Source organism: Dendrobates tinctorius, unplaced genomic scaffold (assembly GCF_039654945.1).
Source record: "Dendrobates tinctorius isolate UK_male_01 unplaced genomic scaffold, ASM3965494v1 ptg000350l, whole genome shotgun sequence".
In the NCBI taxonomy this organism is placed as follows: domain Eukaryota; kingdom Metazoa; phylum Chordata; class Amphibia; order Anura; family Dendrobatidae; genus Dendrobates; species Dendrobates tinctorius.
Window position 1 is genome coordinate 3498343 of NW_027362016.1, and position 118449 is coordinate 3616791.

The 118449-nt window shown below is 35.8% G+C and overlaps 22 non-coding genes across 22 annotated transcripts; all 22 read left to right on the top strand.

The window, feature by feature from the left end:
- Positions 1-5235: 5235 nt before the first annotated feature.
- TRNAF-GAA (transfer RNA phenylalanine (anticodon GAA)) lies at positions 5236-5308 on the top strand. Its single transcript has one exon. It is a non-coding gene; the product is annotated as a tRNA-Phe (tRNA).
- Positions 5309-8223: 2915 nt separating this feature from the next.
- On the top strand, positions 8224-8296 carry TRNAF-GAA (transfer RNA phenylalanine (anticodon GAA)). Its single transcript has one exon. It is a non-coding gene; the product is annotated as a tRNA-Phe (tRNA).
- Positions 8297-14137: 5841 nt separating this feature from the next.
- TRNAF-GAA (transfer RNA phenylalanine (anticodon GAA)) lies at positions 14138-14210 on the top strand. The gene has a single exon. It is a non-coding gene; the product is annotated as a tRNA-Phe (tRNA).
- A 2915-nt stretch (positions 14211-17125) lies between these two features.
- TRNAF-GAA (transfer RNA phenylalanine (anticodon GAA)) lies at positions 17126-17198 on the top strand. Its single transcript has one exon. It is a non-coding gene; the product is annotated as a tRNA-Phe (tRNA).
- Positions 17199-39230: 22032 nt separating this feature from the next.
- TRNAF-GAA (transfer RNA phenylalanine (anticodon GAA)) lies at positions 39231-39303 on the top strand. The gene has a single exon. It is a non-coding gene; the product is annotated as a tRNA-Phe (tRNA).
- Positions 39304-40298: 995 nt separating this feature from the next.
- TRNAL-UAG (transfer RNA leucine (anticodon UAG)) lies at positions 40299-40381 on the top strand. The gene has a single exon. It is a non-coding gene; the product is annotated as a tRNA-Leu (tRNA).
- A 1903-nt stretch (positions 40382-42284) lies between these two features.
- Positions 42285-42367, top strand: TRNAL-UAG (transfer RNA leucine (anticodon UAG)). The gene has a single exon. It is a non-coding gene; the product is annotated as a tRNA-Leu (tRNA).
- Positions 42368-44270: 1903 nt separating this feature from the next.
- On the top strand, positions 44271-44353 carry TRNAL-UAG (transfer RNA leucine (anticodon UAG)). Its single transcript has one exon. It is a non-coding gene; the product is annotated as a tRNA-Leu (tRNA).
- An 835-nt stretch (positions 44354-45188) lies between these two features.
- TRNAF-GAA (transfer RNA phenylalanine (anticodon GAA)) lies at positions 45189-45261 on the top strand. Its single transcript has one exon. It is a non-coding gene; the product is annotated as a tRNA-Phe (tRNA).
- A 993-nt stretch (positions 45262-46254) lies between these two features.
- TRNAL-UAG (transfer RNA leucine (anticodon UAG)) lies at positions 46255-46337 on the top strand. Its single transcript has one exon. It is a non-coding gene; the product is annotated as a tRNA-Leu (tRNA).
- A 1902-nt stretch (positions 46338-48239) lies between these two features.
- On the top strand, positions 48240-48322 carry TRNAL-UAG (transfer RNA leucine (anticodon UAG)). Its single transcript has one exon. It is a non-coding gene; the product is annotated as a tRNA-Leu (tRNA).
- Positions 48323-51195: 2873 nt separating this feature from the next.
- TRNAF-GAA (transfer RNA phenylalanine (anticodon GAA)) lies at positions 51196-51268 on the top strand. Its single transcript has one exon. It is a non-coding gene; the product is annotated as a tRNA-Phe (tRNA).
- A 27386-nt stretch (positions 51269-78654) lies between these two features.
- Positions 78655-78737, top strand: TRNAL-UAG (transfer RNA leucine (anticodon UAG)). Its single transcript has one exon. It is a non-coding gene; the product is annotated as a tRNA-Leu (tRNA).
- A 1922-nt stretch (positions 78738-80659) lies between these two features.
- Positions 80660-80742, top strand: TRNAL-UAG (transfer RNA leucine (anticodon UAG)). Its single transcript has one exon. It is a non-coding gene; the product is annotated as a tRNA-Leu (tRNA).
- A 1903-nt stretch (positions 80743-82645) lies between these two features.
- On the top strand, positions 82646-82728 carry TRNAL-UAG (transfer RNA leucine (anticodon UAG)). The gene has a single exon. It is a non-coding gene; the product is annotated as a tRNA-Leu (tRNA).
- A 1901-nt stretch (positions 82729-84629) lies between these two features.
- TRNAL-UAG (transfer RNA leucine (anticodon UAG)) lies at positions 84630-84712 on the top strand. The gene has a single exon. It is a non-coding gene; the product is annotated as a tRNA-Leu (tRNA).
- Positions 84713-85547: 835 nt separating this feature from the next.
- TRNAF-GAA (transfer RNA phenylalanine (anticodon GAA)) lies at positions 85548-85620 on the top strand. Its single transcript has one exon. It is a non-coding gene; the product is annotated as a tRNA-Phe (tRNA).
- A 993-nt stretch (positions 85621-86613) lies between these two features.
- Positions 86614-86696, top strand: TRNAL-UAG (transfer RNA leucine (anticodon UAG)). The gene has a single exon. It is a non-coding gene; the product is annotated as a tRNA-Leu (tRNA).
- Positions 86697-88598: 1902 nt separating this feature from the next.
- TRNAL-UAG (transfer RNA leucine (anticodon UAG)) lies at positions 88599-88681 on the top strand. The gene has a single exon. It is a non-coding gene; the product is annotated as a tRNA-Leu (tRNA).
- Positions 88682-97638: 8957 nt separating this feature from the next.
- TRNAF-GAA (transfer RNA phenylalanine (anticodon GAA)) lies at positions 97639-97711 on the top strand. The gene has a single exon. It is a non-coding gene; the product is annotated as a tRNA-Phe (tRNA).
- Positions 97712-105647: 7936 nt separating this feature from the next.
- On the top strand, positions 105648-105720 carry TRNAF-GAA (transfer RNA phenylalanine (anticodon GAA)). Its single transcript has one exon. It is a non-coding gene; the product is annotated as a tRNA-Phe (tRNA).
- A 3907-nt stretch (positions 105721-109627) lies between these two features.
- TRNAF-GAA (transfer RNA phenylalanine (anticodon GAA)) lies at positions 109628-109700 on the top strand. The gene has a single exon. It is a non-coding gene; the product is annotated as a tRNA-Phe (tRNA).
- The last annotated feature ends 8749 nt before the right edge of the window (positions 109701-118449 follow it).

A 118449-nucleotide genomic window follows, 5' to 3' on the forward strand; every position in this document is an offset into this window, starting at 1 on the left:
TGCATGCAAATTGTGTTTTATGTGCGACCATGACCTATTCTAGAAGCACAGGGTCAGAATTATACTGGTGCATGGAGACAAACTGAAAATGTAAAACTTCAATGGCAAAATTGCTGTCTTTTTCTACTCATTCACAAATAGTTAATGAATGTTATTAAATATGTACAGCAAAATGGAAGGCGTTTCAAATAGAAATCATGCTTCAAAAAACAGTCAAATGAAAAATTATAATATATCCCTCCAGGTGTCACACTTGACATTTGCAGAGTGTCAAACCCCCCAGAAATTGTATAGATATGGCCGAAATAGCTCAGTTGGGAGAGCGTTAGACTGAAGATCTAAAGGTCCCGGGTTTCGGCAAAATGCTTTTTCTTCACCGTTTACAAGTGGTTCAAATCCCACCTCTGACATCAACTTTTAATTTCAAGAAACTTTTTTCTTCATTTATTGATTAGATGAGGTCAAACAAAACTTAGTAATGTGGTTTTGAAAAATTTCCTGAGAGTCTTTGGAGTGAATCTGAATTTGTCCTCTCAAAAAAGAACTGTAGGAACATCAAACAGATTTTTTGTGCATATGTCTGTTGTTCTTTTGGCACTAGAAAAATCCTTTGGACAGTCAATGAGGAGGGACTATTTCACCTCTTTGTGTTCTCTGTCCCTATTAGGGTAGGGAATCAACCTTCTACAGTGCTGTCATGAAATATATCTAGAAACGGATTTGCTGGTAAGTCTACTTTCATAGTTTTCACCTCATACATCAATAGACCATAACGATACTTAATAAACAAAAACGTAACAAGTAGGTAATCATAGTTTAAAAAATGTGAAATGCCCATGTCATTCTGACATGTTTCAGCACATTTTGGGACAAATGGTCTCACTTTTAACATTAAAAATCAATAAAATATTTTCTCTAAATTTTTGTCTCTTTTTTGCTCCAATTGTTTGCATCTCATAAAAAATAAAACTTGATGTAACATTATGCATGCAAATTGTGTTTTATGTGCGACCATGACCTATTCTAGAAGCACAGGGTCAGAATTATACTGGTGCATGGAGACAAACTGAAAATGTAAAAATTCAATGGCAAAATTGCTGTCTTTTTCTACTCATTCACAAATAGTTAATGAATGTTATTAAATATGTACAGCAAAATGGAAGGTGTTTCAAATAGAAATCATGCTTCAAAAAACAGTCAAATGAAAAATTATAATATATCCCTCCAGGTGTGACACTTGACATTTGCAGAGTGTCAAACCCCCCAGAAAATGTATAGATATGGCTGAAATAGCTCAGTTGGGAGAGCGTTAGACTGAAGATCTAAAGGTCCTTGGTCCAATCCCGGGTTTCGGCAAAATGCTTTTTCTTCACCGTTTACAAGTGGTTCAAATCCCACCTCTGACATCAACTTTTAATTTCAAGAAACTTTTTTCTTCATTTATTGATTAGATGAGGTCAAACAAAACTTAGTAATGTGGTTTTGAAAAATTTCCTGAGAGTCTTTGGAGTGAATCTGAATTTGTCCTCTCAAAAAAGAACTGTAGGAACATCAAACAGATTTTTTGTGCATATGTCTGTTGTTCTTTTGGCACTAGAAAAATCCTTTGGACAGTCAATGAGGAGGGACTATTTCACCTCTTTGTGTTCTCTGTCCCTATTAGGGTAGGGAATCAACCTTCTACAGTGCTGTCATGAAATATATCTAGAAACGGATTTGCTGGTAAGTCTACTTTCATAGTTTTCACCTCATACATCAATAGACCATAACGATACTTAATAAACAAAAACGTAACAAGTAGGTAATCATAGTTTAAAAAATGTGAAATGCCCATGTCATTCTGACATGTTTCAGCACATTTTGGGACAAATGGTCTCACTTTTAACATTAAAAATCAATAAAATATTTTCTCTAAATTTTTGTCTCTTTTTTGCTCCAATTGTTTGCATCTCATAAAAAATAAAACTTGATGTAACATTATGCATGCAAATTGTGTTTTATGTGCGACCATGACCTATTCTAGAAGCACAGGGTCAGAATTATACTGGTGCATGGAGACAAACTGAAAATGTAAAAATTCAATGGCAAAATTGCTGTCTTTTTCTACTCATTCACAAATAGTTAATGAATGTTATTAAATATGTACAGCAAAATGGAAGGTGTTTCAAATAGAAATCATGCTTCAAAACACAGTCAAATGAAAAATTATAATATATCCCTCCAGGTGTGACACTTGACATTTGCAGTGTCAAACCCCCCAGAAAATGTATAGATATGGCTGAAATAGCTCAGTTGGGAGAGCGTTAGACTGAAGATCTAAAGGTCCTTGGTCCAATCCCGGGTTTCGGCAAAATGCTTTTTCTTCACCGTTTACAAGTGGTTCAAATCCCACCTCTGACATCAACTTTTAATTTCAAGAAACTTTTTTCTTCATTTATTGATTAGATGAGGTCAAACAAAACTTAGTAATGTGGTTTTGAAAAATTTCCTGAGAGTCTTTGGAGTGAATCTGAATTTGTCCTCTCAAAAAAGAACTCTAGGAACATCAAACAGATTTTTTGTGCATATGTCTGTTGTTCTTTTGGCACTAGAAAAATCCTTTGGACAGTCAATGAGGAGGGACTATTTCACCTCTTTGTGTTCTCTGTCCCTATTAGGGTAGGGAATCAACCTTCTACAGTGCTGTCATGAAATATATCTAGAAACGGATTTGCTGGTAAGTCTACTTTCATAGTTTTCACCTCATACATCAATAGACCATAACGATACTTAATAAACAAAAACGTAACAAGGAGCTAATCATATTTTAAAAAATGTGAAATGCCCATGTCATTCTGACATGTTTCAGCACATTTTGGGACAAATGGTCTCACTTTTAACATTAACAATCAATAAAATATTTTCTCTAAATTTTTGTTTCTTTTTTGCTCCAATTGTTTGCATCTCATAAAAAATAAAACTTGATGTAACATTATGCATGCAAATTGTGTTTTATGTGCGACCATGACCTATTCTAGAAGCACGGGGTCAGAATTATACTGGTGCATGGAGACAAACTGAAAATGTAAAAATTCAATGGCAAAATTGCTGTCTTTTTCTACTCATTCACAAATAGTTAATGAATGTTATTAAATATGTGCAGCAAAATGGAAGGCGTTTCAAATAGAAATCATGCTTCAAAAAACAGTCAAATGAAAAATTATAATATATCCCTCCAGGTGTGACACTTGACATTTGCAGAGTGTCAAACCCCCCAGAAAATGTATACAAATGGCCGAAATAGCTCAGTTGGGAGAGCGTTAGACTGAACATCTAAAGGTCCCGGGTTTCGGCAAAATGCTTTTACTTCACCGTTTACATTTTAAGGAGATATTAAACAAAGCACATGGACTGATCATGATCAAAAGGCCTAAAAATCTTAACTATCTACAGAAAACAAAATGTTAAAAATTTGAGAAACGGTAACTTTTTCCTTTTGAACACATGAATGTTTTTTAGTAATTTTTCCTCTATTTTGTTTTATTTCAGATTGACTTAGCTGTAAGAGGATTAAAAGGTAACCTGATAGCTGAAACAGACAGCACTTATCAGACACTAGCTGAATGATTATAGTCAGCTTGTTTGACTTTGAAACACTGAGGCATTACTGAGACAAATGTCCTTAAAAAATATGCTGTGGACAAAGTCAAAAAGGCAAAAAACACAAGCTCCACACAGGTCCGTCATCTTTAATTTGAAATATAGGAGGTTTCTACTTTAATGGTGAGACAAAGCATCTACATATTTGACATTGCTCCAGTGAGTAGAGCCCACTTAAAACTGTATGGGTTGCTTGTCTCTGCAAGCAAAAGCTGGGCACTAAACTGGCATACTTGCAATGCTGGATGGTTCAGAGTGAAAACACCTATAGGCTGACAATAGTAATTGCAGGTGTTGATTAACACATTGTGCAAAATAATTTCTAAAATGTGGCCACTTTGGGAGATTTTCCGCTGTTTTGGTACTCTGCAAATTTCATCTGCAAGGTATTCCTGCAAAATCTGCATTGCAAAACCCAAATAGGGCTCTTCCTTTCAAAGCCCTGCTGTGTGGCCAAACAGTAGTTTCTGAAGAAATGTGGTGCATCACCGCATTTGTGAGAAATCTAACATTTCTAATATCCAAACAAAATAAATGGAGGTTTAAAAATTAATGCAGACGAAAAGTACGCATATAAAAAATGTTATTTATTGACTTTTTTGGGGTGGTGTGACAAGTTAAGTTCCAGTTGCATATCGAAGTCAGGACGGCCGAGAGGTCTAAGGCGCTGCGTTCAGGTCGCAGTCTCCCCTGGAGGCGTGGGTTCAAATCCCACTTCTGACATCAACATTTAATTTCAAGAAACTTTTTTCTTCATTTATTGATTAGATGAGGTCAAACAAAACTTAGTAATGTGGTTTTGAAAAATTTCCTGAGAGTCTTTGGAGTGAATCTGAATTTGTCCTCTCAAAAAAGAACTCTAGGAACATCAAACAGATTTTTTGTGCATATGTCTGTTGTTCTTTTGGCACTAGAAAAATCCTTTGGACAGTCAATGAGGAGGGACTATTTCACCTCTTTGTGTTCTCTGTCCCTATTAGGGTAGGGAATCAACCTTCTACAGTGCTGTCATGAAATATATCTAGAAACGGATTTGCTGGTAAGTCTACTTTCATAGTTTTCACCTCATACATCAATAGACCATAACGATACTTAATAAACAAAAACGTAACAAGTAGGTAATCATAGTTTAAAAAATGTGAAATGCCCATGTCATTCTGACATGTTTCAGCACATTTTGGGACAAATGGTCTCACTTTTAACATTAAAAATCAATAAAATATTTTCTCTAAATTTTTGTCTCTTTTTTGCTCCAATTGTTTGCATCTCATAAAAAATAAAACTTGATGTAACATTATGCATGTAAATTGTGTTTTATGTGCGACCATGACCTATTCTAGAAGCACAGGGTCAGAATTATACTGGTGCATGGAGACAAACTGAAAATGTAAAACTTCAATGGCAAAATTGCTGTCTTTTTCTACTCATTCACAAATAGTTAATGAATGTTATTAAATATGTACAGCAAAATGGAAGGCGTTTCAAATAGAAATCATGCTTCAAAAAACAGTCAAATGAAAAATTATAATATATCCCTCCAGGTGTCACACTTGACATTTGCAGAGTGTCAAACCCCCCAGAAATTGTATAGATATGGCCGAAATAGCTCAGTTGGGAGAGCGTTAGACTGAAGATCTAAAGGTCCCTGGTCCAATCCCGGGTTTCGGCAAAATGCTTTTTCTTCACCGTTTACAAGTGGTTCAAATCCCACCTCTGACATCAACTTTTAATTTCAAGAAACTTTTTTCTTCATTTATTGATTAGATGAGGTCAAACAAAACTTAGTAATGTGGTTTTGAAAAATTTCCTGAGAGTCTTTGGAGTGAATCTGAATTTGTCCTCTCAAAAAAGAACTGTAGGAACATCAAACAGATTTTTTGTGCATATGTCTGTTGTTCTTTTGGCACTAGAAAAATCCTTTGGACAGTCAATGAGGAGGGACTATTTCACCTCTTTGTGTTCTCTGTCCCTATTAGGGTAGGGAATCAACCTTCTACAGTGCTGTCATGAAATATATCTAGAAACGGATTTGCTGGTAAGTCTACTTTCATAGTTTTCACCTCATACATCAATAGACCATAACGATACTTAATAAACAAAAACGTAACAAGTAGGTAATCATAGTTTAAAAAATGTGAAATGCCCATGTCATTCTGACATGTTTCAGCACATTTTGGGACAAATGGTCTCACTTTTAACATTAAAAATCAATAAAATATTTTCTCTAAATTTTTGTCTCTTTTTTGCTCCAATTGTTTGCATCTCATAAAAAATAAAACTTGATGTAACATTATGCATGCAAATTGTGTTTTATGTGCGACCATGACCTATTCTAGAAGCACAGGGTCAGAATTATACTGGTGCATGGAGACAAACTGAAAATGTAAAAATTCAATGGCAAAATTGCTGTCTTTTTCTACTCATTCACAAATAGTTAATGAATGTTATTAAATATGTACAGCAAAATGGAAGGTGTTTCAAATAGAAATCATGCTTCAAAAAACAGTCAAATGAAAAATTATAATATATCCCTCCAGGTGTGACACTTGACATTTGCAGAGTGTCAAACCCCCCAGAAAATGTATAGATATGGCTGAAATAGCTCAGTTGGGAGAGCGTTAGACTGAAGATCTAAAGGTCCTTGGTCCAATCCCGGGTTTCGGCAAAATGCTTTTTCTTCACCGTTTACAAGTGGTTCAAATCCCACCTCTGACATCAACTTTTAATTTCAAGAAACTTTTTTCTTCATTTATTGATTAGATGAGGTCAAACAAAACTTAGTAATGTGGTTTTGAAAAATTTCCTGAGAGTCTTTGGAGTGAATCTGAATTTGTCCTCTCAAAAAAGAACTGTAGGAACATCAAACAGATTTTTTGTGCATATGTCTGTTGTTCTTTTGGCACTAGAAAAATCCTTTGGACAGTCAATGAGGAGGGACTATTTCACCTCTTTGTGTTCTCTGTCCCTATTAGGGTAGGGAATCAACCTTCTACAGTGCTGTCATGAAATATATCTAGAAACGGATTTGCTGGTAAGTCTACTTTCATAGTTTTCACCTCATACATCAATAGACCATAACGATACTTAATAAACAAAAACGTAACAAGTAGGTAATCATAGTTTAAAAAATGTGAAATGCCCATGTCATTCTGACATGTTTCAGCACATTTTGGGACAAATGGTCTCACTTTTAACATTAAAAATCAATAAAATATTTTCTCTAAATTTTTGTCTCTTTTTTGCTCCAATTGTTTGCATCTCATAAAAAATAAAACTTGATGTAACATTATGCATGCAAATTGTGTTTTATGTGCGACCATGACCTATTCTAGAAGCACAGGGTCAGAATTATACTGGTGCATGGAGACAAACTGAAAATGTAAAAATTCAATGGCAAAATTGCTGTCTTTTTCTACTCATTCACAAATAGTTAATGAATGTTATTAAATATGTACAGCAAAATGGAAGGTGTTTCAAATAGAAATCATGCTTCAAAAAACAGTCAAATGAAAAATTATAATATATCCCTCCAGGTGTGACACTTGACATTTGCAGAGTGTCAAACCCCCCAGAAAATGTATAGATATGGCTGAAATAGCTCAGTTGGGAGAGCGTTAGACTGAAGATCTAAAGGTCCTTGGTCCAATCCCGGGTTTCGGCAAAATGCTTTTTCTTCACCGTTTACAAGTGGTTCAAATCCCACCTCTGACATCAACTTTTAATTTCAAGAAACTTTTTTCTTCATTTATTGATTAGATGAGGTCAAACAAAACTTAGTAATGTGGTTTTGAAAAATTTCCTGAGAGTCTTTGGAGTGAATCTGAATTTGTCCTCTCAAAAAAGAACTCTAGGAACATCAAACAGATTTTTTGTGCATATGTCTGTTGTTCTTTTGGCACTAGAAAAATCCTTTGGACAGTCAATGAGGAGGGACTATTTCACCTCTTTGTGTTCTCTGTCCATATTAGGGTAGGGAATCAACCTTCTACAGTGCTGTCATGAAATATATCTAGAAACGGATTTGCTGGTAAGTCTACTTTCATAGTTTTCACCTCATACATCAATAGACCATAACGATACTTAATAAACAAAAACGTAACAAGTAGGTAATCATAGTTTAAAAAATGTGAAATGCCCATGTCATTCTGACATGTTTCAGCACATTTTGGGACAAATGGTCTCACTTTTAACATTAAAAATCAATAAAATATTTTCTCTAAATTTTTGTCTCTTTTTTGCTCCAATTGTTTGCATCTCATAAAAAATAAAACTTGATGTAACATTATGCATGCAAATTGTGTTTTATGTGCGACCATGACCTATTCTAGAAGCACAGGGTCAGAATTATACTGGTGCATGGAGACAAACTGAAAATGTAAAACTTCAATGGCAAAATTGCTGTCTTTTTCTACTCATTCACAAATAGTTAATGAATGTTATTAAATATGTACAGCAAAATGGAAGGCGTTTCAAATAGAAATCATGCTTCAAAAAACAGTCAAATGAAAAATTATAATATATCCCTCCAGGTGTCACACTTGACATTTGCAGAGTGTCAAACCCCCCAGAAATTGTATAGATATGGCCGAAATAGCTCAGTTGGGAGAGCGTTAGACTGAAGATCTAAAGGTCCCTGGTCCAATCCCGGGTTTCGGCAAAATGCTTTTTCTTCACCGTTTACAAGTGGTTCAAATCCCACCTCTGACATCAACTTTTAATTTCAAGAAACTTTTTTCTTCATTTATTGATTAGATGAGGTCAAACAAAACTTAGTAATGTGGTTTTGAAAAATTTCCTGAGAGTCTTTGGAGTGAATCTGAATTTGTCCTCTCAAAAAAGAACTGTAGGAACATCAAACAGATTTTTTGTGCATATGTCTGTTGTTCTTTTGGCACTAGAAAAATCCTTTGGACAGTCAATGAGGAGGGACTATTTCACCTCTTTGTGTTCTCTGTCCCTATTAGGGTAGGGAATCAACCTTCTACAGTGCTGTCATGAAATATATCTAGAAACGGATTTGCTGGTAAGTCTACTTTCATAGTTTTCACCTCATACATCAATAGACCATAACGATACTTAATAAACAAAAACGTAACAAGTAGGTAATCATAGTTTAAAAAATGTGAAATGCCCATGTCATTCTGACATGTTTCAGCACATTTTGGGACAAATGGTCTCACTTTTAACATTAAAAATCAATAAAATATTTTCTCTAAATTTTTGTCTCTTTTTTGCTCCAATTGTTTGCATCTCATAAAAAATAAAACTTGATGTAACATTATGCATGCAAATTGTGTTTTATGTGCGACCATGACCTATTCTAGAAGCACAGGGTCAGAATTATACTGGTGCATGGAGACAAACTGAAAATGTAAAAATTCAATGGCAAAATTGCTGTCTTTTTCTACTCATTCACAAATAGTTAATGAATGTTATTAAATATGTACAGCAAAATGGAAGGTGTTTCAAATAGAAATCATGCTTCAAAACACAGTCAAATGAAAAATTATAATATATCCCTCCAGGTGTGACACTTGACATTTGCAGAGTGTCAAACCCCCCAGAAAATGTATAGATATGGCTGAAATAGCTCAGTTGGGAGAGCGTTAGACTGAAGATCTAAAGGTCCTTGGTCCAATCCCGGGTTTCGGCAAAATGCTTTTTCTTCACCGTTTACAAGTGGTTCAAATCCCACCTCTGACATGAACTTTTAATTTCAAGAAACTTTTTTCTTCATTTATTGATTAGATGAGGTCAAACAAAACTTAGTAATGTGGTTTTGAAAAATTTCCTGAGAGTCTTTGGAGTGAATCTGAATTTGTCCTCTCAAAAAAGAACTCTAGGAACATCAAACAGATTTTTTGTGCATATGTCTGTTGTTCTTTTGGCACTAGAAAAATCCTTTGGACAGTCAATGAGGAGGGACTATTTCACCTCTTTGTGTTCTCTGTCCCTATTAGGGTAGGGAATCAACCTTCTACAGTGCTGTCATGAAATATATCTAGAAACGGATTTGCTGGTAAGTCTACTTTCATAGTTTTCACCTCATACATCAATAGACCATAACGATACTTAATAAACAAAAACGTAACAAGTAGCTAATCATATTTTAAAAAATGTGAAATGCCCATGTCATTCTGACATGTTTCAGCACATTTTGGGACAAATGGTCTCACTTTTAACATTAACAATCAATAAAATATTTTCTCTAAATTTTTGTCTCTTTTTTGCTCCAATTGTTTGCATCTCATAAAAAATAAAACTTGATGTAACATTATGCATGCAAATTGTGTTTTATGTGCGACCATGACCTATTCTAGAAGCACGGGGTCAGAATTATACTGGTGCATGGAGACAAACTGAAAATGTAAAAATTCAATGGCAAAATTGCTGTCTTTTTCTACTCATTCACAAATAGTTAATGAATGTTATTAAATATGTGCAGCAAAATGGAAGGCGTTTCAAATAGAAATCATGCTTCAAAAAACAGTCAAATGAAAAATTATAATATATCCCTCCAGGTGTGACACTTGACATTTGCAGAGTGTCAAACCCCCCAGAAAATGTATACAAATGGCCGAAATAGCTCAGTTGGGAGAGCGTTAGACTGAATATCTAAAGGTCCCGGGTTTCGGCAAAATGCTTTTACTTCACCGTTTACATTTTAAGGAGATATTAAACAAAGCACATGGACTGATCATGATCAAAAGGCCTAAAAATCTTAACTATCTACAGAAAACAAAATGTTAAAAATTTGAGAAACGGTAACTTTTTCCTTTTGAACACATGAATGTTTTTTAGTAATTTTTCCTCTATTTTGTTTTATTTCAGATTGACTTAGCTGTAAGAGGATTAAAAGGTAACCTGATAGCTGAAACAGACAGCACTTATCAGACACTAGCTGAATGATTATAGTCAGCTTGTTTGACTTTGAAACACTGAGGCATTACTGAGACAAATGTCCTTAAAAAATATGCTGTGGACAAAGTCAAAAAGGCAAAAAACACAAGCTCCACACAGGTCCGTCATCTTTAATTTGAAATATAGGAGGTTTCTACTTTAATGGTGAGACAAAGCATCTACATATTTGACATTGCTCCAGTGAGTAGAGCCCACTTAAAACTGTATGGGTTGCTTGTCTCTGCAAGCAAAAGCTGGGCACTAAACTGGCATACTTGCAATGCTGGATGGTTCAGAGTGAAAACACCTATAGGCTGACAATAGTAATTGCAGGTGTTGATTAACTCATTGTGCAAAATAATTTCTAAAATGTGGTCACTTTGGGAGATTTTCCGCTGTTTTGGTACTCTGCAAATTTCATCTGCAAGGTATTCCTGCAAAATCTGCATTGCAAAACCCAAATAGGGCTCTTCCTTTCAAAGCCCTGCTGTGTGGCCAAACAGTAGTTTCTGAAGAAATGTGGTGCATCACCGCATTTGTGAGAAATCTAACATTTCTAATATCCAAACAAAATAAATGGAGGTTTAAAAATTAATGCAGACGAAAAGTACGCATATAAAAAATGTTATTTATTGACTTTTTTGGGGTGGTGTGACAAGTTAAGTTCCAGTTGCATATCGAAGTCAGGACGGCCGAGAGGTCTAAGGCGCTGCGTTCAGGTCGCAGTCTCCCCTGGAGGCGTGGGTTCAAATCCCACTTCTGACATGAACATTTAATTTCAAGAAACTTTATCTTCATGTAATGTTGTTTTGAAAAATTTCCTGAGAGTCTTTGGAGTGAATCTGAATTTGTCCTCTCAAAAAAGAACTCTAGGAACATCAAACAGATTTTTTGTGCATATGTCTGTTGTTCTTTTGGCACTAGAAAAATCCTTTGGACAGTCAATGAGGAGGGACTATTTCACCTCTTTGTGTTCTCTGTCCCTATTAGGGTAGGGAATCAACCTTCTACAGTGCTGTCATGAAATATATCTAGAAACGGATTTGCTGGTAAGTCTACTTTCATAGTTTTCACCTCATACATCAATAGACCATAACGATACTTAATAAACAAAAACGTAACAAGTAGGTAATCATAGTTTAAAAAATGTGAAATGCCCATGTCATTCTGACATGTTTCAGCACATTTTGGGACAAATGGTCTCACTTTTAACATTAAAAATCAATAAAATATTTTCTCTAAATTTTTGTCTCTTTTTTGCTCCAATTGTTTGCATCTCATAAAAAATAAAACTTGATGTAACATTATGCATGCAAATTGTGTTTTATGTGCGACCATGACCTATTCTAGAAGCACAGGGTCAGAATTATACTGGTGCATGGAGACAAACTGAAAATGTAAAACTTCAATGGCAAAATTGCTGTCTTTTTCTACTCATTCACAAATAGTTAATGAATGTTATTAAATATGTACAGCAAAATGGAAGGCGTTTCAAATAGAAATCATGCTTCAAAAAACAGTCAAATGAAAAATTATAATATATCCCTCCAGGTGTCACACTTGACATTTGCAGAGTGTCAAACCCCCCAGAAAATGTATAGATATGGCTGAAATAGCTCAGTTGGGAGAGCGTTAGACTGAAGATCTAAAGGTCCTTGGTCCAATCCCGGGTTTCGGCAAAATGCTTTTTCTTCACCGTTTACAAGTGGTTCAAATCCCACCTCTGACATCAACTTTTAATTTCAAGAAACTTTTTTCTTCATTTATTGATTAGATGAGGTCAAACAAAACTAAGTAATGTGGTTTTGAAAAATTTCCTGAGAGTCTTTGGAGTGAATCTGAATTTGTCCTCTCAAAAAAGAACTGTAGGAACATCAAACAGATTTTTTGTGCATATGTCTGTTGTTCTTTTGGCACTAGAAAAATCCTTTGGACAGTCAATGAGGAAGGACTATTTCACCTCTTTGTGTTCTCTGTCCCTATTAGGGTAGGGAATCAACCTTCTACAGTGCTGTCATGAAATATATCTAGAAACGGATTTGCTGGTAAGTCTACTTTCATAGTTTTCACCTCATACATCAATAGACCATAACGATACTTAATAAACAAAAACGTAACAAGTAGGTAATCATAGTTTAAAAAATGTGAAATGCCCATGTCATTCTGACATGTTTCAGCACATTTTGGGACAAATGGTCTCACTTTTAACATTAAAAATCAATAAAATATTTTCTCTAAATTTTTGTCTCTTTTTTGCTCCAATTGTTTGCATCTCATAAAAAATAAAACTTGATGTAACATTATGCATGCAAATTGTGTTTTATGTGCGACCATGACCTATTCTAGAAGCACAGGGTCAGAATTATACTGGTGCATGGAGACAAACTGAAAATGTAAAAATTCAATGGCAAAATTGCTGTCTTTTTCTACTCATTCACAAATAGTTAATGAATGTTATTAAATATGTACAGCAAAATGGAAGGTGTTTCAAATAGAAATCATGCTTCAAAAAACAGTCAAATGAAAAATTATAATATATCCCTCCAGGTGTGACACTTGACATTTGCAGAGTGTCAAACCCCCCAGAAAATGTATAGATATGGCTGAAATAGCTCAGTTGGGAGAGCGTTAGACTGAAGATCTAAAGGTCCTTGGTCCAATCCCGGGTTTCGGCAAAATGCTTTTTCTTCACCGTTTACAAGTGGTTCAAATCCCACCTCTGACATCAACTTTTAATTTCAAGAAACTTTTTTCTTCATTTATTGATTAGATGAGGTCAAACAAAACTTAGTAATGTGGTTTTGAAAAATTTCCTGAGAGTCTTTGGAGTGAATCTGAATTTGTCCTCTCAAAAAAGAACTCTAGGAACATCAAACAGATTTTTTGTGCATATGTCTGTTGTTCTTTTGGCACTAGAAAAATCCTTTGGACAGTCAATGAGGAGGGACTATTTCACCTCTTTGTGTTCTCTGTCCATATTAGGGTAGGGAATCAACCTTCTACAGTGCTGTCATGAAATATATCTAGAAACGGATTTGCTGGTAAGTCTACTTTCATAGTTTTCACCTCATACATCAATAGACCATAACGATACTTAATAAACAAAAATGTAACAAGTAGGTAATCATAGTTTAAAAAATGTGAAATGCCCATGTCATTCTGACATGTTTCAGCACATTTTGGGACAAATGGTCTCACTTTTAACATTAAAAATCAATAAAATATTTTCTCTAAATTTTTGTCTCTTTTTTGCTCCAATTGTTTGCATCTCATAAAAAATAAAACTTGATGTAACATTATGCATGCAAATTGTGTTTTATGTGCGACCATGACCTATTCTAGAAGCACAGGGTCAGAATTATACTGGTGCATGGAGACAAACTGAAAATGTAAAACTTCAATGGCAAAATTGCTGTCTTTTTCTACTCATTCACAAATAGTTAATGAATGTTATTAAATATGTACAGCAAAATGGAAGGCGTTTCAAATAGAAATCATGCTTCAAAAAACAGTCAAATGAAAAATTATAATATATCCCTCCAGGTGTCACACTTGACATTTGCAGAGTGTCAAACCCCCCAGAAATTGTATAGATATGGCCGAAATAGCTCAGTTGGGAGAGCGTTAGACTGAAGATCTAAAGGTCCCTGGTCCAATCCCGGGTTTCGGCAAAATGCTTTTTCTTCACCGTTTACAAGTGGTTCAAATCCCACCTCTGACATCAACTTTTAATTGCAAGAAACTTTTTTCTTCATTTATTGATTAGATGAGGTCAAACAAAACTTAGTAATGTGGTTTTGAAAAATTTCCTGAGAGTCTTTGGAGTGAATCTGAATTTGTCCTCTCAAAAAAGAACTGTAGGAACATCAAACAGATTTTTTGTGCATATGTCTGTTGTTCTTTTGGCACTAGAAAAATCCTTTGGACAGTCAATGAGGAGGGACTATTTCACCTCTTTGTGTTCTCTGTCCCTATTAGGGTAGGGAATCAACCTTCTACAGTGCTGTCATGAAATATATCTAGAAACGGATTTGCTGGTAAGTCTACTTTCATAGTTTTCACCTCATACATCAATAGACCATAACGATACTTAATAAACAAAAACGTAACAAGTAGGTAATCATAGTTTAAAAAATGTGAAATGCCCATGTCATTCTGACATGTTTCAGCACATTTTGGGACAAATGGTCTCACTTTTAACATTAAAAATCAATAAAATATTTTCTCTAAATTTTTGTCTCTTTTTTGCTCCAATTGTTTGCATCTCATAAAAAATAAAACTTGATGTAACATTATGCATGCAAATTGTGTTTTATGTGCGACCATGACCTATTCTAGAAGCACAGGGTCAGAATTATACTGGTGCATGGAGACAAACTGAAAATGTAAAAATTCAATGGCAAAATTGCTGTCTTTTTCTACTCATTCACAAATAGTTAATGAATGTTATTAAATATGTACAGCAAAATGGAAGGTGTTTCAAATAGAAATCATGCTTCAAAAAACAGTCAAATGAAAAATTATAATATATCCCTCCAGGTGTGACACTTGACATTTGCAGAGTGTCAAACCCCCCAGAAAATGTATAGATATGGCTGAAATAGCTCAGTTGGGAGAGCGTTAGACTGAAGATCTAAAGGTTCTTGGTCCAATCCCGGGTTTCGGCAAAATGCTTTTTCTTCACCGTTTACAAGTGGTTCAAATCCCACCTCTGACATCAACTTTTAATTGCAAGAAACTTTTTTCTTCATTTATTGATTAGATGAGGTCAAACAAAACTTAGTAATGTGGTTTTGAAAAATTTCCTGAGAGTCTTTGGAGTGAATCTGAATTTGTCCTCTCAAAAAAGAACTGTAGGAACATCAAACAGATTTTTTGTGCATATGTCTGTTGTTCTTTTGGCACTAGAAAAATCCTTTGGACAGTCAATGAGGAGGGACTATTTCACCTCTTTGTGTTCTCTGTCCCTATTAGGGTAGGGAATCAACCTTCTACAGTGCTGTCATGAAATATATCTAGAAACGGATTTGCTGGTAAGTCTACTTTCATAGTTTTCACCTCATACATCAATAGACCATAACGATACTTAATAAACAAAAACGTAACAAGTAGGTAATCATAGTTTAAAAAATGTGAAATGCCCATGTCATTCTGACATGTTTCAGCACATTTTGGGACAAATGGTCTCACTTTTAACATTAAAAATCAATAAAATATTTTCTCTAAATTTTTGTCTCTTTTTTGCTCCAATTGTTTGCATCTCATAAAAAATAAAACTTGATGTAACATTATGCATGCAAATTGTGTTTTATGTGCAACCATGACCTATTCTAGAAGCACAGGGTCAGAATTATACTGGTGCATGGAGACAAACTGAAAATGTAAAAATTCAATGGCAAAATTGCTGTCTTTTTCTACTCATTCACAAATAGTTAATGAATGTTATTAAATATGTACAGCAAAATGGAAGGCGTTTCAAATAGAAATCATGCTTCAAAAAACAGTCAAATGAAAAATTATAATATATCCCTCCAGGTGTGACACTTGACATTTGCAGAGTGTCAAACCCCCCAGAAAATGTATAGATATGGCTGAAATATCTCAGTTGGGAGAGCGTTAGACTGAAGATCTAAAGGTCCTTGGTCCAATCCCGGGTTTCGGCAAAATGCTTTTTCTTCACCGTTTACAAGTGGTTCAAATCCCACCTCTGACATCAACTTTTAATTTCAAGAAACTTTTTTCTTCATTTATTGATTAGATGAGGTCAAACAAAACTTAGTAATGTGGTTTTGAAAAATTTCCTGAGAGTCTTTGGAGTGAATCTGAATTTGTCCTCTCAAAAAAGAACTCTAGGAACATCAAACAGATTTTTTGTGCATATGTCTGTTGTTCTTTTGGCACTAGAAAAATCCTTTGGACAGTCAATGAGGAGGGACTATTTCACCTCTTTGTGTTCTCTGTCCCTATTAGGGTAGGGAATCAACCTTCTACAGTGCTGTCATGAAATATATCTAGAAACGGATTTGCTGGTAAGTCTACTTTCATAGTTTTCACCTCATACATCAATAGACCATAACGATACTTAATAAACAAAAACGTAACAAGTAGCTAATCATATTTTAAAAAATGTGAAATGCCCATGTCATTCTGACATGTTTCAGCACATTTTGGGACAAATGGTCTCACTTTTAACATTAACAATCAATAAAATATTTTCTCTAAATTTTTGTCTCTTTTTTGCTCCAATTGTTTGCATCTCATAAAAAATAAAACTTGATGTAACATTATGCATGCAAATTGTGTTTTATGTGCGACCATGACCTATTCTAGAAGCACGGGGTCAGAATTATACTGGTGCATGGAGACAAACTGAAAATGTAAAAATTCAATGGCAAAATTGCTGTCTTTTTCTACTCATTCACAAATAGTTAATGAATGTTATTAAATATGTGCAGCAAAATGGAAGGCGTTTCAAATAGAAATCATGCTTCAAAAAACAGTCAAATGAAAAATTATAATATATCCCTCCAGATGTGACACTTGACATTTGCAGAGTGTCAAACCCACCAGAAAATGTATAGATATGGCCGAAATAGCTCAGTTGGGAGAGCGTTAGACTGAAGATCTAAAGGTCCCTGGTCCAATCCCGGGTTTCGGCAAAATGCTTTTTCTTCACCGTTTACATTTTAAAGAGATATTAAACAAAGCACATGGACTGATCATGATCAAAAGGCCTAAAAATCTTAACTATCTACAGAAAACAAAATGTTAAAAATTTGAGAAACGGTAACTTTTTCCTTTTGAACACATGAATGTTTTTTAGTAATTTTTCCTCTATTTTGTTTTATTTCAGATTGACTTAGCTGTAAGAGGATTAAAAGGTAACATGATAGCTGAAACAGTCAGCACTTATCAGACACTAGCTGAATGATTATAGTCAGCTTGTTTGACTTTGAAACACTGAGGCATTACTGAGACAAATGTCCTTAAAAAATATGCTGTGGACAAAGTCAAAAAGGCAAAAAACACAAGCTCCACAAAGGTCCGTCATCTTTAATTTGAAATATAGGAGGTTTGTACTTTAATGGTGAGACAAAGCATCTACATATTTGACATTGCTCCAGTGAGTAGAGCCCACTTAAAAATGTATGGGTTGCTTGTCTCTGCAAGCAAAAGCTGGGCACTAAACTGGCATACTTGCAATGCTGGATGGTTCAGAGTGAAAACACCTATAGGCTGACAATAGTAATTGCAGGTGTTGATTAACTCATTGTGCAAAATAATTTCTAAAATGTGGTCACTTTGGGAGGTTTTCTGCTGTTTTGGTACTCTGCAAATTTCATCTGCAAGGTATTCCTGCAAAATCTGCATTGCAAAACCCAAATAGGGCTCTTCCTTTCAAAGCCCTGCTGTGTGGCCAAACAGTAGTTTCTGAAGAAATGTGGCGCATCACCGCATTTGTGAGAAATCTAACATTTCTAATATCCAAACAAAATAAATGGAGATTTAAAAATTAATGCAGACGAAAAGTACGCATATAAAAAATGTTATTTATTGACTTTTTTGGGGTGGTGTGACAAGTTTTTAATCACAAGAAATGGTAACATTTCTGCTGACTAGCATGGAAGGAGTTAAGTTCCAATTGCATATCGAAGTCAGGATGGCCGAGCGGTCTAAGGCGCTGCGTTCAGGTCGCAGACTCCCACTTCTCCCACTTCTGACATCAACATTTAATTTCAAGAAACTTTATCTTCATTTATTGATTAGATGAGTCAAACAAAACTTAGTAATGTGGTTTTGAAAAATTTCCTGAGTCTTTGGAGTGAATCTGAATTTGTCCTCTCAAAAAAGAACTCTAGGAACATCAAACAGATTTTTTGTGCATATGTCTGTTGTTCTTTTGGCACTAGAAAAATCCTTTGGACAGTCAATGAGGAGGGACTATTTCACCTCTTTGTGTTCTCTGTCCCTATTAGGGTAGGGAATCAACCTTCTACAGTGCTGTCATGAAATATATCTAGAAACGGATTTGCTGGTAAGTCTACTTTCATAGTTTTCACCTCATACATCAATAGACCATAACGATACTTAATAAACAAAAACTTAACAAGTAGGTAATCATAGTTTAAAAAATGTGAAATGCCCATGTCATTCTGACATGTTTCAGCACATTTTGGGACAAATGGTCTCACTTTTAACATTAACAATCAATAAAATATTTTCTCTAAAATTTTGTCTCTTTTTTGCTCCAATTGTTTGCATCTCATAAAAAATAAAATTTGATGTAACATTATGCATGCAAATTGTGTTTTATGTGCGACCATGACCTATTCTAGAAGCACAGGGTCAGAATTATACTGGTGCATGGAGACAAACTGAAAATGTAAAAATTCAATGGCAAAATTGCTGTCTTTTTCTACTCATTCACAAATAGTTAATGAATGTTATTAAATATGTACAGCAAAATGGAAGGCGTTTCAAATAGAAATCATGCTTCAAAAAACAGTCAAATGAAAAATTATAATATATCCCTCCAGGTGTGACACTTGACATTTGCAGAGTGTCAAACCCCCCAGAAAATGTATAGATATGGCTGAAATAGCTCAGTTGGGAGAGCGTTAGACTGAAGATCTAAAGGTCCCGGGTTTCGGCAAAATGCTTTTTCTTCACCGTTTACATTTTAAGGAGATATTAAACAAAGCACATGGACTGATCTTGATCAAAAGGCCTAAAAATCTTAACTATCTACAGAAAACAAAATGTTAAAAATTTGAGAAACGGTAACTTTCCTTTTGAACACATGAATGTTTTTTAGTAATTTTTCCTCTATTTTGTTTTATTTCAGATTGACTTAGCTGTAAGAGGATTAAAAGGTAACCTGATAGCTGAAACAGACAGCACTTATCAGACACTAGCTGAATGATTATAGTCAGCTTGTTTGACTTTGAAACACTGAGGCATTACTGAGACAAATGTCCTTAAAAAATATGCTGTGGACAAAGTCAAAAAGGCAAAAAACACAAGCTCCACACAGGTCCGTCATCTTAAATTTGAAATATAGGAGGTTTCTACTTTAATGGTGAGACAAAGCATCTACATATTTGACATTGCTCTAGTGAGTAGAGCCCACTTAAAAATGTATGGGTTGCTTGTCTCTGCAAGCAAAAGCTGGGCACTAAACTGGCATACTTGCAATGCTGGATGGTTCAGAGTGAAAACACCTATAGGCTGACAATAGTAATTGCAGGTGTTGATTAACTCATTGTGCAAAATAATTTCTAAAATGTGGTCACTTTGGGAGGTTTTCTGCTGTTTTTGTACTCTGCAAATTTCATCTGCAAGGTATTCCTGCAAAATCTGCATTGCAAAACCCAAATAGGGCTCTTCCTTTCAAAGCCCTGCTGTGTGGCCAAACAGTAGTTTCTGAAGAAATGTGGTGCATCACCGCATTTGTGAGAAATCTAACATTTCTAATATCCAAACAAAATAAATGGAGGTTTAAAAATTAATACAGACGAAAAGTACGCATATAAAAAATGTTATTTATTGACTTTTTTGGGGTGGTGTGACAAGTTTTTAATCACAAGGAATGGTAACATTTCTGCTGACTAGCATGGAAGGAGTTAAGTTCCAATTGCATATCGAAGTCAGGATGGCAGAGCGGTCTAAGGCGCTGCGTTCAGGTAGCAGTCTCCCCTGGAGGCGTGGGTTCAAATCCCACTTCTGACATCAACATTTAATTTCAAGAAACTTTATCTTCATTTATTGATTAGATGAGGTCAAACAAAACTTAGTAATGTGGTTTTGAAAAATTTCCTGAGAGTCTTTGGAGTGAATCTGAATTTGTCCTCTCAAAAAAGAACTCTAGGAACATCAAACAGATTTTTTGTGCATATGTCTGTTGTTCTTTTGGCACTAGAAAAATCCTTTGGACAGTCAATGAGGAGGGACTATTTCACCTCTTTGTGTTCTCTGTCCCTATTAGGGTAGGGAATCAACCTTCTACAGTGCTGTCATGAAATATATCTAGAAACGGATTTGCTGGTAAGTCTACTTTCATAGTTTTCACCTCATACATCAATAGACCATAACGATACTTAATAAACAAAAACTTAACAAGTAGGTAATCATAGTTTAAAAAATGTGAAATGCCCATGTCATTCTGACATGTTTCAGCACATTTTGGGACAAATGGTCTCACTTTTAACAATCAATAAAATATTTTCTCTAAATTTTTGTCTCTTTTTTGCTCCAATTGTTTGCATCTCATAAAAAATAAAACTTGATGTAACATTATGCATGCAAATTGTGTTTTATGTGCGACCATGACCTATTCTAGAAGCACAGGGTCAGAATTATACTGGTGCATGGAGACAAACTGAAAATGTAAAAATTCAATGGCAAAATTGCTGTCTTTTTCTACTCATTCACAAATAGTTAATGAATGTTATTAAATATGTACAGCAAAATGGAAGGCGTTTCAAATAGAAATCATGCTTCAAAAAACAGTCAAATGAAAAATTATAATATATCCCTCCAGGTGTGACACTTGACATTTGCAGAGTGTCAAACCCCCCAGAAAATGTATAGATATGGCCGAAATAGCTCAGTTGGGAGAGCGTTAGACTGAAGATCTAAAGGTCCCGGGTTTCGGCAAAATGCTTTTTCTTCACCATTTACATTTTAAGGAGATATTAAACAAAGCACATGGACTGATCATGATCAAAAGGCCTAAAAATCTTAACTATCTACAGAAAACAAAATGTTAAAAATTTGAGAAACGGTAACTTTTTCCTTTTGAACACATGAATGTTTTTTAGTAATTTTTCCTCTATTTTGTTTTATTTCAGATTGACTTAGCTGTAAGAGGATTAAAAGGTAACCTGATAGCTGAAACAGACAGCACTTATCAGACACTAGCTGAATGATTATAGTCAGCTTGTTTGACTTTGAAACACTGAGGCATTACTGAGACAAATGTCCTTAAAAAATATGCTGTGGACAAAGTCAAAAAGGCAAAAAACACAAGCTCCACACAGGTCCGTCATCTTTAATTTGAAATATAGGAGGTTTCTACTTTAATGGTGAGACAAAGCATCTACATATTTGACATTGCTCCAGTGAGTAGAGCCCACTTAAAAATGTATGGGTTGCTTGCCTCTGCAAGCAAAAGCTGGGCACTAAACTGGCATACTTGCAATGCTGGATGGTTCAGAGTGAAAACACCTATAGGCTGACAATAGTAATTGCAGGTGTTGATTAACTCATTGTGCAAAATAATTTCTAAAATGTGGTCACTTTGGGAGGTTTTCTGCTGTTTTTGTACTCTGCAAATTTCATCTGCAAGGTATTCCTGCAAAATCTGCATTGCAAAACCCAAATAGGGCTCTTCCTTTCAAAGCCCTGCTGTGTGGCCAAACAGTAGTTTCTGAAGAAATGTGGTGCATCACCGCATTTGTGAGAAATCAAACATTTCTAATATCCAAACAAAATAAATGGAGGTTTAAAAATTAATACAGACGAAAAGTACGCATATAAAAAATGTTATTTATTGACTTTTTTGGGGTGGTGTGACAAGTTTTTAATCACAAGGAATGGTAACATTTCTGCTGACTAGCATGGAAGGAGTTAAGTTCCAATTGCATATCGAAGTCAGGATGGCAGAGCGGTCTAAGGCGCTGCGTTCAGGTAGCAGTCTCCCCTGGAGGCGTGGGTTCAAATCCCACTTCTGACATCAACATTTTATTTCAAGAAACTTTATCTTCATTTATTGATTAGATGAGGTCAAACAAAACTTAGTAATGTGGTTTTGAAAAATTTCCTGAGAGTCTTTGGAGTGAATCTGAATTTGTCCTCTCAAAAAAGAACTCTAGGAACATCAAACAGATTTTTTGTGCATATGTCTGTTGTTCTTTTGGCACTAGAAAAATCCTTTGGACAGTCAATGAGGAGGGACTATTTCACCTCTTTGTGTTCTCTGTCCCTATTAGGGTAGGGAATCAACCTTCTACAGTGCTGTCATGAAATATATCTAGAAACGGATTTGCTGGTAAGTCTACTTTCATAGTTATCACCTCATACATCAATAGACCATAACAATACTTAATAAACAAAAACGTAACAAGTAGGTAATCATAGTTTAAAAAATGTGAAATGCCCATGTCATTCTGACATGTTTCAGCACATTTTGGGACAAATGGTCTCACTTTTAACATTAAAAATCAATAAAATATTTTCTCTAAATTTTTGTCTCTTTTTTGCTCCAATTGTTTGCATCTCATAAAAAATAAAACTTGATGTAACATTATGCATGCAAATTGTGTTTTATGTGCGACCATGACCTATTCTAGAAGCACAGGGTCAGAATTATACTGGTGCATGGAGACAAACTGAAAATGTAAAACTTCAATGGCAAAATTGCTGTCTTTTTCTACTCATTCACAAATAGTTAATGAATGTTATTAAATATGTACAGCAAAATGGAAGGCGTTTCAAATAGAAATCATGCTTCAAAAAACAGTCAAATGAAAAATTATAATATATCCCTCCAGGTGTCACACTTGACATTTGCAGAGTGTCAAAACCCCCAGAAATTGTATAGATATGGCCGAAATAGCTCAGTTGGGAGAGCGTTAGACTGAACATCTAAAGGTCCCTGGTCCAATCCCGGGTTTCGGCAAAATGCTTTTTCTTCACCGTTTACAAGTGGTTCAAATCCCACCTCTGACATCAACTTTTAATTTCAAGAAACTTTTTTCTTCATTTATTGATTAGATGAGGTCAAACAAAACTTAGTAATGTGGTTTTGAAAAATTTCCTGAGAGTCTTTGGAGTGAATCTGAATTTGTCCTCTCAAAAAAGAACTGTAGGAACATCAAACAGATTTTTTGTGCATATGTCTGTTGTTCTTTTGGCACTAGAAAAATCCTTTGGACAGTCAATGAGGAGGGACTATTTCACCTCTTTGTGTTCTCTGTCCCTATTAGGGTAGGGAATCAACCTTCTACAGTGCTGTCATGAAATATATCTAGAAACGGATTTGCTGGTAAGTCTACTTTCATAGTTTTCACCTCATACATCAATAGACCATAACGATACTTAATAAACAAAAACGTAACAAGTAGGTAATCATAGTTTAAAAAATGTGAAATGCCCATGTCATTCTGACATGTTTCAGCACATTTTGGGACAAATGGTCTCACTTTTAACATTAAAAATCAATAAAATATTTTCTCTAAATTTTTGTCTCTTTTTTGCTCCAATTGTTTGCATCTCATAAAAAATAAAACTTGATGTAACATTATGCATGCAAATTGTGTTTTATGTGCGACCATGACCTATTCTAGAAGCACAGGGTCAGAATTATACTGGTGCATGGAGACAAACTGAAAATGTAAAAATTCAATGGCAAAATTGCTGTCTTTTTCTACTCATTCACAAATAGTTAATGAATGTTATTAAATATGTACAGCAAAATGGAAGGTGTTTCAAATAGAAATCATGCTTCAAAAAACAGTCAAATGAAAAATTATAATATATCCCTCCAGGTGTGACACTTGACATTTGCAGAGTGTCAAACCCCCCAGAAAATGTATAGATATGGCTGAAATAGCTCAGTTGGGAGAGCGTTAGACTGAAGATCTAAAGGTCCTTGGTCCAATCCCGGGTTTCGGCAAAATGCTTTTTCTTCACCGTTTACAAGTGGTTCAAATCCCACCTCTGACATCAACTTTTAATTTCAAGAAACTTTTTTCTTCATTTATTGATTAGATGAGGTCAAACAAAACTTAGTAATGTGGTTTTGAAAAATTTCCTGAGAGTCTTTGGAGTGAATCTGAATTTGTCCTCTCAAAAAAGAACTGTAGGAACATCAAACAGATTTTTTGTGCATATGTCTGTTGTTCTTTTGGCACTAGAAAAATCCTTTGGACAGTCAATGAGGAGGGACTATTTCACCTCTTTGTGTTCTCTGTCCCTATTAGGGTAGGGAATCAACCTTCTACAGTGCTGTCATGAAATATATCTAGAAACGGATTTGCTGGTAAGTCTACTTTCATAGTTTTCACCTCATACATCAATAGACCATAACGATACTTAATAAACAAAAATTTAACAAGTAGGTAATCATAGTTTAAAAAATGTGAAATGCCCATGTCCTTCTGACATGTTTCAGCACATTTTGGGACAAATGGTCTCACTTTTAACATTAACAATCAATAAAATATTTTCTCTAAATTTTTGTCTCTTTTTTGCTCCAATTGTTTGCATCTCATAAAAAATAAAACTTGATGTAACATTATGCATGCAAATTGTGTTTTATGTGCGACCATGACCTATTCTAGAAGCACAGGGTCAGAATTATACTGGTGCATGGAGACAAACTGAAAATGTAAAAATTCAATGGCAAAATTGCTGTCTTTTTCTACTCATTCACAAATAGTTAATGAATGTTATTAAATATGTACAACAAAATGGAAGGCGTTTCAAATAGAAATCATGCTTCAAAAAACAGTCAAATGAAAAATTATAATATATCCCTCCAGGTGTGACACTTGACATTTGCAGAGTGTCAAACCCCCCAGAAAATGTATAGATATGGCCGAAATAGCTCAGTTGGGAGAGTGTTAGACTGAAGATCTAAAGGTCCCTGGTCCAATCCCGGGTTTTGGCAAAATGCTTTTTCTTCACCGTTTACATTTTAAGGAGATATTAAACAAAGCACATGGACTGATCATGATCAAAAGGCCTAAAAATCTTAACTATCTACAGAAAACAAAATGTTAAAAATTTGAGAAACGGTAACTTTTTCCTTTTGAACACATGAATGTTTTTTAGTAATTTTTCCTCTATTTTGTTTTATTTCAGATTGACTTAGCTGTAAAAGGATTAAAAGGTAACCTGATAGCTGAAACAGACAGCACTTATCAGACACTAGCTGAATGATTATAGTCAGCTTGTTTGACTTTGAAACACTGAGGCATTACTGAGACAAATGTCCTTAAAAAATATGCTGTGGACAAAGTCAAAAAGGCAAAAAACACAAGCTCCACACAGGTCCGTCATCTTCAATTTGAAATATAGGAGGTTTCTACTTTAATGGTGAGACAAAGCATCTACATATTTGACATTGCTCCAGTGAGTAGAGCCCACTTAAAAATGTATGGGTTGCTTGTCTCTGCAAGCAAAAGCTGGGCACTAAACTGGCATACTTGCAATGCTGGATGGTTCAGAGTGAAAACACCTATAGGCTGACAATAGTAATTGCAGGTGTTGATTAACTCATTGTGCAAAATAATTTCTAAAATGTGGTCACTTTGGGAGGTTTTCCGCTGTTTTGGTACTCTGCAAATTTCATCTGCAAGGTATTCCTGCAAAATCTGCATTGCAAAACCCAAATAGGGCTCTTCCTTTCAAATCCCTGCTGTGTGGCCAAACAGTAGTTTCTGAAGAAATGTGGTGCATCACCGCATTTGTGAGAAATCTAACATTTCTAATATCCAAACAAAATAAATGGAGGTTTAAAAATTAATGCAGACGAAAAGTACGCATATAAAAAATGTTATTTATTGACTTTTTGGGGTGGTGTGACAAGTTTTTAATCACAAGGAATGGTAACATTTCTGCTGACTAGCATGGAAGGAGTTAAGTTCCAATTGCATATCAAAGTCAGGATGGCCGAGCGGTCTAAGGCGCTGCATTCAGGTGGAGTTGTGTGTTCAAATCCCACTTTTGACATCAACATTTAATTTCAAGAAACTTTATCTTCATTTATTGATTAGATGAGGTCAAACAAAACTTAGTAATGTGGTTTTGAAAAATTTCCTGAGAGTCTTTGGAGTGAATCTGAATTTGTCCTCTCAAAAAAGTACTCTAGGAACATCAAACAGATTTTTTGTGCATATGTCTGTTGTTCTTTTGGCACTAGAAAAATCCTTTGGACAGTCAATGAGGAGGGACTATTTCACCTCTTTGTGTTCTCTGTCCCTATTAGGGTAGGGAATCAACCTTCTACAGTACTGTCATGAAATATATCTAGAAACGGATTTGCTGGTAAGTCTACTTTCATAGTTTTCACCTCATACATCAATAGACCATAACGATACTTAATAAACAAAAACTTAACAAGTAGGTAATCATAGTTTAAAAAATGTGAAATGCCCATGTCATTCTGACATGTTTCAGCACATTTTGGGACAAATGGTCTCACTTTTAACATTAACAATCAATAAAATATTTTCTCTAAATTTTTGTCTCTATTTTGCTCCAATTGTTTGCATCTCATAAAAAATAAATCTTGATGTAACATTATGCATGCAAATTGTGTTTTATGTGCGACCATGACCTATTCTAGAAGCACAGGGTTAGAATTATACTGGTGCATGGAGACAAACTGAAAATGTAAAACTTCAATGGCAAAATTGCTGTCTTTTTCTACTCATTCACAAATAGTTAATGAATGTTATTAAATATGTACAGCAAAATGGAAGGCGTTTCAAATAGAAATCATGCTTCAAAAAACAGTCAAATGAAAAATTATAATATATCCCTCCAGGTGTGACACTTGACATTTGCAGAGTGTCAAACCCCCCAGAAAAGGTATAGATATGGCCGAAATAGCTCAGTTGGGAGAGCGTTAGACTGAAGATCCAAAGGTCCCTGTTCCAATCCCGGGTTTCGGCAAAATGCTTTTTCTTCACCGTTTACAAGTGGTTCAAATCCCACCTCTGACATCAACTTTTAATTTCAAGAAACTTTTTTCTTCATTTATTGATTAGATGAGGTCAAACAAAACTTAGTAATGTGGTTTTGAAAAATTTCCTGAGAGTCTTTGGAGTGAATCTGAATTTGTCCTCACAAAAAAGAACTCTAGGAACATCAAACAGATTTTTTGTGCATATGTCTGTTGTTCTTTTGGCACTAGAAAAATCCTTTGGACAGTCAATGAGGAGGGACTATTTCACCTCTTTGTGTTCTCTGTCCCTATTAGGGTAGGGAATCAACCTTCTACAGTGCTGTCATGAAATATATCTAGAAACGGATTTGCTGGTAAGTCTACTTTCATAGTTTTCACCTCATACATCAATAGGCCATAACGATACTTAATAAACAAAAACTTAACAAGTAGGTAATCATAGTTTAAAAAATGTGAAATGCCCATGTCATTCTGACATGTTTCAGCACATTTTGGGACAAATGGTCTCACTTTTAACAATCAATAAAATATTTTCTCTAAATTTTTGTCTCTTTTTTGCTCCAATTGTTTGCATCTCATAAAAAATAAAACTTGATGTAACATTATGCATGCAAATTGTGTTTTATGTGCGACCATGACCTATTCTAGAAGCACAGGGTCAGAATTATACTGGTGCATGGAGACAAACTGAAAATGTAAAAATTCAATGGCAAAATTGCTGTCTTTTTCTACTCATTCACAAATAGTTAATGAATGTTATTAAATATGTACAGCAAAATGGAAGGCGTTTCAAATAGAAATCATGCTTCAAAAAACAGTCAAATGAAAAATTATAATATATCCCTCCAGGTGTGACACTTGACATTTGCAGAGTGTCAAACCCCCCAGAAAATGTATAGATATGGCCGAAATTGCTCAGTTGGGAGAGCGTTAGACTGAAGATCTCAAGGTCGCTGGTCCAATCCCGGGTTTCGGCAAAATGCTTTTTCTTCACCGTTTACATTTTAAGGAGATATTAAACAAAGCACATGGACTGATCATGATCAAAAGGCCTAAAAATCTTAACTGTCTACAGAAAACAAAATGTTAAAAATTTGAGAAATGGTAACTTTTTCCTTTTGAACACATGAATGTTTTTTAGTAATTTTTCCTCTATTTTGTTTTATTTCAGATTGACTTAGCTGTAAGAGGATTAAAAGGTAACCTGATAGCTGAAACAGACAGCACTTATCAGACACTAGCTGAATGATTATAGTCAGCTTGTTTGACTTTAAAACACTGAGGCATTACTGAGACAAATGTCCTTAAAAAATATGCTGTGGACAAAGTCAAAAAGGCAAAAAACACAAGCTCCACACAGGTCCGTCATCTTTAATTTGAAATATAGGAGGTTTCTACTTTAATGGTGAGACAAAGCATCTACATATTTGACATTGCTCCAGTGAGTAGAGTCCACTTAAAAATGTATGGGTTGCTTGCCTCTGCAAGCAAAAGCTGGGCACTAAACTGGCATACTTGCAATGCTGGATGGTTCAGAGTGAAAACACCTATAGGCTGACAATAGTAATTGCAGGTGTTGATTAACTCATTGTGCAAAATAATTTCTAAAATGTGGTCACTTTGGGAGGTTTTCTGCTGTTTTGGTACTCTGCAAATTTCATCTGCAAGGTATTCCTGCAAAATCTGCATTGCAAAACCCAAATAGGGCTCTTCCTTTCAAAGCCCTGCTGTGTGGCCAAACAGTAGTTTCTGAAGAAATGTGGTGCATCACCGTATTTGTGAGAAATCTAACATTTCTAATATCCAAACAAAATAAATGGAGGTTTAAAAATTAATGCAGACGAAAAGTACGCATATAAAAAATGTTATTTATTGACTTTTTTGGGGTGGTGTGACAAGTTTGTAATCACAAGGAATGGTAACATTTCTGCTGACTAGCATGGAAGGAGTTAAGTTCCAATTGCATATCGAAGTCAGGATGGCCGAGCGGTCAAAGGCGCAGCGTTCAGGTCGAATTCTCCCCTGGAGGCGTGGGTTCAAATCCCACTTTTGACATCAACATTTAATTTCAAGAAACTTTATCTTCATTTATTGATTAGATGAGGTCAAACAAAACTTAGTAATGTGGTTTTGAAAAATTTCCTGAGAGTCTTTGGAGTGAATCTGAATTTGTCCTCTCAAAAAAGAACTCTAGGAACATCAAACAGATTTTTTGTGCATATGTCTGTTGTTCTTTTGGCACTAGAAAAATCCTTTGGACAGTCAATGAGGAGGGACTATTTCACCTCTTTGTGTTCTCTGTCCCTATTAGGGTAGGGAATCAACCTTCTACAGTGCTGTCATGAAATATATCTAGAAACGGATTTGCTGGTAAGTCTACTTTCATAGTTTTCACCTCATACATCAATAGACCATAACGATACTTAATAAACAAAAACTTAACAAGTAGGTAATCATAGTTTAAAAAATGTGAAATGCCCATGTCATTCTGACATGTTTCAGCACATTTTGGGACAAATGGTCTCACTTTTAACAATCAATAAAATATTTTCTCTAAATTTTTGTCTCTTTTTTGCTCCAATTGTTTGCATCTCATAAAAAATAAAACTTGATGTAACATTATGCATGCAAATTGTGTTTTATGTGCGACCATGACCTATTCTAGAAGCACAGGGTCAGAATTATACTGGTGCATGGAGACAAACTGAAAATGTAAAAATTCAATGGCAAAATTGCTGTCTTTTTCTACTCATTCACAAATAGTTAATGAATGTTATTAAATATGTACAGCAAAATGGAAGGCGTTTCAAATAGAAATCATGCTTCAAAAAACAGTCAAATGAAAAATTATAATATATCCCTCCAGGTGTGACACTTGACATTTGCAGAGTGTCAAACCCCCCAGAAAATGTATAGATATGGCCGAAATAGCTCAGTTGGGAGAGCGTTAGACTGAATATCTAAAGGTCCCGGGTTTCGGCAAAATGCTTTTTCTTCACCATTTACATTTTAAGGAGATATTAAACAAAGCACATGGACTGATCATGATCAAAAGGCCTAAAAATCTTAACTATCTACAGAAAACAAAATGTTAAAAATTTGAGAAACGGTAACTTTTTCCTTTTGAACACATGAATGTTTTTTAGTAATTTTTCCTCTATTTTGTTTTATTTCAGATTGACTTAGCTGTAAGAGGATTAAAAGGTAACCTGATAGCTGAAACAGACAGCACTTATCAGACACTAGCTGAATGATTATAGTCAGCTTGTTTGACTTTGAAACACTGAGGCATTACTGAGACAAATGTCCTTAAAAAATATGCTGTGGACAAAGTCAAAAAGGCAAAAAACACAAGCTCCACACAGGTCCGTCATCTTTAATTTGAAATATAGGAGGTTTCTACTTTAATGGTGAGACAAAGCATCTACATATTTGACATTGCTCCAGTGAGTAGAGCCCACTTAAAAATGTATGGGTTGCTTGCCTCTGCAAGCAAAAGCTGGGCACTAAACTGGCATACTTGCAATGCTGGATGGTTCAGAGTGAAAACACCTATAGGCTGACAATAGTAATTGCAGGTGTTGATTAACTCATTGTGCAAAATAATTTCTAAAATGTGGTCACTTTGGGAGGTTTTCTGCTATTTTGGTACTCTGCAAATTTCATCTGCAAGGTATTCCTGCAAAATCTGCATTGCAAAACCCAAATAGGGCTCTTCCTTTCAAAGCCCTGCTGTGTGGCCAAACAGTAGTTTCTGAAGAAATGTGGTGCATCACCGTATTTGTGAGAAATCTAACATTTCTAATATCCAAACAAAATAAATGGAGGTTTAAAAATTAATGCAGACGAAAAGTACGCATATAAAAAATGTTATTTATTGACTTTTTTGGGGTGGTGTGACAAGTTTGTAATCACAAGGAATGGTAACATTTCTGCTGACTAGCATGGAAGGAGTTAAGTTCCAATTGCATATCAAAGTCAGGATGGCCGAGCGGTCTAAGGCGCAACGTTCAGGTCGCAGTCTCCCCTGGAGGAGTGGGTTCAAATCCCACTTCTGACATCAACATTTAATTTCAAGAAACTTTATCTTCATTTATTGATTAGATGAGGTCAAACAAAACTTAGTAATGTGGTTTTGAAAAATTTCCTGAGAGTCTTTGGAGTGAATCTGAATTTGTCCTCTCAAAAAAGAACTCTAGGAACATCAAACACATTTTTTGTGCATATGTCTGTTGTTCTTTTGGCACTAGAAAAATCCTTTGGACAGTCAATGAGGAGGGACTATTTCACCTCTTTGTGTTCTCTGTCCCTATTAGGGTAGGGAATCAACCTTCTACAGTGCTGTCATGAAATATATCTAGAAACGGATTTGCTGGTAAGTCTACTTTCATAGTTTTCACCTCATACATCAATAGACCATAACGATACTTAATAAACAAAAACTTAACAAGTAGGTAATCATAGTTTAAAAAATGTGAAATGCCCATATCATTCTGACATGTTTCAGCACATTTTGGGACAAATGGTCTCACTTTTAACAATCAATAAAATATTTTCTCTAAATTTTTGTCTCTTTTTTGCTCCAATTGTTTGCATCTCATAAAAAATAAAACTTGATGTAACATTATGCATGCAAATTGTGTTTTATGTGCGACCATGACCTATTCTAGAAGCACAGGGTCAGAATTATACTGGTGCATGGAGACAAACTGAAAATGTAAAAATTCAATGGCAAAATTGCTGTCTTTTTCTACTCATTCACAAATAGTTAATGAATGTTATTAAATATGTACAGCAAAATGGAAGGCGTTTCAAATAGAAATCATGCTTCAAAAAACACTCAAATGAAAAATTATAATATATCCCTCCAGGTGTGACACTTGACATTTGCAGAGTGTCATACCCCCCAGAAAATGTATAGATATGGCCGAAATAGCTCAGTTGGGAGAGCATTAGACTGAAGATCTAAAGGTCCCGGGTTTTGGCAAAATGCTTTTTCTTCACCATTTACATTTTAAGGAGATGTGCATCACCGCATTTGTGAGAAATCTAACATTTCTAATATCCAAACAAAATAAATGGAGGTTTAAAAATTAATGCAGACGAAAAGTACGCATATAAAAAATGTTATTTATTGACTTTTTTGGGGTGGTGTGACAAGTTTTTAATCACAAGGAATGGTAACATTTCTGCTGACTAGCATGGAAGGAGTTAAGTTCCAATTGCATATCGAAGTCAGGATGGCCGAGCGGTCTAAGGCGCTGCGTTCAGGTCGCAGTCTCCCCTGGAGGCATGTAATGTGGTTTTGAAAAATTTCCTGAGAGTCTTTGGAGTGAATCTGAATTTGTCCTCTCAAAAAAGAACTCTAGGAACATCAAACAGATTTTTTGTGCATATGTCTGTTGTTCTTTTGGCACTAGAAAAATCCTTTGGACAGTCAATGAGGAGGGACTATTTCACCTCTTTGTGTTCTCTGTCCCTATTAGGGTAGGGAATCAACCTTCTACAGTGCTGTCATGAAATATATCTAGAAACGGATTTGCTGGTAAGTCTACTTTCATAGTTTTCACCTCATACATCAATAGACCATAACGATACTTAATTAACAAAAACTTAACAAGTAGGTAACCATAGTTTAAAAAATGTGAAATGCCCATGTCATTCTGACATGTTTCAGCACATTTTGGGACAAATGGTCTCACTTTTAACAATCAATAAAATATTTTCTCTAAATTTTTGTCTCTTTTTTGCTCCAATTGTTTGCATCTCATAAAAAATAAAACTTGATGTAACATTATGCATGCAAATTGTGTTTTATGTGCGACCATGACCTATTCTAGAAGCACAGGGTCAGAATTATACTGGTGCATGGAGACAAACTGAAAATGTAAAAATTCAATGGCAAAATTGCTGTCTTTTTCTACTCATTCACAAATAGTCAATGAATGTTATTAAATATGTACAGCAAAATGGAAGGCGTTTCAAATAGAAATCATGCTTCAAAAAACAGTCAAATGAAAAATTATAATATATCCCTCCAGGTGTGACACTTGACATTTGCAGAGTGTCAAACCCCCCAGAAAATGTATAGATATGGCCGAAATAGCTCAGTTGGGAGAGCGTTAGACTGAACATCTAAAGGTCCCTAGTCCAATCCCGGGTTTCGGCAAAATGCTTTTTCTTCACCGTTTACATTTTAAGGAGATATTAAACAAAGCACATGGACTGATCATGATCAAAAGGCCTAAAAATCTTAACTATCTACAGAAAACAAAATGTTAAAAATTTGAGAAACGGTAACTTTTTCCTTTTGAACACATGAATGTTTTTTAGTAATTTTTCCTCTATTTTGTTTTATTTCAGATTGACTTAGCTGTAAGAGGATTAAAAGGTAACCTGATAGCTGAAACAGACAGCACTTATCAGACACTAGCTGAATGATTATAGTCAGCTTGTTTGACTTTGAAACACTGAGGCATTACTGAGACAAATGTCCTTAAAAAATATGCTGTGGACAAAGTCAAAAAGGCAAAAAACACAAGCTCCACACAGGTCCGTCATCTTTAATTTGAAATATAGGAGGTTTCTACTTTAATGGTGAGACAAAGCATCTACATATTTGACATTGCTCCAGTGAGTAGAGCCCACTTAAAAATGTATGGGTTGCTTGTCTCTGCAAGCAAAAGCTGGGCACTAAACTGGCATACTTGCAATGCTGGATGGTTCAGAGTGAAATCACCTATAGGCTGACAATAGTAATTGCAGGTGTTGATTAACTCATTGTGCAAAATAATTTCTAAAATGTGGTCACTTTGGGAGGTTTTCTGCTGTTTTGGTACTCTGCAAATTTCATCTGCAAGGTATTCCTGCAAAATCTGCATTGCAAAACCCAAATAGGGCTCTTCCTTTCAAAGCCCTGCTGTGTGGCCAAACAGTAGTTTCTGAAGAAATGTGGTGCATCACCGCATTTGTGAGAAATCTAACATTTCTAATATCCAAACAAAATAAATGGAGGTTTAAAAATTAATGCAGACGAAAAGTACGCATATAAAAAATGTTATTTATTGACTTTTTTGGGGTGGTGTGACAAGTTTTTAATCACAAGGAATGGTAACATTTCTGCTGACTAGCATGGAAGGAGTTAAGTTCCAATTTCATATCGAAGTCAGGATGGCCGAGCGGTCTAAGGCGCTGCGTTCAGGTCGCAGTCTCTCCTGGAGGCGTGTGTTCAAATCCCACTTCTGACATCAACATTTAATTTCAAGAAACTTTATCTTCATGTAATGTGGTTTTGAAAAATTTCCCGAGAGTCTTTGGAGTGAATCTGAATTTGTCCTCTCAAAAAAGAACTCTAGGAACATCAAACAGATTTTTTGTGCATATGTCTGTTGTTCTTTTGGCACTAGAAAAATCCTTTGGACAGTCAATGAGGAGGGACTATTTCACCTCTTTGTGTTCTCTGTCCCTATTAGGGTAGGGAATCAACCTTCTACAGTGCTGTCATGAAATATATCTAGAAACAGATTTTCTGGTAAGTCTACTTTCATAGTTTTCACCTCACACATCAATAGACCATAACGATATTTAATAAACAAAAACTTAACAAGTAGGTAATCATAGTTTAAAAAATGTGAAATGCCCATGTCATTCTGACATGTTTCAGCACATTTTGGGACAAATGGTCTCACTTTTAACAATCAATAAAATATTTTCTCTAAATTTTTGTCTCTTTTTTGCTCCAATTGTTTGCATCTCATAAAAAATAAAACTTGATGTAACATTATGCATGCAAATTGTGTTTTATGTGCGACCATGACCTATTCTAGAAGCACAGGGTCAGAATTATACTGGTGCATGGAGACAAACTGAAAATGTAAAAATTCAATGGCAAAATTGCTGTCTTTTTCTACTCATTCACAAATAGTTAATGAATGTTATTAAATATGTACAGCAAAATGGAAGGCGTTTCAAATAGAAATCATGCTTCAAAAAACAGTCAAATGAAAAATTATAATATATCCCTCCAGGTGTGACACTTGACATTTGCAGAGTGTCAAACCCCCCAGAAAATGTATAGATATGGCCGAAATAGCTCAGTTGGGAGAGCGTTAGACTGAACATCTAAAGGTCCCTGGTCCAATCCTGGGTTTTGGCAAAATGCTTTTTCTTCACCGTTTACATTTTAAGGAGATATTAAACAAAGCACATGGACTGATCATGATCAAAAGGCCTAAAAATCTTAACTATCTACAGAAAACAAAATGTTAAAAATTTGAGAAACGGTAACTTTTTCCTTTTGAACACATGAATGTTTTTTAGTAATTTTTCCTCTATTTTGTTTTATTTCAGATTGACTTAGCTGTAAGAGGATTAAAAGGTAACCTGATAGCTGAAACAGACAGCACTTATCAGACACTAGCTGAATGATTATAGTCAGCTTGTTTGACTTTGAAACACTGAGGCATTACTGAGACAAATGTCCTTAAAAAATATGCTGTGGACAAAGTCAAAAAGGCAAAAAACACAAGCTCCACACAGGTCCGTCATCTTTAATTTGAAATATAGGAGGTTTCTACTTTAATGGTGAGACAAAGCATCTACATATTTGACATTGCTCCAGTGAGTAGAGCCCACTTAAAAATGTATGGGTTGCTTGTCTCTGCAAGCAAAAGCTGGGCACTAAACTGGCATACTTGCAATGCTGGATGGTTCAGAGTGAAAACACCTATAGGCTGACAATAGTAATTGCAGGTGTTGATTAACTCATTGTGCAAAATAATTTCTAAAATGTGGTCACTTTGGGAGGTTTTCTGCTGTTTTGGTACTCTGCAAATTTCATCTGCAAGGTATTCCTGCAAAATCTGCATTGCAAAACCCAAATAGGGCTCTTCCTTTCAAAGCCCTGCTGTGTGGCCAAACAGTAGTTTCTGAAGAAATGTGGTGCATCACCGCATTTGTGAGAAATCTAACATTTCTAATATCCAAACAAAATAAATGGAGGTTTAAAAATTAATGCAGACGAAAAGTACGCATATAAAAAATGTTATTTATTGACTTTTTTGGGGTGGTGTGACAAGTTTTTAATCACAAGGAATGGTAACATTTCTGCTGACTAGCATGGAAGGAGTTAAGTTCCAATTGCATATCGAAGTCAGGATGGCCAAGTGGTCTAAGGCGCTGCGTTTAGGTCGCAGTCTCCCCTGGAGGCATGTAATGTGGTTTTGAAAAATTTCCTGAGAGTCTTTGGAGTGAATCTGAATTTGTCCTCTCAAAAAAGAACTCTAGGAACATCAAACAGATTTTTTGTGCATATGTCTGTTGTTCTTTTGGCACTAGAAAAATCCTTTGGACAGTCAATGAGGAGGGACTATTTCACCTCTTTGTGTTCTCTGTCCCTATTAGGGTAGGGAATCAACCTTCTACATTGCTGTCATGAAATATATCTAGAAACGGATTTGCTGGTAAGTCTACTTTCATAGTTTTCACCTCACACATCAATAGACCATAACGATATTTAATAAACAAAAACTTAACAAGTAGGTAATCATAGTTTAAAAAATGTGAAATGCCCATGTCATTCTGACATGTTTCAGCACATTTTGGGACAAATGGTCTCACTTTTAACAATCAATAAAATATTTTCTCTAAATTTTTGTCTCTTTTTTGCTCCAATTGTTTGCATCTCATAAAAAATAAAACTTGATGTAACATTATGCATGCAAATTGTGTTTTATGTGCGACCATGACCTATTCTAGAAGCACAGGGTCAGAATTATACTGGTGCATGGAGACAAACTGAAAATGTAAAAATTCAATGGCAAAATTGCTGTCTTTTTCTACTCATTCACAAATAGTTAATGAATGTTATTAAATATGTACAGCAAAATGGAAGGCGTTTCAAATAGAAATCATGCTTCAAAAAACAGTCAAATGAAAAATTATAATATATCCCTCCAGGTGTGACACTTGACATTTGCAGAGTGTCAAACCCCCCAGAAAATGTATAGATATGGCCGAAATAGCTCAGTTGGGAGAGCGTTAGACTGAACATCTAAAGGTCCCTAGTCCAATCCCGGGTTTCGGCAAAATGCTTTTTCTTCACCGTTTACATTTTAAGGAGATATTAAACAAAGCACATGGACTGATCATGATCAAAAGGCCTAAAAATCTTAACTATCTACAGAAAACAAAATGTTAAAAATTTGAGAAACGGTAACTTTTTCCTTTTGAACACATGAATGTTTTTTAGTAATTTTTCCTCTATTTTGTTTTATTTCAGATTGACTTAGCTGTAAGAGGATTAAAAGGTAACCTGATAGCTGAAACAGACAGCACTTATCAGACACTAGCTGAATGATTATAGTCAGCTTGTTTGACTTTGAAACACTGAGGCATTACTGAGACAAATGTCCTTAAAAAATATGCTGTGGACAAAGTCAAAAAGGCAAAAAACTCAAGCTCCACACAGGTCCGTCATCTTTAATTTGAAATATAGGAGGTTTCTACTTTAATGGTGAGACAAAGCATCTACATATTTGACATTGCTCCAGTGAGTAGAGCCCACTTAAAAATGTATGGGTTGCTTGTCTCTGCAAGCAAAAGCTGGGCACTAAACTGGCATACTTGCAATGCTGGATGGTTCAGAGTGAAAACACCTATAGGCTGACAATAGTAATTGCAGGTGTTGATTAACTCATTGTGCAAAATAATTTCTAAAATGTGGTCACTTTGGGAGGTTTTCTGCTGTTTTGGTACTCTGCAAATTTCATCTGCAAGGTATTCCTGCAAAATCTGCATTGCAAAACCCAAATAGGGCTCTTCCTTTCAAAGCCCTGCTGTGTGGCCAAACAGTAGTTTCTGAAGAAATGTGGTGCATCACCGCATTTGTGAGAAATCTAACATTTCTAATATCCAAACAAAATAAATGGAGGTTTAAAAATTAATGCAGACGAAAAGTACGCATATAAAAAATGTTATTTATTGACTTTTTTGGGGTGGTGTGACAAGTTTTTAATCACAAGGAATGGTAACATTTCTGCTGACTAGCATGGAAGGAGTTAAGTTCCAATTGCATATCGAAGTCAAGATGGCTGAGTGGTCTAATGCGCTGCGTTTAGGTTGCAGTTTCCCCTGGAGGCGTGGGTTCAAATCCCACTTCTGACATCAACATTTAATTTCAAGAAACTTTATCTTCATGTAATGTGGTTTTGAAAAATTTCCTGAGAGTCTTTGGAGTGAATCTGAATTTGTCCTCTCAAAAAAGAACTCTAGGAACATCAAACAGATTTTTTGTGCATATGTCTGTTGTTCTTTTGGCACTAGAAAAATCCTTTGGACAGTCAATGAGGAGGGACTATTTCACCTCTTTGTGTTCTCTGTCCCTATTAGGGTAGGGAATCAACCTTCTACAGTGCTGTCATGAAATATATCTAGAAACGGATTTGCTGGTAAGTCTACTTTCATAGTTTTCACCTCATACATCAATAGACCATAACGATATTTAATAAACAAAAACTTAACAAGTAGGTAATCATAGTTTAAAAAATGTGAAATGCCCATGTCATTCTGACATGTTTCAGCACATTTTGGGACAAATGGTCTCACTTTTAACAATCAATAAAATATTTTCTCTAAAATTTTGTCTCTTTTTTGCTCCAATTGTTTGCATCTCATAAAAAATAAAACTTGATGTAACATTATGCATGCAAATTGTGTTTTATGTGCGACCATGACCTATTCTAGAAGCACAGGGTCAGAATTATACTGGTGCATGGAGACAAACTGAAAATGTAAAAATTCAATGGCAAAATTGCTGTCTTTTTCTACTCATTCACAAATAGTTAATGAATGTTATTAAATATGTACAGCAAAATGGAAGGCGTTTCAAATAGAAATCATGCTTCAAAAAACAGTCAAATGAAAAATTATAATATATCCCTCCAGGTGTGACACTTGACATTTGCAGAGTGTCAAACCCCCCAGAAAATGTATAGATATGGCCGAAATAGCTCAGTTGGGAGAGCGTTAGACTGAAGATCTAAAGGTCCCTGGTCCAATCCCGGGTTTCGGCAAAATGCTTTTTCTTCACCGTTTACATTTTAAGGAGATATTAAACAAAGCACATGGACTGATCATGATCAAAAGGCCTAAAAATCTTAACTATCTACAGAAAACAAAATGTTAAAAATTTGAGAAACGGTAACTTTTTCCTTTTGAACACATGAATGTTTTTTAGTAATTTTTCCTCTATTTTGTTTTATTTCAGATTGACTTAGCTGTAAGAGGATTAAAAGGTAACCTGATAGCTGAAACAGACAGCACTTATCAGACACTAGCTGAATGATTATAGTCAGCTTGTTTGACTTTGAAACACTGAGGCATTACTGAGACAAATGTCCTTAAAAAATATGCTGTGGACAAAGTCAAAAAGGCAAAAAACACAAGCTCCACACAGGTCCGTCATCTTTAATTTGAAATATAGGAGGTTTCTACTTTAATGGTGAGACAAAGCATCTACATATTTGACATTGCTCCAGTGAGTAGAGCCCACTTAAAAATGTATGGGTTGCTTGTCTCTGCAAGCAAAAGCTGGGCACTAAACTGGCATACTTGCAATGCTGGATGGTTCAGAGTGAAAACACCTATAGGCTGACAATAGTAATTGCAGGTGTTGATTAACTCATTGTGCAAAATAATTTCTAAAATGTGGTCACTTTGGGAGGTTTTCTGCTGTTTTGGTACTCTGCAAATTTCATCTGCAAGGTATTCCTGCAAAATCTGCATTGCAAAACCCAAATAGGGCTCTTCCTTTCAAAGCCCTGCTGTGTGGCCAAACAGTAGTTTCTGAAGAAATGTGGTGCATCACCGCTTTTGTGAGAAATCTAACATTTCTAATATCCAAACAAAATAAATGGAGGTTTAAAAATTAATGCAGACGAAAAGTACGCATATAAAAAATGTTATTTATTGACTTTTTTGGGGTGGTGTGACAAGTTTTTAATCACAAGGAATGGTAACATTTCTGCTGACTAGCATGGAAGGAGTTAAGTTCCAATTGCATATCGAAGTCAAGATGGCAGAGTGGTCTAAGGCGCTGCGTTTAGGTTGCAGTTTCCCCTGGAGGCGTGGGTTCAAATCCCACTTCTGACATCAACATTTAATTTCAAGAAACTTTATCTTCATGTAATGTGGTTTTGAAAAATTTCCTGAGAGTCTTTGGAGTGAATCTGAATTTGTCCTCTCAAAAAAGAACTCTAGGAACATCAAACAGATTTTTTGTGCATATGTCTGTTGTTCTTTTGGCACTAGAAAAATCCTTTGGACAGTCAATGAGGAGGGACTATTTCACCTCTTTGTGTTCTCTGTCCCTATTAGGGTAGGGAATCAACCTTCTACAGTGCTGTCATGAAATATATCTAGAAACGGATTTGCTGGTAAGTCTACTTTCATAGTTTTCACCTCACACATCAATAGACCATAACGATATTTAATAAACAAAAACTTAACAAGTAGGTAATCATAGTTTAAAAAATGTGAAATGCCCATGTCATTCTGACATGTTTCAGCACATTTTGGGACAAATGGTCTCACTTTTAACAATCAATAAAATATTTTCTCTAAATTTTTGTCTCTTTTTTGCTCCAATTGTTTGCATCTCATAAAAAATAAAACTTGATGTAACATTATGCATGCAAATTGTGTTTTATGTGCGACCATGACCTATTCTAGAAGCACAGGGTCAGAATTATACTGGTGCATGGAGACAAACTGAAAATGTAAAAATTCAATGGCAAAATTGCTGTCTTTTTCTACTCATTCACAAATAGTTAATGAATGTTATTAAATATGTACAGCAAAATGGAAGGCGTTTCAAATAGAAATCATGCTTCAAAAAACAGTCAAATGAAAAATTATAATATATCCCTCCAGGTGTGACACTTGACATTTGCAGAGTGTCAAACCCCCCAGAAAATGTATAGATATGGCCGAAATAGCTCAGTTGGGAGAGCGTTAGACTGAAGATCTAAAGGTCCCTAGTCCAATCCCGGGTTTCGGCAAAATGCTTTTTCTTCACCGCTTACATTTTAAGGAGATATTAAACAAAGCACATGGACTGATCATGATCAAAAGGCCTAAAAATCTTAACTATCTACAGAAAACAAAATGTTAAAAATTTGAGAAACGGTAACTTTTTCCTTTTGAACACATGAATGTTTTTTAGTAATTTTTCCTCTATTTTGTTTTATTTCAGATTGACTTAGCTGTAAGAGGATTAAAAGGTAACCTGATAGCTGAAACAGACAGCACTTATCAGACACTAGCTGAATGATTATAGTCAGCTTGTTTGACTTTGAAACACTGAGGCATTACTGAGACAAATGTCCTTAAAAAATATGCTGTGGACAAAGTCAAAAAGGCAAAAAACACAAGCTCCACACAGGTCCGTCATCTTTAATTTGAAATATAGGAGGTTTCTACTTTAATGGTGAGACAAAGCATCTACATATTTGACATTGCTCCAGTGAGTAGAGCCCACTTAAAAATGTATGGGTTGCTTGTCTCTGCAAGCAAAAGCTGGGCACTAAACTGGCATACTTGCAATGCTGGATGGTTCAGAGTGAAAACACCTATAGGCTGACAATAGTAATTGCAGGTGTTGATTAACTCATTGTGCAAAATAATTTCTAAAATGTGGTCACTTTGGGAGGTTTTCTGCTGTTTTGGTACTCTGCAAATTTCATCTGCAAGGTATTCCTGCAAAATCTGCATTGCAAAACCCAAATAGGGCTCTTCCTTTCAAAGCCCTGCTGTGTGGCCAAACAGTAGTTTCTGAAGAAATGTGGTGCATCACCGCATTTGTGAGAAATCTAACATTTCTAATATCCAAACAAAATAAATGGAGGTTTAAAAATTAATGCAGACGAAAAGTACGCATATAAAAAATGTTATTTATTGACTTTTTTGGGGTGGTGTGACAAGTTTTTAATCACAAGGAATGGTAACATTTCTGCTGACTAGCATGGAAGGAGTTAAGTTCCAATTGCATATCGAAGTCAAGATGGCCGAGTGGTCTAAGGCGCTGCGTTTAGGTTGCAGTTTCCCCTGGAGGCGTGGGTTCAAATCCCACTTCTGACATCAACATTTAATTTCAAGAAACTTTATCTTCATGTAATGTGGTTTTGAAAAGTTTCCTGAGAGTCTTTGGAGTGAATCTGAATTTGTCCTCTCAAAAAAGAACTCTAGGAACATCAAACAGATTTTTTGTGCATATGTCTGTTGTTCTTTTGGCACTAGAAAAATCCTTTGGACAGTCAATGAGGAGGGACTATTTCACCTCTTTGTGTTCTCTGTCCCTATTAGGGTAGGGAATCAACCTTCTACAGTGCTGTCATGAAATATATCTAGAAACGGATTTGCTGGTAAGTCTACTTTCATAGTTTTCACCTCACACATCAATAGACCATAACGATATTTAATAAACAAAAACTTAACAAGTAGGTAATCATAGTTTAAAAAATGTGAAATGCCCATGTCATTCTGACATGTTTCAGCACATTTTGGGACAAATGGTCTCACTTTTAACAATCAATAAAATATTTTCTCTAAATTTTTGTCTCTTTTTTGCTCCAATTGTTTGCATCTCATAAAAAATAAAACTTGATGTAACATTATGCATGCAAATTGTGTTTTATGTGCGACCATGACCTATTCTAGAAGCACAGGGTCAGAATTATACTGGTGCATGGAGACAAACTGAAAATGTAAAAATTCAATGGCAAAATTGCTGTCTTTTTCTACTCATTCACAAATAGTTAATGAATGTTATTAAATATGTACAGCAAAATGGAAGGCGTTTCAAATAGAAATCATGCTTCAAAAAACAGTCAAATGAAAAATTATAATATATCCCTCCAGGTGTGACACTTGACATTTGCAGAGTGTCAAACCCCCCAGAAAATGTATAGATATGGCCGAAATAGCTCAGTTGGGAGAGCGTTAGACTGAAGATCTAAAGGTCCCTAGTCCAATCCCGGGTTTCGGCAAAATGCTTTTTCTTCACCGTTTACATTTTAAGGAGATATTAAACAAAGCACATGGACTGATCATGATCAAAAGGCCTAAAAATCTTAACTATCTACAGAAAACAAAATGTTAAAAATTTGAGAAACGGTAACTTTTTCCTTTTGAACACATGAATGTTTTTTAGTAATTTTTCCTCTATTTTGTTTTATTTCAGATTGACTTAGCTGTAAGAGGATTAAAAGGTAACCTGATAGCTGAAACAGACAGCACTTATCAGACACTAGCTGAATGATTATAGTCAGCTTGTTTGACTTTGAAACACTGAGGCATTACTGAGACAAATGTCCTTAAAAAATATGCTGTGGACAAAGTCAAAAAGGCAAAAAACACAAGCTCCACACAGGTCCGTCATCTTTAATTTGAAATATAGGAGGTTTCTACTTTAATGGTGAGACAAAGCATCTACATATTTGACATTGCTCCAGTGAGTAGAGCCCACTTAAAAATGTATGGGTTGCTTGTCTCTGCAAGCAAAAGCTGGGCACTAAACTGGCATACTTGCAATGCTGGATGGTTCAGAGTGAAAACACCTATAGGCTGACAATAGTAATTGCAGGTGTTGATTAACTCATTGTGCAAAATAATTTCTAAAATGTGGTCACTTTGGGAGGTTTTCTGCTGTTTTGGTACTCTGCAAATTTCATCTGCAAGGTATTCCTGCAAAATCTGCATTGCAAAACCCAAATAGGGCTCTTCCTTTCAAAGCCCTGCTGTGTGGCCAAACAGTAGTTTCTGAAGAAATGTGGTGCATCACCGCATTTGTGAGAAATCTAACATTTCTAATATCCAAACAAAATAAATGGAGGTTTAAAAATTAATGCAGACGAAAAGTACGCATATAAAAAATGTTATTTATTGACTTTTTTGGGGTGGTGTGACAAGTTTTTAATCACAAGGAATGGTAACATTTCTGCTGACTAGCATGGAAGGAGTTAAGTTCCAATTGCATATCGAAGTCAAGATGGCCGAGTGGTCTAAGGCGCTGCGTTTAGGTTGCAGTTTCCCCTGGAGGCGTGGGTTCAAATCCCACTTCTGACATCAACATTTAATTTCAAGAAACTTTATCATCATGTAATGTGGTTTTGAAAAATTTCCTGAGAGTCTTTGGAGTGAATCTGAATTTGTCCTCTCAAAAAAGAACTCTAGGAACATCAAACAGATTTTTTGTGCATATGTCTGTTGTTCTTTTGGCACTAGAAAAATCCTTTGGACAGTCAATGAGGAGGGACTATTTCACCTCTTTGTGTTCTCTGTCCCTATTAGGGTAGGGAATCAACCTTCTACAGTGCTGTCATGAAATATATCTAGAAACGGATTTGCTGGTAAGTCTACTTTCATAGTTTTCACCTCATACATCAATAGACCATAACGATATTTAATAAACAAAAACTTAACAAGTAGGTAATCATAGTTTAAAAAATGTGAAATGCCCATGTCATTCTGACATGTTTCAGCACATTTTGGGACAAATGGTCTCACTTTTAACAATCAATAAAATATTTTCTCTAAATTTTTGTCTCTTTTTTGCTCCAATTGTTTGCATCTCATAAAAAATAAAACTTGATGTAACATTATGCATGCAAATTGTGTTTTATGTGCGACCATGACCTATTCTAGAAGCACAGGGTCAGAATTATACTGGTGCATGGAGACAAACTGAAAATGTAAAAATTCAATGGCAAAATTGCTGTCTTTTTCTACTCATTCACAAATAGTTAATGAATGTTATTAAATATGTACAGCAAAATGGAAGGCGTTTCAAATAGAAATCATGCTTCAAAAAACAGTCAAATGAAAAATTATAATATATCCCTCCAGGTGTGACACTTGACATTTGCAGAGTGTCAAACCCCCCAGAAAATGTATAGATATGGCCGAAATAGCTCAGTTGGGAGAGCGTTAGACTGAAGATCTAAAGGTCCCTGGTCCAATCCCGGGTTTCGGCAAAATGCTTTTTCTTCACCGTTTACATTTTAAGGAGATATTAAACAAAGCACATGGACTGATCATGATCAAAAGGCCTAAAAATCTTAACTATCTACAGAAAACAAAATGTTAAAAATTTGAGAAACGGTAACTTTTTCCTTTTGAACACATGAATGTTTTTTAGTAATTTTTCCTCTATTTTGTTTTATTTCAGATTGACTTAGCTGTAAGAGGATTAAAAGGTAACCTGATAGCTGAAACAGACAGCACTTATCAGACACTAGCTGAATGATTAGTCAGCTTGTTTGACTTTGAAACACTGAGGCATTACTGAGACAAATGTCCTTAAAAAATATACTGTGGACAAAGTCAAAAAGGCAAAAAACACAAGCTGAACACAGGTCCGTCATCTTTAATTTGAAATATAGGAGGTTTCTACTTTAATGGTGAGACAAAGCATCTACATATTTGACATTGCTCCAGTGAGTAGAGCCCACTTAAAAATGTATGGGTTGCTTGTCTCTGCAAGCAAAAGCTGGGCACTAAACTGGCATACTTGCAATGCTGGATGGTTCAGAGTGAAAACACCTATAGGCTGACAATAGTAATTGCAGGTGTTGATTAACTCATTGTGCAAAATAATTTCTAAAATGTGGTCACTTTGGGAGGTTTTCTGCTGTTTTGGTACTCTGCAAATTTCATCTGCAAGGTATTCCTGCAAAATCTGCATTGCAAAACCCAAATAGGGCTCTTCCTTTCAAAGCCCTGCTGTGTGGCCAAACAGTAGTTTCTGAAGAAATGTGGTGCATCACCGCATTTGTGAGAAATCTAACATTTCTAATATCCAAACAAAATAAATGGAGGTTTAAAAATTAATGCAGACGAAAAGTACGCATATAAAAAATGTTATTTATTGACTTTTTTGGGGTGGTGTGACAAGTTTTTAATCACAAGGAATGGTAACATTTCTGCTGACTAGCATGGAAGGAGTTAAGTTCCAATTGCATATCGAAGTCAAGATGGCAGAGTGGTCTAAGGCGCTGCGTTTAGGTTGCAGTTTCCCCTGGAGGCGTGGGTTCAAATCCCACTTCTGACATCAACATTTAATTTCAAGAAATTTTATCTTCATGTAATGTGGTTTTGAAAAATTTCCTGAGAGTCTTTGGAGTGAATCTGAATTTGTCCTCTCAAAAAAGAACTCTAGGAACATCAAACAGATTTTTGTCCATATGTCTGTTGTTCTTTTGGCACTAGAAAAATCCTTTGGACAGTCAATGAGGAGGGACTATTTCACCTCTTTGTGTTCTCTGTCCCTATTAGGGTAGGGAATCAACCTTCTACAGTGCTGTCATGAAATATATCTAGAAACGGATTTGCTGGTAAGTCTACTTTCATAGTTTTCACCTCATACATCAATAGACCATAACGATATTTAATAAACAAAAACTTAACAAGTAGGTAATCATAGTTTAAAAAATGTGAAATGCCCATGTCATTCTGACATGTTTCAGCACATTTTGGGACAAATGGTCTCACTTTTAACAATCAATAAAATATTTTCTCTAAATTTTTGTCTCTTTTTTGCTCCAATTGTTTGCATCTCATAAAAAATAAAACTTGATGTAACATTATGCATGCAAATTGTGTTTTATGTGCGACCATGACCTATTCTAGAAGCACAGGGTCAGAATTATACTGGTGCATGGAGACAAACTGAAAATGTAAAAATTCAATGGCAAAATTGCTGTCTTTTTCTACTCATTCACAAATAGTTAATGAATGTTATTAAATATGTACAGCAAAATGGAAGGCGTTTCAAATAGAAATCATGCTTCAAAAAACAGTCAAATGAAAAATTATAATATATCCCTCCAGGTGTGACACTTGACATTTGCAGAGTGTCAAACCCCCCAGAAAATGTATAGATATGGCCGAAATAGCAAAGTTGGGAGAGCGTTAGACTGAAGATCTAAAGGTCCCTGGTCTAATCCCGGGTTTCGGCAAAATGCTTTTTCTTCACCGTTTACATTTTAAGGAGATATTAAACAAAGCACATGGACTGATCATGATCAAAAGGCCTAAAAATCTTAACTATCTACAGAAAACAAAATGTTAAAAATTTGAGAAACGGTAACTTTTTCCTTTTGAACACATGAATGTTTTTTAGTAATTTTTCCTCTATTTTGTTTTATTTCAGATTGACTTAGCTGTAAGAGGATTAAAAGGTAACCTGATAGCTGAAACAGACAGCACTTATCAGACACTAGCTGAATGATTATAGTCAGCTTGTTTGACTTTGAAACACTGAGGCATTACTGAGACAAATGTCCTTAAAAAATATGCTGTGGACAAAGTCAAAAAGGCAAAAAACACAAGCTCCACACAGGTCCGTCATCTTTAATTTGAAATATAGGAGGTTTCTACTTTAATGGTGAGACAAAGCATCTACATATTTGACATTGCTCCAGTGAGTAGAGCCCACTTAAAAATGTATGGGTTGCTTGTCTCTGCAAGCAAAAGCTGGGCACTAAACTGGCATACTTGCAATGCTGGATGGTTCAGAGTGAAAACACCTATAGGCTGACAATAGTAATTGCAGGTGTTGATTAACTCATTGTGCAAAATAATTTCTAAAATGTGGTCACTTTGGGAGGTTTTCTGCTGTTTTGGTACTCTGCAAATTTCATCTGCAAGGTATTCCTGCAAAATCTGCATTGCAAAACCCAAATAGGGCTCTTCCTTTCAAAGCCCTGCTGTGTGGCCAAACAGTAGTTTCTGAAGAAATGTGGTGCATCACCGCATTTGTGAGAAATCTAACATTTCTAATATCCAAACAAAATAAATGGAGGTTTAAAAATTAATGCAGACGAAAAGTACGCATATAAAAAATGTTATTTATTGACTTTTTTGGGGTGGTGTGACAAGTTTTTAATCACAAGGAATGGTAACATTTCTGCTGACTAGCATGGAAGGAGTTAAGTTCCAATTGCATTTCGAAGTCAGGATGGCCGAGTGGTCTAAGGCGCTGCGTTTAGGTTGCAGTTTCCCCTGGAGGCGTGGGTTCAAATCCCACTTCTGAAATCAACATTTAATTTCAAGAAACTTTATCTTCATGTAATGTGGTTTTGAAAAATTTCCTGAGAGTCTTTGTAGTGAATCTGAATTTGTCCTCTCAAAAAAGAACTCTAGGAACATCAAACAGATTTTTTGTGCATATGTCTGTTGTTCTTTTGGCACTAGAAAAATCCTTTGGACAGTCAATGAGGAGGGACTATTTCACCTCTTTGTGTTCTCTGTCCCTATTAGGGTAGGGAATCAACCTTCTACAGTGCTGTCATGAAATATATCTAGAAACGGATTTGCTGGTAAGTCTACTTTCATAGTTTTCACCTCATACATCAATAGACCATAATGATACTTAATTAACAAAAACTTAACAAGTAGGTAATCATAGTTTAAAAAATGTGAAATGCCCATGTCCTTCTGACATGTTTCAGCACATTTTGGGACAAATGGTCTCACTTTTAACAATCAATAAAATATTTTCTCTAAATTTTTGTCTCTTTTTTGCTCCAATTGTTTGCATCTCATAAAAAATAAAACTTGATGTAACATTATGCATGCAAATTGTGTTTTATGTGCGACCATGACCTATTCTAGAAGCACAGGGTCAGAATTATACTGGTGCATGGAGACAAACTGAAAATGTAAAAATTCAATGGCAAAATTGCTGTCTTTTTCTACTCATTCACAAATAGTTAATGAATGTTATTAAATATGTACAGCAAAATGGAAGGCGTTTCAAATAGAAATCATGCTTCAAAAAACAGTCAAATGAAAAATTATAATATATCCCTCCAGGTATGACACTTGACATTTGCAGAGTGTCAAACCCCCGAGAAAATGTATAGATATGGCAGAAATATCTCAGTTGGGAGAGCGTTAGACTGAAGATCTAAAGGTCCCTGGTCCAATCCCGGGTTTCGGCAAAATGCTTTTTCTTCACCGTTTACATTTTAAGGAGATATTAAACAAAGTACATGGACTGATCATGATCAAAAGGCCTAAAAATCTTAACTATCTACAGAAAACAAAATGTTAAAAATTTGAGAAACGGTAACTTTTTCCTTTTGAACACATGAATGTTTTTTAGTAATTTTTCCTCTATTTTGTTTTATTTCAGATTGACTTAGCTGTAAGAGGATTAAAAGGTAACCTGATAGCTGAAACAGACAGCACTTATCAGACACTAGCTGAATGATTATAGTCAGCTTGTTTGACTTTGAAACACTGAGGCATTACTGAGACAAATGTCCTTAAAAAATATGCTGTGGACAAAGTCAAAAAGGCAAAAAACACAAGTTGAACACAGGTCCGTCATCTTTAATTTGAAATATAGGAGGTTTCTACTTTAATGGTGAGACAAAGTATCTACATATTTGACATTGCTCCAGTGAGTAGAGCCCACTTAAAAATGTATGGGTTGCTTGTCTCTGCAAGCAAAAGCTGGGCACTAAACTGGCATACTTGCAATGCTGGATGGTTCAGAGTGAAAACACCTATAGGCTGACAATAGTAATTGCAGGTGTTGATTAACTCATTGTGCAAAATAATTTCTAAAATGTGGTCACTTTGGGAGGTTTTCTGCTGTTTTGGTACTCTGCAAATTTCATCTGCAAGGTATTCCTGCAAAATCTGCATTGCAAAACCCAAATAGGGCTCTTCCTTTCAAAGCCCTGCTGTGTGGCCAAACAGTAGTTTCTGAAGAAATGTGGTGCATCACCGCATTTGTGAGAAATCTAACATTTTTAATATCCAAACAAAATAAATGGAGGTTTAAAAATTAATGCAGACGAAAAGTACGCATATAAAAAATGTTATTTATTGACTTTTTTGGGGTGGTGTGACAAGTTTTTAATCACAAGGAATGGTAACATTTCTGCTGACTAGCATGGAAGGAGTTAAGTTCCAATTGCATATCGAAGCTGTCTAAGGCGAGCGGTCTAATACCGAGCGTTCTAAGGCGCTGCGTTCAGGTCGTAGTCTCCCCTGGAGGCGTGGGTTCAAATCCCACTTCTGACATCAATATTTAATTTCAAGAAACTTTATCTTCATTTATTGATTAGATGAGGTCAAACAAAACTTAGTAATGTGGTTTTGAAAAATTTCCTGAGAGTCTTTGGAGTGAATCTGAATTTGTCCTCTCAAAAAAGAACTCTAGGAACATCAAACAGATTTTTTGTGCATATGTCTGTTGTTCTTTTGGCACTAGAAAAATCCTTTGGACAGTCAATGAGGAGGGACTATTTCACCTCTTTGTGTTCTCTGTCCCTATTAGGGTAGGGAATCAACCTTCTACAGCGCTGTCATGAAATATATCTAGAAACGGATTTGCTGGTAAGTCTACTTTCATAGTTTTCACCTCATACATCAATAGACCATAACGATACTTAATAAACAAAAACTTAACAAGTAGGTAATCATAGTTTAAAAAATGTGAAATGCCCATGTCATTCTGACATGTTTCAGCACATTTTGGGACAAATGGTCTCACTTTTAACATTAACAATCAATAAAATATTTTCTCTAAATTTTTGTCTCTTTTTTGCTCCAATTGTTTGCATCTCATAAAAAATAAAACTTGATGTAACATTATGCATGCAAATTGTGTTTTATGTGCGACCATGACCTATTCTAGAAGCACAGGGTCAGAATTATACTGGTGCATGGAGACAAACTGAAAATGTAAAAATTCAATGGCAAAATTGCTGTCTTTTTCTACTCATTCACAAATAGTTAATGAATGTTATTAAATATGTACAGCAAAATGGAAGGCGTTTCAAATAGAAATCATGCTTCAAAAAACAGTCAAATGAAAAATTATAATATATCCCTCCAGGTGTGACACTTGACATTTGCAGAGTGTCAAACCCCCCAGAAAATGTATAGATAATGCCGAAATAGCTCAGTTGGGAGAGCGTTAGACTGAAGATCTAAAGGTCCCTGGTCCAATCCCGGGTTTCGGCAAAATGCTTTTTCTTCACCGTTTACATTTTAAGGAGATATTAACCAAAGCACATGGACTGATCATGATCAAAAGGCCTAAAAATCTTAACTATCTACAGAAAACAAAATGTTAAAAATTTGAGAAACGGTAACTTTTTCCTTTTGAACACATGAATGTTTTTTAGTAATTTTTCCTCTATTTTGTTTTATTTCAGATTGACTTAGCTGTAAGAGGATTAAAAGGTAACCTGATAGCTGAAACAGACAGCACTTATCAGACACTAGCTGAATGATTATAGTGAGCTTGTTTGACTTTGAAACACTGAGGCATTACTGAGACAAATGTCCTTAAAAAATATGCTGTGGACAAAGTCAAAAAGGCAAAAAACACAAGCTCCACACAGGTCCGTCATCTTTAATTTGAAATATAGGAGGTTTCTACTTTAATGGTGAGACAAAGCATCTACATATTTGACATTGCTCCAGTGAGTAGAGCCCACTTAAAAATGTATGGGTTGCTTGTCTCTGCAAGCAAAAGCTGGGCACTAAACTGGCATACTTGCAATGCTGGATGGTTCAGAGTGAAAACACCTATAGGCTGACAATAGTAATTGCAGGTGTTGATTAACTCATTGTGCAAAATAATTTCTAAAATGTGGTCACTTTGGGAGGTTTTCTGCTGTTTTGGTACTCTGCAAATTTCATCTGCAAGGTATTCCTGCAAAATCTGCATTGCAAAACCCAAATAGGGCTCTTCCTTTCAAAGCCCAGCTGAGTGGCCAAACAGTAGTTTCTGAAGAAATGTGGTGCATCACCGCATTTGTGAGAAATCTAACATTTCTAATATCCAAACAAAATAAATGGAGGTTTAAAAATTAATGCAGACGAAAAGTACGCATATAAAAAATGTTATTTATTGACTTTTTTTTGGTGGTGTGACAAGTTTTTAATCACAAGGAATGGTAACATTTCTGCTGTCTAGCATGGAAGGAGTTAAGTTCCAATTGCATATCGAAGCGGTCTAAGGCGAGCGGTCTAATACCGAGCGGTCTAAGGTGCTGCGTTCAGGTCGCAGTCTCCCCTCGAGGCGTGGGTTCAAATCCCACTTCTGACATTTAATTTCAAGAAACTTTATCTTCATTTATTGATTAGATGAGGTCAAACAAAACTTAGTAATGTGGTTTTGAAAAATTTCCTGAGAGTCTTTGGAGTGAATCTGAATTTGTCCTCTCAAAAAAGAACTCTAGGAACATCAAACAGATTTTTTGTGCATATGTCTGTTGTTCTTTTGGCACTAGAAAAATCCTTTGGACAGTCAATGAGGAGGGACTATTTCACCTCTTTGTGTTCTCTGTCCCTATTAGGGTAGGGAATCAACCTTCTACAGTGCTGTCATGAAATATATCTAGAAACGGATTTGCTGGTAAGTCTACTTTCATAGTTTTCACCTCATACATCAATAGACCATAACGATACTTAATAAACAAAAACTTAACAAGTAGGTAATCATAGTTTAAAAAATGTGAAATGCCCATGTCATTCTGACATGTTTCAGCACATTTTGGGACAAATGGTCTCACTTTTAACAATCAATAAAATATTTTCTCTAAATTTTTGTCTCTTTTTTGCTCCAATTGTTTGCATCTCATAAAAAATAAAACTTGATGTAACATTATGCATGCAAATTGTGTTTTATGTGCGACCATGACCTATTCTAGAAGCACAGGGTCAGAATTATACTGGTGCATGGAGACAAACTGAAAATGTAAAAATTCAATGGCAAAATTGCTGTCTTTTTCTACTCATTCACAAATAGTTAATGAATGTTATTAAATATGTACAGCAAAATGGAAGGCGTTTCAAATAGAAATCATGCTTCAAAAAACAGTCAAATGAAAAATTATAATATATCCCTCCAGGTGTGACACTTGACATTTGCAGAGTGTCAAACCCCCCAGAAAATGTATAGATATGGCAGAAATAGCTCAGTTGGGAGAGCGTTAGACTGAAGATCTAAAGGTCCCTGGTCCAATCCCGGGTTTCGGCAAAATGCTTTTTCTTCACCGTTTACATTTTAAGGAGATATTAAACAAAGCACATGGACTGATCATGATCAAAAGGCCTAAAAATCTTAACTATCTACAGAAAACAAAATGTTAAAAATTTGAGAAACGGTAACTTTTTCCTTTTGAACACATGAATGTTTTTTAGTAATTTTTCCTCTATTTTGTTTTATTTCAGATTGACTTAGCTGTAAGAGGATTAAAAGGTAACCTGATAGCTGAAACAGACAGCACTTATCAGACACTAGCTGAATGATTATAGTCAGCTTGTTTGACTTTGAAACACTGAGACATTACTGAGACAAATGTCCTTAAAAAATATGCTGTGGACAAAGTCAAAAAGGCAAAAAACACAAGCTGAACACAGGTCCGTCATCTTTAATTTGAAATATAGGAGGTTTCTACTTTAATGGTGAGACAAAGCATCTACATATTTGACATTGCTCCAGTGAGTAGAGCCCACTTAAAAATGTATGGGTTGCTTGTCTCTGCAAGCAAAAGCTGGCCACTAAACTGGCATACTTGCAATGCTGGATGGTTCAGAGTGAAAACACCTATAGGCTGACAATAGTAATTGCAGGTGTTGATTAACTCATTGTGCAAATAATTTCTAAAATGTGGTCACTTTGGGAGGTTTTCTGCTGTTTTGGTACTCTGCAAATTTCATCTGCAAGGTATTCCTGCAAAATCTGCATTGCAAAACCCAAATAGGGCTCTTCCTTTCAAAGCCCTGCTGTGTGGCCAAACAGTAGTTTCTGAAGAAATGTGGTGCATCACCGCATTTGTGAGAAATCTAACATTTCTAATATCCAAACAAAATAAATGGAGGTTTAAAAATTAATGCAGACGAAAAGTACGCATATAAAAAATGTTATTTATTGACTTTTTTGGGGTGGTGTGACAAGTTTTTAATCACAAGGAATGGTAACATTTCTGCTGACTAGCATGGAAGGCGTTAAGTTCCAATTGCATATTGAAGCGGTCTAAGGCGAGCGGTCTAATACCGAGCGGTCTAAGGCGCTGCGTTCAGGTCGCAGTCTCCCCTGGAGGCGTGGGTTCAAATCCCACTTCTGACATCAACATTTAATTTCAAGAAACTTTATCTTCATTTATTGATTAGATGAGGTCAAACAAAACTTAGTAATGTGGTTTTTGAAAAATTTCCTGAGAGTCTTTTGAGTGAATCTGAATTTGTCCTCTCAAAAAAGAACTCTAGGAACATCAAACAGATTTTTTGTGCATATGTCTGTTGTTCTTTTGGCACTAGAAAAATCCTTTGGACAGTCAATGAGGAGGGACTATTTCACCTCTTTGTGTTCTCTGTCCCTATTAGGGTAGGGAATCAACCTTCTACAGTGCTGTCATGAAATATATCTAGAAACGGATTTGCTGGTAAGTCTACTTTCATAGTTTTCACCTCATACATCAATAGACCATAACGATACTTAATAAACAAAAACTTAACAAGTAGGTAATCATAGTTTAAAAAATGTGAAATGCCCATGTCATTCTGACATGTTTCAGCACATTTTGGGACAAATGGTCTCACTTTTAACAATCAATAAAATATTTTCTCTAAATTTTTGTCTCTTTTTTGCTCCAATTGTTTGCATCTCATAAAAAATAAAACTTGATGTAACATTATGCATGCAAATTGTGTTTTATGTGCGACCATGACCTATTCTAGAAGCACAGGGTCAGAATTATACTGGTGCATGGAGACAAACTGAAAATGTAAAAATTCAATGGCAAAATTGCTGTCTTTTTCTACTCATTCACAAATAGTTAATGAATGTTATTAAATATGTACAGCAAAATGGAAGGCGTTTCAAATAGAAATCATGCTTCAAAAAACAGTCAAATGAAAAATTATAATATATCCCTCCAGGTGTGACACTTGACATTTGCAGAGTGTCAAACCCCCCAGAAAATGTATAGAAATGGCCGAAATAGCTCAGTTGGGAGAGTGTTAGACTGAAGATCTAAAGGTCCCTGGTCCCTGGTCCAATCCCGGGTTTCGGCAAAATGATTTTTCTTCACCGTTTACATTTTAAGGAGATATTAAACAAAGCACATGGACTGATAATGATCAAAAGGCCTAAAAATCTTAACTATCTACAGAAAACAAAATGTTAAAAATTTGAGAAACGGTAACTTTTTCCTTTTGAACACATGAATGTTTTTTAGTAATTTTTCCTCTATTTTGTTTTATTTCAGATTGACTTAGCTGTAAGAGGATTAAAAGGTAACCTGATAGCTGAAACAGACAGCACTTATCAGACACTAGCTGAATGATTATAGTCAGCTTGTTTGACTTTGAAACACTGAGGCATTACTGAGACAAATGTCCTTAAAAAATATGCTGTGGACAAAGTCAAAAAGGCAAAAAACACAAGCTGAACACAGGTCCGTCATCTTTAATTTGAAATATAGGATGTTTCTACTTTAATGGTGAGACAAAGCATCTACATATTTGACATTGCTCCAGTGAGTAGAGCCCACTTAAAAATGTATGGGTTGCTTGTCTCTGCAAGCAAAAGCTGGGCACTAAACTGGCATACTTGCAATGCTGGATGGTTCAGAGTGAAAACACCTATAGGCTGACAATAGTAATTGCAGGTGTTGATTAACTCATTGTGCAAAATAATTTCTAAAATGTGATCACTTTGGGAGGTTTTCTGCTGTTTTGGTACTCTGCAAATTTCATCTGCAAGGTATTCCTGCAAAATCTGCATTGCAAAACCCAAATAGGGCTCTTCCTTTCAAAGCCCTGCTGTGTGGCCAAACAGTAGTTTCTGAAGAAATGTGGTGCATCACCGCATTTGTGAGAAATCTAACATTTCTAATATCCAAACAAAATAAATGGAGGTTTAAAAATTAATGCAGACGAAAAGTACGCATATAAAAAATGTTATTTATTGACTTTTTTGGGGTGTGTGACAAGTTTTTAATCACAAGGAATGGTAACATTTCTGCTGACTAGCATGGAAGGAGTTAAGTTCCAATTGCATATCGAAGCGGTCTAAGGCGAGCGGTCTAAGGCGCTGCGTTCAGGTCGCAGTCTCCCCTGGAGGCTTGGGTTCCAATCCCACTTCTGACATCAACATTTAATTTCAAGAAACTTTATCTTCATTTATTGATTAGATGAGGTCAAACAAAACTTAGTAATGTTGTTTTGAAAAATTTCCTGAGAGTCTTTGGAGTGAATCTGAATTTGTCCTCTCAAAAAAGAACTCTAGGAACATCAAACAGATTTTTTGTGCATATGTCTGTTGTTCTTTTGGCACTAGAAAAATCCTTTGGACAGTCAATGAGGAGGGACTATTTCACCTCTTTGTGTTCTCTGTCCCTATTAGGGTAGGGAATCAACCTTCTACAGTGCTGTCATGAAATATATCTAGAAACGGATTTGCTGGTAAGTCTACTTTCATAGTTTTCACCTCATACATCAATAGACCATAACGATACTTAATAAACAAAAACTTAACAAGTAGGTAATCATAGTTTAAAAAATGTGAAATGCCCATGTCATTCTGACATGTTTCAGCACATTTTGGGACAAATGGTCTCACTTTTAACAATCAATAAAATATTTTCTCTAAATTTTTGTCTCTTTTTTGCTCCAATTGTTTGCATCTCATAAAAAATAAAACTTGATGTAACATTATGCATGCAAATTGTGTTTTATGTGCGACCATGACCTATTCTAGAAGCACAGGGTCAGAATTATACTGGTGCATGGAGACAAACTGAAAATGTAAAAATTCAATGGCAAAATTGCTGTCTTTTTCTACTCATTCACAAATAGTTAATGAATGTTATTAAATATGTACAGCAAAATGGAAGGCGTTTCAAATAGAAATCATGCTTCAAAAAACAGTCAAATGAAAAATTATAATATATCCCTCCAGGTGTGACACTTGACATTTGCAGAGTGTCAAACCCCCCAGAAAATGTATAGATATGGCCGAAATAGCTCAGTTGGGAGAGCGTTAGACTGAAGATCTAAAGGTCCCGGGTTTCGGCAAAATGCTTTTTCTTCACCGTTTACATTTTAAGGAGATATTAAACAAAGCACATGGACTGATCATGATCAAAAGGCCTAAAAATCTTAACTATCTACAGAAAACAAAATGTTAAAAATTTGAGAAACGGTAACTTTTTCCTTTTGAACACATGAATGTTTTTTAGTAATTTTTCCTCTATTTTGTTTTATTTCAGATTGACTTAGCTGTAAGAGGATTAAAAGGTAACCTGATAGCTGAAACAGACAGCACTTATCAGACACTAGCTGAATGATTATAGTCAGCTTGTTTGACTTTGAAACACTGAGGCATTACTGAGACAAATGTCCTTAAAAAATATGCTGTGGACAAAGTCAAAAAGGCAAAAAAACACAAGCTCCACACAGGTCCGTCATCTTTAATTTGAAATATAGGAGGTTTCTACTTTAATGGTGAGACAAAGCATCTACATATTTGACATTGCTCCAGTGAGTAGAGCCCACTTAAAAATGTATGGGTTGCTTGTCTCTGCAAGCAAAAGCTGGGCACTAAACTGGCATACTTGCAATGCTGGATGGTTCAGAGTGAAAACACCTATAGGCTGACAATAGTAATTGCAGGTGTTGATTAACTCATTGTGCAAAATTATTTCTAAAATGTGGTCACTTTGGGAGGTTTTCTGCTGTTTTGGTACTCTGCAAATTTCATCTGCAAGGTATTCCTGCAAAATCTGCATTGCAAAACCCAAATAGGGCTCTTCCTTTCAAAGCCCTGCTGTGTGGCCAAACAGTAGTTTCTGAAGAAATGTGGTGCATCACCGCATTTGTGAGAAATCTAACATTTCTAATATCCAAACAAAATAAATGGAGGTTTAAAAATTAATGCAGACGAAAAGTACGCATATAAAAAATGTTATTTATTGACTTTTTTGGGGTGGTGTGACAAGTTTTTAATCACAAGAAATGGTAACATTTCTGCTGACTAGCATGGAAGGAGTTAAGTTCCAATTGCATATCGAAGTCAGGATGGCCGAGCGGTCTAAGGCGCTGCGTTCAGGTCGCAGACTCCCACTTCTCCCACTTCTGACATCAACATTTAATTTCAAGAAACTTTATCTTCATTTATTGATTAGATGAGGTCAAACAAAACTTAGTAATGTGGTTTTGAAAAATTTCCTGAGAGTCTTTGGAGTGAATCTGAATTTGCCCTCTCAAAAAAGAACTCTAGGAACATCAAACAGATTTTTTGTGCATATGTCTGTTGTTCTTTTGGCACTAGAAAAATCCTTTGGACAGTCAATGAGGAGGGACTATTTCACCTCTTTGTGTTCTCTGTCCCTATTAGGGTAGGGAATCAACCTTCTACAGTGCTGTCATGAAATATATCTAGAAACGGATTTGCTGGTAAGTCTACTTTCATAGTTTTCAGCTCATACATCAATAGACCATAACGATACTTAATAAACAAAAACTTAACAAGTAGGTAATCATAGTTTAAAAAATGTGAAATGCCCATGTCATTCTGACATGTTTCAGCACATTTTGGGACAAATGGTCTCACTTTTAACATTAACAATCAATAAAATATTTTCTCTAAATTTTTGTCTCTATTTTGCTCCAATTGTTTGCATCTCATAAAAAATAAAACTTGATGTAACATTATGCATGCAAATTGTGTTTTATGTGCAACCATGACCTATTCTAGAAGCACAGGGTCAGAATTATACTGGTGCATGGAGACAAACTGAAAATGTAAAAATTCAATGGCAAAATTGCTGTCTTTTTCTACTCATTCACAAATAGTTAATGAATGTTATTAAATATGTACAGCAAAATGGAAGGCGTTTCAAATAGAAATCATGCTTCAAAAAACAGTCAAATGAAAAATTATAATATATCCCTGCAGGTGTGACACTTGACATTTGCAGAGTGTCAAACCCCCCAGCAAATGTATAGATATGGCCGAAATAGCTGAGTTGGGAGAGCGTTAGACTGAAGATCTAAAGGTCCTTGGTCCAATCCCGGGTTTCGGCAAAATGCTTTTTCTTCACCGTTTACATTTTAAGGAGATATTAAACAAAGCACATGGACTGATCATGATCAAAAGGCCTAAAAATCTTAACTATCTACAGAAAACAAAATGTTAAAAATTTGAGAAACGGTAACTTTTTCCTTTTGAACACATGAATGTTTTTTAGTAATTTTTCCTCTATTTTGTTTTATTTCAGATTGACTTAGCTGTAAAAGGATTAAAAGGTAACCTGATAGCTGAAACAGACAGCACTTATCAGACACTAGCTGAATGATTATAGTCAGCTTGTTTGACTTTGAAACACTGAGGCATTACTGAGACAAATGTCCTTAAAAAATATGCTGTGGACAAAGTCAAAAAGGCAAAAAACACAAGCTCCACACAGGTCCGTCATCTTCAATTTGAAATATAGGAGGTTTCTACTTTAATGGTGAGACAAAGCATCTACATATTTGACATTGCTCCAGTGAGTAGAGCCCACTTAAAAATGTATGGGTTGCTTGTCTCTGCAAGCAAAAGCTGGGCACTAAACTGGCATACTTGCAATGCTGGATGGTTCAGAGTGAAAACACCTATAGGCTGACAATAGTAATTGCAGGTGTTGATTAACTCATTGTGCAAAATAATTTCTAAAATGTGGTCACTTTGGGAGGTTTTCCGCTGTTTTGGTACTCTGCAAATTTCATCTGCAAGGTATTCCTGCAAAATCTGCATTGCAAAACCCAAATAGGGCTCTTCCTTTCAAATCCCTGCTGTGTGGCCAAACAGTAGTTTCTGAAGAAATGTGGTGCATCACCGCATTTGTGAGAAATCTAACATTTCTAATATCCAAACAAAATAAATGGAGGTTTAAAAATTAATGCAGACGAAAAGTACGCATATAAAAAATGTTATTTATTGACTTTTTGGGGTGGTGTGACAAGTTTTTAATCACAAGGAATGGTAACATTTCTGCTGACTAGCATGGAAGGAGTTAAGTTCCAATTGCATATCAAAGTCAGGATGGCCGAGCGGTCTAAGGCGCTGCATTCAGGTGGAGTTGTGTGTTCAAATCCCACTTTTGACATCAACATTTAATTTCAAGAAACTTTATCTTCATTTATTGATTAGATGAGGTCAAACAAAACTCAGTAATGTGGTTTTGAAAAATTTCCTGAGAGTCTTTGGAGTGAATCTGAATTTGTCCTCTCAAAAAAGTACTCTAGGAACATCAAACAGATTTTTTGTGCATATGTCTGTTGTTCTTTTGGCACTAGAAAAATCCTTTGGACAGTCAATGAGGAGGGACTATTTCACCTCTTTGTGTTCTCTGTCCCTATTAGGGTAGGGAATCAACCTTCTACAGTACTGTCATGAAATATATCTAGAAACGGATTTGCTGGTAAGTCTACTTTCATAGTTTTCACCTCATACATCAATAGACCATAACGATACTTAATAAACAAAAACTTAACAAGTAGGTAATCATAGTTTAAAAAATGTGAAATGCCCATGTCATGCTGACATGTTTCAGCACATTTTGGGACAAATGGTCTCACTTTTAACAATCAATAAAATATTTTCTCTAAATTTTTGTCTCTTTTTTGCTCCAATTGTTTGCATCTCATAAAAAATAAAACTTGATGTAACATTATGCATGCAAATTGTGTTTTATGTGCGACCATGACCTATTCTAGAAGCACAGGGTCAGAATTATACTGGTGCATGGAGACAAACTGAAAATGTAAAAATTCAATGGCAAAATTGCTGTCTTTTTCTACTCATTCACAAATAGTTAATGAATGTTATTAAATATGTACAGCAAAATGGAAGGCGTTTCAAATAGAAATCATGCTTCAAAAAACAGTCAAATGAAAAATTATGATATATCCCTCCAGGTGTGACACTTGACATTTGCAGAGTGTCAAACCCCCCAGAAAATGTATAGATATGGCCGAAATAGCTCAGTTGGGAGAGCGTTAGACTGAAGATCTAAAGGTCCCGGGTTTCGGCAAAATGCTTTTTCTTCACCATTTACATTTTAAGGAGATATTAAACAAAGCACATGGACTGATCATGATCAAAAGGCCTAAAAATCTTAACTATCTACAGAAAACAAAATGTTAAAAAATTGAGAAACGGTAACTTTTTCCTTTTGAACACATGAATGTTTTTTAGTAATTTTTCCTCTATTTTGTTTTATTTCAGATTGACTTAGCTGTAAGAGGATTAAAAGGTAACCTGATAGCTGAAACAGACAGCACTTATCAGACACTAGCTGAATGATTATAGTCAGCTTGTTTGACTTTGAAACACTGAGGCATTACTGAGACAAATGTCCTTAAAAAACATGCTGTGGACAAAGTCAAAAAGGCAAAAAACACAAGCTCCACACAGGTCCGTCATCTTTAATTTGAAATATAGGAGGTTTCTACTTTAATGGTGAGACAAAGCATCTACATATTTGACATTGCTCCAGTGAGTAGAGCCCACTTAAAAATGTATGGGTTGCTTGCCTCTGCAAGCAAAAGCTGGGCACTAAACTGGCATACTTGCAATGCTGGATGGTTCAGAGTGAAAACACCTATAGGCTGACAATAGTAATTGCAGGTGTTGATTAACTCATTGTGCAAAATAATTTCTAAAATGTGGTCACTTTGGGAGGTTTTCTGCTATTTTGGTACTCTGCAAATTTCATCTGCAAGGTATTCCTGCAAAATCTGCATTGCAAAACCCAAATAGGGCTCTTCCTTTCAAAGCCCTGCTGTGTGGCCAAACAGTAGTTTCTGAAGAAATGTGGTGCATCACCGTATTTGTGAGAAATCTAACATTTCTAATATCCAAACAAAATAAATGGAGGTTTAAAAATTAATGCAGACGAAAAGTACGCATATAAAAAATGTTATTTATTGACTTTTTTGGGGTGGTGTGACAAGTTTGTAATCACAAGGAATGGTAACATTTCTGCTGACTAGCATGGAAGGAGTTAAGTTCCAATTGCATATCAAAGTCAGGATGGCCGAGCGGTCTAAGGCGCAGCGTTCAGGTCGCAGTCTCCCCTGGAGGCGTGGGTTCAAATCCCACTTCTGACATCAACATTTAATTTCAAGAAACTTTATCTTCATTTATTGATTAGATGAGGTCAAACAAAACTTAGTAATGTGGTTTTGAAAAATTTCCTGAGAGTCTTTGGAGTGAATCTGAATTTGTCCTCTCAAAAAAGAACTCTAGGAACATCAAACACATTTTTTGTGCATATGTCTGTTGTTCTTTTGGCACTAGAAAAATCCTTTGGACAGTCAATGAGGAGGGACTATTTCACCTCTTTGTGTTCTCTGTCCCTATTAGGGTAGGGAATCAACCTTCTACAGTGCTGTCATGAAATATATCTAGAAACGGATTTGCTGGTAAGTCTACTTTCATAGTTTTCACCTCATACATCAATAGACCATAACGATACTTAATAAACAAAAACTTAACAAGTAGGTAATCATAGTTTAAAAAATGTGAAATGCCCATGTCATTCTGACATGTTTCAGCACATTTTGGGACAAATGGTCTCACTTTTAACAATCAATAAAATATTTTCTCTAAATTTTTGTCTCTTTTTTGCTCCAATTGTTTGCATCTCATAAAAAATAAAACTTGATGTAACATTATGCATGCAAATTGTGTTTTATGTGCGACCATGACCTATTCTAGAAGCACAGGGTCAGAATTATACTGGTGCATGGAGACAAACTGAAAATGTAAAAATTCAATGGCAAAATTGCTGTCTTTTTCTACTCATTCACAAATAGTTAATGAATGTTATTGAATATGTACAGCAAAATGGAAGGTGTTTCAAATAGAAATCATGCTTCAAAAAACAGTCAAATGAAAAATTATAATATATCCCTCCAGGTGTGACACTTGACATTTGCAGAGTGTCAAACCCCCCAGAAAATGGATAGATATGGCCGAAATTGCTCAGTTGGGAGAGCGTTAGACTGAAGATCTCAAGGTCGCTGGTCCAATCCCGGGTTTCGGCAAAATGCTTTTTCTTCACCGTTTACATTTTAAGGAGATATTAAACAAAGCACATGGACTGATCATGATCAAAAGGCCTAAAAATCTTAACTGTCTACAGAAAACAAAATGTTAAAAATTTGAGAAATGGTAACTTTTTCCTTTTGAACACATGAATGTTTTTTAGTAATTTTTCCTCTATTTTGTTTTATTTCAGATTGACTTAGCTGTAAGAGGATTAAAAGGTAACCTGATAGCTGAAACAGACAGCACTTATCAGACACTAGCTGAATGATTATAGTCAGCTTGTTTGACTTTAAAACACTGAGGCATTACTGAGACAAATGTCCTTAAAAAATATGCTGTGGACAAAGTCAAAAAGGCAAAAAACACAAGCTCCACACAGGTCCGTCATCTTTAATTTGAAATATAGGAGGTTTCTACTTTAATGGTGAGACAAAGCATCTACATATTTGACATTGCTCCAGTGAGTAGAGTCCACTTAAAAATGTATGGGTTGCTTGCCTCTGCAAGCAAAAGCTGGGCACTAAACTGGCATACTTGCAATGCTGGATGGTTCAGAGTGAAAACACCTATAGGCTGACAATAGTAATTGCAGGTGTTGATTAACTCATTGTGCAAAATAATTTCTAAAATGTGGTCACTTTGGGAGGTTTTCTGCTGTTTTGGTACTCTGCAAATTTCATCTGCAAGGTATTCCTGCAAAATCTGCATTGCAAAACCCAAATAGGGCTCTTCCTTTCAAAGCCCTGCTGTGTGGCCAAACAGTAGTTTCTGAAGAAATGTGGTGCATCACCGTATTTGTGAGAAATCTAACATTTCTAATATCCAAACAAAATAAATGGAGGTTTAAAAATTAATGCAGACGAAAAGTACGCATATAAAAAATGTTATTTATTGACTTTTTTGGGGTGGTGTGACAAGTTTGTAATCACAAGGAATGGTAACATTTCTGCTGACTAGCATGGAAGGAGTTAAGTTCCAATTGCATATCGAAGTCAGGATGGCCGAGCGGTCTAAGGCGCTGCGTTCAGGTCGCAGACTCCCACTTCTCCCACTTCTGACATCAACATTTAATTTCAAGAAACTTTATCTTCATTTATTGATTAGATGAGGTCAAACAAAACTTAGTAATGTGGTTTTGAAAAATTTCCTGAGAGTCTTTGGAGTGAATCTGAATTTGCCCTCTCAAAAAAGAACTCTAGGAACATCAAACAGATTTTTTGTGCATATGTCTGTTGTTCTTTTGGCACTAGAAAAATCCTTTGGACAGTCAATGAGGAGGGACTATTTCACCTCTTTGTGTTCTCTGTCCCTATTAGGGTAGGGAATCAACCTTCTACAGTGCTGTCATGAAATATATCTAGAAACGGATTTGCTGGTAAGTCTACTTTCATAGTTTTCAGCTCATACATCAATAGACCATAACGATACTTAATAAACAAAAACTTAACAAGTAGGTAATCATAGTTTAAAAAATGTGAAATGCCCATGTCATTCTGACATGTTTCAGCACATTTTGGGACAAATGGTCTCACTTTTAACATTAACAATCAATAAAATATTTTCTCTAAATTTTTGTCTCTATTTTGCTCCAATTGTTTGCATCTCATAAAAAATAAAACTTGATGTAACATTATGCATGCAAATTGTGTTTTATGTGCGACCATGACCTATTCTAGAAGCACAGGGTCAGAATTATACTGGTGCATGGAGACAAACTGAAAATGTAAAAATTCAATGGCAAAATTGCTGTCTTTTTCTACTCATTCACAAATAGTTAATGAATGTTATTAAATATGTACAGCAAAATGGAAGGCGTTTCAAATAGAAATCATGCTTCAAAAAACAGTCAAATGAAAAATTATAATATATCCCTGCAGGTGTGACACTTGACATTTGCAGAGTGTCAAACCCCCCAGCAAATGTATAGATATGGCCGAAATAGCTGAGTTGGGAGAGCGTTAGACTGAAGATCTAAAGGTCCTTGGTCCAATCCCGGGTTTCGGCAAAATGCTTTTTCTTCACCGTTTACATTTTAAGGAGATATTAAACAAAGCACATGGACTGATCATGATCAAAAGGCCTAAAAATCTTAACTATCTACAGAAAACAAAATGTTAAAAATTTGAGAAACGGTAACTTTTTCCTTTTGAACACATGAATGTTTTTTAGTAATTTTTCCTCTATTTTGTTTTATTTCAGATTGACTTAGCTGTAAAAGGATTAAAAGGTAACCTGATAGCTGAAACAGACAGCACTTATCAGACACTAGCTGAATGATTATAGTCAGCTTGTTTGACTTTGAAACACTGAGGCATTACTGAGACAAATGTCCTTAAAAAATATGCTGTGGACAAAGTCAAAAAGGCAAAAAACACAAGCTCCACACAGGTCCGTCATCTTCAATTTGAAATATAGGAGGTTTCTACTTTAATGGTGAGACAAAGCATCTACATATTTGACATTGCTCCAGTGAGTAGAGCCCACTTAAAAATGTATGGGTTGCTTGTCTCTGCAAGCAAAAGCTGGGCACTAAACTGGCATACTTGCAATGCTGGATGGTTCAGAGTGAAAACACCTATAGGCTGACAATAGTAATTGCAGGTGTTGATTAACTCATTGTGCAAAATAATTTCTAAAATGTGGTCACTTTGGGAGGTTTTCCGCTGTTTTGGTACTCTGCAAATTTCATCTGCAAGGTATTCCTGCAAAATCTGCATTGCAAAACCCAAATAGGGCTCTTCCTTTCAAATCCCTGCTGTGTGGCCAAACAGTAGTTTCTGAAGAAATGTGGTGCATCACCGCATTTGTGAGAAATCTAACATTTCTAATATCCAAACAAAATAAATGGAGGTTTAAAAATTAATGCAGACGAAAAGTACGCATATAAAAAATGTTATTTATTGACTTTTTGGGGTGGTGTGACAAGTTTTTAATCACAAGGAATGGTAACATTTCTGCTGACTAGCATGGAAGGAGTTAAGTTCCAATTGCATATCAAAGTCAGGATGGCCGAGCGGTCTAAGGCGCTGCATTCAGGTGGAGTTGTGTGTTCAAATCCCACTTTTGACATCAACATTTAATTTCAAGAAACTTTATCTTCATTTATTGATTAGATGAGGTCAAACAAAACTCAGTAATGTGGTTTTGAAAAATTTCCTGAGAGTCTTTGGAGTGAATCTGAATTTGTCCTCTCAAAAAAGTACTCTAGGAACATCAAACAGATTTTTTGTGCATATGTCTGTTGTTCTTTTGGCACTAGAAAAATCCTTTGGACAGTCAATGAGGAGGGACTATTTCACCTCTTTGTGTTCTCTGTCCCTATTAGGGTAGGGAATCAACCTTCTACAGTACTGTCATGAAATATATCTAGAAACGGATTTGCTGGTAAGTCTACTTTCATAGTTTTCACCTCATACATCAATAGACCATAACGATACTTAATAAACAAAAACTTAACAAGTAGGTAATCATAGTTTAAAAAATGTGAAATGCCCATGTCATGCTGACATGTTTCAGCACATTTTGGGACAAATGGTCTCACTTTTAACAATCAATAAAATATTTTCTCTAAATTTTTGTCTCTTTTTTGCTCCAATTGTTTGCATCTCATAAAAAATAAAACTTGATGTAACATTATGCATGCAAATTGTGTTTTATGTGCGACCATGACCTATTCTAGAAGCACAGGGTCAGAATTATACTGGTGCATGGAGACAAACTGAAAATGTAAAAATTCAATGGCAAAATTGCTGTCTTTTTCTACTCATTCACAAATAGTTAATGAATGTTATTAAATATGTACAGCAAAATGGAAGGCGTTTCAAATAGAAATCATGCTTCAAAAAACAGTCAAATGAAAAATTATGATATATCCCTCCAGGTGTGACACTTGACATTTGCAGAGTGTCAAACCCCCCAGAAAATGTATAGATATGGCCGAAATAGCTCAGTTGGGAGAGCGTTAGACTGAAGATCTAAAGGTCCCGGGTTTCGGCAAAATGCTTTTTCTTCACCATTTACATTTTAAGGAGATATTAAACAAAGCACATGGACTGATCATGATCAAAAGGCCTAAAAATCTTAACTATCTACAGAAAACAAAATGTTAAAAAATTGAGAAACGGTAACTTTTTCCTTTTGAACACATGAATGTTTTTTAGTAATTTTTCCTCTATTTTGTTTTATTTCAGATTGACTTAGCTGTAAGAGGATTAAAAGGTAACCTGATAGCTGAAACAGACAGCACTTATCAGACACTAGCTGAATGATTATAGTCAGCTTGTTTGACTTTGAAACACTGAGGCATTACTGAGACAAATGTCCTTAAAAAACATGCTGTGGACAAAGTCAAAAAGGCAAAAAACACAAGCTCCACACAGGTCCGTCATCTTTAATTTGAAATATAGGAGGTTTCTACTTTAATGGTGAGACAAAGCATCTACATATTTGACATTGCTCCAGTGAGTAGAGCCCACTTAAAAATGTATGGGTTGCTTGCCTCTGCAAGCAAAAGCTGGGCACTAAACTGGCATACTTGCAATGCTGGATGGTTCAGAGTGAAAACACCTATAGGCTGACAATAGTAATTGCAGGTGTTGATTAACTCATTGTGCAAAATAATTTCTAAAATGTGGTCACTTTGGGAGGTTTTCTGCTATTTTGGTACTCTGCAAATTTCATCTGCAAGGTATTCCTGCAAAATCTGCATTGCAAAACCCAAATAGGGCTCTTCCTTTCAAAGCCCTGCTGTGTGGCCAAACAGTAGTTTCTGAAGAAATGTGGTGCATCACCGTATTTGTGAGAAATCTAACATTTCTAATATCCAAACAAAATAAATGGAGGTTTAAAAATTAATGCAGACGAAAAGTACGCATATAAAAAATGTTATTTATTGACTTTTTTGGGGTGGTGTGACAAGTTTGTAATCACAAGGAATGGTAACATTTCTGCTGACTAGCATGGAAGGAGTTAAGTTCCAATTGCATATCAAAGTCAGGATGGCCGAGCGGTCTAAGGCGCAGCGTTCAGGTCGCAGTCTCCCCTGGAGGCGTGGGTTCAAATCCCACTTCTGACATCAACATTTAATTTCAAGAAACTTTATCTTCATTTATTGATTAGATGAGGTCAAACAAAACTTAGTAATGTGGTTTTGAAAAATTTCCTGAGAGTCTTTGGAGTGAATCTGAATTTGTCCTCTCAAAAAAGAACTCTAGGAACATCAAACACATTTTTTGTGCATATGTCTGTTGTTCTTTTGGCACTAGAAAAATCCTTTGGACAGTCAATGAGGAGGGACTATTTCACCTCTTTGTGTTCTCTGTCCCTATTAGGGTAGGGAATCAACCTTCTACAGTGCTGTCATGAAATATATCTAGAAACGGATTTGCTGGTAAGTCTACTTTCATAGTTTTCACCTCATACATCAATAGACCATAACGATACTTAATAAACAAAAACTTAACAAGTAGGTAATCATAGTTTAAAAAATGTGAAATGCCCATGTCATTCTGACATGTTTCAGCACATTTTGGGACAAATGGTCTCACTTTTAACAATCAATAAAATATTTTCTCTAAATTTTTGTCTCTTTTTTGCTCCAATTGTTTGCATCTCATAAAAAATAAAACTTGATGTAACATTATGCATGCAAATTGTGTTTTATGTGCGACCATGACCTATTCTAGAAGCACAGGGTCAGAATTATACTGGTGCATGGAGACAAACTGAAAATGTAAAAATTCAATGGCAAAATTGCTGTCTTTTTCTACTCATTCACAAATAGTTAATGAATGTTATTAAATATGTACAGCAAAATGGAAGGCGTTTCAAATAGAAATCATGCTTCAAAAAACAGTCAAATGAAAAATTATAATATATCCCTCCAGGTGTGACACTTGACATTTGCAGAGTGTCAAACCCCCCAGAAAATGTATAGATATGGCCGAAATAGCTCAGTTGGGAGAGCGTTAGACTGAAGATCTAAAGGTCCCGGGTTTCGGCAAAATGCTTTTTCTTCACCATTTACATTTTAAGGAGATATTAAACAAAGCACATGGACTGATCATGATCAAAAGGCCTAAAAATCTTAACTATCTACAGAAAACAAAATGTTAAAAATTTGAGAAACGGTAACTTTTTCCTTTTGAACACATGAATGTTTTTTAGTAATTTTTCCTCTATTTTGTTTTATTTCAGATTGACTTAGCTGTAAGAGGATTAAAAGGTAACCTGATAGCTGAAACAGACAGCACTTATCAGACACTAGCTGAATGATTATAGTCAGCTTGTTTGACTTTGAAACACTGAGGCATTACTGAGACAAATGTCCTTAAAAAATATGCTGTGGACAAAGTCAAAAAGGCAAAAAACACAAGCTCCACACAGGTCCGTCATCTTTAATTTGAAATATAGGAGGTTTCTACTTTAATGGTGAGACAAAGCATCTACATATTTGACATTGCTCCAGTGAGTAGAGCCCACTTAAAAATGTATGGGTTGCTTGCCTCTGCAAGCAAAAGCTGGGCACTAAACTGGCATACTTGCAATGCTGGATGGTTCAGAGTGAAAACACCTATAGGCTGACAATAGTAATTGCAGGTGTTGATTAACTCATTGTGCAAAATAATTTCTAAAATGTGGTCACTTTGGGAGGTTTTCTGCTATTTTGGTACTCTGCAAATTTCATCTGCAAGGTATTCCTGCAAAATCTGCATTGCAAAACCCAAATAGGGCTCTTCCTTTCAAAGCCCTGCTGTGTGGCCAAACAGTAGTTTCTGAAGAAATGTGGTGCATCACCGTATTTGTGAGAAATCTAACATTTCTAATATCCAAACAAAATAAATGGAGGTTTAAAAATTAATGCAGACGAAAAGTACGCATATAAAAAATGTTATTTATTGACTTTTTTGGGGTGGTGTGACAAGTTTGTAATCACAAGGAATGGTAACATTTCTGCTGACTAGCATGGAAGGAGTTAAGTTCCAATTGCATATCAAAGTCAGGATGGCCGAGCGGTCTAAGGCGCAACGTTCAGGTCGCGGTCTAAGGCGCAACGTTCAGGTCGCAGTCTCCCCTGGAGGAGTGGGTTCAAATCCCACTTCTGACATCAACATTTAATTTCAAGAAACTTTATCTTCATTTATTGATTAGATGAGGTCAAACAAAACTTAGTAATGTGGTTTTGAAAAATTTCCTGAGAGTCTTTGGAGTGAATCTGAATTTGTCCTCTCAAAAAACAACTCTAGGAACATCAAACACATTTTTTGTGCATATGTCTGTTGTTCTTTTGGCACTAGAAAAATCCTTTGGACAGTCAATGAGGAGGGACTATTTCACCTCTTTGTGTTCTCTGTCCCTATTAGGGTAGGGAATCAACCTTCTACAGTGCTGTCATGAAATATATCTAGAAACGGATTTGCTGGTAAGTCTACTTTCATAGTTTTCACCTCATACATCAATAGACCATAACGATACTTAATAAACAAAAACTTAACAAGTAGGTAATCATAGTTTAAAAAATGTGAAATGCCCATGTCATTCTGACATGTTTCAGCACATTTTGGGACAAATGGTCTCACTTTTAACAATCAATAAAATATTTTCTCTAAATTTTTGTCTCTTTTTTGCTCCAATTGTTTGCATCTCATAAAAAATAAAACTTGATGTAACATTATGCATGCAAATTGTGTTTTATGTGCGACCATGACCTATTCTAGAAGCACAGGGTCAGAATTATACTGGTGCATGGAGACAAACTGAAAATGTAAAAATTCAATGGCAAAATTGCTGTCTTTTTCTACTCATTCACAAATAGTTAATGAATGTTATTAAATATGTACAGCAAAATGGAAGGCGTTTCAAATAGAAATCATGCTTCAAAAAACAGTCAAATGAAAAATTATAATATATCCCTCCAGGTGTGACACTTGACATTTGCAGAGTGTCATACCCCCCAGAAAATGTATAGATATGGCCGAAATAGCTCAGTTGGGAGAGCATTAGACTGAAGATCTAAAGGTGCCGGGTTTTGGCAAAATGCTTTTTCTTCACCATTTACATTTTAAGGAGATGTGCATCACCGCATTTGTGAGAAATCTAACATTTCTAATATCCAAACAAAATAAATGTAGGTTTAAAAATTAATGCAGACGAAAAGTACGCATATAAAAAATGTTATTTATTGACTTTTTTGGGGTGGTGTGACAAGTTTTTAATCACAAGGAATGGTAACATTTCTGCTGACTAGCATGGAAGGAGTTAAGTTCCAATTGCATATCGAAGTCAGGATGGCCGAGCGGTCTAAGGCGCTGCGTTCAGGTCGCAGTCTCCCCTGGAGGCATGTAATGTGGTTTTGAAAAATTTCCTGAGAGTCTTTGGAGTGAATCTGAATTTGTCCTCTCAAAAAAGAACTCTAGGAACATCAAACATATTTTTTGTGCATATGTCTGTTGTTCTTTTGGCACTAGAAAAATCCTTTGGACAGTCAATGAGGAGGGACTATTTCACCTCTTTGTGTTCTCTGTCCCTATTAGGGTAGGGAATCAACCTTCTACAGTGCTGTCATGAAATATATCTAGAAACGGATTTGCTGGTAAGTCTACTTTCATAGTTTTCACCTCATACATCAATAGACCATAACGATACTTAATTAACAAAAACTTAACAAGTAGGTAATCATAGTTTAAAAAATGTGAAATGCCCATGTCATTCTGACATGTTTCAGCACATTTTGGGACAAATGGTCTCACTTTTAACAATCAATAAAATATTTTCTCTAAATTTTTGTCTCTTTTTTGCTCCAATTGTTTGCATCTCATAAAAAATAAAACTTGATGTAACATTATGCATGCAAATTGTGTTTTATGTGCGACCATGACCTATTCTAGAAGCACAGGGTCAGAATTATACTGGTGCATGGAGACAAACTGAAAATGTAAAAATTCAATGGCAAAATTGCTGTCTTTTTCTACTCATTCACAAATAGTTAATGAATGTTATTAAATATGTACAGCAAAATGGAAGGCGTTTCAAATAGAAATCATGCTTCAAAAAACAGTCAAATGAAAAATTATAATATATCCCTCCAGGTGTGACACTTGACATTTGCAGAGTGTCATACCCCCCAGAAAATGTATAGATATGGCCGAAATAGCTCAGTTGGGAGAGCATTAGACTGAAGATCTAAAGGTCCCGGGTTTTGGCAAAATGCTTTTTCTTCACCATTTACATTTTAAGGAGATGTGCATCACCGCATTTGTGAGAAATCTAACATTTCTAATATCCAAACAAAATAAATGGAGGTTTAAAAATTAATGCAGACGAAAAGTACGCATATAAAAAATGTTATTTATTGACTTTTTTGGGGTGGTGTGACAAGTTTTTAATCACAAGGAATGGTAACATTTCTGCTGACTAGCATGGAAGGAGTTAAGTTCCAATTGCATATCGAAGTCAGGATGGCCGAGCGGTCTAAGGCGCTGCGTTCAGGTCGCAGTCTCCCCTGGAGGCATGTAATGTGGTTTTGAAAAATTTCCTGAGAGTCTTTGGAGTGAATCTGAATTTGTCCTCTCAAAAAAGAACTCTAGGAACATCAAACAGATTTTTTGTGCATATGTCTGTTGTTCTTTTGGCACTAGAAAAATCCTTTGGACAGTCAATGAGGAGGGACTATTTCACCTCTTTGTGTTCTCTGTCCCTATTAGGGTAGGGAATCAACCTTCTACAGTGCTGTCATGAAATATATCTAGAAACGGATTTGCTGGTAAGTCTACTTTCATAGTTTTCACCTCATACATCAATAGACCATAACGATACTTAATTAACAAAAACTTAACAAGTAGGTAATCATAGTTTAAAAAATGTGAAATGCCCATGTCATTCTGACATGTTTCAGCACATTTTGGGACAAATGGTCTCACTTTTAACAATCAATAAAATATTTTCTCTAAATTTTTGTCTCTTTTTTGCTCCAATTGTTTGCATCTCATAAAAAATAAAACTTGATGTAACATTATGCATGCAAATTGTGTTTTATGTGCGACCATGACCTATTCTAGAAGCACAGGGTCAGAATTATACTGGTGCATGGAGACAAACTGAAAATGTAAAAATTCAATGGCAAAATTGCTGTCTTTTTCTACTCATTCACAAATAGTCAATGAATGTTATTAAATATGTACAGCAAAATGGAAGGCGTTTCAAATAGAAATCATGCTTCAAAAAACAGTCAAATGAAAAATTATAATATATCCCTCCAGGTGTGACACTTGACATTTGCAGAGTGTCAAACCCCCCAGAAAATGTATAGATATGGCCGAAATAGCTCAGTTGGGAGAGCGTTAGACTGAACATCTAAAGGTCCCTAGTCCAATCCCGGGTTTCGGCAAAATGCTTTTTCTTCACCGTTTACATTTTAAGGAGATATTAAACAAAGCACATGGACTGATCATGATCAAAAGGCCTAAAAATCTTAACTATCTACAGAAAACAAAATGTTAAAAATTTGAGAAACGGTAACTTTTTCCTTTTGAACACATGAATGTTTTTTAGTAATTTTTCCTCTATTTTGTTTTATTTCAGATTGACTTAGCTGTAAGAGGATTAAAAGGTAACCTGATAGCTGAAACAGACAGCACTTATCAGACACTAGCTGAATGATTATAGTCAGCTTGTTTGACTTTGAAACACTGAGGCATTACTGAGACAAATGTCCTTAAAAAATATGCTGTGGACAAAGTCAAAAAGGCAAAAAACACAAGCTCCACACAGGTCCGTCATCTTTAATTTGAAATATAGGAGGTTTCTACTTTAATGGTGAGACAAAGCATCTACATATTTGACATTGCTCCAGTGAGTAGAGCCCACTTAAAAATGTATGGGTTGCTTGTCTCTGCAAGCAAAAGCTGGGCACTAAACTGGCATACTTGCAATGCTGGATGGTTCAGAGTGAAAACACCTATAGGCTGACAATAGTAATTGCAGGTGTTGATTAACTCATTGTGCAAAATAATTTCTAAAATGTGGTCACTTTGGGAGGTTTTCTGCTGTTTTGGTACTCTGCAAATTTCATCTGCAAGGTATTCCTGCAAAATCTGCATTGCAAAACCCAAATAGGGCTCTTCCTTTCAAAGCCCTGCTGTGTGGCCAAACAGTAGTTTCTGAAGAAATGTGGTGCATCACCGCATTTGTGAGAAATCTAACATTTCTAATATCCAAACAAAATAAATGGAGGTTTAAAAATTAATGCAGACGAAAAGTACGCATATAAAAAATGTTATTTATTGACTTTTTTGGGGTGGTGTGACAAGTTTTTAATCACAAGGAATGGTAACATTTCTGCTGACTAGCATGGAAGGAGTTAAGTTCCAATTGCATATCGAAGTCAGGATGGCCGAGTGGTCTAAGGCGCTGCGTTTAGGTCGCAGTCTCCCCTGGAGGCATGTAATGTGGTTTTGAAAAATTTCCTGAGAGTCTTTGGAGTGAATCTGAATTTGTCCTCTCAAAAAAGAACTCTAGGAACATCAAACAGATTTTTTGTGCATATGTCTGTTGTTCTTTTGGCACTAGAAAAATCCTTTGGACAGTCAATGAGGAGGGACTATTTCACCTCTTTGTGTTCTCTGTCCCTATTAGGGTAGGGAATCAACCTTCTACAGTGCTGTCATGAAATATATCTAGAAACGGATTTGCTGGTAAGTCTACTTTCATAGTTTTCACCTCACACATCAATAGACCATAACGATATTTAATAAACAAAAACTTAACAAGTAGGTAATCATAGTTTAAAAAATGTGAAATGCCCATGTCATTCTGACATGTTTCAGCACATTTTGGGACAAATGGTCTCACTTTTAACAATCAATAAAATATTTTCTCTAAATTTTTGTCTCTTTTTTGCTCCAATTGTTTGCATCTCATAAAAAATAAAACTTGATGTAACATTATGCATGCAAATTGTGTTTTATGTGCGACCATGACCTATTCTAGAAGCACAGGGTCAGAATTATACTGGTGCATGGAGACAAACTGAAAATGTAAAAATTCAATGGCAAAATTGCTGTCTTTTTCTACTCATTCACAAATAGTTAATGAATGTTATTAAATATGTACAGCAAAATGGAAGGCGTTTCAAATAGAAATCATGCTTCAAAAAACAGTCAAATGAAAAATTATAATATATCCCTCCAGGTGTGACACTTGACATTTGCAGAGTGTCAAACCCCCCAGAAAATGTATAGATATGGCCGAAATAGCTCAGTTGGGAGAGCGTTAGACTGAACATCTAAAGGTCCCTAGTCCAATCCCGGGTTTCGGCAAAATGCTTTTTCTTCACCGTTTACATTTTAAGGAGATATTAAACAAAGCACATGGACTGATCATGATCAAAAGGCCTAAAAATCTTAACTATCTACAGAAAACAAAATGTTAAAAATTTGAGAAACGGTAACTTTTTCCTTTTGAACACATGAATGTTTTTTAGTAATTTTTCCTCTATTTTGTTTTATTTCAGATTGACTTAGCTGTAAGAGGATTAAAAGGTAACCTGATAGCTGAAACAGACAGCACTTATCAGACACTAGCTGAATGATTATAGTCAGCTTGTTTGACTTTGAAACACTGAGGCATTACTGAGACAAATGTCCTTAAAAAATATGCTGTGGACAAAGTCAAAAAGGCAAAAAACACAAGCTCCACACAGGTCCGTCATCTTTAATTTGAAATATAGGAGGTTTCTACTTTAATGGTGAGACAAAGCATCTACATATTTGACATTGCTCCAGTGAGTAGAGCCCACTTAAAAATGTATGGGTTGCTTGTCTCTGCAAGCAAAAGCTGGGCACTAAACTGGCATACTTGCAATGCTGGATGGTTCAGAGTGAAAACACCTATAGGCTGACAATAGTAATTGCAGGTGTTGATTAACTCATTGTGCAAAATAATTTCTAAAATGTGGTCACTTTGGGAGGTTTTCTGCTGTTTTGGTACTCTGCAAATTTCATCTGCAAGGTATTCCTGCAAAATCTGCATTGCAAAACCCAAATAGGGCTCTTCCTTTCAAAGCCCTGCTGTGTGGCCAAACAGTAGTTTCTGAAGAAATGTGGTGCATCACCGCATTTGTGAGAAATCTAACATTTCTAATATCCAAACAAAATAAATGGAGGTTTAAAAATTAATGCAGACGAAAAGTACGCATATAAAAAATGTTATTTATTGACTTTTTTGGGGTGGTGTGACAAGTTTTTAATCACAAGGAATGGTAACATTTCTGCTGACTAGCATGGAAGGAGTTAAGTTCCAATTGCATATCGAAGTCAAGATGGCTGAGTGGTCTAATGCGCTGCGTTTAGGTTGCAGTTTCCCCTGGAGGCGTGGGTTCAAATCCCACTTCTGACATCAACATTTAATTTCAAGAAACTTTATCTTCATGTAATGTGGTTTTGAAAAATTTCCTGAGAGTCTTTGGAGTGAATCTGAATTTGTCCTCTCAAAAAAGAACTCTAGGAACATCAAACAGATTTTTTGTGCATATGTCTGTTGTTCTTTTGGCACTAGAAAAATCCTTTGGACAGTCAATGAGGAGGGACTATTTCACCTCTTTGTGTTCTCTGTCCCTATTAGGGTAGGGAATCAACCTTCTACAGTGCTGTCATGAAATATATCTAGAAACGGATTTGCTGGTAAGTCTACTTTCATAGTTTTCACCTCATACATCAATAGACCATAACGATATTTAATAAACAAAAACTTAACAAGTAGGTAATCATAGTTTAAAAAATGTGAAATGCCCATGTCATTCTGACATGTTTCAGCACATTTTGGGACAAATGGTCTCACTTTTAACAATCAATAAAATATTTTCTCTAAAATTTTGTCTCTTTTTTGCTCCAATTGTTTGCATCTCATAAAAAATAAAACTTGATGTAACATTATGCATGCAAATTGTGTTTTATGTGCGACCATGACCTATTCTAGAAGCACAGGGTCAGAATTATACTGGTGCATGGAGACAAACTGAAAATGTAAAAATTCAATGGCAAAATTGCTGTCTTTTTCTACTCATTCACAAATAGTTAATGAATGTTATTAAATATGTACAGCAAAATGGAAGGCGTTTCAAATAGAAATCATGCTTCAAAAAACAGTCAAATGAAAAATTATAATATATCCCTCCAGGTGTGACACTTGACATTTGCAGAGTGTCAAACCCCCCAGAAAATGTATAGATATGGCCGAAATAGCTCAGTTGGGAGAGCGTTAGACTGAAGATCTAAAGGTCCCTGGTCCAATCCTGGGTTTCGGCAAAATGCTTTTTCTTCACCGTTTACATTTTAAGGAGATATTAAACAAAGCACATGGACTGATCATGATCAAAAGGCCTAAAAATCTTAACTATCTACAGAAAACAAAATGTTAAAAATTTGAGAAACGGTAACTTTTTCCTTTTGAACACATGAATGTTTTTTAGTAATTTTTCCTCTATTTTGTTTTATTTCAGATTGACTTAGCTGTAAGAGGATTAAAAGGTAACCTGATAGCTGAAACAGACAGCACTTATCAGACACTAGCTGAATGATTATAGTCAGCTTGTTTGACTTTGAAACACTGAGGCATTACTGAGACAAATGTCCTTAAAAAATATGCTGTGGACAAAGTCAAAAAGGCAAAAAACACAAGCTCCACACAGGTCCGTCATCTTTAATTTGAAATATAGGAGGTTTCTACTTTAATGGTGAGACAAAGCATCTACATATTTGACATTGCTCCAGTGAGTAGAGCCCACTTAAAAATGTATGGGTTGCTTGTCTCTGCAAGCAAAAGCTGGGCACTAAACTGGCATACTTGCAATGCTGGATGGTTCAGAGTGAAAACACCTATAGGCTGACAATAGTAATTGCAGGTGTTGATTAACTCATTGTGCAAAATAATTTCTAAAATGTGGTCACTTTGGGAGGTTTTCTGCTGTTTTGGTACTCTGCAAATTTCATCTGCAAGGTATTCCTGCAAAATCTGCATTGCAAAACCCAAATAGGGCTCTTCCTTTCAAAGCCCTGCTGTGTGGCCAAACAGTAGTTTCTGAAGAAATGTGGTGCATCACCGCTTTTGTGAGAAATCTAACATTTCTAATATCCAAACAAAATAAATGGAGGTTTAAAAATTAATGCAGACGAAAAGTACGCATATAAAAAATGTTATTTATTGACTTTTTTGGGGTGGTGTGACAAGTTTTTAATCACAAGGAATGGTAACATTTCTGCTGACTAGCATGGAAGGAGTTAAGTTCCAATTGCATATCGAAGTCAAGATGGCAGAGTGGTCTAAGGCGCTGCGTTTAGGTTGCAGTTTCCCCTGGAGGCGTGGGTTCAAATCCCACTTCTGACATCAACATTTAATTTCAAGAAACTTTATCTTCATGTAATGTGGTTTTGAAAAATTTCCTGAGAGTCTTTGGAGTGAATCTGAATTTGTCCTCTCAAAAAAGAACTCTAGGAACATCAAACAGATTTTTTGTGCATATGTCTGTTGTTCTTTTGGCACTAGAAAAATCTTTTGGCACTAGAAAAATCCTTTGGACAGTCAATGAGGAGGGACTATTTCACCTCTTTGTGTTCTCTGTCCCTATTAGGGTAGGGAATCAACCTTCTACAGTGCTGTCATGAAATATATCTAGAAACGGATTTGCTGGTAAGTCTACTTTCATAGTTTTCACCTCACACATCAATAGACCATAACGATATTTAATAAACAAAAACTTAACAAGTAGGTAATCATAGTTTAAAAAATGTGAAATGCCCATGTCATTCTGACATGTTTCAGCACATTTTGGGACAAATGGTCTCACTTTTAACAATCAATAAAATATTTTCTCTAAATTTTTGTCTCTTTTTTGCTCCAATTGTTTGTATCTCATAAAAAATAAAACTTGATGTAACATTATGCATGCAAATTGTGTTTTATGTGCGACCATGACCTATTCTAGAAGCACAGGGTCAGAATTATACTGGTGCATGGAGACAAACTGAAAATGTAAAAATTCAATGGCAAAATTGCTGTCTTTTTCTACTCATTCACAAATAGTTAATGAATGTTATTAAATATGTACAGCAAAATGGAAGGCGTTTCAAATAGAAATCATGCTTCAAAAAACAGTCAAATGAAAAATTATAATATATCCCTCCAGGTGTGACACTTGACATTTGCAGAGTGTCAAACCCCCCAGAAAATGTATAGATATGGCCGAAATAGCTCAGTTGGGAGAGCGTTAGACTGAAGATCTAAAGGTCCCTAGTCCAATCCCGGGTTTCGGCAAAATGCTTTTTCTTCACCGCTTACATTTTAAGGAGATATTAAACAAAGCACATGGACTGATCATGATCAAAAGGCCTAAAAATCTTAACTATCTACAGAAAACAAAATGTTAAAAATTTGAGAAACGGTAACTTTTTCCTTTTGAACACATGAATGTTTTTTAGTAATTTTTCCTCTATTTTGTTTTATTTCAGATTGACTTAGCTGTAAGAGGATTAAAAGGTAACCTGATAGCTGAAACAGACAGCACTTATCAGACACTAGCTGAATGATTATAGTCAGCTTGTTTGACTTTGAAACACTGAGGCATTACTGAGACAAATGTCCTTAAAAAATATGCTGTGGACAAAGTCAAAAAGGCAAAAAACACAAGCTCCACACAGGTCCGTCATCTTTAATTTGAAATATAGGAGGTTTCTACTTTAATGGTGAGACAAAGCATCTACATATTTGACATTGCTCCAGTGAGTAGAGCCCACTTAAAAATGTATGGGTTGCTTGTCTCTGCAAGTAAAAGCTGGGCACTAAACTGGCATACTTGCAATGCTGGATGGTTCAGAGTGAAAACACCTATAGGCTGACAATAGTAATTGCAGGTGTTGATTAACTCATTGTGCAAAATAATTTCTAAAATGTGGTCACTTTGGGAGGTTTTCTGCTGTTTTGGTACTCTGCAAATTTCATCTGCAAGGTATTCCTGCAAAATCTGCATTGCAAAACCCAAATAGGGCTCTTCCTTTCAAAGCCCTGCTGTGTGGCCAAACAGTAGTTTCTGAAGAAATGTGGTGCATCACCGCATTTGTGAGAAATCTAACATTTCTAATATCCAAACAAAATAAATGGAGGTTTAAATATTAATGCAGACGAAAAGTACGCATATAAAAAATGTTATTTATTGACTTTTTTGGGGTGGTGTGACAAGTTTTTAATCACAAGGAATGGTAACATTTCTGCTGACTAGCATGGAAGGAGTTAAGTTCCAATTGCATATCGAAGTCAAGATGGCCGAGTGGTCTAAGGCGCTGCGTTTAGGTTGCAGTTTCCCCTGGAGGCGTGGGTTCAAATCCCACTTCTGACATCAACATTTAATTTCAAGAAACTTTATCTTCATGTAATGTGGTTTTGAAAAATTTCCTGAGAGTCTTTGGAGTGAATCTGAATTTGTCCTCTCAAAAAAGAACTCTAGGAACATCAAACAGATTTTTTGTGCATATGTCTGTTGTTCTTTTGGCACTAGAAAAATCCTTTGGACAGTCAATGAGGAGGGACTATTTCACCTCTTTGTGTTCTCTGTCCCTATTAGGGTAGGGAATCAACCTTCTACAGTGCTGTCATGAAATATATCTAGAAACGGATTTGCTGGTAAGTCTACTTTCATAGTTTTCACCTCACACATCAATAGACCATAACGATATTTAATAAACAAAAACTTAACAAGTAGGTAATCATAGTTTAAAAAATGTGAAATGCCCATGTCATTCTGACATGTTTCAGCACATTTTGGGACAAATGGTCTCACTTTTAACAATCAATAAAATATTTTCTCTAAATTTTTGTCTCTTTTTTGCTCCAATTGTTTGCATCTCATAAAAAATAAAACTTGATGTAACATTATGCATGCAAATTGTGTTTTATGTGCGACCATGACCTATTCTAGAAGCACAGGGTCAGAATTATACTGGTGCATGGAGACAAACTGAAAATGTAAAAATTCAATGGCAAAATTGCTGTCTTTTTCTACTCATTCACAAATAGTTAATGAATGTTATTAAATATGTACAGCAAAATGGAAGGCGTTTCAAATAGAAATCATGCTTCAAAAAACAGTCAAATGAAAAATTATAATATATCCCTCCAGGTGTGACACTTGACATTTGCAGAGTGTCAAACCCCCCAGAAAATGTATAGATATGGCCGAAATAGCTCAGTTGGGAGAGCGTTAGACTGAAGATCTAAAGGTCCCTAGTCCAATCCCGGGTTTCGGCAAAATGCTTTTTCTTCACCGTTTACATTTTAAGGAGATATTAAACAAAGCACATGGACTGATCATGATCAAAAGGCCTAAAAATCTTAACTATCTACAGAAAACAAAATGTTAAAAATTTGAGAAACGGTAACTTTTTCCTTTTGAACACATGAATGTTTTTTAGTAATTTTTCCTCTATTTTGTTTTATTTCAGATTGACTTAGCTGTAAGAGGATTAAAAGGTAACCTGATAGCTGAAACAGACAGCACTTATCAGACACTAGCTGAATGATTATAGTCAGCTTGTTTGACTTTGAAACACTGAGGCATTACTGAGACAAATGTCCTTAAAAAATATGCTGTGGACAAAGTCAAAAAGGCAAAAAACACAAGCTCCACACAGGTCCGTCATCTTTAATTTGAAATATAGGAGGTTTCTACTTTAATGGTGAGACAAAGCATCTACATATTTGACATTGCTCCAGTGAGTAGAGCCCACTTAAAAATGTATGGGTTGCTTGTCTCTGCAAGCAAAAGCTGGGCACTAAACTGGCATACTTGCAATGCTGGATGGTTCAGAGTGAAAACACCTATAGGCTGACAATAGTAATTGCAGGTGTTGATTAACTCATTGTGCAAAATAATTTCTAAAATGTGGTCACTTTGGGAGGTTTTCTGCTGTTTTGGTACTCTGCAAATTTCATCTGCAAGGTATTCCTGCAAAATCTGCATTGCAAAACCCAAATAGGGCTCTTCCTTTCAAAGCCCTGCTGTGTGGCCAAACAGTAGTTTCTGAAGAAATGTGGTGCATCACCGCATTTGTGAGAAATCTAACATTTCTAATATCCAAACAAAATAAATGGAGGTTTAAAAATTAATGCAGACGAAAAGTACGCATATAAAAAATGTTATTTATTGACTTTTTTGGGGTGGTGTGACAAGTTTTTAATCACAAGGAATGGTAACATTTCTGCTGACTAGCATGGAAGGAGTTAAGTTCCAATTGCATATCGAAGTCAAGATGGCCGAGTGGTCTAAGGCGCTGCGTTTAGGTTGCAGTTTCCCCTGGAGGCGTGGGTTCAAATCCCACTTCTGACATCAACATTTAATTTCAAGAAACTTTATCATCATGTAATGTGGTTTTGAAAAATTTCCTGAGAGTCTTTGGAGTGAATCTGAATTTGTCCTCTCAAAAAAGAACTCTAGGAACATCAAACAGATTTTTTGTGCATATGTCTGTTGTTCTTTTGGCACTAGAAAAATCCTTTGGACAGTCAATGAGGAGGGACTATTTCACCTCTTTGTGTTCTCTGTCCCTATTAGGGTAGGGAATCAACCTTCTACAGTGCTGTCATGAAATATATCTAGAAACGGATTTGCTGGTAAGTCTACTTTCATAGTTTTCACCTCATACATCAATAGACCATAACGATATTTAATAAACAAAAACTTAACAAGTAGGTAATCATAGTTTAAAAAATGTGAAATGCCCATGTCATTCTGACATGTTTCAGCACATTTTGGGACAAATGGTCTCACTTTTAACAATCAATAAAATATTTTCTCTAAATTTTTGTCTCTTTTTTGCTCCAATTGTTTGCATCTCATAAAAAATAAAACTTGATGTAACATTATGCATGCAAATTGTGTTTTATGTGCGACCATGACCTATTCTAGAAGCACAGGGTCAGAATTATACTGGTGCATGGAGACAAACTGAAAATGTAAAAATTCAATGGCAAAATTGCTGTCTTTTTCTACTCATTCACAAATAGTTAATGAATGTTATTAAATATGTACAGCAAAATGGAAGGCGTTTCAAATAGAAATCATGCTTCAAAAAACAGTCAAATGAAAAATTATAATATATCCCTCCAGGTGTGACACTTGACATTTGCAGAGTGTCAAACCCCCCAGAAAATGTATAGATATGGCCGAAATAGCTCAGTTGGGAGAGCGTTAGACTGAAGATCTAAAGGTCCCTGGTCCAATCCCGGGTTTCTGCAAAATGCTTTTTCTTCACCGTTTACATTTTAAGGAGATATTAAACAAAGCACATGGACTGATCATGATCAAAAGGCCTAAAAATCTTAACTATCTACAGAAAACAAAATGTTAAAAATTTGAGAAACGGTAACTTTTTCCTTTTGAACACATGAATGTTTTTTAGTAATTTTTCCTCTATTTTGTTTTATTTCAGATTGACTTAGCTGTAAGAGGATTAAAAGGTAACCTGATAGCTGAAACAGACAGCACTTATCAGACACTAGCTGAATGATTAGTCAGCTTGTTTGACTTTGAAACACTGAGGCATTACTGAGACAAATGTCCTTAAAAAATATACTGTGGACAAAGTCAAAAAGGCAAAAAACACAAGCTCCACACAGGTCCGTCATCTTTAATTTGAAATATAGGAGGTTTCTACTTTAATGGTGAGACAAAGCATCTACATATTTGACATTGCTCCAGTGAGTAGAGCCCACTTAAAAATGTATGGGTTGCTTGTCTCTGCAAGCAAAAGCTGGGCACTAAACTGGCATACTTGCAATGCTGGATGGTTCAGAGTGAAAACACCTATAGGCTGACAATAGTAATTGCAGGTGTTGATTAACTCATTGTGCAAAATAATTTCTAAAATGTGGTCACTTTGGGAGGTTTTCTGCTGTTTTGGTACTCTGCAAATTTCATCTGCAAGGTATTCCTGCAAAATCTGCATTGCAAAACCCAAATAGGGCTCTTCCTTTCAAAGCCCTGCTGTGTGGCCAAACAGTAGTTTCTGAAGAAATGTGGTGCATCACCGCATTTGTGAGAAATCTAACATTTCTAATATCCAAACAAAATAAATGGAGGTTTAAAAATTAATGCAGACGAAAAGTACGCATATAAAAAATGTTATTTATTGACTTTTTTGGGGTGGTGTGACAAGTTTTTAATCACAAGGAATGGTAACATTTCTGCTGACTAGCATGGAAGGAGTTAAGTTCCAATTGCATATCGAAGTCAAGATGGCCGAGTGGTCTAAGGCGCTGCGTTTAGGTTGCAGTTTCCCCTGGAGGCGTGGGTTCAAATCCCACTTCTGACATCAACATTTAATTTCAAGAAACTTTATCATCATGTAATGTGGTTTTGAAAAATTTCCTGAGAGTCTTTGGAGTGAATCTGAATTTGTCCTCTCAAAAAAGAACTCTAGGAACATCAAACAGATTTTTTGTGCATATGTCTGTTGTTCTTTTGGCACTAGAAAAATCCTTTGGACAGTCAATGAGGAGGGACTATTTCACCTCTTTGTGTTCTCTGTCCCTATTAGGGTAGGGAATCAACCTTCTACAGTGCTGTCATGAAATATATCTAGAAACGGATTTGCTGGTAAGTCTACTTTCATAGTTTTCACCTCATACATCAATAGACCATAACGATATTTAATAAACAAAAACTTAACAAGTAGGTAATCATAGTTTAAAAAATGTGAAATGCCCATGTCATTCTGACATGTTTCAGCACATTTTGGGACAAATGGTCTCACTTTTAACAATCAATAAAATATTTTCTCTAAATTTTTGTCTCTTTTTTGCTCCAATTGTTTGCATCTCATAAAAAATAAAACTTGATGTAACATTATGCATGCAAATTGTGTTTTATGTGCGACCATGACCTATTCTAGAAGCACAGGGTCAGAATTATACTGGTGCATGGAGACAAACTGAAAATGTAAAAATTCAATGGCAAAATTGCTGTCTTTTTCTACTCATTCACAAATAGTTAATGAATGTTATTAAATATGTACAGCAAAATGGAAGGCGTTTCAAATAGAAATCATGCTTCAAAAAACAGTCAAATGAAAAATTATAATATATCCCTCCAGGTGTGACACTTGACATTTGCAGAGTGTCAAACCCCCCAGAAAATGTATAGATATGGCCGAAATAGCTCAGTTGGGAGAGCGTTAGACTGAAGATCTAAAGGTCCCTGGTCCAATCCCGGGTTTCGGCAAAATGCTTTTTCTTCACCGTTTACATTTTAAGGAGATATTAAACAAAGCACATGGACTGATCATGATCAAAAGGCCTAAAAATCTTAACTATCTACAGAAAACAAAATGTTAAAAATTTGAGAAACGGTAACTTTTTCCTTTTGAACACATGAATGTTTTTTAGTAATTTTTCCTCTATTTTGTTTTATTTCAGATTGACTTAGCTGTAAGAGGATTAAAAGGTAACCTGATAGCTGAAACAGACAGCACTTATCAGACACTAGCTGAATGATTAGTCAGCTTGTTTGACTTTGAAACACTGAGGCATTACTGAGACAAATGTCCTTAAAAAATATACTGTGGACAAAGTCAAAAAGGCAAAAAACACAAGCTCCACACAGGTCCGTCATCTTTAATTTGAAATATAGGAGGTTTCTACTTTAATGGTGAGACAAAGCATCTACATATTTGACATTGCTCCAGTGAGTAGAGCCCACTTAAAAATGTATGGGTTGCTTGTCTCTGCAAGCAAAAGCTGGGCACTAAACTGGCATACTTGCAATGCTGGATGGTTCAGAGTGAAAACACCTATAGGCTGACAATAGTAATTGCAGGTGTTGATTAACTCATTGTGCAAAATAATTTCTAAAATGTGGTCACTTTGGGAGGTTTTCTGCTGTTTTGGTACTCTGCAAATTTCATCTGCAAGGTATTCCTGCAAAATCTGCATTGCAAAACCCAAATAGGGCTCTTCCTTTCAAAGCCCTGCTGTGTGGCCAAACAGTAGTTTCTGAAGAAATGTGGTGCATCACCGCATTTGTGAGAAATCTAACATTTCTAATATCCAAACAAAATAAATGGAGGTTTAAAAATTAATGCAGACGAAAAGTACGCATATAAAAAATGTTATTTATTGACTTTTTTGGGGTGGTGTGACAAGTTTTTAATCACAAGGAATGGTAACATTTCTGCTGACTAGCATGGAAGGAGTTAAGTTCCAATTGCATATCGAAGTCAAGATGGCAGAGTGGTCTAAGGCGCTGCGTTTAGGTTGCAGTTTCCCCTGGAGGCGTGGGTTCAAATCCCACTTCTGACATCAACATTTAATTTCAAGAAATTTTATCTTCATGTAATGTGGTTTTGAAAAATTTCCTGAGAGTCTTTGGAGTGAATCTGAATTTGTCCTCTCAAAAAAGAACTCTAGGAACATCAAACAGATTTTTGTCCATATGTCTGTTGTTCTTTTGGCACTAGAAAAATCCTTTGGACAGTCAATGAGGAGGGACTATTTCACCTCTTTGTGTTCTCTGTCCCTATTAGGGTAGGGAATCAACCTTCTACAGTGCTGTCATGAAATATATCTAGAAACGGATTTGCTGGTAAGTCTACTTTCATAGTTTTCACCTCATACATCAATAGACCATAACGATATTTAATAAACAAAAACTTAACAAGTAGGTAATCATAGTTTAAAAAATGTGAAATGCCCATGTCATTCTGACATGTTTCAGCACATTTTGGGACAAATGGTCTCACTTTTAACAATCAATAAAATATTTTCTCTAAATTTTTGTCTCTTTTTTGCTCCAATTGTTTGCATCTCATAAAAAATAAAACTTGATGTAACATTATGCATGCAAATTGTGTTTTATGTGCGACCATGACCTATTCTAGAAGCACAGGGTCAGAATTATACTGGTGCATGGAGACAAACTGAAAATGTAAAAATTCAATGGCAAAATTGCTGTCTTTTTCTACTCATTCACAAATAGTTAATGAATGTTATTAAATATGTACAGCAAAATGGAAGGCGTTTCAAATAGAAATCATGCTTCAAAAAACAGTCAAATGAAAAATTATAATATATCCCTCCAGGTGTGACACTTGACATTTGCAGAGTGTCAAACCCCCCAGAAAATTTATAGATATGGCTGAAATAGCAAAGTTGGGAGAGCATTAGACTGAAGATCTAAAGGTCCCTGGTCTAATCCCGGGTTTCGGCAAAATGCTTTTTCTTCACCGTTTACATTTTAAGGAGATATTAAACAAAGCACATGGACTGATCATGATCAAAAGGCCTAAAAATCTTAACTATCTACAGAAAACAAAATGTTAAAAATTTGAGAAACGGTAACTTTTTCCTTTTGAACACATGAATGTTTTTTAGTAATTTTTCCTCTATTTTGTTTTATTTCAGATTGACTTAGCTGTAAGAGGATTAAAAGGTAACCTGATAGCTGAAACAGACAGCACTTATCAGACACTAGCTGAATGATTATAGTCAGCTTGTTTGACTTTGAAACACTGAGGCATTACTGAGACAAATGTCCTTAAAAAATATGCTGTGGACAAAGTCAAAAAGGCAAAAAACACAAGCTCCACACAGGTCCGTCATCTTTAATTTGAAATATAGGAGGTTTCTACTTTAATGGTGAGACAAAGCATCTACATATTTGACATTGCTCCAGTGAGTAGAGCCCACTTAAAAATGTATGGGTTGCTTGTCTCTGCAAGCAAAAGCTGGGCACTAAACTGGCATACTTGCAATGCTGGATGGTTCAGAGTGAAAACACCTATAGGCTGACAATAGTAATTGCAGGTGTTGATTAACTCATTGTGCAAAATAATTTCTAAAATGTGGTCACTTTGGGAGGTTTTCTGCTGTTTTGGTACTCTGCAAATTTCATCTGCAAGGTATTCCTGCAAAATCTGCATTGCAAAACCCAAATAGGGCTCTTCCTTTCAAAGCCCTGCTGTGTGGCCAAACAGTAGTTTCTGAAGAAATGTGGTGCATCACCGCATTTGTGAGAAATCTAACATTTCTAATATCCAAACAAAATAAATGGAGGTTTAAAAATTAATGCAGACGAAAAGTACGCATATAAAAAATGTTATTTATTGACTTTTTTGGGGTGGTGTGACAAGTTTTTAATCACAAGGAATGGTAACATTTCTGCTGACTAGCATGGAAGGAGTTAAGTTCCAATTGCATTTCCAAGTCAGGATGGCCGAGTGGTCTAAGGCGCTGCGTTTAGGTTGCAGTTTCCCCTGGAGGCGTGGGTTCAAATCCCACTTCTGAAATCAACATTTAATTTCAAGAAACTTTATCTTCATGTAATGTGGTTTTGAAAAATTTCCTGAGAGTCTTTGTAGTGAATCTGAATTTGTCCTCTCAAAAAAGAACTCTAGGAACATCAAACAGATTTTTTGTGCATATGTCTGTTGTTCTTTTGGCACTAGAAAAATCCTTTGGACAGTCAATGAGGAGGGACTATTTCACCTCTTTGTGTTCTCTGTCCCTATTAGGGTAGGGAATCAACCTTCTACAGTGCTGTCATGAAATATATCTAGAAACGGATTTGCTGGTAAGTCTACTTTCATAGTTTTCACCTCATACATCAATAGACCATAATGATACTTAATTAACAAAAACTTAACAAGTAGGTAATCATAGTTTAAAAAATGTGAAATGCCCATGTCCTTCTGACATGTTTCAGCACATTTTGGGACAAATGGTCTCACTTTTAACAATCAATAAAATATTTTCTCTAAATTTTTGTCTCTTTTTTGCTCCAATTGTTTGCATCTCATAAAAAATAAAACTTGATGTAACATTATGCATGCAAATTGTGTTTTATGTGCGACCATGACCTATTCTAGAAGCACAGGGTCAGAATTATACTGGTGCATGGAGACAAACTGAAAATGTAAAAATTCAATGGCAAAATTGCTGTCTTTTTCTACTCATTCACAAATAGTTAATGAATGTTATTAAATATGTACAGCAAAATGGAAGGCGTTTCAAATAGAAATCATGCTTCAAAAAACAGTCAAATGAAAAATTATAATATATCCCTCCAGGTATGACACTTGACATTTGCAGAGTGTCAAACCCCCGAGAAAATGTATAGATATGGCAGAAATATCTCAGTTGGGAGAGCGTTAGACTGAAGATCTAAAGGTCCCTGGTCCAATCCCGGGTTTCGGCAAAATGCTTTTTCTTCACCGTTTACATTTTAAGGAGATATTAAACAAAGCACATGGACTGATCATGATCAAAAGGCCTAAAAATCTTAACTATCTACAGAAAACAAAATGTTAAAAATTTGAGAAACGGTAACTTTTTCCTTTTGAACACATGAATGTTTTTTAGTAATTTTTCCTCTATTTTGTTTTATTTCAGATTGACTTAGCTGTAAGAGGATTAAAAGGTAACCTGATAGCTGAAACAGACAGCACTTATCAGACACTAGCTGAATGATTATAGTCAGCTTGTTTGACTTTGAAACACTGAGGCATTACTGAGACAAATGTCCTTAAAAAATATGCTGTGGACAAAGTCAAAAAGGCAAAAAACACAAGTTGAACACAGGTCCGTCATCTTTAATTTGAAATATAGGAGGTTTCTACTTTAATGGTGAGACAAAGTATCTACATATTTGACATTGCTCCAGTGAGTAGAGCCCACTTAAAAATGTATGGGTTGCTTGTCTCTGCAAGCAAAAGCTGGGCACTAAACTGGCATACTTGCAATGCTGGATGGTTCAGAGTGAAAACACCTATAGGCTGACAATAGTAATTGCAGGTGTTGATTAACTCATTGTGCAAAATAATTTCTAAAATGTGGTCACTTTGGGAGGTTTTCTGCTGTTTTGGTACTCTGCAAATTTCATCTGCAAGGTATTCCTGCAAAATCTGCATTGCAAAACCCAAATAGGGCTCTTCCTTTCAAAGCCCTGCTGTGTGGCCAAACAGTAGTTTCTGAAGAAATGTGGTGCATCACCGCATTTGTGAGAAATCTAACATTTCTAATATCCAAACAAAATAAATGGAGGTTTAAAAATTAATGCAGACGAAAAGTACGCATATAAAAAATGTTATTTATTGACTTTTTTGGGGTGGTGTGACAAGTTTTTAATCACAAGGAATGGTAACATTTCTGCTGACTAGCATGGAAGGAGTTAAGTTCCAATTGCATATCGAAGCTGTCTAAGGCGAGCGGTCTAATACCGAGCGTTCTAAGGCGCTGCGTTCAGGTCGCAGTCTCCCCTGGAGGCGTGGGTTCAAATCCCACTTCTGACATCAATATTTAATTTCAAGAAACTTTATCTTCATTTATTGATTAGATGAGGTCAAACAAAACTTAGTAATGTGGTTTTGAAAAATTTCCTGAGAGTCTTTGGAGTGAATCTGAATTTGTCCTCTCAAAAAAGAACTCTAGGAACATCAAACAGATTTTTTGTGCATATGTCTGTTGTTCTTTTGGCACTAGAAAAATCCTTTGGACAGTCAATGAGGAGGGACTATTTCACCTCTTTGTGTTCTCTGTCCCTATTAGGGTAGGGAATCAACCTTCTACAGCGCTGTCATGAAATATATCTAGAAACGGATTTGCTGGTAAGTCTACTTTCATAGTTTTCACCTCATACATCAATAGACCATAACGATACTTAATAAACAAAAACTTAACAAGTAGGTAATCATAGTTTAAAAAATGTGAAATGCCCATGTCATTCTGACATGTTTCAGCACATTTTGGGACAAATGGTCTCACTTTTAACATTAACAATCAATAAAATATTTTCTCTAAATTTTTGTCTCTTTTTTGCTCCAATTGTTTGCATCTCATAAAAAATAAAACTTGATGTAACATTATGCATGCAAATTGTGTTTTATGTGCGACCATGACCTATTCTAGAAGCACAGGGTCAGAATTATACTGGTGCATGGAGACAAACTGAAAATGTAAAAATTCAATGGCAAAATTGCTGTCTTTTTCTACTCATTCACAAATAGTTAATGAATGTTATTAAATATGTACAGCAAAATGGAAGGCGTTTCAAATAGAAATCATGCTTCAAAAAACAGTCAAATGAAAAATTATAATATATCCCTCCAGGTGTGACACTTGACATTTGCAGAGTGTCAAACCCCCCAGAAAATGTATAGATAAGGCCGAAATAGCTCAGTTGGGAGAGCGTTAGACTGAAGATCTAAAGGTCCCGGGTTTCGGCAAAATGCTTTTTCTTCACCGTTTACATTTTAAGGAGATATTAAACAAAGCACATGGACTGATCATGATCAAAAGGCCTAAAAATCTTAACTATCTACAGAAAACAAAATGTTAAAAATTTGAGAAACGGTAACTTTTTCCTTTTGAACACATGAATGTTTTTTAGTAATTTTTCTTCTATTTTGTTTTATTTCAGATTGACTTAGCTGTAAGAGGATTAAAAGGTAACCTGATAACTGAAACAGTCAGCACTTATCAGACACTAGCTGAATGATTATAGTCAGCTTGTTTGACTTTGAAACACTGAGGCATTACTGAGACAAATGTCCTTAAAAAATATGCTGTGGACAAAGTCAAAAAGGCAAAAAACACAAGCTCCACACAGGTCCGTCATCTTTAATTTGAAATATAGGAGGTTTCTACTTTAATGGTGAGACAAAGCATCTACATATTTGACATTGCTCCAGTGAGTAGAGCCCACTTAAAAATGTATGGGTTGCTTGTCTCTGCAAGCAAAAGCTGGGCACTAAACTGGCATACTTGCAATGCTGGATGGTTCAGAGTGAAAACACCTATAGGCTGACAATAGTAATTGCAGGTGTTGATTAACTCATTGTGCAAAATAATTTCTAAAATGTGGTCACTTTGGGAGGTTTTCTGCTGTTTTGGTACTCTGCAAATTTCATCTGCAAGGTATTCCTGCAAAATCTGCATTGCAAAACCCAAATAGGGCTCTTCCTTTCAAAGCCCAGCTGAGTGGCCAAACAGTAGTTTCTGAAGAAATGTGGTGCATCACCGCATTTGTGAGAAATCTAACATTTCTAATATCCAAACAAAATAAATGGAGGTTTAAAAATTAATGCAGACGAAAAGTACGCATATAAAAAATGTTATTTATTGACTTTTTTGGGGTGGTGTGACAAGTTTTTAATCACAAGGAATGGTAACATTTCTGCTGTCTAGCATGGAAGGAGTTAAGTTCCAATTGCATATCGAAGCGGTCTAAGGCGAGCGGTCTAATACCGAGCGGTCTAAGGTGCTGCGTTCAGGTCGCAGTCTCCCCTCGAGGCGTGGGTTCAAATCCCACTTCTGACATTTAATTTCAAGAAACTTTATCTTCATTTATTGATTAGATGAGGTCAAACAAAACTTAGTAATGTGGTTTTGAAAAATTTCCTGAGAGTCTTTGGAGTGAATCTGAATTTGTCCTCTCAAAAAAGAACTCTAGGAACATCAAACAGATTTTTTGTGCATATGTCTGTTGTTCTTTTGGCACTAGAAAAATCCTTTGGACAGTCAATGAGGAGGGACTATTTCACCTCTTTGTGTTCTCTGTCCCTATTAGGGTAGGGAATCAACCTTCTACAGTGCTGTCATGAAATATATCTAGAAACGGATTTGCTGGTAAGTCTACTTTCATAGTTTTCACCTCATACATCAATAGACCATAACGATACTTAATAAACAAAAACTTAACAAGTAGGTAATCATAGTTTAAAAAATGTGAAATGCCCATGTCATTCTGACATGTTTCAGCACATTTTGGGACAAATGGTCTCACTTTTAACAATCAATAAAATATTTTCTCTAAATTTTTGTCTCTTTTTTGCTCCAATTGTTTGCATCTCATAAAAAATAAAACTTGATGTAACATTATGCATGCAAATTGTGTTTTATGTGCGACCATGACCTATTCTAGAAGCACAGGGTCAGAATTATACTGGTGCATGGAGACAAACTGAAAATGTAAAAATTCAATGGCAAAATTGCTGTCTTTTTCTACTCATTCACAAATAGTTAATGAATGTTATTAAATATGTACAGCAAAATGGAAGGCGTTTCAAATAGAAATCATGCTTCAAAAAACAGTCAAATGAAAAATTATAATATATCCCTCCACGTGTGACACTTGACATTTGCAGAGTGTCAAACCCCCCAGAAAATGTATAGATATGGCAGAAATATCTCAGTTGGGAGAGCGTTAGACTGAAGATCTAAAGGTCCCTGGTCCAATCCCGGGTTTCGGCAAAATGCTTTTTCTTCACCGTTTACATTTTAAGGAGATATTAAACAAAGCACATGGACTGATCATGATCAAAAGGCCTAAAAATCTTAACTATCTACAGAAAACAAAATGTTAAAAATTTGAGAAACGGTAACTTTTTCCTTTTGAACACATGAATGTTTTTTAGTAATTTTTCCTCTATTTTGTTTTATTTCAGATTGACTTAGCTGTAAGAGGATTAAAAGGTAACCTGATAGCTGAAACAGACAGCACTTATCAGACACTAGCTGAATGATTATAGTCAGCTTGTTTGACTTTGAAACACTGAGACATTACTGAGACAAATGTCCTTAAAAAATATGCTGTGGACAAAGTCAAAAAGGCAAAAAACACAAGCTGAACACAGGTCCGTCATCTTTAATTTGAAATATAGGAGGTTTCTACTTTAATGGTGAGACAAAGCATCTACATATTTGACATTGCTCCAGTGAGTAGAGCCCACTTAAAAATGTATGGGTTGCTTGTCTCTGCAAGCAAAAGCTGGCCACTAAACTGGCATACTTGCAATGCTGGATGGTTCAGAGTGAAAACACCTATAGGCTGACAATAGTAATTGCAGGTGTTGATTAACTCATTGTGCAAATAATTTCTAAAATGTGGTCACTTTGGGAGGTTTTCTGCTGTTTTGGTACTCTGCAAATTTCATCTGCAAGGTATTCCTGCAAAATCTGCATTGCAAAACCCAAATAGGGCTCTTCCTTTCAAAGCCCTGCTGTGTGGCCAAACAGTAGTTTCTGAAGAAATGTGGTGCATCACCGCATTTGTGAGAAATCTAACATTTCTAATATCCAAACAAAATAAATGGAGGTTTAAAAATTAATGCAGACGAAAAGTACGCATATAAAAAATGTTATTTATTGACTTTTTTGGGGTGGTGTGACAAGTTTTTAATCACAAGGAATGGTAACATTTCTGCTGACTAGCATGGAAGGAGTTAAGTTCCAATTGCATATCGAAGCGGTCTAAGGCGAGCGGTCTAATACAGAGCAGTCTAAGGCGCTGCGTTCAGGTCGCAGTCTCCCCTGGAGGCGTGGGTTCAAATCCCACTTCTGACATCAACATTTAATTTCAATAAACTTTATCTTCATTTATTGATTAGATGAGGTCAAACAAAACTTAGTAATGTGGTTTTGAAAAATTTCCTGAGAGTCTTTGGAGTGAATCTGAATTTGTCCTCTCAAAAAAGAACTCTAGGAACATCAAACAGATTTTTTGTGCATATGTCTGTTGTTCTTTTGGCACTAGAAAAATCCTTTGGACAGTCAATGAGGAGGGACTATTTCACCTCTTTGTGTTCTCTGTCCCTATTAGGGTAGGGAATCAACCTTCTACAGTGCTGTCATGAAATATATCTAGAAACGGATTTGCTGGTAAGTCTACTTTCATAGTTTTCACCTCATACATCAATAGACCATAACGATACTTAATAAACAAAAACTTAACAAGTAGGTAATCATAGTTTAAAAAATGTGAAATGCCCATGTCATTCTGACATGTTTCAGCACATTTTGGGACAAATGGTCTCACTTTTAACATTAACAATCAATAAAATATTTTCTCTAAATTTTTGTCTCTTTTTAGCTCCAATTGTTTGCATCTCATAAAAAATAAAACTTGATGTAACATTATGCATGCAAATTGTGTTTTATGTGCGACCATGACCTATTCTAGAAGCACAGGGTCAGAATTATACTGGTGCATGGAGACAAACTGAAAATGTAAAAATTCAATGGCAAAATTGCTGTCTTTTTCTACTCATTCACAAATAGTTAATGAATGTTATTAAATATGTACAGCAAAATGGAAGGCGTTTCAAATAGAAATCATGTTTCAAAAAACAGTCAAATGAAAAATTATAATATATCCCTCCAGGTGTGACACTTGACATTTGCAGAGTGTCAAACCCCCCCGAAAATGTATAGATAAGGCAGAAATAGCTCAGTTGGGAGAGCGTTAGACTGAAGATCTAAAGGTCCCTGGTCCAATCCCGGGTTTCGGCAAAATGCTTTTTCTTCACCATTTACATTTTAAGGAGATATTAAACAAAGCACATGGACTGATCATGATCAAAAGGCCTTAAAATCTTAACTATCTACAGAAAACAAAATGTTAAAAATTTGAGAAACGGTAACTTTTTCCTTTTGAACACATGAATGTTTTTTAGTAATTTTTCCTCTATTTTGTTTTATTTCAGATTGACTTAGCTGTAAGAGGATTAAAAGGTAACCTGATAGCTGAAACAGACAGCACTTATCAGACACTAGCTGAATGATTATAGTCAGCTTGTTTGACTTTGAAACACTGAGGCATTACTGAGACAAATGTCCTTAAAAAATATGCTGTGGACAAAGTCAAAAAGGCAAAAAACACAAGCTGAACACAGGTCCGTCATCTTTAATTTGAAATATAGGAGGTTTCTACTTTAATGGTGAGACAAAGCATCTACATATTTGACATTGCTCCAGTGAGTAGAGCCCACTTAAAAATGTATGGGTTGCTTGTCTCTGCAAGCAAAAGCTGGGCACTAAACTGGCATACTTGCAATGCTGGATGGTTCAGAGTAAAAACACCTATAGGCTGACAATAGTAATTGCAGGTGTTGATTAACTCATTGTGCAAAATAATTTCTAAAATGTGGTCACTTTGGGAGGTTTTCTGCTGTTTTGGTACTCTGCAAATTTCATCTGCAAGGTATTCCTGCAAAATCTGCATTGCAAAACCCAAATAGGGCTCTTCCTTTCAAAGTCCTGCTGTGTGGCCAAACAGTAGTTTCTGAAGAAATGTGGTGCATCACCGCATTTGTGAGAAATCTAACATTTCTAATATCCAAACAAAATAAATGGAGGTTTAAAAATTAATGCAGACCAAAAGTACGCATATAAAAAATGTTATTTATTGACTTTTTTGGGGTGGTGTGACAAGTTTTTAATCACAAGGAATGGTAACATTTCTGCTGACTAGCATGGAAGGAGTTAAGTTCCAATTGCATATTGAAGCGGTCTAAGGCGAGCGGTCTAATACCGAGCGGTCTAAGGCGCTGCGTTCAGGTCGCAGTCTCCCCTGGATGCGTGGGTTCAAATCCCACTTCTGACATCAACATTTAATTTCAAGAAACTTTATCTTCATTTATTGATTAGATGAGGTCAAACAAAACTTAGTAATGTGGTTTTTGAAAAATTTCCTGAGAGTCTTTGGAGTGAATCTGAATTTGTCCTCTCAAAAAAGAACTCTAGGAACATCAAACAGATTTTTTGTGCATATGTCTGTTGTTCTTTTGGCACTAGAAAAATCCTTTGGACAGTCAATGAGGAGGGACTATTTCACCTCTTTGTGTTCTCTGTCCCTATTAGGGTAGGGAATCAACCTTCTACAGTGCTGTCATGAAATATATCTAGAAACGGATTTGCTGGTAAGTCTACTTTCATAGTTTTCACCTCATACATCAATAGACCATAACGATACTTAATAAACAAAAACTTAACAAGTAGGTAATCATAGTTTAAAAAATGTGAAATGCCCATGTCATTCTGACATGTTTCAGCACATTTTGGGACAAATGGTCTCACTTTTAACAATCAATAAAATATTTTCTCTAAATTTTTGTCTCTTTTTTGCTCCAATTGTTTGCATCTCATAAAAAATAAAACTTGATGTAACATTATGCATGCAAATTGTGTTTTATGTGCGACCATGACCTATTCTAGAAGCACAGGGTCAGAATTATACTGGTGCATGGAGACAAACTGAAAATGTAAAAATTCAATGGCAAAATTGCTGTCTTTTTCTACTCATTCACAAATAGTTAATGAATGTTATTAAATATGTACAGCAAAATGGAAGGCGTTTCAAATAGAAATCATGCTTCAAAAAACAGTCAAATGAAAAATTATAATATATCCCTCCAGGTGTGACACTTGACATTTGCAGAGTGTCAAACCCCCCAGAAAATGTATAGAAATGGCCGAAATAGCTCAGTTGGGAGAGTGTTAGACTGAAGATCTAAAGGTCCCTGGTCCAATCCCGGGTTTCGGCAAAATGCTTTTTCTTCACCGTTTACATTTTAAGGAGATATTAAACAAAGCACATGGACTGATAATGATCAAAAGGCCTAAAAATCTTAACTATCTACAGAAAACAAAATGTTAAAAATTTGAGAAACGGTAACTTTTTCCTTTTGAACACATGAATGTTTTTTAGTAATTTTTCCTCTATTTTGTTTTATTTCAGATTGACTTAGCTGTAAGAGGATTAAAAGGTAACCTGATAGCTGAAACAGACAGCACTTATCAGACACTAGCTGAATGATTATAGTCAGCTTGTTTGACTTTGAAACACTGAGGCATTACTGAGACAAATGTCCTTAAAAAATATGCTGTGGACAAAGTCAAAAAGGCAAAAAACACAAGCTGAACACAGGTCCATCATCTTTAATTTGAAATATAGGAGGTTTCTACTTTAATGGTGAGACAAAGCATCTACATATTTGACATTGCTCCAGTGAGTAGAGCCCACTTAAAAATGTATGGGTTGCTTGTCTCTGCAAGCAAAAGCTGGGCACTAAACTGGCATACTTGCAATGCTGGATGGTTCAGAGTGAAAACACCTATAGGCTGACAATAGTAATTGCAGGTGTTGATTAACTCATTGTGCAAAATAATTTCTAAAATGTGATCACTTTGGGAGGTTTTCTGCTGTTTTGGTACTCTGCAAATTTCATCTGCAAGGTATTCCTGCAAAATCTGCATTGCAAAACCCAAATAGGGCTCTTCCTTTCAAAGCCCTGCTGTGTGGCCAAACAGTAGTTTCTGAAGAAATGTGGTGCATCACCGCATTTGTGAGAAATCTAACATTTCTAATATCCAAACAAAATAAATGGAGGTTTAAAAATTAATGCAGACGAAAAGTACGCATATAAAAAATGTTATTTATTGACTTTTTTGGGGTGTGTGACAAGTTTTTAATCACAAGGAATGGTAACATTTCTGCTGACTAGCATGGAAGGAGTTAAGTTCCAATTGCATATCGAAGCGGTCTAAGGCGAGCGGTCTAAGGCGCTGCGTTCAGGTCGCAGTCTCCCCTAGAGGCTTGGGTTCCAATCCCACTTCTGACATCAACATTTAATTTCAAGAAACTTTATCTTCATTTATTGATTAGATGAGGTCAAACAAAACTTAGTAATGTGGTTTTGAAAAATTTCCTGAGAGTCTTTGGAGTGAATCTGAATTTGTCCTCTCAAAAAAGAACTCTAGGAACATCAAACAGATTTTTTGTGCATATGTCTGTTGTTCATTTGGCACTAGAAAAATCCTTTGGACAGTCAATGAGGAGGGACTATTTCACCTCTTTGTGTTCTCTGTCCCTATTAGGGTAGGGAATCAACCTTCTACAGTGCTGTCATGAAATATATCTAGAAACGGATTTGCTGGTAAGTCTACTTTCATAGTTTTCACCTCATACATCAATAGACCATAACGATACTTAATAAACAAAAACTTAACAAGTAGGTAATCATAGTTTAAAAAATGTGAAATGCCCATGTCATTCTGACATGTTTCAGCACATTTTGGGACAAATGGTCTCACTTTTAACAATCAATAAAATATTTTCTCTAAATTTTTGTCTCTTTTTTGCTCCAATTGTTTGCATATCATAAAAAATAAAACTTGATGTAACATTATGCATGCAAATTGTGTTTTATGTGCGACCATGACCTATTCTAGAAGCACGGGGTCAGAATTATACTGGTGCATGGAGACAAACTGAAAATGTAAAAATTCAATGGCAAAATTGCTGTCTTTTTCTACTCATTCACAAATAGTTAATGAATGTTATTAAATATGTGCAGCAAAATGGAAGGCGTTTCAAATAGAAATCATGCTTCAAAAAACAGTCAAATGAAAAATTATAATATATCCCTCCAGGTGTGACACTTGACATTTGCAGAGTGTCAAACCCACCAGAAAATGTATAGATATGGCCGAAATAGCTCAGTTGTGAAAGCGTTAGACTGAAGATCTAAAGGTCCCTGGTCCAATCCCGGGTTTCGGCAAAATGCTTTTTCTTCACCGTTTACATTTTAAGGAGATATTAAACAAAGCACATGGACTGATCATGATCAAAAGGCCTAAAAATCTTAACTATCTACAGAAAACAAAATGTTAAAAATTTGAGAAACGGTAACTTTTTCCTTTTGAACACATGAATGTTTTTTAGTAATTTTTCCTCTATTTTGTTTTATTTCAGATTGACTTAGCTGTAAGAGGATTAAAAGGTAACCTGATAGCTGAAACAGACAGCACTTATCAGACACTAGCTGAATGATTATAGTCAGCTTGTTTGACTTTGAAACACTGAGGCATTACTGAGACAAATGTCCTTAAAAAATATGCTGTGGACAAAGTCAAAAAGGCAAAAAACACAAGCTCCACAAAGGTCCGTCATCTTTAATTTGAAATATAGGAGGTTTCTACTTTAATGGTGAGACAAAGCATCTACATATTTGACATTGCTCCAGTGAGTAGAGCCCACTTAAAAATGTATGGGTTGCTTGTCTCTGCAAGCAAAAGCTGGGCACTAAACTGGCATACTTGCAATGCTGGATGGTTCAGAGTGAAAACACCTATAGGCTGACAATAGTAATTGCAGGTGTTGATTAACTCATTGTGCAAAATTATTTCTAAAATGTGGTCACTTTGGGAGGTTTTCTGCTGTTTTGGTACTCTGCAAATTTCATCTGCAAGGTATTCCTGCAAAATCTGCATTGCAAAACCCAAATAGGGCTCTTCCTTTCAAAGCCCTGCTGTGTGGCCAAACAGTAGTTTCTGAAGAAATGTGGTGCATCACCGCATTTGTGAGAAATCTAACATTTCTAATATCCAAACAAAATAAATGGAGGTTTAAAAATTAATGCAGACGAAAAGTACGCATATAAAAAATGTTATTTATTGACTTTTTTGGGGTGGTGTGACAAGTTTTTAATCACAAGAAATGGTAACATTTCTGCTGACTAGCATGGAAGGAGTTAAGTTCCAATTGCATATCGAAGTCAGGATGGCCGAGCGGTCTAAGGCGCTGCGTTCAGGTCGCAGACTCCTACTTCTCCCACTTCTGACATCAACATTTAATTTCAAGAAACTTTATCTTCATTTATTGATTAGATGAGGTCAAACAAAACTTAGTAATGTGGTTTTGAAAAATTTCCTGAGAGTCTTTGGAGTGAATCTGAATTTGTCCTCTCAAAAAAGAACTCTAGGAACATCAAACAGATTTTTTGTGCATATGTCTGTTGTTCTTTTGGCACTAGAAAAATCCTTTGGACAGTCAATGAGGAGAGACTATTTCACCTCTTTGTGTTCTCTGTCCCTATTAGGGTAGGGAATCAACCTTCTACAGTGCTGTCATGAAATATATCTAGAAATGGATTTGCTGGTAAGTCTACTTTCATAGTTTTCACCTCATACATCAATAGACCATAACGATACTTAATAAACAAAAACTTAACAAGTAGTTAATCATAGTTTAAAAAATGTGAAATGCCCATGTCATTCTGACATGTTTCAGCACATTTTGGGACAAATGGTCTCACTTTTAACATTAACAATCAATAAAATATTTTCTCTAAATTTTTGTCTCTATTTTGCTCCAATTGTTTGCATCTCATAAAAAATAAATCTTGATGTAACATTATGCATGCAATTTGTGTTTTATGTGCGACCATGACCTATTCTAGAAGCACAGGGTCAGAATTATACTGGTGCATGGAGACAAACTGAAAATGTAAAACTTCAATGGCAAAATTGCTGTCTTTTTCTACTAATTCACAAATAGTTAATGAATGTTATTAAATATGTACAGCAAAATGGAAGGCGTTTCAAATAGAAATCATGCTTCAAAAAACAGTCAAATGAAAAATTATAATATATCCCTCCAGGTGTGACACTTGACATTTGCAGAGTGTCAAACCCCCCAGAAAATGTATAGATATGGCCGAAATAGCTCAGTTGGGAGAGCGTTAGACTGAATATCTAAAGGTCCCTGGTCCAATCCCGGGTTTCGGCAAAATGCTTTTTCTTCACCGTTTACAAGTGGCTCAAATCCCACCTCTGACATCAACTTTTAATTTCAAGAAACTTTTTTCTTCATTTATTGATTAGATGAGGTCAAACAAAACTTAGTAATGTGGTTTTGAAAAATTTCCTGAGAGTCTTTGGAGTGAATCTGAATTTGTCCTCTCAAAAAAGAACTCTAGGAACATCAAACAGATTTTTTGTGCATATGTCTGTTGTTCTTTTGGCACTAGAAAAATCCTTTGGACAGTCAATGAGGAGGGACTATTTCACCTCTGTGTGTTCTCTGTCCCTATTAGGGTAGGGAATCAACCTTCTACAGTGCTGTCATGAAATATATCTAGAAACGGATTTGCTGGTAAGTCTACTTTCATAGTTTTCACCTCATACATCAATAGACCATAACGATACTTAATAAACAAAAACTTAACAAGTAGGTAATCATAGTTTAAAAAATGTGAAATGCCCATGTCATTCTGACATGTTTCAGCACATTTTGGGACAAATGGTCTCACTTTTAACATTAACAATCAATAAAATATTTTCTCTAAATTTTTGTCTCTATTTTGCTCCAATTGTTTGCATCTCATAAAAAATAAAACTTGATGTAACATTATGCATGCAAATTGTGTTTTATGTGCGACCATGACCTATTCTAGAAGCACAGGGTCAGAATTATACTGGTGCATGGAGACAAACTGAAAATGTAAAAATTCAATGGCAAAATTGCTGTCTTTTTCTACTCATTCACAAATAGTTAATGAATGTTATTAAATATGTACAGCAAAATGGAAGGTGTTTCAAATAGAAATCATGCTTCAAAAAACAGTCAAATGAAAAATTATAATATATCCCTCCAGGTGTGACACTTGACATTTGCAGAGTGTCAAACCCCCCAGAAAATGTATAGATATGGCCGAAATAGCGCAGTTGGGAGAGCGTTAGACTGAAGATCTAAAGGTCCCTGGTCCAATCCCGGGTTTCGGCAAAATGCTTTTTCTTCACCGTTTACAAGTGGTTCAAATCCCACCTCTGACATCAACTTTTAATTTCAAGAAACTTTTTTCTTCATTTATTGATTAGATGAGGTCAAACAAAACTTAGTAATGTGGTTTTGAAAAATTTCCTGAGAGTCTTTGGAGTGAATCTGAATTTATCCTCTCAAAAAAGAACTCTAGGAACATCAAACAGATTTTTTGTGCGTATGTCTGTTGTTCTTTTGGCACTAGAAAAATCCTTTGGACAGTCAATGAGGAGGGACTATTTCACCTCTTTGTGTTCTCTGTCCCTATTAGGGTAGGGAATCAACCTTCTACAGTGCTGTCATGAAATATATCTAGAAACGGATTTGCTGGTAAGTCTACTTTCATAGTTTTCACCTCATACATCAATAGACCATAACGATACTTAATAAACAAAAACTTAACAAGTAGTTAATCATAGTTTAAAAAATGTGAAATGCCCATGTCATTCTGACATGTTTCAGCACATTTTGGGACAAATGGTCTCACTTTTAACATTAACAATCAATAAAATATTTTCTCTAAATTTTTGTCTCTATTTTGCTCCAATTGTTTGCATCTCATAAAAAATAAATCTTGATGTAACATTATGCATGCAAATTGTGTTTTATGTGCGACCATGACCTATTCTAGAAGCACAGGGTCAGAATTATACTGGTGCATGGAGACAAACTGAAAATGTAAAACTTCAATGGCAAAATTGCTGTCTTTTTCTACTAATTCACAAATAGTTAATGAATGTTATTAAATATGTACAGCAAAATGGAAGGCGTTTCAAATAGAAATCATGCTTCAAAAAACAGTCAAATGAAAAATTATAATATATCCCTCCAGGTGTGACACTTGACATTTGCAGAGTGTCAAACCCCCCAGAAAATGTATAGATATGGCCGAAATAGCTCAGTTGGGAGAGCGTTAGACTGAATATCTAAAGGTCCCTGGTCCAATCCCGGGTTTTGGCAAAATGCTTTTTCTTCACCGTTTACAAGTGGCTCAAATCCCACCTCTGACATCAACTTTTAATTTCAAGAAACTTTTTTCTTCATTTATTGATTAGATGAGGTCAAACAAAACTTAGTAATGTGGTTTTGAAAAATTTCCTGAGAGTCTTTGGAGTGAATCTGAATTTGTCCTCTCAAAAAAGAACTCTAGGAACATCAAACAGATTTTTTGTGCATATGTCTGTTGTTCTTTTGGCACTAGAAAAATCCTTTGGACAGTCAATGAGGAGGGACTATTTCACCTCTGTGTGTTCTCTGTCCCTATTAGGGTAGGGAATCAACCTTCTACAGTGCTGTCATGAAATATATCTAGAAACGGATTTGCTGGTAAGTCTACTTTCATAGTTTTCACCTCATACATCAATAGACCATAACGATACTTAATAAACAAAAACTTAACAAGTAGGTAATCATAGTTTAAAAAATGTGAAATGCCCATGTCATTCTGACATGTTTCAGCACATTTTGGGACAAATGGTCTCACTTTTAACATTAACAATCAATAAAATATTTTCTCTAAATTTTTGTCTCTATTTTGCTCCAATTGTTTGCATCTCATAAAAAATAAAACTTGATGTAACATTATGCATGCAAATTGTGTTTTATGTGCGACCATGACCTATTCTAGAAGCACAGGGTCAGAATTATACTGGTGCATGGAGACAAACTGAAAATGTAAAAATTCAATGGCAAAATTGCTGTCTTTTTCTACTCATTCACAAATAGTTAATGAATGTTATTAAATATGTACAGCAAAATGGAAGGTGTTTCAAATAGAAATCATGCTTCAAAAAACAGTCAAATGAAAAATTATAATATATCCCTCCAGGTGTGACACTTGACATTTGCAGAGTGTCAAACCCCCCAGAAAATGTATAGATATGGCCGAAATAGCGCCGTTGGGAGAGCGTTAGACTGAAGATCTAAAGGTCCCTGGTCCAATCCCGGGTTTCGGCAAAATGCTTTTTCTTCACCGTTTACAAGTGGTTCAAATCCCACCTCTGACATCAACTTTTAATTTCAAGAAACTTTTTTCTTCATTTATTGATTAGATGAGGTCAAACAAAACTTAGTAATGTGGTTTTGAAAAATTTCCTGAGAGTCTTTGGAGTGAATCTGAATTTATCCTCTCAAAAAAGAACTCTAGGAACATCAAACAGATTTTTTGTGCGTATGTCTGTTGTTCTTTTGGCACTAGAAAAATCCTTTGGACAGTCAATGAGGAGGGACTATTTCACCTCTTTGTGTTCTCTGTCCCTATTAGGGTAGGGAATCAACCTTCTACAGTGCTGTCATGAAATATATCTAGAAACGGATTTGCTGGTAAGTCTACTTTCATAGTTTTCACCTCATACATCAATAGACCATAACGATACTTAATAAACAAAAACTTAACAAGTAGTTAATCATAGTTTAAAAAATGTGAAATGCCCATGTCATTCTGACATGTTTCAGCACATTTTGGGACAAATGGTCTCACTTTTAACATTAACAATCAATAAAATATTTTCTCTAAATTTTTGTCTCTATTTTGCTCCAATTGTTTGCATCTCATAAAAAATAAATCTTGATGTAACATTATGCATGCAAATTGTGTTTTATGTGCGACCATGACCTATTCTAGAAGCACAGGGTCAGAATTATACTGGTGCATGGAGACAAACTGAAAATGTAAAACTTCAATGGCAAAATTGCTGTCTTTTTCTACTAATTCACAAATAGTTAATGAATGTTATTAAATATGTACAGCAAAATGGAAGGCGTTTCAAATAGAAATCATGCTTCAAAAAACAGTCAAATGAAAAATTATAATATATCCCTCCAGGTGTGACACTTGACATTTGCAGAGTGTCAAACCCCCCAGAAAATGTATAGATATGGCCGAAATAGCTCAGTTGGGAGAGCGTTAGACTGAAGATCTAAAGGTCCCTGGTCCAATCCCGGGTTTCGGCAAAATGCTTTTTCTTCACCGTTTACAAGTGGCTCAAATCCCACCTCTGACATCAACTTTTAATTTCAAGAAACTTTTTTCTTCATTTATTGATTAGATGAGGTCAAACAAAACTTAGTAATGTGGTTTTGAAAAATTTCCTGAGAGTCTTTGGAGTGAATCTGAATTTGTCCTCTCAAAAAAGAACTCTAGGAACATCAAACAGATTTTTTGTGCATATGTCTGTTGTTCTTTTGGCACTAGAAAAATCCTTTGGACAGTCAATGAGGAGGGACTATTTCACCTCTGTGTGTTCTCTGTCCCTATTAGGGTAGGGAATCAACCTTCTACAGTGCTGTCATGAAATATATCTAGAAACGGATTTGCTGGTAAGTCTACTTTCATAGTTTTCACCTCATACATCAATAGACCATAACGATACTTAATAAACAAAAACTTAACAAGTAGGTAATCATAGTTTAAAAAATGTGAAATGCCCATGTCATTCTGACATGTTTCAGCACATTTTGGGACAAATGGTATCACTTTTAACATTAACAATCAATAAAATATTTTCTCTAAATTTTTGTCTCTATTTTGCTCCAATTGTTTGCATCTCATAAAAAATAAAACTTGATGTAACATTATGCATGCAAATTGTGTTTTATGTGCGACCATGACCTATTCTAGAAGCACAGGGTCAGAATTATACTGGTGCATGGAGACAAACTGAAAATGTAAAAATTCAATGGCAAAATTGCTGTCTTTTTCTACTCATTCACAAATAGTTAATGAATGTTATTAAATATGTACAGCAAAATGGAAGGTGTTTCAAATAGAAATCATGCTTCAAAAAACAGTCAAATGAAAAATTATAATATATCCCTCCAGGTGTGACACTTGACATTTGCAGAGTGTCAAACCCCCCAGAAAATGTATAGATATGGCCGAAATAGCGCAGTTGGGAGAGCGTTAGACTGAAGATCTAAAGGTCCCTGGTCCAATCCCGGGTTTCGGCAAAATGCTTTTTCTTCACCGTTTACAAGTGGTTCAAATCCCACCTCTGACATCAACTTTTAATTTCAAGAAACTTTTTTCTTCATTTATTGATTAGATGAGGTCAAACAAAACTTAGTAATGTGGTTTTGAAAAATTTCCTGAGAGTCTTTGGAGTGAATCTGAATTTATCCTCTCAAAAAAGAACTCTAGGAACATCAAACAGATTTTTTGTGCGTATGTCTGTTGTTCTTTTGGCACTAGAAAAATCCTTTGGACAGTCAATGAGGAGGGACTATTTCACCTCTTTGTGTTCTCTGTCCCTATTAGGGTAGGGAATCAACCTTCTACAGTGCTGTCATGAAATATATCTAGAAACGGATTTGCTGGTAAGTCTACTTTCATAGTTTTCACCTCATACATCAATAGACCATAACGATACTTAATAAACAAAAACATAACAAGTAGCTAATCATAGTTTAAAAAATGTGAAATGCCCATGTCATTCTGACATGTTTCAGCACATTTTGGGACAAATGGTCTCACTTTTAACATTAACAATCAATAAAATATTTTCTCTAAATTTTTGTCTCTTTTTTGCTCCAATTGTTTGCATCTCATAAAAAATAAAACTTGATGTAACATTATGCATGCAAATTGTGTTTTATGTGCGACCATGACCTATTCTAGAAGCACGGGGTCAGAATTATACTGGTGCATGGAGACAAACTGAAAATGTAAAAATTCAATGGCAAAATTGCTGTCTTTTTCTACTCATTCACAAATAGTTAATGAATGTTATTAAATATGTGCAGCAAAATGGAAGGCGTTTCAAATAGAAATCATGCTTCAAAAAACAGTCAAATGAAAAATTATAATATATCCCTCCAGGTGTGACACTTGACATTTGCAGAGTGTCAAACCCACCAGAAAATGTATAGATATGGCCGAAATAGCTCAGTTGGGAGAGCGTTAGACTGAAGATCTAAAGATCCCGGGTTTCGGCAAAATGCTTTTTCTTCACCGTTTACATTTTAAGGAGATATTAAACAAAGCACATGGACTGATCATGATCAAAAGGCCTAAAAATCTTAACTATCTACAGAAAACAAAATGTTAAAAATTTGAGAAACGGTAACTTTTTCCTTTTGAACACATGAATGTTTTTTAGTAATTTTTCCTCTATTTTGTTTTATTTCAGATTGACTTAGCTGTAAGAGGATTAAAAGGTAACCTGATAGCTGAAACAGTCAGCACTTATCAGACACTAGCTGAATGATTATAGTCAGCTTGTTTGACTTTGAAACACTGAGGCATTACTGAGACAAATGTCCTTAAAAAATATGCTGTGGACAAAGTCAAAAAGGCAAAAAACACAAGCTCCACACAGGTCCGTCATCTTTAATTTGAAATATAGGAGGTTTCTACTTTAATGGTGAGACAAAGCATCTACATATTTGACAATGCTCCAGTGAGTAGAGCCCACTTAAAAATGTATGGGTTGCTTGTCTCTGCAAGCAAAAGCTGGGCACTAAACTGGCATACTTGCAATGCTGGATGGTTCAGAGTGAAAACACCTATAGGCTGACAATAGTAATTGCAGGTGTTGATTAACTCATTGTGCAAAATAATTTCTAAAATGTGGTCACTTTGGGAGGTTTTCTGCTGTTTTGGTACTCTGCAAATTTCATCTGCAAGGTATTCCTGCAAAATCTGCATTGCAAAACCCAAATAGGGCTCTTCCTTTCAAAGCCCTGCTGTGTGGCCAAACAGTAGTTTCTGAAGAAATGTGGTGCATCACCGCATTTGTGAGAAATCTAACATTTCTAATATCCAAACAAAATAAATGGAGGTTTAAAAATTAATGCAGACGAAAAGAACGCATATAAAAAATGTTATTTATTGACTTTTTTGGGGTGGTGTGACAAGTTTTTAATCACAAGAAATGGTAACATTTCTGCTGACTAGCATGGAAGGAGTTAAGTTCCAATTGCATATCGAAGTCAGGATGGCCGAGCGGTCTAAGGCGCTGCGTTCAGGTCGCAGACTCCCACTTCTGACATCAACATTTAATTTCAAGAAACTTTATCTTCATTTATTGATTAGATGAGGTCAAACAAAACTTAGTAATGTGGTTTTGAAAAATTTCCTGAGAGTCTTTGGAGTGAATCTGAATTTGTCCTCTCAAAAAAGAACTCTAGGAACATCAAACAGATTTTTTGTGCATATGTCTGTTGTTCTTTTGGCACTAGAAAAATCCTTTGGACAGTCAATGAGGAGGGACTATTTCACCTCTTTGTGTTCTCTGTCCCTATTAGGGTAGGGAATCAACCTTCTACAGTGCTGTCATGAAATATATCTAGAAACGGATTTGCTGGTAAGTCTACTTTCATAGTTTTCACCTCATACATCAATAGACCATAACGATACTTAATAAACAAAAACTTAACAAGTAGGTAATCATAGTTTAAAAAATGTGAAATGCCCATGTCATTCTGACATGTTTCAGCACATTTTGGGACAAATGGTCTCACTTTTAACATTAACAATCAATAAAATATTTTCTCTAAATTTTTGTCTCTATTTTGCTCCAATTGTTTGCATCTCATAAAAAATAAAACTTGATGTAACATTATGCATGCAAATTGTGTTTTATGTGCGACCATGACCTATTCTAGAAGCACAGGGTCAGAATTATACTGGTGCATGGAGACAAACTGAAAATGTAAAAATTCAATGGCAAAATTGCTGTCTTTTTCTACTCATTCACAAATAGTTAATGAATGTTATTAAATATGTACAGCAAAATGGAAGGCGTTTCAAATAGAAATCATGCTTCAAAAAACAGTCAAATGAAAAATTATAATATATCCCTCCAGGTGTGACACTTGACATTTGCAGAGTGTCAAACCCCCCAGCAAATGTATAGATATGGCCGAAATAGCTCAGTTGGGAGAGCGTTAGACTGAAGATCTAAAGGTCCTTGGTCCAATCCCGGGTTTCGGCAAAATGCTTTTTCTTCACCGTTTACATTTTAAGGAGATATTAAACAAAGCACATGGACTGATCATGATCAAAAGGCCTAAAAATCTTAACTATCTACAGAAAACAAAATGTTAAAAATTTGAGAAACGGTAACTTTTTCCTTTTGAACACATGAATGTTTTTTAGTAATTTTTCCTCTATTTTGTTTTATTTCAGATTGACTTAGCTGTAAGAGGATTAAAAGGTAACCTGATAGCTGAAACAGACAGCACTTATCAGACACTAGCTGAATGATTATAGTCAGCTTGTTTGACTTTGAAACACTGAGGCATTACTGAGACAAATGTCCTTAAAAAATATGCTGTGGACAAAGTCAAAAAGGCAAAAAACACAAGCTCCACACAGGTCCGTCATCTTTAATTTGAAATATAGGAGGTTTCTACTTTAATGGTGAGACAAAGCATCTACATATTTGACATTGCTCCAGTGAGTAGAGCCCACTTAAAAATGTATGGGTTGCTTGTCTCTGCAAGCAAAAGCTGGGCACTAAACTGGCATACTTGCAATGCTGGATGGTTCAGAGTGAAAACACCTATAGGCTGACAATAGTAATTGCAGGTGTTGATTAACTCATTGTGCAAAATAATTTCTAAAATGTGGTCACTTTGGGAGGTTTTCTGCTGTTTTGGTACTCTGCAAATTTCATCTGCAAGGTATTCCTGCAAAATCTGCATTGCAAAACCCAAATAGGGCTCTTCCTTTCAAAGCCCTGCTGTGTGGCCAAACAGTAGTTTCTGAAGAAATGTGGTGCTTCACCGCATTTGTGAGAAATCTAACATTTCTAATATCCAAACAAAATAAATGGAGGTTTAAAAATTAATGCAGACGAAAAGTACGCATATAAAAAATGTTATTTATTGACTTTTTTGGGGTGGTGTGACAAGTTTTTAATCACAAGGAATGGTAACATTTCTGCTGACTAGCATGGAAGGAGTTAAGTTCCAATTGCATATCGAAGTCGGGATGGCCGAGCGGTCTAAGGCGCTGCGTTCAGGTCCCACTTCTGACATCAACATTTAATTTCAAGAAACTTTATCTTCATTTATTGATTAGATGAGGTCAAACAAAACTTAGTAATGTGGTTTTGAAAAATTTCCTGAGAGTCTTTGGAGTGAATCTGAATTTTTCCTCTCAAAAAAGAACTCTAGGAACATCAAACAGATTTTTTGTGCATATGTCTGTTGTTCTTTTGGCACTAGAAAAATCCTTTGGACAGTCATTGAGGAGGGACTATTTCACCTCTTTGTGTTCTCTGTCCCTATTAGGGTAGGGAATCAACCTTCTACAGTGCTGTCATGAAATATATCTAGAAACGGATTTGCTGGTAAGTCTACTTTCATAGTTTTCACCTCATACATCAATAGACCATAACGATACTTAATAAACAAAAACTTAACAAGTAGGTAATCATAGTTTAAAAAATGTGAATTGCCCATGTCATTCTGACATGTTTCAGCACATTTTGGGACAAATGGTCTCACTTTTAACAATCAATAAAATATTTTCTCTAAATTTTTGTCTCTTTTTTGCTCCAATTGTTTGCATCTCATAAAAAATAAAACTTGATGTAACATTATGCATGCAAATTGTGTTTTATGTGCGACCATGACCTATTCTAGAAGCACAGGGTCAGAATTATACTGGTGCATGGAGTCAAACTGAAAATGTAAAAATTCAATGGCAAAATTGCTGTCTTTTTCTACTCATTCACAAATAGTTAATGAATGTTATTAAATATGTACAGCAAAATGGAAGGCGTTTCAAATAGAAATCATGCTTCAAAAAACAGTCAAATGAAAAATTATAATATATCCCTCCAGGTGTGACACTTGACATTTGCAGAGTGTCAAACCCCCCAGAAAATGTATAGATATGGCCGAAATAGCTCAGTTGGGAGAGCGTTAGACTGAAGATCTAAAGGTCCCTGGTCCAATCCTGGGTTTCGGCAAAATGCTTTTTCTTCACCGTTTACATTTTAAGGAGATATTAAACAAAGCACATGGACTGATCATGATCAAAAGGCCTAAAAATCTTAACTATTTACAGAAAACAAAATGTTAAAAATTTGAGAAACGGTAACTTTTTCCTTTTGAACACATGAATGTTTTTTAGTAATTTTTCCTCTATTTTGTTTTATTTCAGATTGACTTAGCTGTAAGAGGATTAAAAGGTAACCTGATAGCTGAAACAGACAGCACTTATCAGACACTAGCTGAATGATTATAGTCAGCTTGTTTGACTTTGAAACACTGAGGCATTACTGAGACAAATGTCCTTAAAAAATATGCTGTGGACAAAGTCAAAAAGGCAAAAAACACAAGCTCCACACAGGTCCGTCATCTTTAATTTGAAATATAGGAGGTTTCTACTTTAATGGTGAGACAAAGCATCTACATATTTGACATTGCTCCAGTGAGTAGAGCCCACTTAAAAATGTATGGGTTGCTTGCCTCTGCAAGCAAAAGCTGGGCACTAAACTGGCATACTTGCAATGCTGGATGGTTCAGAGTGAAAACACCTATAGGCTGACAATAGTAATTGCAGGTGTTGATTAACTCATTGTGCAAAATAATTTCTAAAATGTGGTCACTTTGGGAGGTTTTATGCTGTTTTGGTACTCTGCAAATTTCATCTGCAAGGTATTCCTGCAAAATCTGCATTGCAAAACCCAAATAGGGCTCTTCCTTTCAAAGCCCTGCTGTGTGGCCAAACAGTAGTTTCTGAAGAAATGTGGTGCATCACCCCATTTGTGAGAAATCTAACATTTCTAATATCCAAACAAAATAAATGGAGGTTTAAAAATTAATGCAGACGAAAAGTACGCATATAAAAAATGTTATTTATTGACTTTTTTGGGGTGGTGTGACAAGTTTGTAATCACAAAAAATGGTAACATTTCTGCTGACTAGCATGGAAGGAGTTAAGTTCCAATTGCATATCAAAGTCAGGATGGCCGAGCGGTCTAAGGCGCAGCGTTCAGGTCGGAGTCTCCCCTGGAGGCGTGGGTTCAAATCCCACTTCTTGACATCAACATTTAATTTTAAGAAACTTTATCTTCATTTATTGATTAGATGAGGTCAAACAAAACTTAGTAATGTGGTTTTGAAAAATTTCCTGAGAGTCTTTGGAGTGAATCTGAATTTGTCCTCTCAAAAAAGAACTCTAGGAACATCAAACAGATTTTTTGTGCATATGTCTGTTGTTCTTTTGGCACTAGAAAAATCCTTTGGACAGTCAATGAGGAGGGACTATTTCACCTCTTTGTGTTCTCTGTCCCTATTAGGGTAGGGAATCAACCTTCTACAGTGCTGTCATGAAATATATCTAGAAACGGATTTGCTGGTAAGTCTACTTTCATAGTTTTCACCTCATACATCAATAGACCATAACGATACTTAATAAACAAAAACTTAACAAGTAGGTAATCATAGTTTAAAAAATGTGAAATGCCCATGTCATTCTGACATGTTTCAGCACATTTTGGGACAAATGGTCTCACTTTTAACAATCAATAAAATATTTTCTCTAAATTTTTGTCTCTTTTTTGCTCCAATTGTTTGCATCTCATAAAAAATAAAACTTGATGTAACATTATGCATGCAAATTGTGTTTTATGTGCGACCATGACCTATTGTAGAAGCACAGGGTCAGAATTATACTGGTGCATGGAGACAAACTGAAAATGTAAAAATTCAATGGCAAAATTGCTGTCTTTTTCTACTCATTCACAAATAGTTAATGAATGTTATTAAATGTGTACAGCAAAATGGAAGGCGTTTCAAATAGAAATCATGCTTCAAAAAACAGTCAAATGAAAAATTATAATATATCCCTCCAGGTGTGACACTTGACATTTGCAGAGTGTCAAACCCCCCAGAAAATGTATAGCTATGGCCGAAATATCTCAGTTGGGAGAGCGTTAGACTGAACATCTAAAGGTCCCGGGTTTCGGCAAAATGCTTTTTCTTCACCATTTACATTTTAAGGAGATATTAACCCCTTCACCCCCAAGGGTGGTTTGCACGTTCATGACCGGGCCAATTTTTACAATTCTGACCACTGTACCTTTATGAGGTCATAACTCTCGAACGCTTCCATGGATCCCGGTGATTCTGACATTGTTTTCTCGTGACATATTGTACTTCATGTTAGTGGTAAAATTTCATTCAAATAACTTGCGTTTATTTGTGAGAAAAACGGAAATTTGGCGAAAATTTTGAAAATTTCGCAATTTTCCAACTTTGAATTTTTATGCCCTTAAATCACAGAGATAAGGCACACAAAAAACTTGATAACTAACATTTCCCACATGTTTACTTTACATCAGCACAATTTTGGAACCAAAATTTTTTTTTGTTAGGAAGTTATAAGGGTTAAAAGTTGACCAGCGATTTCTCATTTTTACAACACCATTTTATTTTTAGGACCACATCACATTTGAAGTCACTTTGAGGGGTCTATATGATAGAAAATACACAAAAGTGACACCATTCTAAAAACTGCACCCCTTAAGGTGCTCAAAACCACATTCAAGAAGTTTATTAACCCTTTAGGTGCGTCACAGGAATTTTTTTGAATATTTAAAAAAAAATGAACATCTAACTTTTTTTCATAAAAAAAATACTTCAGGTTCAATTTTTTTTATTTTACCAAGGGTAACAGGAGAAATTGAACTGCAAAAGTTATTGTGCAATTTGTCCTGAGTACGCAGATACCTGATATGTGGGGGGGAACGACTGTTTCGGCGCATGGCAGAGCTCAGAATGGAAGGAGCGCCGTTTGACTTTTTCAATGCAAAATTGGCTGGAATTCAGATTGGACGCCATGTCACGTTTGGAGAGTCCCTGATGTACCTAAACAGTGGAAACCCCCTACAAGTGACCCCATTTTGGAAACTAGACCCCCCAAGGAACTTATCTAGATATGTGGTGAGAACTTTGAACCCACAAGGGCTTTACAGAAGTTTATAACGTACAGCGGTACAATTAAAAAATCATATTTTTTCCACAAAAATGATCTTTTCACCCCAATTTTTATTTTCCCAAGGGTAACAGGACCCTAAAAGTTATTGTGCAATTTGTCCTGAGTACGCTGATACCCCACATGTGGGGGTAAACCACTATTTGGGCGCATGGCAGAGCTCGGAAGGGAAGCAGCGCCATTTGACGTTTTTGGCTGGAATTGAGATCGGACACCATGTCGCGTTTGGAAAACCCCTGATGTACCAAAACAGTGGAAACCCCCCACAAATGACACCATTTTGGAAACTAGACCCCCTAAGGAACTTATCTAGATGTGTGGTGAGAACTTTGAACCCCCATGGGCTTCACAGAAGTTTATAACATAAAGCCATACAATTAAAAAATCATATTTTTTAAACAAAAATGATCTTTTCACCCTCAATTCTTATTTTTCCAAGGGTAACAGGACCCTAAAAGTTATTGTGCAATTTGTCCTGAGTACGCTGATACCCCACATGTGGGGGTAAACCACTATTTGGGCGCATGGCAGAGCTCGGAAGGGAAGCAGCGCCATTTGACGTTTTTGGCTGGAATTGAGATCGGACACCATGTCGCGTTTGGAAAACCCCTGATGTACCAAAACAGTGGAAACCCCCCACAAATGACACCATTTTGGAAACTAGACACCCTAAGGAACTTATCTAGATGTGTGGTGAGAACTTTGAACCCCCATGGGCTTCACAGAAGTTTATAACATAAAGCCATACAATTAAAAAATCATATTTTTTCCACAAAAATGATCTTTTCACCCTCAATTCTTATTTTTCCAAGGGTAACAGGACCCTAAAAGTTATTGTGCAATTTGTCCTGAGTACGCTGATACCCCACATGTGGGGGTAAACCACTATTTGGGGGCATGGCAGAGCTCGGAAGGGAAGCAGCGCCATTTGACGTTTTTGGCTGGAATTGAGATCGGACACCATGTCGCGTTTGGAAAACTCCTGATGTACCAAAACAGTGGAACCCCCCACAAATGACACCATTTTGGAAACTAGACCCCCCATGGAACTTATCTAGATGTGTGGTGAGCACTTTGACCCCCCCAGTGCTTCACAGAAGTTTACAACGCCCAGGCGTGAAAATAAAAAATTCGTATTTTTTCCACAAACATGATCTTTTAGTCACCATTTTTTTATTTTCCCAAGGGTACCAGGAGAAATTGGACCCCAAAAGTTGTTGTCCAATTTGTCCTGAGTATGCTGATACCCCATATGTGGGAGAAAACTACTGTATGGGCACACGTCGGGGCTCGGAAGGGAAGTAGTGACGTTTTGGAATGCAGACTTTGATGGAATGGTCTGCGGGTGTGATATTGCCTTTGGAGAGCCCCTAATGTACCTAAACAGTGGAAACCCCCCACAAATGACACCATTTTGTAAACTAGACCCCCCAAGGAACTTATCTAGATGTGTGGTGAGCACTTTGACCCCCCCAGTGCTTCACAGAAGTTTACAACGCCCGGGCGTGAAAATAAAAAATTCGTATTTTTTCCACAAACATGATCTTTTAGTCACCATTTTTTTATTTTCCCAAGGGTACCAGGAGAAATTGGACCCCAAAAGTTGTTTTCCAATTTGTCCTGAGTACGCTGCTACCCCATATGTGGGAGAAAACTACTGTATGGGCACACGTCAGGGCTCGGAAGGGAAGTAGTGACGTTTTGGAATGCAGACTTTGATGGAATGGTCTGCGGGTGTCATGTTGCCTTTGGAGAGCCCCTAATGTACCTAAACAGTGGAAACCCCCCACAAATGACACCATTTTGTAAACTAGACCCCCCAAGGAACTTATCTAGATGTGTGGTGAGCACTTTGACCCCCCCAGTGCTTCACAGAAGTTTACAACGCCCGGGCGTGAAAATAAAAAATTCGTATTTTTTCCACAAACATGATCTTTTAGTCACCATTTTTTTTATTTTCCCAAGGGTACCAGGAGAAATTGGACCCCAAAAGTTGTTTTCCAATTTGTCCTGAGTACGCTGCTACCCCATATGTGGGAGAAAACTACTGTATGGGCACACGTCAGGGCTCGGAAGGGAAGTAGTGACGTTTTGGAATGCAGACTTTGATGGAATGGTCTGCGGGTGTCATGTTGCCTTTGGAGAGCCCCTAATGTACCTAAACAGTGGAAACCCCCCACAAATGACACCATTTTGTAAACTAGACCCCCCAAGGAACTTATCTAGATGTGTGGTGAGCACTTTGACCCCCCCAGTGCTTCACAGAAGTTTACAACGCCCGGGCGTGAAAATAAAAAATTCGTATTTTTTCCACAAACATGATCTTTTAGTCACCATTTTTTTTATTTTCCCAAGGGTACCAGGAGAAATTGGACCCCAAAAGTTGTTGTCCAATTTGTCCTGAGTACGCTGACACCCCATATGTGGGAGAAAACTACTGTATGGACACACGTCGGGGCTCGGAAGGGAAGCAGTGACGTTTTGGAACGCAGACTTTGATGGAATGGTCTGCGGTTGTCATGTGCGTTTGGAGAGCCCCTGATGTACCTAAACTATTGAAACTCCCCACAAGTGACCCCATTTTGGACACTAGACCCCCCACGGAACTTATCTAGATGTGTGGTGAGCACTTTGAACCCCCAAGTGCTTCACAGAAGTTTATAACACTCGGACGTGAAAATAAAAAAATCATTTTTTTTCCACAAAAATGATATTTTTGCCCCCAATTTTTTATTTTCCTAAGGGTAACAGGAGAAATTGGACCCCAAAAATTGTTTTGCAATTTGTCCTGAGTAGGCTGATACCCTACATGAGGGGGTAAAACACTGTTTGGGCGCATAGCAGAGCTTGGAAGGGAAGGAGCACCATTTGACTTTTTCAACTCAGAATTGGCTGGAATTGAGATCAGACGCCATGTTGCATTTGGAGAGCCCCTGATGTGCCCAAACAGTGGAAACCCCCAATTCTAACTCCAACCCGAACCCCAACACGCCCCTAACCCTAGCCCTAACCCTAGCCCTAACCCTAGCCCTAGCCCTAACCCTAGCCCTAGCCCTAGCCCTAACCCTAACCCTAGCCCTAACCCTAACCCTAGCCCTAACCCTACCCCAACACACCCCTAGCCCTAACCCTAGCCCTAACCCTAATGGAAAAATGGAAATAAATACATTTTTTTTATTTTATTATTTTTCCCTAACTAAAGGGGTGATAACGGGGGGTTTGATTTACTATTTATGGCGGTTTTTATGTTTGGCGGCTGTCGCACGCTAAAAGACGCTTTTTATTGTAAAAATAGTTTTTGCATCACCACATATTGAGAGCTATAATTTTTCCGTATTTTGACCCACCGAGTCATGTGAGGTCTTATTTTTTGCGGGACGAGTTGACGTTTTTATTGGTACCATTTTCGGGCACGTGAAATTTTTTGATCGCTTTTTATTCCGATTTTTGGGACGCAGAATGAACAAAAACCAGCGTTTCATGAATTTCTTTTGGGGGGGGTGCGTTTACACCGTTCCGCGTGCGGTAAAATTGATAAAGCGCTTTTATTCTTCGGGTCAGTACGGTTACAGCGATACCTCATTTAGGTCATTTTTTTATGTTTTTGTCGGTTTTATGCAATGAAAACTATTTTATATAAAAAATAATTATTTTTGCATCGCTTTATTCTGCGAGTTATAACTTTTTTATTTTTTTGCTGATGATGCTGTGTGGCGGCTTGTTTTTTGCGG